This window comes from Amblyomma mixtum, chromosome 3 (genome assembly GCF_055824585.1).
Source record: "Amblyomma mixtum isolate Tamu chromosome 3, ASM5582458v1, whole genome shotgun sequence".
Lineage (NCBI taxonomy): Eukaryota > Metazoa > Arthropoda > Arachnida > Ixodida > Ixodidae > Amblyomma > Amblyomma mixtum.
Window position 1 is genome coordinate 230,774,186 of NC_143014.1, and position 144,179 is coordinate 230,918,364.

The 144,179-nt window shown below is 48.5% G+C and overlaps 1 protein-coding gene and 1 pseudogene across 1 annotated transcript; both read left to right on the forward strand.

Annotated features, from left to right (window-relative positions):
* The first annotated feature begins 5,860 nt into the window (after positions 1–5,860).
* On the forward strand, positions 5,861–7,808 carry LOC149353973 (uncharacterized). The gene is made up of 4 exons (XM_089575897.1): positions 5,861–6,150; positions 7,088–7,248; positions 7,320–7,449; positions 7,641–7,808. Exons 1-4 carry the CDS (start codon positions 6,007–6,009, stop codon positions 7,806–7,808), a joined length of 603 nt encoding a protein of 200 aa, XP_089432023.1. The 5' UTR covers positions 5,861–6,006.
* A 90-nt stretch (positions 7,809–7,898) lies between these two features.
* On the forward strand, positions 7,899–115,014 carry LOC149353974 (uncharacterized; annotated as a pseudogene).
* The last annotated feature ends 29,165 nt before the right edge of the window (positions 115,015–144,179 follow it).

Below are 144,179 nucleotides of genomic sequence, written 5' to 3' on the forward strand. Positions count from 1 at the left end.
GCGAGAGACAAGGCTCTCCTTTGTTGACAGTGCAGCAAGGCAGACGCAACGTAGTACAGTCCAGAACACGAGCGTGGTGCATCTGCAACTGTTAACTAATTTGTAGCCAGCTCGCTCGCGCTAATGTTCCTAAAGCGGCGCCGCGGCTTCCTCACGTTTTTCGGGCGACTAAGAGATGTCGAGTGTTCCCTCTAATAGTTCCAGCGATTGTAAGCTCATCGTAAAAAAAGAAAAAAAAAACAATGTGCAGGCGCCTTTGATGTTCCACTCACGCAGGTCAGAGGCGAAATGCAGCCGAAAGCACTATGCCCGAACTGCAGAGCTTATACACTCCGACCCCTTCTCCAGGTTGGTCCACGGCCAGCCCCTTGGTAGTAGTGGTGGTCGTGGCGCTAGTGATCGGCGCAGCAGATTTTATCCCTGTATTCAACACGGCGCTGGCGGATAACCCGAGACTGCAAGACAGACGTCTGCCTCGGCGTATTTCTCTGCGCCGAGCCTGTGCTGTTGGCTGCAACACACAGATAACGAGATGCTGTTTGCTACACGCTTGAGATGCAAAATAAAAAGAGATACAGCCAACGAACATTCGTTACGCTACCATTATAGGCTAAGTGCACATGCCACTTTTTCTTGCCTAGAATACTGGCCGAGTACATTCAAAAACAGAGCAAAAAAAGAATAACGAGGGAGAAAGGCATGAACAGATATGATGCATTTTAATCTGAAAGCATTTCTTCCCTCATGAGTGGCGTGGACGGGGTGTGCCACCGAGGCCTGTGGACAGGAAGAGTGGACAGAGTGTGTCCTCATGAACTGTCGATCATACAGTAAGAGTGTAATTCTCATTCGTAATGATTAGTAATGATTCAATGGAAAGTTTAAATGACCGAATTACTAAGTAAATAATTAATAAATAATCTCCCCATTAACTTCGATAATTACTGTGAATAATTCACAAAATCGGTGAATTACAAACAGTTCCTCTAGAAATGAACGAATAAAATTCAGAAGGAAATAATTACAAAAATAATATAAAGTAATGAGAACAATGATTAGTTTTAATTATAATACATAATGACTGTTCCTTAATTAATTAATAATTAATAAATTGGCATTCGATTATAAACCATTATTTCATGCGTTAATTAAATGCTTAACCTCACCAATACCCTCACATTAATAAGTAACAGAGGAGGCAAGGAGCTCGAGGTCTCTGGAAATTTTGACCGCCTGAGGTTCTTATGTCACACAGCTCTATCACACGTCTCTGATATCGCACAGTGCACGGGCCTCTAGAATTTCGCCTCCATCGAGATTCGACCGCCGTGGCCAGGATCGAACTCTCGTCTTTCGGGTCAGCAGCCGAGCGCCATAACCACTGAGCCACCGCGGCGGCAGTTGGCTAAGCCTTAGGAAATCTGAAGAAAAAATACAGACGACAGCAGCGTCCGTAATATCGCATCCTGGAACTTTATTAAACCTGCGACAACTATTATATCTTACGTCAGGCTTTTTTTTTTCCTTGCGGATAGTTAGACGGAAAACCATTGGCTAAAAAATGCATGTTGCTATCTTCCTAAATATATTACTACAGTCCCTTAGCCCCCCCCCCTTTCCTCCCAAGTTATCAAGTATTGCCGCGGTGGAATATTGATCAATTGACACGACCGACGTGCCATTACGAATCGCGTGATTTCTCACTGCAGCTGCCTGTTCAGAAAACTCACCTGCAGGGAAGCCTTCGACGTCAGTGCACCACGGCCGACAGCTCTGACATGCCCGGTGCTCTGCCGTGCATGCTGTCTCGGTGGCCATTCCCCGGGCGCACGGTGGCGACGGCCGTCAGTAGCGCCTTGTTCACCGCGTCTGCTGTCGCAGCGTCGGACCAAGACGCCGAGGCCCTGGCACAGCTCGACGACAGCCGTCCGCCCTCTAGACCGCCTCGCAAAGGGCGAGCTTTGGCTGCAGTTAACAGTGCAGCGGGTCAATGCTTGCTCGGTGGCGCCACTGCAAGACATTGGACTGTGGACTCGGGATGATGCCACCAAAGTTTCGAGCGGACGGCTATTACGAGGCCTATAGCCCACTGTCACTTGAGGCATAGGAATAGTCCTGGTTGTAGTCTACACGTTCAAATGATCTGACGTCGGAGGAAGAACACCGAACGCAATCCCACGAGCGATTCTGCTTTGTCTTCTGCCTCTTCTTCGTGGCGCCTCCTACAGTGCTAGAAGGACCGCGTTGGAAACAACTGTAAAATGGGCGCACGCAGCGCAGAATACAAGCCGCGGAATCGGAAAGCACCTTCTACAGAAGGTCAAGGAACCGAAAAGCACAGGTGACCGTACGGTCGTGCCTATGTTTTTATTTCTTTATTTATTTATTCACCTACCTTCAGCGCCGGAATGGAAATTATTGGAGGAGGATAACATAGAAATGGTATACATGTAGCAGAGTGGTCGCGCCCGCAGGAAGCGCGTTCGCAATGTCGACCTTCGCGTTGCCATGGTGGTCGCGTTACATTCAGGCAAATACAGTGAATCTCCTATATGATCGTGAAAGTTATGCCTCTTTTTTTTCTTTATCTGAAGCATTCCTACTCCCTTGCTCACTGATTAATGCACCAGACAGCTTCTTACTATTCTGCACACGAGTGGACTTTCATACCTCAGGCCCAACACACACGCAGCGTAAGGAAGTTTCTTCCCACACGGAGCTTCTCATTTTTCACGCGATGAATGAGCTCAAGCCGGACGTCTTCCCAGGGTAGAAGTGATGAAAACACATTGCCTACTCATCATGTTTTTACAGCGTATGTGCCGTGTGAAAATACGGAGGAAACTCTATCCATCTCCACTTGGAGATTTTTTTCTCCGTTCAATAGTTGAGGCAGGAATAAAGTCTGCGATCTTCTCCACCTCGCTACTTCAAGGTACACGTGATTTGGTGGGGGCATGTGAGCAGACAATCTTGTAGATTATGGACGAACGGATGACACACAGAGGAACAGAGACACTGGACTTTGTAAAGCTTCAAGAACGGAACAGAAATAGACGGACACAGCAGAAACGGAAGCTTCACTCTCAGCTACTAAAGCTGGCTGAACGCCTAATGTTCAGCTACTCAAGCTGATGCAGTAAGTAGCACTTCAGCTTACTGATCGCTCTTCACGGCTTTCCGAAAGCCGAGACCTGTCTGCTTCCTTCGACGAAACTTAAAAGAGAACCGCGTAACATCAGCCCCAAAATTTCTAGAAGCGCGCGGCGGCGCTAAGGAAGGGAGTAGGGGCCGCAGCACGCGCTAGATGCGTCTCTCTCCCCTTGTATTCTCGATTCAGCTCGAATCATTTCGAACAGTCGGTCCGCGCGCGCTGCAGCCCCAACGTGGCAGGGAGAGGAGGACCAGAGCCGTGAGCTGGGACGCGCTCGCTACCGCTTTCGAGTCCATTCGACAAATTTCACTTCCTTAGCTTGTTGAATTACCTCATTGACATAGATCATTGCCACGATCCCAGCATGGCAAGGGATCCTCATAACGATCACCGCAGCAGCGGAGACAGACGGAAGGGCTTCAGGTTGGTCGCCGTGGACAAATTTGTTTTGAGGAAAGGAAGCACGCTGTAACTGTCTCACTTCACGGTGGACCCCTTCCCGGAAGAAGCCAACCGAGACTGAGAGAGTTACCGCGTATCTTCAACAAGAGTGCGATTTTGAAAGGAGCGAATTATGTTCATGAAGCCAAAGTATATAGTTTAAATCGCCGAAAGAGGCTTTCTCATGACAAATCTATGTGAAAATAAATACTGTGTAGCGCCCCCTCATCGACATTGCTGTGCGTTTTCTTGCTGCCTTCACTTTTTCAAACATAAGCCAACAGGTAATGGTTTCTTTCCTGAAAACGCATGAGCGCCACAAATGGACTATCGTTTTTATATGCAGAAATAAATGCTCGAAATGTGGAAAAAATGCCCAAAGATTACAATTCATGTAGGCGTCTGGGGGTGACAGATGATGACGACGAAAACGCTTTATTTGCACTAAAACTGGCGGGTGCCTCCCTATTGAGGGATTCTTTTGGATCTTGTAGCTGCTCTAGCCATTTCGGTCAGCTCCTGCTGAACTTTCGTGTCTGAGCTAGACAGCATTTCCTCCCCCCGCTGAACCGACCGTTCATTTATCCTTTCTATTTTTGTTTGTTTGCTTGTTTTTGTGGTTTAACATCCCAAAGCATATCTGGCTATGACAGACGCTGCAGTGTAGTGCTCCGGATAATATCGACCACCTGCGGCTCTTTGACGTGCACTCACATTGAACAGCACGCGGGCCTCTAGCATTTCACCTCCATCGAAATGCGACCGCCGCGGCCGGAATCAAACACGCGTCTTTTTCACCAGCAGCCTAGCGGCGTAGCTACCGCGGCGGCTGCTATTTCTGTAGGGTAGAAGCTTGGGCAGGTCGGTAACTGTGATTCATGGTATGTGAGGTAGCGCAAAACAGGACTGGGGACAGAGAAAGAGGCGCCTGTGCTGTGTGCGTCTGTCTCTGTCCCTTGTCCCGTTTTGCGCTACCTCACATACCACTATTTCTGTGTTCTTTTGACACGCCCATACCATTTCGTATAGGTCTGCCTCTATTCCACAATGTTCAGATTGCGGCTCATAGTCTTATGGGCAGGTTACATGAAGTCTTTTTGGATTTAGTATGCGTTTCTGTTCTTCTCAGTGTTATTTCCTGTTCCTTGTCCAGCTCTTCTGGTGGCACGTATTCATCATCATCATCATTTTACTCCAACATCAACATTACAGATGCTGAGGACCGTGAACAAAAAGCCTCTAACTGGGCTTGACGTGGTTCACGGCCCCTTCTGTCAAGTCTATAGTGCTGTAGGCTTTCTGACTATGCGGTCAGCGTGTTTGAGTAGTTTTGCTCGTCCGTGTGTTGGGTGCCCGAACTACGAGTGCTCGGGATTTGGAGTGTGCTTCGGTTCCTCTCTACGGATTTCTGGGCTGATGTCCATATGAGCTTTGCTTGCTTTTCGGCTTCCTTTATATCGTTCAAGATCCTACTGGCTATCTGCCCTATCCTGCCACTCATGTTGTTCCTGCATGTTTCTCGCGAATCCTAATTATATGCGTTTTTTTTCTGTGTCGTTACTGCGAGTGCCATGGCTGCCTCTTTTGAATGGGTTGGGTCTACGGACATGAATGATGCTCTACTTCTTAAGTCGCGTCGCAGTCTGTAACATTTTTCTTTATCATGCCTCCAACCCGACCTCGATTGTTTTTGTATAGTGTGTTTCTGTTGTTCTTTCTTTAATTTACTATGTCTGTCCTCTCTTCCTGAATAGTACACCGGCTATATGTTCCTTGACATGGGCTTTACTTCAAAGGTGTTATTCAGCTATTGGGGGCTTCATGTCGGTCTTGCGTTTTGCTCATGTACGGCCGTTTTACATTGCCTTAAGGCCGGGATACATGGAGCGTTTTCTTCGGCGTTTTTCGCCCAGCAGAAAACGCTGAGGCGGCGCGACGCGTAACTTGCGCCGGTTCGGAATACATGGAGCGAAAAAGCGGTTGGTGCCGCCTCAGTGTGGCCAGACGAGCTAAAAATGCTTTTCTCAACACGAAACGCACAAATAAAGTATAAAGACCATTTTTGTATTTTTGTAACAATTAAACGCAAACAATAATTGCTAACAAATTATCTATAACTCGTTTACTTGCTTTTGAGAATGTCTCAATATGTTTTGTGCCTGTTTAGCGGAGAGTGCGCGTTGGAAAATTCGTGGTATGGCCACGCTGTGCGTGATCGGCAGAAATCGAGGCACAGAAGTGAGCGACGCGTCTGATTCTCTTTCCAGTCGCTGATCCAACGCGGAGCACATCTATCTGCCTTGGCTGATTCGAGCTGTGCTTGCTCGGTGCAAATTTAGACTTCGGGCGCACTGCGAGCAGCATAGGGAAGATTTTTGGATCGAGTACACAGCGCTACCTCGACTGCCTTCATGGGTGCACTTCGTCGTCTGCTGCTTTTAAAGAAAAAGTTATTGCTGATGAAGCTGCTCCAAGAAAAGAAGAAAAGGAAGAGGAGGTTCTGGGTGCATCCAGTATGGGAGGCAAGAAAGCAGGAGGGCGAATTCCACACCGCGGTAAGTACCTTTTGGTTGATTGCGAACGATCGTACGCTCTTCATCCCGTGTAATACCCTGCTACAGTACGAGTGAAATCCTAAAGTAGCACCGCTATTCCTGCTTGCACATTCTATAACCATCAGAGTTTATACCGTTCGGAGAGCACCTTACATCAGACAGGTCTTCCGGCTTATTTTTCGTGATACATTCTGGATGCAAACTAGTGTAAAAAAACGCGAGAATGGCTTTACGTGAGCTGCGGTAATTGCACTCAAAATGAAAAAGTTCGTACAGCGCGTCATCGCAAGCGCTTACATTTCGGTAGGGGTGTCTTCCTACATGCTACTTTTGAAAATCACTGTTGTTGCGCCGTCCGCCTAGTACTCGCACTGACTTCAGCCAGTGGACGCGCTCGACTGCTGACCCGAAAGACGCGGGTTCGATTCCGGCCGCGGCGGTTGAATTTCTGTGCAGGCGAAATTCTAGGGGCCCGTGTACTGTGCGATGTCATGGCACATTTTCTTATATGGTAATTATTTCAGAGATTGCTTCTTTGCTTCTGACCTATGATTAAAGCTTCGAATACGCTTCCCATGGGCCGAGACATGCTGTCGGGAGCTCGGCATTCTCCTGAAAGGCGTTTATTTTGCTATAAACAGCGAGCATGAGCCTCCTGCATACCAATCCCGACACCGCGCGACGCGTGACAGGAATCGTGAAAAAGTTTGATTGGAGACTGGGGGGACTGGCTGTGTACATCTCAAAGAAACGCTGCAAGGTGTAGTGACCACTGCATTGTTCGCTGGTTGTTCCCCGATTGGTTGTTAGCTGCATTTTAAAAAGTGCTGTACCTTGACGTGGATGCAGTGACAGGATAGGAGAGCAATTGTGTCATGGTCATAAATAGCGGTATGCACTTAACAGATTTATGTTTGTTTTGCTGTCATTATTGCAGTACAAAGTCATGAGAAAAGACCCGCCAATGTTTTTCCGGTACTACCGGATGTATCCGGAACAATTTGATGTTCTTCTCAAGATTGTCCGGGAGGACTTGGAGCGCCATCATCTGTGTAGAGAGCCTGTTTCCTCAGAAGAAAGGCTGGCGATCACCCTCAGGTACTGCAACACTTGTGACGATACTAATGTTTTCACACAAGTTATCATCGATTTTTTTTTATTGTATACAGGTACCTCTCCTCAGGGATGGCCATAAAGCAAGTGGCCATGGTGTTTCGGGTAGCACCATCAACATGCAGGCTCGTGATACATGGCACTTGCCGAGCTCTCTGGAAGAATTTGGAGCCGCTCTACATGCCTGTGAGTATTGCTCGCCTCTTATTGGGTAACATGTATGTTTGATACATATTAAAAACCCAAAAGTGCAGTAATATAAACTATATATAAGGGCTGAGGTGAAGTAATATAAAAAGCACAATCAGTTTTGGCATTTCACTAGAATGCAAAACTATTCCTTCACCATGGTGAGCCTTTTTATTTCTGCTTTCTAGGATCCAGGACCTGAGCAGTGGGAGACCACGGCACGGGAGTTCGGCACACGATGGAATTTCCCCAACTGCATTGGCGCAGTTGATGGGAAACATGTGCAAATTACAGCCCCACCACATTCTGGCAGCAGTTTCTACAACTACAAGGTATTGAGCACAGTTTTTCATTAGAATAACTGCTCCAAGCTTCATACATGTACAAAGGTTGCTCATGAATATGTTGTGTTTTTTCTGTTTTAGGGCACATTTTCCATTGTATTAATGGCAGTTGTCGATGCAAGGTATAGATTCCTCGTGGTAGATGTTGGGGCTCCAGGACGCCACAGTGATGGGGGCATCTTTAAGTCGTCGACGTTTGGCAAGAAACTCAGCAGCGGCGTTGCGAACGTGCCGCCTGCAGCACGGCTCCCCAAAAGCCAGAGTTGCGCCACACGTGTTTGTGGGCGACGAAGCTTTCCAGCTGAGGGAAGACTTTCTACGTCCGTACCCTGGAAAAAACGTGCAGCCGACCCAGAGAGTCTTCAACTACAGGCTGAGCAGAGCAAGGTATAAGTTAGGCATGCCTTCCTCTCTTATTAGAAAAGAAAAAAAATTGGTTACTGAAAGAACAGACTACACAAGTGCTCTTTATTTCATACTGCTCCTTGAGAGTGCTATTTATCCTGTTTACTATTTTATGCTGCACATGAAGGGCAAGGAGGAGAAGAAACTTCTAAAACAAAGCACACCAGTATAGATAAACCTCTTTACCAGATCACATATACTGCACCTGGCCTGTACAGTTTGTTTCGTGATATGTAGTACTAATTACTTGTCCAGTGCACATTCCCATATATGATACTTTTACTTGTACAAAATAACCAACGTGTGCCATTTTATTGCAGGGTAACAGAATTATTATGGATTTACAAAGTGTGTTTGTTGCAGGCGCATCGTGGAAAATGCGTTCGGCATTCTGGCACCACGCTGGAGGATCCTATTTGGCCCAATCAACCTCCTGCCATAAAATGCATCATATGCCGTCCTGGCATGTTGTGCTTTGCATAACTTTCTTTCGGCTGCTAAGGACACACCTTACTGCCCACCTGGCTATGCAGATAGCGAGGACAGCTTCGGCAACATTTCCCCAGGCCAGTGGAGGGCTGATGCTGAGTCAGGAGGTCTACTTAACCTGGAGTCTACACAGTCACGGAATTTCAGGGCAGGTGCTGCACAGGCAAGAAACCTGTTTGCACAGTATTTCATGAGTGAAGGGGCTGTGCCATGGCAATGGGCACACTGGACTTCCAGCACCCTAGTGTGTACAGAACTTAAGATGCGCTGTGATTTATACATATAAAGGAAGCCAACAGCCACCGACACCAAGCAGAGCATAGGGAAATGTTTTTCTTTAATTTGTGGTGTAAATCATTCAAGATGTACCTGCATAATATTTTTTTTACCTGAAAGGTAATTGATTACAGATCAGAAAAAAGACCACATGGCACCAATGTGATCCAAACCAGTTTGCAGCATCTGGCTGTTTTTTCTGCAACTTGCTAATGAAATATTGTTCAGTAAAAGAATTATTGCACTAATATTTGCTTTCGCTCAACATGATTTATGCGGTTTAACATCCCAAAGCGACTCAGGCTATGAGGGATGCTATATTGGAGGGCTCTGGATAATTTCGACCACTTCGGGTTCTTTAACGTGCACTGACATTCCACAGTACACGGGTGCCTTGCGTTTCCGCTGTGGCCGGAATCGAACCCGCTTCTTTCGGGTCAGCTGCCGAGCACCAAACCGCTGAGCCACTGCGGAGGCCCTTATTGCTCAACACTACTGATTAAAAACAAAATCCCCAACACTTTTCTTGTGTGTCGGTGACACGTCGCTTCCTTTATATGTATGTCATGGCAAGCCGCTCATTTCCCTTTCCATGTCTCGTCTGTGTAATTCATGTGATTTTTTACAACACGGGAGAGATAGGGTCAACTGTACTGGACTTCTTGTAAGTCGCAACCAAAGATCCCTGTCAGGTGCTTCTTGATTGCTTCGTGGGTGTACCCGTAGTCCAGTGCTTTGTGCCCACTTGGTTCGAAGACCAAGCCTAGCTGGTCCTTGTTCTCGCTGGCAAGCATCTGCTTCCACTGCACTGCACTCAGTTCTACCACAGAGTTCAAAGGCACTTTGGCGCACTACCATGTGGTGTGGTAGAGTGTGGGTTTGCCCCCGCACCATGGGCGTTTGTCCTTGTGTTGGGCACATTTTACTTCGTCTGTTTAGGCACAGGTACGCATCGGCTCGGAGTGTTTTTTTTTTGTGAGGTTCCAGATACCTTTCCTGGTCCTTTTGTAATAATCCAGAATGTCTGTTGTCTATTTTGCCGGCATTGGGTTCAGGTTGCCCTTCGGGTCTTTCAGATGTTGCGGCTTGCTGCGTATCCTCATGCAGTGTCATAAGCCCTTTGGTTGCCTCTGACCTCTGCATGTCCTGGCATCCATACCAGCACATGGCTGGTTTTAAATTTTGATTCTCTGATTTCTGTATTTCTTCCCGCTTGACTGCCTACCCTACCATTGAGGTAGTTCAGCATGCTTGCTTGGAGTCCGTTAGTACCATCAGGAGTGTCCCTTCTGATGCCGTCAACTATGGCCATTGCGAGGCAACTTCCTTTGCTTTGGTTATGCTGGCTCCCTTGATGGTTGCACTTGGCACTTGCATTTGGTATTTCACTACTGCTGCAACTGCTTAGGCCCCTTTTGTGTACTCGCTGCATCCATGTGTGCGGTGCCTTTGCTTTTCCCATGCAACCTCTGTAGTTCCTCTGCTCGTGCCGTTCTCCTCTCTTTATGGAGCTTCGGGTCTATGTGCTTGGGCGCAGTCATGACCTTGAGCAGACACGTGTGTTCATCTTTCAGGTTCCTCATATAGTATTCGCCTTCTCCTGTCCCCATCCCAAGTTTGGTTAGGAGAGCCCTTCCTGTACTCGTCTGCATCACCCGTTGCCTCTGCACTGCTAATAGTGTTTTTGTAACTACTTAAAAGTGTTGTGCACATCCAGGGCCATTCATTTATCATTGGGGGTGTTTTGTGGTATTTTGAGCACATTTTTGTCCACATTGTGTGTTACGGTCTCTTCCTGCTTTACCTTGGTCTTTCGAGTTCCTGATACAGCAGGCTGTATTGCACCCTGCTGACTACTAGGCTATCCACAAGACTTAGCATGTCTTTTTCCTTCAGGCTGCACTTCCTGTTCGCTGACTCTGTTTATCATTCTCGCGACTTGTTCTGTGGTTGCCTTGAGTGCTGCGATGCTTCGACTGCGGTGCATTTCTTTAACATAACAAGGGTTTTAATTCATACTAGCTACATTGCTGCATCGACCAGCGTCTGGCTGTGCACACCACAGTCCGGGTCTTTAGGGAGCATCTCTGTGTCTGTGATTTGGTGTTCACAAGTATAAAAAGCATTTTCCCACCAAATGGTGCGGCATAATCTAGGTGCACACTCCCAGCATTCACTTGGCTCAGGCCATGACACTGGTTCTGTCTTAACATTGGAGAGTTGTGCAAACACTGTTCGCATTGTGAAGTGCACTTTTTTCTTTCAGCTACTCTTCCTAGCCATCAAACCATACGCCTTGCCATTCCTTTCATGACGACAGGGATGAGCGGGGCTTAAAAGTGGCTGCTTAGAGTTACCATGAGTTCTTTAAACTTATTCTCCTTTGCCTTCACGGGTGCTAGCAAACTGCAAAGCATTGCGCACGTGCTTGTGCCGCAGTTGACAAAAATATCCACTCTTTTTTTCGGCACCCTCAATGCCGTTTGCATTGAAGAGCGCGTTTGCAGATTATCAATCGAGCTTAGAAAAAGATAGCTGGTGTACTGTAGCAGACAGGAAAAACAAAGATGTGAATTGCAATTGCGCTTTACTACCTTTCATCCTGTCTACCTGTGACTCATAGCATTTAGCAACAAGACAGTGCTATGTATTTGCTGCTATTGTGTGTCATGAAATGTCTATTTTGTGATGAATATAAGAGTTAGCCTCCATAGCATACTTTAGACATGCCCACTGTCTGTGGGCCACTGTCTGCTCATGCAAGGAAGCTTGGTTCCTGTCGTTTCTGCGCAGTGCATTGACCGTGCTTTAGCTGCTGGTTCTCCTTGCACCTTTTTGGCAGGGGTTTATTTTGCCCCCAACACTGTGTATTCAATTCGACAGGGTGCTGCTGGAAATGTACATTTATTCTGCATCATCAAATGTATATTTGGTTACAAAAGCAAGCAGCTCGAGTTCCATAGTCTTCCTAAGATTTTTTGGGCACGCTCGTAGCTTATGTGCTACTAATTGGCCATACACTGAGGCCTGATCTTTATCATCTGCAATGAGGGCATCCACCCTGTCCATAACCCCTCCCACCGCGACCTCTGGGCCTCCTTCCTTCCTTCTTTTCTGCGGTGGTTTCACAGCATGAGGGGCTGCCGCGGTGGTTGACGTCTGCAGGACGCCATTTGAAGTGGTCTGCACTTGGCAGCTGTTTACTGGATGGGCATCCTCTTGTGGGGGCTCTACCAGTGTGTCTAGAGAAAAATATAAGCAAAGCTGAGGCAGTGTGAACTTTTTTACATTATGGTATAAATGCAGTTCAGGAGACCAATATGGCTCTCCGAAAACTTGCTGTGCAATGTTTCTTCATAATGCATGCATGTATTTCAGAATTGAGGCCACACTGCTGTGGCTAACACAGAGTTCAGAAGTCAGTACTGCAGTACTTTGCACTTTTGTAATGGTTGTTGCTGGTACTTATGAAAAGCAGAACTACATTTTGCATATGTGTGAGGCTTTACTGTTGGCTAATTCTAGTGTTGGCCGATAGTACACACTTTTGCAACTGGAATGCACTCTTACCTTCACCTTCTGTGTCGCTATAAATTAAATTAAGACGCTGATGCATAAGCTATGCGCATAACGCCATATAAGTATGATTTTAATTTCATCAGTGAACCAATATTCGCTTTCTTATAATACTATCCAGCTCTCTTCCTCAGCTGAGGATGATAGCTTCACGTAGATGTGGTCGCTTCATATACAGCTGCTCGCACGTGCGTGCAGAAGCACCAATCTCTCCATAAGTGCCTAACACTGCCCTGTCTTCAAAGAGGTCGAGATAACAGTAAAGGACACCGCAAATGCCTTGAACTCCGTCAGCAGCGCTCTCCTCGTGTTATCTCTCCTACATCTCCTACTACCATGATCCTCCTATCATGATCACTGAAGTGTTCAACGTGCACAGGGGAGCACCGTTCTAAAGTTGACTGACACAAGCCGTGCTAAAGTTAAATAACACGAGCCATTGAAGGCGACTGCGTACCTCTCGCAAACCAACGACCTTATGGAACACCTTAACAAACCACTGCCACTGTCATGTACTGCCACGCGTGTGTATGGCACGCTAGCCCGGTAAACACCACCAGCCGAAATTTGGCGAGCATCCATTGAAACAGCACTGGTTATTGGCTTCACCTGTTTCTCCTCAATGTTGCCTGGCGTAAGATCTGACGGAAGAGCTGTCAGCACAGCAAGCAATTGTGAACAGCATATCCGCTTCTCTTTAGATGCTTCTTGGTGTTGCCGCCAAACAGGAGCGCCACAGGTCTCTAACCTGCCTCTATAAAAACACGGGCGCCTTCTCTCCTGTATGAACAGCAGCCGCTCCAGAGCAGTCTGACCTAAGCTGGCGTGGTATACGCCGCTGATGCTCTCCACAGTACAGGTGCTGTCGGAAGTTAATTGGTGACGCGACAACGTGGAAAACCCTTTCGCGGCACTTTCTAAATCCGCCTCGCACCTCTGATTAGCTCAGTAGCCAGCAAGCTGCACGCGCCATCAGCAGACCCTTATTTTGTGCGTCGGTCGATGTGTTTTAAGAGCGGTTCGCCCCAACAAAAGCGAGACGGCTGCTTGTCCTCGCGGCCTTCGCCACTCAACACACGCCGCTATGAACGGCCTGTGTTGAGTGTTCAGCGTAGTCAGGCTGCTGCCATGAGTCGCATGACGCGGGGGGCTGTTTTATACCTTGTCTTCAACTCTAAAGGCTTCGTATGGGCTCCTCCGTGAGCAGAAACCGCGCTCACAAACGGCATCATTCATTTGATGGGCACATAAACAACGTAGGAACGCGCTATTAGCGTCTTTAATCTGTCTGTTGCAGCGTTTTGTTTATGAGATCGATTATTTCCTCAAATTTTTCGGCATGGCCAGTTAAATTTTCTCAGCACACGAACTGAAAAGAAAGTAGTTTTGAGAGAGCGGAAGCCCCTGTTCCTATTGTGGTTGCCCTTTTGCCATTATAATGCACATAACACCACTGAACTGTTACATTCGAGAGCACTAAAATTGCAGAGTAGGTAAATTTTATTTACTTTCGTTTCTTGTAACTATTTTTGTCTATAAATTCGCTACATTAGTTCAAAGAACCCTCTACCCTCCATTTCAAACAAATGTATTTTTCTCTCAGCGCCAATAATAGTCTTTACTCCGAGATTATGAAGTTAGTGAGCTAGCCCCCCTGTGGCAACTACCAAGCGGTGTCATGTCGTAAAACGTCCTTTTCATTACAGGAGATATAACACTCTCATAGCTCACACAAAAACAGCGCAAACTACACAAAGGACGCAGAAAGGGAAGACGAGGCACAGGCGCCTGTGTCTCGTCTCCCCTTTCTGCGTCCTCTGTGTAGTTTGCGCTGTTTTCGTGTGATGGAAAACCAACTAGCTCGTGATGTGTTCTTCAATCTCATAGCTCCTTCTCGCGTTCTTTGTGCAATCGTCGAATGAAGGATTCCCTTCATGAGCGCGGTTTTTGAGAGTGGAGAAGCCGAAACGGAGCCTTCGACTTGAGATAATGAAATAAAAAGCGCCCGGTGAAAAACAGTTACTCATGGCAGTCATATGACTCAACTAAACAATACAAGCAGACCGTTGAAGCGGTGTGCGCTCATTGGCGGAAGGCCGCAGGTGCCAGCTGCCGACCTGCTTCAAACGGCACGAACCGCTCTTCAAACGCTTTGCAGCTAGCGCCAAGGAAATCCCTGAAGCTGCAATTTTGAAGCAACAAGCAACTCAGCCACCGAAAGAGATTACCGGGGGGGGGGGGACAAGATAAGGACTTGCTGATAGCGCGCGCCGCTTCATGGTGGCCCAGCTAACCAGTTACACAAGCCGGCGTTATAAACGGCTGCAACATGGTTTGCCACACTGTCGGGCCTTCCATTAACCGCTGGAAGTACCTTTACATAAATGCCAAGCACAAGATTCGGGACATCGTTCTGACCTGCCCCGCCTCCGCCTACAACATAGGGCAGTAGGAAGCGACATAGATGATGCCTGTTACGCTCAATATCTGGAGCAGGCAAGAGGCATTCCGGTCTACCTGAAGCGAGCGGCTTGCTCAAAAAAACACTGTTGAAATACCACTTGACCTCCACGCGGCGAGCATCATGTGATGAAGGAATGATAGGCTGTCTTTAAAATGAATATGTCCCCTTGTTTCTAGCTTGTCAGCAAGAGAAGCGGTGGCGGAACGCGACCGCGTGAGCGGCGCTTCAGCGGCGGGTACGGGCAGGAGGGTCATGTCACGAACTGCGGTGCGCTGATGTCAACGGCCCAAGGCGCGTCTATAAATTACTGGGCGGTGGTGGAGAATGAGAATGAGATGTGGGGGTCGCGCTGCGCGTTAAGCCTAGCCCTGTCGCTCATGGGAGAGGACACAAGTCCTCTACATGCTGTTTTTGTAGCGATGCCTACATTACGCCAAGTTTTCGCCTCTTCGCCGTCGCTGCACTTTGAGCCACGGCCGCCCTGTAACGTCACACCACGGCCCTCGATTCTCCGGAAACTCGGCTCGTCGCGGTCGCCGCGCGGCCACCGCTCCTGCCGCTGGCCTGGAAATTTTTAAAGTAACGACAACCTTTGCAGAGCGCCGCCTCTCCCTCTCCTGCGCCCGTCTCCTCTTCCCATTGGTCGATGGTTTCGCGCGCAAAACTCCTTTAAACTCGCGCTTCTCGAGGCCGCAGACGGCATATTGTCCGCTCCAACCGCGCACCGTAGGTTCCCCAGGCGTCGTTGCGGACACTGCGTTTTTGCTTGCTGTGAAAAACAGCAGCTTTTGTTTTGCTCAGAACGTGTGTCAGTCACCTAACTTCAAGCCGTCTATCTGTGCGGCATGACGAGCTGCTGCGCCTTCGGGTGCAAGAACCGTCACGACGGCGGAAAGCGGTTCTTCGCGATCCAATCATCGAAAACCAACGCGGGCCGGAGGAAAGCTTGGTTACACAGAATTGGCCGGGCCAATTTTAACGCAACGCCATCGACCAGACTTTGCGAGGTCAGTGACGTGCTTTCAATGGCTGCTGAGTATACCTTTTTTTTTTTTCAAGCTACGCCGTGCAGTGGTTTGTTCGCGGTCGAGCGTATGGCCGCAGTAAGCTCTACATAACGGCGCTTGCGTTGAGCGCATCGTGATTGCACGCACGCAAACGTGTAAGTGACGCGAGGCACACGTCTAACTGTAGAGTGACGTTGCTTAAATTTGAGCGCATGCCGCAGTTAGACAGACATGCGTACTATAAGCGCAGATCAAACTGCGCTCTGACATGAAGTGCACGCGTTGCATTCTGCAGTCGCGCGCGTTCGTGCGTGTATAATATATATATATATATATATATATATATATATATATATATATATATATATATATACCAGGTATCCCCAGCTAAATGCAACCAAGCTTTTCCACCACGCGCGCGTTCGTGCGTGTATAATATATATATATATATATATATATATGAAAGAAGCCAACAGCCACAGAAACCAAGGGGCACAGGGGATTTTTAATTTATTTATTTATTTTGTGTTGTTGATCAATTTAGAATATTACTGAATATGTTATCGCTTAAAGCTAATTGATTAGAAAAGCAGAAGAAAAAACAACCACTGCCGCCGGTGGGATCGGAACCCACGACCTCCGAATTACGCGTCCGGTGCTCTACCTCTGAGCTACGGCGACGGCTGTCAAATCTTCTGCTTTCGGGGGTATTTATGTTTACAAGTAACCTAACCTTGAGAGTGTTCATCAGCGCCACCCACGTTCATAAGCGGCGGACGTAGAACGTCCTGAGTTACCACAGGTGTGACGTAGAACGTCATCGAACGGAGAGGGTGGAAGCTGCGTGAGAACCCTCTTATGCTTCCTATGGCGTCAAGGCTGCCAGAACCGAGGCCCTCGCTAAGCAACTAAGCAAACAAGGGAAGGAGAACGAGGGGCTCGTTATAAATATGAAAGAAGCCAACAGCCACAGAAACCAAGGGGCACAGGGGATTTTTAATTTATTTATTTATTTTGTGTTGTTGATCAATTTAGAATATTACTGAATATGTTATCGCTTAAAGCTAATTGATTAGAAAAGCAGAAGAAAAAACAACCACTGCCGCCGGTGGGATCCGAACCCACGACCTCCGAATTACGCGTCCGGTGCTCTACCTCTGAGCTACGGCGACGGCTGTCAAATCTTCTGCTTTCGGGGGTATTTATGTTTACAAGTAACCTAACCTTGAGAGTGTTCATCAGCGCCACCCACGTTCATAAGCGGCGGACGTAGAACGTCCTGAGTTACCACAGGTGTGACGTAGAACGTCATCGAACGGAGAGGGTGGAAGCTGCGTGAGAACCCTCTTATGCTTCCTATGGCGTCAAGGCTGCCAGAACCGAGGCCCTCGCTAAGCAACTAAGCAAACAAGGGAAGGAGAACGAGGGGCTCGTTATAAATATGAAAGAAGCCAACAGCCACAGAAACCAAGGGGCACAGGGGATTTTTAATTTATTTATTTATTTTGTGTTGTTGATCAATTTAGAATATTACTGAATATGTTATCGCTTAAAGCTAATTGATTAGAAAAGCAGAAGAAAAAACAACCACTGCCGCCGGTGGGATCCGAACCCACGACCTCCGAATTACGCGTCCGGTGCTCTACCTCTGAGCTACGGCGACGGCTGTCAAATCTTCTGCTTTCGGGGGTATTTATGTTTACAAGTAACCTAACCTTGAGAGTGTTCATCAGCGCCACCCACGTTCATAAGCGGCGGACGTAGAACGTCCTGAGTTACCACAGGTGTGACGTAGAACGTCATCGAACGGAGAGGGTGGAAGCTGCGTGAGAACCCTCTTATGCTTCCTATGGCGTCAAGGCTGCCAGAACCGAGGCCCTCGCTAAGCAACTAAGCAAACAATGGAAGGAGAACGAGGGGCTCGTTATAAATATGAAAGAAGCCAACAGCCACAGAAACCAAGGGGCACAGGGGATTTTTAATTTATTTATTTATTTTGTGTTGTTGATCAATTTAGAATATTACTGAATATGTTATCGCTTAAAGCTAATTGATTAGAAAAGCAGAAGAAAAAACAACCACTGCCGCCGGTGGGATCCGAACCCACGACCTCCGAATTACGCGTCCGGTGCTCTACCTCTGAGCTACGGCGACGGCTGTCAAATCTTCTGCTTTCGGGGGTATTTATGTTTACAAGTAACCTAACCTTGAGAGTGTTCAGCAGCGCCACCACGTTCATAAGCGGCGGACGTAGAACGTCCTGAGTTACCACAGGTGTGACGTAGAACGTCATCGAACGGAGAGGGTGGAAGCTGCGTGAGAACCCTCTTATGCTTCCTATGGCGTCAAGGCTGCCAGAACCGAGGCCCTCGCTAAGCAACTAAGCAAACAAGGGAAGGAGAACGAGGGGCTCGTTATAAATATGAAAGAAGCCAACAGCCACAGAAACCAAGGGGCACAGGGGATTTTTAATTTATTTATTTATTTTGTGTTGTTGATCAATTTAGAATATTACTGAATATGTTATCGCTTAAAGCTAATTGATTAGAAAAGCAGAAGAAAAAACAACCACTGCCGCCGGTGGGATCCGAACCCACGACCTCCGAATTACGCGTCCGGTGCTCTACCTCTGAGCTACGGCGACGGCTGTCAAATCTTCTGCTTTCGGGGGTATTTATGTTTACAAGTAACCTAACCTTGAGAGTGTTCATCAGCGCCACCCACGTTCATAAGCGGCGGACGTAGAACGTCCTGAGTTACCACAGGTGTGACGTAGAACGTCATCGAACGGAGAGGGTGGAAGCTGCGTGAGAACCCTCTTATGCTTCCTATGGCGTCAAGGCTGCCAGAACCGAGGCCCTCGCTAAGCAACTAAGCAAACAAGGGAAGGAGAACGAGGGGCTCGTTATAAATATGAAAGAAGCCAACAGCCACAGAAACCAAGGGGCACAGGGGATTTTTAATTAATTTATTTATTTTGTGTTGTTGATCAATTTAGAATATTACTGAATATGTTATCGCTTAAAGCTAATTGATTAGAAAAGCAGAAGAAAAAACAACCACTGCCGCCGGTGGGATCCGAACCCACGACCTCCGAATTACGCGTCCGGTGCTCTACCTCTGAGCTACGGCGACGGCTGTCAAATCTTCTGCTTTCGGGGGTATTTATGTTTACAAGTAACCTAACCTTGAGAGTGTTCATCAGCGCCACCCACGTTCATAAGCGGCGGACGTAGAACGTCCTGAGTTACCACAGGTGTGACGTAGAACGTCATCGAACGGAGAGGGTGGAAGCTGCGTGAGAACCCTCTTATGCTTCCTATGGCGTCAAGGCTGCCAGAACCGAGGCCCTCGCTAAGCAACTAAGCAAACAAGGGAAGGAGAACGAGGGGCTCGTTATAAATATGAAAGAAGCCAACAGCCACAGAAACCAAGGGGCACAGGGGATTTTTAATTTATTTATTTATTTTGTGTTGTTGATCAATTTAGAATATTACTGAATATGTTATCGCTTAAAGCTAATTGATTAGAAAAGCAGAAGAAAAAACAACCACTGCCGCCGGTGGGATCCGAACCCACGACCTCCGAATTACGCGTCCGGTGCTCTACCTCTGAGCTACGGCGACGGCTGTCAAATCTTCTGCTTTCGGGGGTATTTATGTTTACAAGTAACCTAACCTTGAGAGTGTTCATCAGCGCCACCCACGTTCATAAGCGGCGGACGTAGAACGTCCTGAGTTACCACAGGTGTGACGTAGAACGTCATCGAACGGAGAGGGTGGAAGCTGCGTGAGAACCCTCTTATGCTTCCTATGGCGTCAAGGCTGCCAGAACCGAGGCCCTCGCTAAGCAACTAAGCAAACAAGGGAAGGAGAACGAGGGGCTCGTTATAAATATGAAAGAAGCCAACAGCCACAGAAACCAAGGGGCACAGGGGATTTTTAATTTATTTATTTATTTTGTGTTGTTGATCAATTTAGAATATTACTGAATATGTTATCGCTTAAAGCTAATTGATTAGAAAAGCAGAAGAAAAAACAACCACTGCCGCCGGTGGGATCCGAACCCACGACCTCCGAATTACGCGTCCGGTGCTCTACCTCTGAGCTACGGCGACGGCTGTCAAATCTTCTGCTTTCGGGGGTATTTATGTTTACAAGTAACCTAACCTTGAGAGTGTTCATCAGCGCCACCCACGTTCATAAGCGGCGGACGTAGAACGTCCTGAGTTACCACAGGTGTGACGTAGAACGTCATCGAACGGAGAGGGTGGAAGCTGCGTGAGAACCCTCTTATGCTTCCTATGGCGTCAAGGCTGCCAGAACCGAGGCCCTCGCTAAGCAACTAAGCAAACAAGGGAAGGAGAACGAGGGGCTCGTTATAAATATGAAAGAAGCCAACAGCCACAGAAACCAAGGGGCACAGGGGATTTTTAATTTATTTATTTATTTTGTGTTGTTGATCAATTTAGAATATTACTGAATATGTTATCGCTTAAAGCTAATTGATTAGAAAAGCAGAAGAAAAAACAACCACTGCCGCCGGTGGGATCCGAACCCACGACCTCCGAATTACGCGTCCGGTGCTCTACCTCTGAGCTACGGCGACGGCTGTCAAATCTTCTGCTTTCGGGGGTATTTATGTTTACAAGTAACCTAACCTTGAGAGTGTTCATCAGCGCCACCCACGTTCATAAGCGGCGGACGTAGAACGTCCTGAGTTACCACAGGTGTGACGTAGAACGTCATCGAACGGAGAGGGTGGAAGCTGCGTGAGAACCCTCTTATGCTTCCTATGGCGTCAAGGCTGCCAGAACCGAGGCCCTCGCTAAGCAACTAAGCAAACAAGGGAAGGAGAACGAGGGGCTCGTTATAAATATGAAAGAAGCCAACAGCCACAGAAACCAAGGGGCACAGGGGATTTTTAATTTATTTATTTATTTTGTGTTGTTGATCAATTTAGAATATTACTGAATATGTTATCGCTTAAAGCTAATTGATTAGAAAAGCAGAAGAAAAAACAACCACTGCCGCCGGTGGGATCCGAACCCACGACCTCCGAATTACGCGTCCGGTGCTCTACCTCTGAGCTACGGCGACGGCTGTCAAATCTTCTGCTTTCGGGGGTATTTATGTTTACAAGTAACCTAACCTTGAGAGTGTTCATCAGCGCCACCCACGTTCATAAGCGGCGGACGTAGAACGTCCTGAGTTACCACAGGTGTGACGTAGAACGTCATCGAACGGAGAGGGTGGAAGCTGCGTGAGAACCCTCTTATGCTTCCTATGGCGTCAAGGCTGCCAGAACCGAGGCCCTCGCTAAGCAACTAAGCAAACAAGGGAAGGAGAACGAGGGGCTCGTTATAAATATGAAAGAAGCCAACAGCCACAGAAACCAAGGGGCACAGGGGATTTTTAATTTATTTATTTATTTTGTGTTGTTGATCAATTTAGAATATTACTGAATATGTTATCGCTTAAAGCTAATTGATTAGAAAAGCAGAAGAAAAAACAACCACTGCCGCCGGTGGGATCCGAACCCACGACCTCCGAATTACGCGTCCGGTGCTCTACCTCTGAGCTACGGCGACGGCTGTCAAATCTTCTGCTTTCGGGGGTATTTATGTTTACAAGTAACCTAACCTTGAGAGTGTTCATCAGCGCCACCCACGTTCATAAGCGGCGGACGTAGAACGTCCTGAGTTACCACAGGTGTGACGTAGAACGTCATCGAACGGAGAGGGTGGAAGCTGCGTGAGAACCCTCTTATGCTTCCTATGGCGTCAAGGCTGCCAGAACCGAGGCCCTCGCTAAGCAACTAAGCAAACAAGGGAAGGAGAACGAGGGGCTCGTTATAAATATGAAAGAAGCCAACAGCCACAGAAACCAAGGGGCACAGGGGATTTTTAATTTATTTATTTATTTTGTGTTGTTGATCAATTTAGAATATTACTGAATATGTTATCGCTTAAAGCTAATTGATTAGAAAAGCAGAAGAAAAAACAACCACTGCCGCCGGTGGGATCCGAACCCACGACCTCCGAATTACGCGTCCGGTGCTCTACCTCTGAGCTACGGCGACGGCTGTCAAATCTTCTGCTTTCGGGGGTATTTATGTTTACAAGTAACCTAACCTTGAGAGTGATCATCAGCGCCACCCACGTTCATAAGCGGCGGACGTAGAACGTCCTGAGTTACCACAGGTGTGACGTAGAACGTCATCGAACGGAGAGGGTGGAAGCTGCGTGAGAACCCTCTTATGCTTCCTATGGCGTCAAGGCTGCCAGAACCGAGGCCCTCGCTAAGCAACTAAGCAAACAAGGGAAGGAGAACGAGGGGCTCGTTATAAATATGAAAGAAGCCAACAGCCACAGAAACCAAGGGGCACAGGGGATTTTTAATTTATTTATTTATTTTGTGTTGTTGATCAATTTAGAATATTACTGAATATGTTATCGCTTAAAGCTAATTGATTAGAAAAGCAGAAGAAAAAACAACCACTGCCGCCGGTGGGATCCGAACCCACGACCTCCGAATTACGCGTCCGGTGCTCTACCTCTGAGCTACGGCGACGGCTGTCGCCGTAGTTGCTTAGTTGCTTAGCGAGGGCCTCGGTTCTGGCAGCCTTGACGCCATAGGAAGCATAAGAGGGTTCTCACGCAGCTTCCACCCTCTCCGTTCGATGACGTTCTACGTCACACCTGTGGTAACTCAGGACGTTCTACGTCCGCCGCTTATGAACGTGGGTGGCGCTGATGAACACTCTCAAGGTTAGGTTACTTGTAAACATAAATACCCCCGAAAGCAGAAGATTTGACAGCCGTCGCCGTAGCTCAGAGGTAGAGCACCGGACGCGTAATTCGGAGGTCGTGGGTTCGGATCCCACCGGCGGCAGTGGTTGTTTTTTCTTCTGCTTTTCTAATCAATTAGCTTTAAGCGATAACATATTCAGTAATATTCTAAATTGATCAACAACACAAAATAAATAAATAAATTAAAAATCCCCTGTGCCCCTTGGTTTCTGTGGCTGTTGGCTTCTTTCATATTTATAACGAGCCCCTCGTTCTCCTTCCCTTGTTTGCTTAGTTGCTTAGCGAGGGCCTCGGTTCTGGCAGCCTTGACGCCATAGGAAGCATAAGAGGGTTCTCACGCAGCTTCCACCCTCTCCGTTCGATGACGTTCTACGTCACACCTGTGGTAACTCAGGACGTTCTACGTCCGCCGCTTATGAACGTGGGTGGCGCTGATGAACACTCTCAAGGTTAGGTTACTTGTAAACATAAATACCCCCGAAAGCAGAAGATTTGACAGCCGTCGCCGTAGCTCAGAGGTAGAGCACCGGACGCGTAATTCGGAGGTCGTGGGTTCGGATCCCACCGGCGGCAGTGGTTGTTTTTTCTTCTGCTTTTCTAATCAATTAGCTTTAAGCGATAACATATTCAGTAATATTCTAAATTGATCAACAACACAAAATAAATAAATAAATTAAAAATCCCCTGTGCCCCTTGGTTTCTGTGGCTGTTGGCTTCTTTCATATTTATAACGAGCCCCTCGTTCTCCTTCCCTTGTTTGCTTAGTTGCTTAGCGAGGGCCTCGGTTCTGGCAGCCTTGACGCCATAGGAAGCATAAGAGGGTTCTCACGCAGCTTCCACCCTCTCCGTTCGATGACGTTCTACGTCACACCTGTGGTAACTCAGGACGTTCTACGTCCGCCGCTTATGAACGTGGGTGGCGCTGATGAACACTCTCAAGGTTAGGTTACTTGTAAACATAAATACCCCCGAAAGCAGAAGATTTGACAGCCGTCGCCGTAGCTCAGAGGTAGAGCACCGGACGCGTAATTCGGAGGTCGTGGGTTCGGATCCCACCGGCGGCAGTGGTTGTTTTTTCTTCTGCTTTTCTAATCAATTAGTTTTAAGCGATAACATATTCAGTAATATTCTAAATTGATCAACAACACAAAATAAATAAATAAATTAAAAATCCCCTGTGCCCCTTGGTTTCTGTGGCTGTTGGCTTCTTTCATATTTATAACGAGCCCCTCGTTCTCCTTCCCTTGTTTGCTTAGTTGCTTAGCGAGGGCCTCGGTTCTGGCAGCCTTGACGCCATAGGAAGCATAAGAGGGTTCTCACGCAGCTTCCACCCTCTCCGTTCGATGACGTTCTACGTCACACCTGTGGTAACTCAGGACGTTCTACGTCCGCCGCTTATGAACGTGGGTGGCGCTGATGAACACTCTCAAGGTTAGGTTACTTGTAAACATAAATACCCCCGAAAGCAGAAGATTTGACAGCCGTCGCCGTAGCTCAGAGGTAGAGCACCGGACGCGTAATTCGGAGGTCGTGGGTTCGGATCCCACCGGCGGCAGTGGTTGTTTTTTCTTCTGCTTTTCTAATCAATTAGCTTTAAGCGATAACATATTCAGTAATATTCTAAATTGATCAACAACACAAAATAAATAAATAAATTAAAAATCCCCTGTGCCCCTTGGTTTCTGTGGCTGTTGGCTTCTTTCATATTTATAACGAGCCCCTCGTTCTCCTTCCCTTGTTTGCTTAGTTGCTTAGCGAGGGCCTCGGTTCTGGCAGCCTTGACGCCATAGGAAGCATAAGAGGGTTCTCACGCAGCTTCCACCCTCTCCGTTCGATGACGTTCTACGTCACACCTGTGGTAACTCAGGACGTTCTACGTCCGCCGCTTATGAACGTGGGTGGCGCTGATGAACACTCTCAAGGTTAGGTTACTTGTAAACATAAATACCCCCGAAAGCAGAAGATTTGACAGCCGTCGCCGTAGCTCAGAGGTAGAGCACCGGACGCGTAATTCGGAGGTCGTGGGTTCGGATCCCACCGGCGGCAGTGGTTGTTTTTTCTTCTGCTTTTCTAATCAATTAGCTTTAAGCGATAACATATTCAGTAATATTCTAAATTGATCAACAACACAAAATAAATAAATAAATTAAAAATCCCCTGTGCCCCTTGGTTTCTGTGGCTGTTGGCTTCTTTCATATTTATAACGAGCCCCTCGTTCTCCTTCCCTTGTTTGCTTAGTTGCTTAGCGAGGGCCTCGGTTCTGGCAGCCTTGACGCCATAGGAAGCATAAGAGGGTTCTCACGCAGCTTCCACCCTCTCCGTTCGATGACGTTCTACGTCACACCTGTGGTAACTCAGGACGTTCTACGTCCGCCGCTTATGAACGTGGGTGGCGCTGATGAACACTCTCAAGGTTAGGTTACTTGTAAACATAAATACCCCCGAAAGCAGAAGATTTGACAGCCGTCGCCGTAGCTCAGAGGTAGAGCACCGGACGCGTAATTCGGAGGTCTTGGGTTCGGATCCCACCGGCGGCAGTGGTTGTTTTTTCTTCTGCTTTTCTAATCAATTAGCTTTAAGCGATAACATATTCAGTAATATTCTAAATTGATCAACAACACAAAATAAATAAATAAATTAAAAATCCCCTGTGCCCCTTGGTTTCTGTGGCTGTTGGCTTCTTTCATATTTATAACGAGCCCCTCGTTCTCCTTCCCTTGTTTGCTTAGTTGCTTAGCGAGGGCCTCGGTTCTGGCAGCCTTGACGCCATAGGAAGCATAAGAGGGTTCTCACGCAGCTTCCACCCTCTCCGTTCGATGACGTTCTACGTCACACCTGTGGTAACTCAGGACGTTCTACGTCCGCCGCTTATGAACGTGGGTGGCGCTGATGAACACTCTCAAGGTTAGGTTACTTGTAAACATAAATACCCCCGAAAGCAGAAGATTTGACAGCCGTCGCCGTAGCTCAGAGGTAGAGCACCGGACGCGTAATTCGGAGGTCGTGGGTTCGGATCCCACCGGCGGCAGTGGTTGTTTTTTCTTCTGCTTTTCTAATCAATTAGCTTTAAGCGATAACATATTCAGTAGTATTCTAAATTGATCAACAACACAAAATAAATAAATAAATTAAAAATCCCCTGTGCCCCTTGGTTTCTGTGGCTGTTGGCTTCTTTCATATTTATAACGAGCCCCTCGTTCTCCTTCCCTTGTTTGCTTAGTTGCTTAGCGAGGGCCTCGGTTCTGGCAGCCTTGACGCCATAGGAAGCATAAGAGGGTTCTCACGCAGCTTCCACCCTCTCCGTTCGATGACGTTCTACGTCACACCTGTGGTAACTCAGGACGTTCTACGTCCGCCGCTTATGAACGTGGGTGGCGCTGATGAACACTCTCAAGGTTAGGTTACTTGTAAACATAAATACCCCCGAAAGCAGAAGATTTGACAGCCGTCGCCGTAGCTCAGAGGTAGAGCACCGGACGCGTAATTCGGAGGTCGTGGGTTCGGATCCCACCGGCGGCAGTGGTTGTTTTTTCTTCTGCTTTTCTAATCAATTAGCTTTAAGCGATAACATATTCAGTAATATTCTAAATTGATCAACAACACAAAATAAATAAATAAATTAAAAATCCCCTGTGCCCCTTGGTTTCTGTGGCTGTTGGCTTCTTTCATATTTATAACGAGCCCCTCGTTCTCCTTCCCTTGTTTGCTTAGTTGCTTAGCGAGGGCCTCGGTTCTGGCAGCCTTGACGCCATAGGAAGCATAAGAGGGTTCTCACGCAGCTTCCACCCTCTCCGTTCGATGATGTTCTACGTCACACCTGTGGTAACTCAGGACGTTCTACGTCCGCCGCTTATGAACGTGGGTGGCGCTGATGAACACTCTCAAGGTTAGGTTACTTGTAAACATAAATACCCCCGAAAGCAGAAGATTTGACAGCCGTCGCCGTAGCTCAGAGGTAGAGCACCGGACGCGTAATTCGGAGGTCGTGGGTTCGGATCCCACCGGCGGCAGTGGTTGTTTTTTCTTCTGCTTTTCTAATCAATTAGCTTTAAGCGATAACATATTCAGTAATATTCTAAATTGATCAACAACACAAAATAAATAAATAAATTAAAAATCCCCTGTGCCCCTTGGTTTCTGTGGCTGTTGGCTTCTTTCATATTTATAACGAGCCCCTCGTTCTCCTTCCCTATATATATATATATATATATATATATATATACTTTTTAATTATTGACTTGAGGAACAAAGTGTCAATGGAAAAGTTGTAGACCGCTTTCAGAAAAAGCTTACTGAGACATTTGCACCAATGTAATATTTACGTAAAGTAGTTTTTTTACTGGCCTTTAACCATAACCCGCACAATAAGAAAAAGCTTTCACATGACGACTGTGCCACTTCAACGTCCCAAGACGCGCCTTAAAGAATAAAATCTATTTTTTCTGAAGTCCTCTCCTCGATGAGACTTTGGGTGCAGATTGGGACAGAGAAATGAGCGAGCAGCTGGTCACATGACAACTTTCTTTTAAGGCCAATAAATGAAGCTACGTAAATCGTAACTTGACGGAACCTGCACTACTAGCGGTTTTTCGAGGTGGTCTAAAACTTGTGTATTGACACTTTCTTCCTCAGGTTAATAATTAAAAAGTTAGCTAATTAAACTTAACTAATTAATTAACTTTGAACAGCGAAAAATATACTCAAGACTAGGCCACGCAACTATGAACAACCCTTAGGTGGTTTCACTGGACTAGGACACTTCGCCTTTTTTAAAAGTTTGGTTGCATTTAGCTGGGACACCCGGTATATATATATATATATATATATATATATATATATATATATATATATATATATATATATATATATATATATATATATATGATGCGAAATTGAGAAACGCTTCTTCTTTTAAGTAAACATTTATTGGGAGTCGACGTTTCGGACAGTCTGTCCTTTTTCAAGACTGAAGTTACATGGTTGTTGCTTCTCTTAAACGGTCTTCATCTGTACAGGTGTTCGACACATGAGCCAAAACAAGCCGACGATGCAGAAGAAAGAACGGCTCAGGGAAGAGAAAAAAAGAAAAAATTTACAGATAATGCACAAACGGGACAGGGAGCGGGGAGGGTAAATGTCGTCGCCCGCCACCCAGGTATGCGGTCGCGGGGAGAAAAGAAAAAGAGAAAAGGGGGGAAAAAAGCGGGAGGGGAGAATGGACGGAGAACTGAGTACTAACACAGCGGACAGCTAGCAAAGTGTATGGAGACAAACAGTGGCCGAAGCACAGCATAGATTTGAGATGCACTCAAATGTTGTCCACTTAAACGAGTAAACAAAATACAATGGAGCAAAAGAGGGGGAACTTCCGCCTTGTGCAACTTCTTTGGCAGGATGAGTCAAGGCGGGCAGAGTGGAATTTAACCAGACACACGTGGAGTGTAGATGAGCTCACCTGCACACACCCAAAAAAGCAACAAAAAAAGGAAAAGAAAAGGCCGGAAACGGAGGCGGCTTTGTGGAAGAATCATCGCGTGGGGCCACTATGAATGGCGGGAGTGCTTAGGGTTTTTTTGACGGCGCCGCTCTCGTCAAGATGGTCGAACGGGGGAAGGTAAGAGCGCGGTGTGCGATGAGGACATCGGTGTAAGCGTTTGGGAGAAAGCTTGCGAGGCTTGTCAAGCCGGCACACCAAGGTCAGTACTGGATTTCCAGGGGGCGTATTGAAGACAAAGCGCCGAGGTTCTCATTAATCCCTTGGGCAATTGTTCCAAACATATAAATAAAGTACGACTCGCGTTGCTCCCGTTCCCGGGTTTTGTTGAACCCACCCTGTAAGACTGTTAATTTAAGTGCTTCAAATGGGTGTTTTTTGTTATTAATGTGTTTTGACATGGGAGCTTAGGTAGAGATAGGGCATGAGCGCGGTGGTTATTAAAGCGAATTCGTAGAGGGTTAACCGTCTGCCCAATGTACTGCATACTGCACACACCACATTCTAGGAGGTAGATAACATTGGAGGAGTCACAATTAAAGTCGCCATTGATTTTCCATTTAAAGCCTGAGGCTGTGCTTATCGCACAGCTGGTTGTTTGCATATGTTTGCGGACGTGGCATCTACTTTTGGCGCACAGTCGGCAACCCAACCGAAGGTGGTTATGTGTTTTTGAGTGTACGAGAATGTTTTGAATTTTTTTCGGTCGTCTGTAGACTACGTGAGGGGGAGTAGTGAAAATTTTGGAGAGGCGCTCGCTTTGTTCGAGAATATTAAAATGTTATTTTAAGGATTTTGTTTAGGTTGGGCGGATTACTTGTGTAGGTGAGTACCAAGTTTGCCTGGTGATCTGTTTCTTCACTGCGGCGACGTCCATCTAGTATTTCCTCTCGGTTCAGTTTAGATGCCCTTTCAATTGCATCGTCGACAATAGCGGGGGGATGGATATCTTTGCTTGGTGAGGAATTCTTGCATGCGATTGGAATTTCTCACGAAGTCTTGATTTTGTGAACAGATTCTTTTAAATCGATGTGCCTGAGAGTGTGGGATACTTGTTTTGGAGTGGCGAGGATGACAACTTTGAAAGTATAAGTATTGTTAACCGTCCGTCGGTTTTCTATATTCCCTGGAGTTAAGTGAGCCTTCCTTTACCGATACCTCGACATCTAGGAAGTAAATTGTGGTGTGGGAGTACGCGTGAGTGAACGATATGTTGGGGTGGACAAGGTTGAATTGTTCAATAAAATGTAGGAGTTCTTGCTCTGTGTCAGTCCAAATTAAAAAAAATGTCAACCAAATAGCGTTTGTATAGGATGGGCTTGATGAGAGAATCTTGCAAGAATTTAGATTCAATACTGTGCATGAAGATGTTGGCGTAGGTGGGGGCCATCCTTGTACCCATGGCTGTGCCAATAATTTGTAAGTAGTGTTGATCGTTGAATTCAAAGTTGTTGTATTCGAGTACGAGTGTGTGTGTGTGTGTGTGTGTGTGTGTGTGTGTGTGTGTGTGTGTGTGTGTGTGTGTGCGTGTGCGTGTGCGTGTGCGTGTGCGTGTGCGTGTGCGTGTGCGTGTGTGTGTGTGTGTGTGTGTGTGTGTGTGTGTGTGTGTGTGTGTGTGTGTGTGTGTGTGTGTGTGTGTGTGTGTGTGTGTGTGTGTGTGTGTGTCGTCACACCCCGCGCTCCGCAACTGCGATAACCGGGAGTGTAGAAAGGGAGAGCTCGCGTCGCCGCAGCCATAGTTGAGGCCGCACTATGGATAGTGAGAAGTCGGCCAGGTTAAGCAGGCCAGGGATCGACGGAGAAATTAAGTGAAGAGGAGACAGCGCTCAGAAGAGACTCAAGAGGAGCGTGCCGAACGGTTGGCCAAGTGCCGTGAAAGCCATGACGCTAGACGGGCTCGCTTAGCCTCTAACGATATATCTACAGCGCCGACATCTGATGGTGAATGCGTCTTGAGTTCTGCGTCTCTGAAGGCAGAGAAGCCTAAGCGCAGCCGATGGGCTGTAGCTATCGCTACTCGACTATGTTTAGGCAGAGCTAAACCACCGGCAATTTTTGTTGCTGTGCTATTCTCTGGCACTGGATGGCTTTTTGGGTCTCTCGCCGGATGCGTGTTTGGCGGCGGCGAGCACGGCAGAGGCAGCACCACTGACACACCGTTTGTGCTGATGCTTCGACGACATGGGAACACAGTGTTTGGCACCCAACAAGGGTAGGGGCGATGACGGTGGCGACGGTATGCAGAGCGCTTCCGCGAATTAGATAGACTGGAGCAGCGTGCCCATGAACGTGCGGCTGACACCAAGACGCGGACCAGCGCAGAATGACTGGCGAGGGTGTCCATCGCGCACTTACTCGCGGTCATCGCACATGGTACGGACGGACACTGTTGCGGTCCCGTCGATGCGGCCTCAAGGCGTGACCCTTTTGGTGGACATTTTGTGCAAGTGTTATTTACTGGAGCACAGTTTTTATTGATAAGGAAGGGGACGATGGGCTAGGACGATTATATCGGGCCATTAAGTCTTTGCATATATTCTTCATGCTTGTCTAGGAAGTGTCTAACATGGCCAACATTTAAAAAAAAAAACATTGAATTCTGATAGCAAAGCGAAAGATCTAAAAGTTTTTTACCAGGTTATGAAGGCAGGAATTTCATAAGCTTAATTACACCGTTCAAGATGGTGCATGGCACGCCACTCACAACCACGCTCGGAAGACGCAGTGCTGCCGAACGTGATCCACAACTTCAACCTCACCGCATACCTAGAGTGCTGAAAATACCGCTCATTTTATTCGGTTATGCATGAAATGCCAGCTATAGCCTGTATTATTGTGCGTGTGGATGCCAATCTGTCCTTGCGTTCTTGGTGAAATGCCTCAACCCCATTATTTTCGACGGAACAAGATACTTAGAGGAGTGGGTGAATTCGACTAGTTGGTCGTCCCGGGTGGAACAACGGCATCCCAGCGGCTCCTCGCACATCTAGCAGCAATGGCATCCTGGCGCTAACAGATGCCCTTGTTTACACTGCCTTTCTTCTCGCTCTAAGCATCGTACCGATACCTATTTAAGAGGCAGATAATGCCTCGAAACGTTCTTTTAATTTCCCTCTGGTTGGTAGTTTTTGTTTATCGGCGTTCGCCTGCAACAGCAATAATCACGCGCGGATATTTCAGGGTAGCTTGAAATCGTCTGTATTTTCTCGGATGCCCTTTGTCACCTTCACGTTGAGCGCGGCTGAAAACGACTGAGAGTCTGATCCCACCCGAGTGCCACTTGTTGCTATCGCTGCCACCTAGCTCAGTTTTGTTCGCGGGCGCACGCTCTCCCAGAACAATAAATTTCTTTCTCACCATGTTAGCGTCCCTCTGAATGCCGTAACCACTACGCAACAGTGTTGTCCTAATACCTTACCTTATACGGACCTGTATGACGGCCAAAGGTCCAGCCCAAGAGTAGGAACTACGCTATTTCGCTATTTCTCTAGACGGCGACATATGGGGGCATGCCTAATGCGTTACCAGTTACAACGTTACAATTACTGATAGCCGCAGGCTTACGATATTCTAACAAGGGCAGACGTGTTCGCAGTCGTCGTCTCGTCAACGGCAGAGGTACCGAGAGTAGCCCACCTACAGTGCCTTCGATATCAACTACATTAGGGTGGATTCTCTTCGTTCGAGTTGTGTACTCACATGGTGACGTACAGTGCCGACAAGGACCTAATAATACTCAGTGTGGCACAGATAAACCAAGGAGAAGAAAGAAGCAACGGGTTTGCTTTTCAGCTGTAGTGGAGCCCTTACGTTACCTCTAAAGCCCAGAAGGTCTCGAAAGGTGACGAATGAGTTCTTCCTTACCTTACTCGTATTTAAAAGTGTACACACGTAACTATTGGGTGCATGTATTGTTGTTTGTAATGATGCGCAAGGCATTATTATAGGTGGATTACCAAGTCCTACGACCACTAAGTAATTTGTAATAGATTTTCTTTCTCGTGCCGTTTTCGTTTAGGATTCAACAACCGAACGACGACTATGGCGCCAAAGTGTGGTTATTGGCAACATGAGGCATAAAAAAACTGCAATGTAAGTGCTGCTTCTACATTCGGTGTCATTCCGGCTCCTGAAGAACGCTGGCTTCAGCACTGTAGTGCTGAACCCAGTGAACCCAGGAAGCCAGTGCTCATGCGTTCTTTCTCGGGAGTAACCTCCATTCGCGTACGGCCAAGCGGTGAAAAAGTTCTTCCGTCGTGAGGCCACGCCAAGAGGTAAGAAGCAGAGAACAGCAGACACCCTGTATTTTCTCAGCGAAAGCTGAAGAGAGAGCGATCTGAAGCCAGGAAGCAAATGATACATGACACCGCTTTACCCATTCGATTCAGTAAAGCCTTCCCACGGCTGAAGTTTTCTTACAGTCTTCTTTTTATTTTCATTTCAGGTTTCTTACAGAGCACAGTCTCGCAACAGAATTCATATTCTTTCAAGGACGCTAATCAGTTGGAATAATAATAAATGTTTTGCAGCCACAGTATTGGAAGTGATTTGACTGGACGACTTAATCTTTTCATATATTAATGAAGTCAATGGTCATCTTTCGTGGAGCGAATCCTACAGCTCTACTTACGCGTACAACCGCAAGTATAAGGTAGCAACTCGTACTGAAGGCCACTGGTTCAGGTAAAAGCTTTCGAAACTATTTTCATTGGTTGTCACTACGAAAAATTCGGACAGGAAGCAAATATTTACCATGACCAAACGCCTTTGAATAAAAACACATACAGTTATTGATTCGGAAAGAGCCGCCGATGTATTGCTGTTTCAAAAGTCTTACAGCAGCCAATCTATTGCAATCATTTCGATAATGCAATTCAAACACACATTCTTTCAGCAACAAATATTGCTCCTACAAATTAATTTAAAGAGCCGCTGGATCCGAAGGCTGAAGTCCTGGAGCTGATGGAGGTGCCCTCGGCTAGATCGGTGATGTTAGCACTGCGTCAAGCAAAACAAAGAAGAAAGCAGCGCATGTGACCATATCTATGAATCGGATGACATGGGTTAAAGCAGCTCTAAAAAATGTTACCTGGAAAAATCATTTCCGGACTTCAGAACTCTCAAGACCGCCTTCTAAAGGTGCGTGGCTCTGCTTGTCATGATTGTTGGCTGAACGTTTTATCTATGATTTTATTTATTCGCAAGCACAGCACCAAAGTTCACATTGTTCGCTAATCAGCTGCTGAGGTTGCTTCGAGGAAGTTACGAGACAGCCTCCGCGGTCGGTGGTGCCGCGATCGAGTTTATTGGTTGCGCTCCTGACCTTGTGTGCCTCGAGGGCTGCGCTTCGATGAGGACAAAATGAATGCCTACGCAAATTTTGAAATAAATGAGTACTGTCCCCGTAAGCCTTCCCAAAAACTCTGGCAGTAGCTTGTAGAAAAAGGAGCTGTTTTGTTCTGACAGCACACATTAAGCTTAGGCGCGCTGTACCAGAAATACCGTATTCCAAGGCCTGAGCTTAACCTCCGTTTGTAGCTGCATTAAAGCCTTTTCAAACGCTAAGGCTCGAGAAAGCTAGGATCTTACGACTAAGGAATTCAAAAGATACATGAGGAATGTACAGTGGCGAGTAAAAAAGATTAGCACACATGATGAAGCACCGGATCGCCGGAATGTCAACCCGTGGCGCTGCGGGTGGCGAAGAGGTTGATAACGAGAGTGCCGGGCCGTTCCCATTCCACAGTATTAGGGGAGTTGAGCCGACTGCCACGGCCCAGCAAAATTACTGGCTAAAAGCAGCGCTATCATCTATTGTTCCCGCGAGTTTCTTTTGACAAACCATCGCGGTCATACAAAAAAAGAGTAATAAAAAGAAGCCATCTTTGCTCAAGATAACCAAGCCAAAATAAATGCCGCATGCACAGTCACGTAGGGTCGGCACTTCAACGGTCGGGCGGTGCGCGATTGATAAAGCTTACTTTCTGTGCCTCCCCCCCCCCCCCCCCCTCCCTCTAGTGCAAACATGGAAACGGCCCGATAGGCAGGTCTGCGAACCGCAGCGCCGCGTGATGAGATATCCTAATTCAGTGATGTGTGCTAATAATTTTTGCTCGCGACAGTACCTCTGCCGAACGTAAAGGTGGAATGCCATCCACCTTTAGCATTGTCACTTTGTTTTGCCGAAGGAGGAAGGAAAGGGGTTTTGCCGCTAGGTGTCGACCTTGGGTGGCCTGTGTAAGTCTCGTCATCTTCTGACTTCGTCGCGTGTGGCTGCTTGCCTTTTATCAGCGTCAATTTTAAGTCCTTTCTTGATTTTTGTCGTCCTGCTTACGTTCTCGTTGGCTGTGTGTGTGCGCTTGTTCTTTTCACATACTGGCCAGTGTTCCAGTGGTAGAATTTGGCGCTGTTGCCTTCAGAAAGGCGGAGTGGTTCCAGACGAAGAGCGCATAGCACGCGAAGAACTGATGCTACGTTTGAAAGTATCAAGGTGCGCACTGCACCGGTGACCTCACATTACGACTGTAGGGTATTGCAGTCCTTTTGGTACTGCGTTGGGACGGGGTGCCTATAAGAACCAGAAAGGTGTCCTACAACACCTGTGTGGGAAGTGTCAGATGTGACTTTCGGATGATACCTCGGTAATTTGCACGAACAAGCCTAATGTATTCTGGAATCTGTTCATTTCCTGGCTCCTGCAGTAGAAATGGATGACTGCACTTTGTGTCGACTGCACTGAGTTAAAAAAATGAGGAGCACGCTTCAGTTTCGTCTTAAGAGTAGACGCGTTAGCGCCTTCTCATCCCTCCTCTATATTACTTTTCTTCTTGTTCTTTTTATTTTTGTACACTATTTATGCTTGTTTTTATTTTTTTATTAATGTAACATCAACGCACATTCCAGACACACGTTGCTAATTAAGTCATGCACAACACAACCCGTTCAATAGGTGCCCCTCTAACATGCTTAATCTAACGACATGAAGGAGCTAGACACCGCAGCGGACACGGGACCGCCCTGTGTCGTCTTCTTTCTCTGTCCCGTGTCCGCTGCGGTGTCTAGCTCCTTCATGTCTCACCAACTGGCCTACACATCTACCCTCCTAAGTAATCTAACGACCCTTCGTGGCCTATGCATTAACACCTCTTTTTGGGCCAGTTGGTGCATACTTGAAATGCAGAAAAAAACTAGCGTCACACCATGCACACCACATGAAATCTAGCGCTTGTCTCTGGTCCTCGTTCTTATCTATTGGTGTCCGTGGTGTGGGGCTTATTTTCCTAGAATTCAAGTGGCCTATGTTTTGCGCGCTCGCCTACCACGTAGTGGGACTGGGTTCGAACCTCAATGCAGGACAATTTCTTTTAATAAATTATTGAACTACATATATATTCCTAAATATCCGCGTTTGCGAAACCTCCTGGCCAATTTCGGCTTCATTTGAACCCTCCGCATGTCGTTAGCTTCAATTGAAACATCTGTGATATTTCTGACTGATGCAGGACGACGAAGACGACGCCAGGTTTGCAGGAGAACGAGCTTCTTAGGCTATGGCATAATAAAGCACGAGATTCGTTAGCGTTCCTTGTAACGAAGCTTTATGATCAATATCCACTTGGCAGTCAAGTCAAGTCAAGTCAACTTTATTCCAGACATGTAAAGAAAATCACATGGCTGAGGAGGAGGGAAAAAAAGCCGCAATATTGCGGCTTGAAAACGTTCCCTTCCCCCAAACTACAACGGCGGCAGGGATAATGAAAGCGTGTAAAGCATACATACAAACATACAAAGCACTTAGTTCACAATTTGAACATAACAAAAAAGAAATAAAAAATAAGAATGTACGGTTTATCCGCAACCGGAAAAGCAATGAACATAATATATCTTACATGACATACAAAAAGAAAAGGCATTTGAAAGCAAACACATTCCAACACAAAGAGAAATCAAGGCATCGCAAAGGCAAGGCTAGCAAATATTATAAAAATAAAGTTTTCATCTGTTGGTTCGAAGGTAAACGAACGGAAGAGCTGGGTAGGCGAAATTGATTAAGCAAAGTAGGTAAGGCGTAATTTAGTGTCTGAAATCCGTAATTAGTGCGAGGACGTGGAACATACCAAAATTCATGATGGCGAGTTAGATGGGAGTGTGAAGTTTCGCGTAGATTGATAGTTTCTTCTAAGAACGGCATTCGACGTTCGGACAAGGATTTGTACAGTTGGAGGAGGCGAAAATCATAAAACGAGGAAACTTTATTTATATTATATTTTCAGTATAAAGGCCCAGAAGACGAAAAAGAAGGCACATTTGCTATTGCTTTCAGCGCGGTTTTTTGTACCGTTAACAGCTTGTTTCTATTGGTGGCTGTAGTGCTGCCCCAGATTAAGTTACAATATCTTACATTGGATTCGAACCGTGCGATATACAAAAGAAGCTTCGTTCTCTCAGGTAGCATATATTGCAGTTTTCTAAGAATTCCGACTGTACGAGACAACTTGGTCTGTAGATGCTCAATATGAGCATCCCACAGCATGTATTCATTAAAGTAAACACCCAGGGATTTGACTACCTTAGTTATTTCTATGCCATTCACCCCCAATCTCAGAGGATTTTCTATGTTATAATTCGTGTTTTTGGCTCTGAAAAATACAGCTTTTGTTTTACTTGAGTTAACTAAGAGAGAATTTTTGATAGACCACAGATGCAGTTTATCCAAGACTTCATTTCCTTTTGCCACTAAGCCATTTACGTCTGAGCCAGTTAAAAAGAAAGTGGTGTCGTCTGCATACATTACATATTCAACTTCTTTATCTATATTTATTAGATCGTTAATATATATATTGAATAGCAGCGGACCCAGTAAGCTTCCCTGGGGAACTCCATGTTTAAGAGGCCTGTAATCAGAGTGAAAATTATCAAAAGTGACAAACTGTTCGCGGTTACTGAGGTAATTGGAAATTAAATTAAGCATATTATCCCTAATACCGTGCTTTGACGTATACAAATACTTCATATCGCTCTGAATGCTGGGCGCTGCTGATATGCGAAGAGGATCCCAGTCCACTGTAGGGACCCACTGAAGTTATGACGTCATTACTGTCCCCTTCTTTTCTTTTTTGTCAGCGCTGCTTTTCATTGTATTGAAGAAGAATTTCTGTCCTTCATATGTTCTAAAAGGCAGCCCTAATTTGAGTAGGAAAGTGCAATGCTAATTATAGCACTCTAATGCCACTAATGCAAAGAATGCAAATGGCTTGTTTTTCGTTTTTTTTTTTTGCGGGTAAAAATTCTACACCTGTCACGTTGGTTAGGGGAGCAGCCTTTTGTTTGTCACTGTACCTAGTCTAGTGTGTGGGTGTTTTGGATTAAATTTGATTTTTATTTGAAAATTTGCATTATTCCACCTTTTTATGGCAGCTGAACTAGATCGACAAAATATTTCACGACCCGTTTCTCGCAAACTCGGGTGCTGCAGAACAGCTCCCAAACGAGCACCTATAACTTCACCTATAACTGTACCTTTCAGGCATTAAGACGAAAATTTGACCCCTTGGTACGTTAATACCTTCAAATTCAGGGCTGCAATTCAGGCGTAGGCGAAGGAAGGAGACGCAATGAGCGCTCACAACCTAAAAATAATATCGGTATACTCAGCACTCGTCGTGTCTTCTTTCATCATATTTGCAATGGTTGTCGTGCTGAACCTCGAGACGTTCGAGGGTTTATTTCTCCCACCAAAAATCACGTTCACACAGCGCTAAGGAACGAGGACAGAAGGAACACGAAAAACACAGGACGGGCGCTGACTACCAACTCTTTATTGCGTGAAAAACCAGCACAGATTTATACTATTTTTCTGGACCACGTGATACACTGTCAGCCACGGGACACTGCGAAGGGACGCCTCACACGCTTGGCGAGTCATAACAAAGCTCGAAAGAGCTCATGAAATGTGCATGCACCATCAACCTATAGCATTACTAAACTAATGTTAGAAGGACTAACAGATAAAAGATGTGCATGACCCAGCTGCAGCCTCTGACAACTACAGCTCAGGAAAGCAAGAAAATGAGCACATCAAAGCAAAACGGAATCTTTTGGCTAAATAAAAACATTTAAGAGGGCGAGAAGGCGTATAAGCATGAGAAAATGCGTGAGAAAATGGCGATGAAAAAGGGCGAGAAAAACAAAAGTTGCTAAGCAATAGGCACAGTCAGCAGGCTAAAAGCGAAAAAAAAAACGAAAAAGCACCAAAAGCTAACACGGCAAAAGTGACAATCATAAAAAGAGAAACTAAAGAAGTAACAAGAACCACCACCGGCCAAGCAATTAAGAAGGTAAAAGCCATTAAAAATCTTTTAAAGACAGGGGAGAAAACGTTCCGCATAAGGCCAACAAACAAAACAACGCAAAATAAAACACAATAAGGAGAGGTGCGGGAAAAACCATTTGACAGGATGTCTAGCGGTTAAAACGCAAGAATCGCGTCCGTTTCAGGAAGGACCTTTCTTTTTCCTGTAAACAGACAGAAGCGCTGCTGATGCACGCGTCCCCTGCCTTTACAATCAAAAAACCTTCAATAACCTCCCTTTCTATTTTGCTCCTTGCGGTCGCCAGAAACTTGGTGTCTGAAAACATAGGCCGACAATCGTGACGGGGTTGGTTACAATGTAGTGCCATGTGGCTCCCAGGCTTGTTTTTTAAGTTGAGGAAGTGTTCGCTCGCTCTGTCATTGAAACAGCATCCGGTCTGACCGATGTGTACTTTACCACACGTGAGGGGAATCTGGCAGACAACTGCGGACCGACATTCGGTGTACTGCCGGGAATGTTTTACTGTGCAGGTCGCCACTTGTTCCGGTTCACCATCGGACATATTCTTGCCAACTTACATGGGGCAGAAAACACAAACGTTCACATCGTACCTGGCTCTGTGTTCTGCCTCATGTTGTGTAACGTCCCAAAGCGACTAAGGCTATGACGGACGCCGTAGCTAAGGGCTCCGGAAATTTCGACCACCTGGGGTTCTTTAACCTGCACTGACATCGCACAGTACACGGGCCTCTAGAATTTCGCCTCCAACGAAATGCGACCGCCACAGCAGGGATTAAACCTACGTCTTTCGGGACCGCAGCCGAGCACCGTAACTGAGCCACCGCGGCGGCTCACCGCAAAGCCGGCACACCATTAACGACGTGACGTGCTCTATATTCAGAGTCAAGCCTCACTGTTTTCTGGAGAACCGCTTCTACAACCATCTGATCCGACATCCGAAAAGGCTCAGGTATGGCCTCGATGGACGCGAGAAACTATGTGACTGCCATCAGATTTCCATCAAACTGCACGCAAGGAGGTATGGCCTCGATGGACGCGAGAAACTATGTGACTGCCATCAGATTTCCATCAAACTGCACGCAAGGAGCAGGTGCTCATATTGAGCATTCACCATCAGCCTTGGAAACGCGAGGTCTCCATTGCCTCCTGCATAATTTACTGCAAGCGACATTTACATGCCCTTCCACACACCATTACACCAGCTCTGTACCGAAACACTATGCCGATACTCATGACTTTGGCAATAGTGCATATGCACTTTTATATAGCGTAATGTGCAATCTGATGTCGCATGAATGGCACCGCAAAGCCGTCTGCAGCACGCGCATGAGAAGATGGGCACTAACGCGTGTCGGTGCAGCCAAAAACTATTGCGCATCATTCATAACTATGCCGGCATCGGTGTGCGTGAGAGCGAGAGAGTTGCTTTTCTATACCTGTTTTTCGCCAACGCTGGAATATATCCTGGATAAAATTTTAAAGAGGAAAAACACAACGCAAGCCCTACTGCAACCACGCCGGCACAGAGTACTCAAATAAAAGTGACTGGCACGGACGAGGTGATTAAATAAAATACCGTTTCAAATCTGGCTGACCTTTGTACTTAAAACGACACTGAGGCGCATCCTATCCAAATCTGTTTTCTATGTATAAATAGATTCTTTGGATCTTTCTGGGCATGCTGACGTTGGCCTGGTTACAAAATACGCACGTATGGTCGTGAAAGCCTAATTAAAAAATTACAAGGAACTTTAGCGGCTAAAGTGGTGAAAGGCGAAAGCCTGAGTGCTGCATTCTGCGACGCGATTGTTCAGTTCACATTCTGTTGGTGCATTAATTACCTGCCAATTAATGACGCTTAATCTTTGCCTTGAGGGGTGGAACGCGACAGCGTGTTGTAGCGCTGCCAGGGAGTCCATGGAACGCCACCACACGTTCGGCGCGATGCCTTGCCCTTTGAACGGAACGCTTTTTGATGAAAGGAAAGGGAGCTGTAATTCTCTGTCATCTCGGTGGACACCTGAACCGCACCGCACAGGAAGGGAGGAAATGGAGTGAAAGGAGAAAGAGGGGCCGCAATGAAGAAAATGAAAATTGTATTTGAGGACAGAAAATTATGCAGTAACTGTGTCACATATCTCGGTGGACACCACTCGATAATTGTTTTTGAGGAAAGGAAATTATGCAGTACGGTCTCACATACTTCGGTGGACACCCGTCAAATTTCTCGCGCAGTTACGTCACGACCATTTCGACCAATCTGAAACGCGGACAAATTTGCTAACACGTCCTGGTCACGACAGTATGAGCCATTAAAGGCTTTCGCCTCAAAATGTATCAGTCACTCATATCCCAGTGGACACCTAAACCTCGCCGTAACGGGAAGGGAGGAAGATGGGAGTGAACGAAGACACCGTATTCACTAGACGTACCTTTGTTCATACCGAAACATCGAGCTGGCACGGAGGAGTGGTAGCGTGCTCGTCTCGCACTCCGGAGACCGGGGTTCGATTCCCGAGCGCGACCAATTTTCTACTCGGTTTTATTTATTTATCTGGTCTGACTAGAAAGGCTAATTAGGCTAATTGGTTAAGTAAGCAATTAACTAAACTCAGTACCACTTACTTGGAGCATCACTATACGATCCCTTTAATTGGTTGCCTGGTTAGTAGCCAAAGTACAATTGGCCCCGTTTGAAATTCGCGCACTGTGACGTCATGACCGTTTCGACCAATTGAAAAGCGTGACATTTCTGTCGACAACTGCTGCTTAGAACGATGAGGCATTACAGGCCTCCGCCTTAAAAAATTTCCCGCTGCGCGATTCAACCTGGTGATGTCCTGACAAATATACGCTGATTGCCACCGTTCTGAAGTGAATAGCGGAGTAGCGTTGACTCTGTGATCTGCGCGAAAATCGGAGTCAACGAGTGCCTTTTACTCGCGGAAAGAAGAGCGAGTTGCGCGGCATCGACCGAGGATGGCGACGCCCCAAATTTCTTTTCTTCTGGTTTTTTTTTTTTTAGAACATCTCCGTTTTCCGTGAGACTAGCCTCTTTATGATCAGAACACTGGACTCTATAGTATACAGGCCAATTTAAAATTCTACTTTTTGCCTCTTCACGCACATTCGGCGGTGTCATATGCACTTTCGAGACACAAACAAAAGCCAGCCACCGTCTTCGCCGTCGCGCATTCAGCAGCAGGCAACGCGACAGAGAAGACGCGAGAGACAAGGCTCTCCTTTGTTGACAGTGCAGCAAGGCAGACTCAACGTAGTACAGTCCAGAACACGAGCGTGGTGCATCTGCAACTATTAGCTAATTTGTAGCAAGCTCGCTCGCGCTAATGTTTCTAAAGCGGCGCCGCGGCTTCCTCACGTTCTTCGCGCGACTAAGAGATGTCGAGTGTTCCCTCTAATAGTTCCAGCGATTGCAAGCTCATCGTAAAAAAAACAATGTGCAGGCGCCTTCGATGTTCCACTCACTCAGGTCAGAGGCGAAATGCAGCCGAAAGCACTATGCCCGAACTGCCGAGCTTATACACTCCGACCCGTTCTCCAGGTTGGTCCACGGTCAGCCCCTTGGTAGTAGTGGTGGTCGTGGCGCTAGTGATCGGCGCAGCAGACGTTATCCCTCTATTCAACAGGGCGCAGGCGGATAACCCGGGACTGCACGACAGACGTCTGCCTCGGCGTACTTCTCGGCGCCGAGCCTGTGCTGTTGGCTGCAACACACAGATAACGAGATGCTGTTTGCTACACGCTTAAGATGCGAAATAAAAAGAAATACAGCCAACGAACATTCGTTACGCTACCATTATAGGGTAAGTCCACATGCCACTTTTTCTTGCCGAAAATACTGGCCGACTTCTTTCAAAAACATAGCAAAAAAAGATTAACTAGGGAGAAAGGCATGAACAGATATGATACATTCTAATATGAAAGCATTTCTTCCCTCATGAGTGGCGTGGACGGGGTGTGCCACCGAGAGCTGTGGACAGGAAGAGTGGACAGAGCGTGTCCTCATGAACTGTCGATCATACAGTAAGAATGTAATTGTTATTCGCAATGATTAATATTGATCTAGTGGAAAGTTTAAATGACCGAATTTATAGATAAATAATTAATAAATAATTTTCCAATTAACATCGATAATGGGGAAATTATTAAAACTTCCCACCGATTCACAGAATCGGTGAATTACAAGCAGTTCCTCTAGAAATGAACGAATAAAATTCAGGAGGAAATTAATTACAAAAAATAATAATAATGATATCAATGATTAGTTTTAATTATAATACATAATGACTGTTGCTTAATTAATAAATAATGAATAAATTGACATATGGTTATAAAACATTATTTCATGCGTTAATTAAATGCTTAACCTCACTGATACCCTCACATTAATAAGTAACAGAGGAGGCAAGGAGCTCGAGGTCTCCGGAAATTTTGACCGCCTGAGGTTCTGATGTCACACAGCTCTATCACGCGTCTCTGATATCGCGCAGTGCACGGGCCTCTAGAATTTCGCCTTCACCGAAATTCGACCGCTGCAGCCGGGATTGAACCAGCGACTTTGGAGTCAGCAGCCGAGCGCCATACCCACTGAGGCACCGCGGCGGCAGTTGGCCAAGCCGTAGGAAATCTGAAGAGAAAATACAGACGACAGCAGCGTCCGTAATAACGCATCCTGGAACTGTATTAAACCCGCGACAACTATCTTACGTCAGGCTTTTTTTATTTCCTTGCGGACAGTTAGAAGGAAAACCATTGGCGAAAAAAATGCACGTTGCTATCTTCGTAAACATATTACCATAGACCCTTAGCCCCCCCCCCGCCCCGTTTTCTTAAAGTTGTCAACTAATGCCCCGGTGGAATATTGATCTACTCACACGAGCGACGTGTCATTACGAATCGCGTGATTTCTCAGTGCAGCTCCCTGTTCAGAAAACTCACCTGCATGGAAGCCTTCGACGTCAGTGCACCACGGCCGGAGGCTCTTACATGCCCGGTGCTCTGCCGTGCATGCTGCCTCGGTGGCCATTCCCCGGGTGCAGGGTAGCCACGGCCGTCAGTAGCGCCTTGTTCACCGCGTCTGCTGTCGCAGCGTCGGACCCGGACGCCGATTCCCTGGCCCAGCTCGACGACAGCCCTCCGCCCAGGTAACCACTTCGCAAAGAGCGAGCTTTGCCTGCAGTTCACAGTGCAGCGGGCCAATGCTTGCTCGGTGGCGCCACTGCAAGACATTGGAGTGAGGACCCGGGATGATGCCACCAAAGTTGCGAGCGGAAGGCTATTACGAGGCCTATAGCCCACTGTCTGTTCTGGCGAATGGAATAGTCCTGGCTGTAGTGTACACGTTCGAATGATCTGACGTCGGAGGAAGAACACAGAACGCAAACTCACGAGCGATTCTGCTTTGTCTTCTGCCTCTTCTTCGTGGTGCCTCCTACAGTGCTAGAAGGACCGCGTTGGAGACAACTGTAAAATGGGCGCACGCAGCGCAGTATACAAGCCGCGGAATCGGAAAGCACCTTCTAGAGAAGGTCAAGAAACCGAAAAACACTGATGACCGTACGGCCGTGCCTACGTTTTTATTTATTTATTTATTCAGCTACCTTCAGCGCCCGAATGGGCATTATTGGAGGAGGGAAACAGAAATGGTATACACGTAGCACAGTGGTCGCGCCCGTAGGAAGTGCGTTCGCAAAGTCGACCTTCGCGTTGCCATGGTGGTCGCGTTACATTCAGGCAAATGCAGTGAATCTGCAATATGATCCTGAACGTTAAGTCTCTTTTTTTTTCTTTGTCTGAAGTATTCCTGCTCCCTTGCTCCCTGATTAATGCACCAGGTAGCTTCTCACTATTCTGCATGCGTATGGACTTACATACCTGAGGCCCAACACACACGCAGCGTAAGGAAGTTTCTTCCCACAAGGAGCTTCTCTTTTTCTACTCGATGAATGAGCTCAAGCCGGAAGTCTTCCCAGCGTAGAAGTGATGAAAACACAGGGCCTAGTCATCATGTTTTTACAGTGTATGTACCATGTGAAAATACGGGGGAAACCTTGTATATCAAATCGGAGGTTTTTTCCTCGTTCGATAGTTGAGACAGAAGTAAACTCTGCGTTCTTCTCCACCTGCCTACTTCATGGTGCACGTGATTTGGTTGAGGACGTGTAGCAGACAGTCTTGCAAACGATGGATGAACGGATGACACACGGCAAAACAGAGACACTGAACTTTGCAAAACCTTCAGTAAAGTTTCACAGGTTCTTTATCTTCCCTCCTCGCACCAGAGGTGCCCCGCCAGAGACGGTTTGTTCCAACTGGAAGACTGAAGCTTCTTTCTTCGCACCAGGGGTGCCCCGTCAGAGACGGTCTCTCGATGAGTTGGGACGCAGGGGTAAGGCGAATACATGAAGTTTTATATACAGCTGTTTACTGCGTATAGAAGTTTAGACACTCGAGACAAATTAAACGGCACAAAGATACAAAACAACAAAAAGGTGGAACTGGCTAACACTAGGGGAGGCCCCTACTCGGCGTAGCCGAAGATGCGTAGCATCGAACCTTAGCTCAGAACCCCGCTTCCGGCTCCGGGGCCCAGTTTTAAAGCCCTAAAGGCCCGGCCCACATTCCGTAGCACCCAATCATTCTACATTCTTCATATCATTGGCTAATCGAGAGCATGGTCAGCCCTTCAACTACCGTAGGGTAACACCCTTTCCAGAAAAACAAACGCACGGTCGTGCCAGCATGTGTGGAGTAGAACGTTCTCTCCACCACAAAATAAAAATAAAAACAAACACAAATACACATTCGTGCCAGAACGTGCGCGAATCGGTTCCGCGGGGCGGGTGGACACCCGTACTTCCCGGCGCGTTCGCGAGCGGCCGCGTTCCAAGAAAGGAGACGCTCCGCTTTGAGTGCCCCCAGCCGCGTTCCAATGACCCCCGCGAACGCTACCGATCCCTTACACGCCCTTCCCAAGATTCTACAAAGGGCTCAAATGCCACTTTTAGAATTACAGCAACAAGGGATCGGTACAACTCATGAAATTGCCGCGAGGGCGACGTACACAGAGCAGTCGCATATCGTGTCATCTCAGGCAAACAAAACCTGACGCAAAATGCACACGCGCACCAACACAACATTACGCAAAATGCACACTTAAATACACACAGTGGCATGCCTGCCATGCGCCGTAACACAGCGTCCAAGTTGGTGGGTTGCACCCAGTTCACCACCTCCAAGTAGACACCCTCGTCCTGCTCGCGAACGAGCACACAACACACACACAGACACTCGCAACTTGAGCGTTCAGTAGCACTCGCACGACGTCCGTAAGTGGCCACGTGAGCCTCCTTAGTCGCACCGAGTGTCCCCGTGTGCGTTCGAGCCACCACGCGTCTCAATCGACACGATGAACGCCCTACTATGCTCAGTAGGCTGGTGCCACAGCGGGGCAAGAATTCAAAAATTGCTGCCCTCCCGGATCGAAAACAACGTCCTGATCCTCGATAAGTCCAAATACTTCAGCACGCGACACACTTGAGGAAAAGCTTTCTCCGGCGCGCCGGTTCGAACCGCGTACTGCGTGAGGAACATAGTCCCTGTCCAGCCTAATCATATCAGTGCGGCCACTTTTGCCACACGTGATTTGGCGTTCTGCAGCACGGGACGTACTGCTCCACGCGATGACTTTCAACGTGAAGGCCACGCACGTGCCTCCAGCTACTCTGCCTCGCTTGGAGCCATTTGTACCTTTACCGCACGGGCAAACCTTGAAATTGCCGCTCCGTGCTTGATCGGCGCTTGCCGGCTTCGTGGTATAGTCTGAGGCTGCATGAGCTCCCTGGCAGTCACTTGACCCTAATTTGCCTTGTGGCAAGTCGTCACGCATTTCCTTCTCCTCGAAGGACCTGGTCGGACGCCCATCGGGTGCGTTCGACAATTCCGTGGCGCTCTGCCCGGTCGGCCCAGCAGGCCCACCTCCGCTCTCTGCCTCGGATGAAAGGCTATTGCTAGCAATAAAGCTACGAGGCCCTTCATGCCCTATTACCGACACAGTGTGCCGTTCCAGCAACGTTAACCTTTCTCCTGTCACTAGCTCCGTGTCACAGATCGCAATCTCATCCATAGAGCCTGCAGGAATTAGATCACTGTCCTGCTTGGTTTCGGAGAATTTGGTCTCGATTGGCCCTAGACCATCAGAATTGGGCTGCTCTTTTTCTTTGCTAGCCGCCCGCAGTGGCGAAGCTGTGATTCCTTCAGAAATCTCGTTTTCGCTCTCTGCGGCATTTCCCAACAAAGAGGCGTCCGCGCATATCGGCTGATTGCCTACAGCGACCTGACTGCCCTTTCCTCCACCTGTGCTTGCGTAACATAAGTCTTTGTCTTCCAGCACAGGAGGCCTCACCTCTCGAGACTCGGAGCAGTTCTCCCTGGCTGATTCACCGGATCTTCTACTCTCCTAGAGCTTAGAGATCTCGAGCTCTACCTGCTGGCGTCTTGCTTCTATTGCCTTCAAGACATACTTGACATCCTGAGGTTCTTCCTCGCGAAGCAGCGCCTTTCCGCCATTTACTTTCGCAAGTTGAGCCTGAAGGTCCGCTAAGCGCGCCTTCGCTAACTCAACCTGGTACCTCACATCGAGTGAGGGCCGACATGGATAACTCTCCATACCGCTGTCTGTACCCCTCAACTGTCCTACCGGCTCGAACACATGCACAGGGACGTGAACAATGCGACGAAGGAAACTCACAGTTTCGATGCGTCGATCCGCACTGCCAGCTCCTTGGCGTCGGAGTCCACCGCCACTTTCACCAGACGCTGCGATGAGCTGTCGCACGCCGCTGGTCCTGTGCACGTTGTCGTCACTTGCTGCGACCAGCCGGTGACCATCGAGTTCTCGACGCGCTGCCTTCCTTAACCGGACGCAGTCCCGCGTCGCTGGACTACTGCCGTGGTCCTTGCGTCCTTGCCGCCGTCTCTCCGCAGGTCCTTTCTCGAACGCTGCTGTTGCCTGACGGTCGCCTTTCTCCCTGCCTTCAATCTTCTTCCTGCGCCGTCTTCCGATGGACGCAGGATCCTGTCCGACTGCGCCAGTAAATTTTCACAGGTTCTTTATCTTCCCTCCTCGCACCAGAGGTGCCCCGCCAGAGACGGTTTGTTCCAACTGGAAGACTGAAGCTTCTTCGCACCAGGGGTGCCCCGTCAGAGACGGTCTCTCGATGAGTTGGGACGCAGGGGTAAGGCGAATACATGAAGTTTTATATACAGCTGTTTACAGCGTATAGAAGTTTAGACACTCGAGACAAATTAAACGGCACAAAGATACAAAACAACAAAAAGGTTGAACTGGCTAACACTAGGGGAGGCCCCTACTCGGCGTAGCCGAAGATGCGTAGCATCGAACCTTAGCTCAGAACCCCGCTTCCGGCTCCGGGGCCCAGTTTTAAAGCCCTAAAGGCCCGGCCCACATTCCGTAGCACCCAATCATTCTACATTCTTCATATCATTGGCTAATCGAGAGCATGGTCAGCCCTCCAACTACCGTAGGGTAACACCCTTTCCAGAAAAACAAACGCACGGTCGTGCCAGCATGTGCGGAGTAGAACGTTCTCTCCACCACAAAATAAAAATAAAAACAAACACAAATACACATTCGTGCCAGAACGTGCGCGAATCGGTTCCGCGGGGCGGGTGGACACCCGTACTTCCCGACGCGTTCGCGAGCGGCCGCGTTCCAAGAAAGGAGACGCTCCGCTTTGAGTGCCCCCAGCCGCGTTCCAATGACCCCCGCGAACGCTACCGATCCCTTACACCTTCAACAACGGAACAGACATAGACGGGCACAAAAGAAACAAGATCTTCACTCTCCGCTACTAAAGCTGACTGAACTAATAATGTTCAGATACCCAAGCTGATGTAGTAAGTAGCACTTCAGCTTAATGATCGCTGTTCATAGCTTTCCGAAAGCCGGGGCCTGTCTCTATTTCCTTCGACGAAGCTTGAAAGAGAACCGCGTAACATCAGGCCTGAAATTTCTAGAAGTGGGCGTTTCGCTGAGGGAGGGGGTAGGCGCCGCAGCACGCTGTAAGCTACTTCTCTCTCCCCTTGTATTCTCGACTGAGCTCGAACCATTTCGAACCGTCGGTCCGCGAGTGCTGCAGCCCCAACGTGGCAGGGTGAGGAGGACCAGAAAACTGGGACTCGCTCGCTGCCGCTTTCGAGTCCATTCGACAAATTTATCTTCTTTAGCTCACTGCCATAGCTCACTGACTTAAATCATTGCCACGATCCCAGCGTGGCAAGGGATCCACATAACGGTCTCCGCGGCAGCGGAGAGAGACTGAAGGGCTTCAGGCTGGTCGCCATGGACAAAATTGTTTTTGAGGAAAGGAAACACGCCGTAACTGTCTCACTGCTCGGCGGACACCTTAACTACCCTGCAAGAAGTCAACCTCGACTTAGACATTAAGCGCTAATCTTCAAGAAGAGTGTTATTTTGAAGCGAGCGAATTGTCCTCATAAAGCTAAAGTAAATAGCTTAAACCGCCGAAAGATGCTTTTCAATGACAAATCTAAATCAAAGTAAATACTGTATAGCGCCACCTCGTCGTCATTGCAGTGCGTTTTTTCGCTTCCTTCATTTGTTCCAACATAAGCCAACAGATAATGGTTTCAATCCTGAAAACGCATGACCGCCACAAATAGACTATCATTTTTATATGCAGAAATAAATGCTGGAAATATGAAACAATGTCCAAAGATTACAATTTACGCAGGCGTATGGGTGTGACACACGATGACGATGAAAACACTTTAATTGCTACTAAAACTGGCTGGCGGCACAATATTGTGGGATTCTTTCGGATCTTGTAGCTGCTCTAGCCCTTTCGGTCAGCTTTTGCTGAACGTTCGGGTCTGAGCTGAACAGCATTTCCTCCCACCGCTGATTCATCCGCTCATTAATCCTTTCTATTTTTGTCTATTTGGTTGTTTTTGTGGTTTAACATCCGAAAGCAACTCTGGCTACCAGAGACGCTGCAGTGTAGTGCTCCCGATAACATCAACCACCTGGGAATCTTTAACGCCCACTGACATCCAACAGCACGCGGGCCTCTAGCATTTCGACTCCATCGAAATGCGGCCGCCGCGGCAGGGATCCAACCCGCGTCTTTCGGGTCAGCAGCCGAGCGCCGTAGCCACCATGGTGGCTACTATTTCTGTGTTGTTTTGGGAGGAACATACAATGTGGTATAAGTCCGCCTTTATTCCACAGTGCGCACTTTGCGGCTCATAGTCTTCTGTGCAGATTAAGTGCAGTCAGTTAGGTTTTAGTATCCGTTTCTATTCTTCTCAGTGTTATTTCCTGTTCCTTGTCCACCTCTCAATCTGGTGACGCGTATTCCCCTCTGTGTAGTCTATTGTGTTCTAGGTATTCTGATTATGTGGTCAGCTTGTTTGAGTAGTTTTGCTCGTCCGTCGGTTGGGGTGCCCGGAGTACGAGGGGTCGGACTTTCTTCCTTTATATCCCCCAAGATGCTACTGGCTGTCTGCCCTATCCTGCCTCTGATGTAGCTCCTGCATGTTTCTCTGGAATGCTGATCATTCCTCTTTCCTGTGGCAAGCAGTATGCAGGGCAAACCGGCAGACGCCTGAATGATAGCCTTCGAGAGCATGGGCGTGACGTAGATGATATGCGTGGAAAAGGGTTGACAGCCCACTGCAGTGTGTGTCACTGCATACCGCTTCTTGAACAATGTATGGTTTTAAAAGTGCACAATAACCTGTTGACACCAGAAATCATAGAAGCGGAATGGATATCACTTTTGAAAGATGAGTGTGTTAGTACCCCCTTTGTTTTATTGCCGGCAAAAGAGCTGGCATATCTGGATGATACGCTTTGATAGCGCATGGTTTGACGGCGTATTGGTCTTGACGTTGATATAACACCACCTTTCCTTTCTGAAATAAACCAGTGTTGCCATGTGTTGTCTGTCTTTCTATGTCCTTGTCTCTTTGTGCTACGTTTTTTACCTTTGATTATACGCTTTTTTTTCTGTGCGGTTACTGCGAGTGCCATGGCTGCCTCGTTCAAACGGGTTGGGCTATGCACCTGAATGATGGGCTACATCTGAGGTCGCCATCGGAGTCTGTAACTGTTCTCTTCCTGGTGCCTCGAACCCGATCTGCCTCCTCTGTGTATACTGTGTTTGTGTTGGTCTTTCTTTGATTTTTTCATGGCTTTCCTCTCTTCCTGCATAGTGTACCGGGCACATGTTCCTTCGTATGGGCTCTACTTAAAAGCTGTTGTCCAGCTCTTGGAGGCTTCATATCAGTCTTGCGTTTTGCTCGTCTACGTTCGTTTTACTCTGCCTTAAAGCAGGACGACGATGTCCCAACGCTCCGTTGACGCATTTTGAGCTTGCGCCGATGAAGAGAAGGAAGAGGAGGTCAGCTTTCGATTCTGTTCACTTTTCTTTTCCCTAGAATTCTTTTCTTTCTATTTATTGCTAGTTTATTCTTTATTTTCCCAAGGAAAAAATATTCATCACAAAAATTCTCTATTCACCCGTCGTCTTGGCCGATCCCCCTGTGTGGGTATGAGCCATTCCACGAGGCGAACAACAACAACAACAACAACGTCCGTGTCGCGTGACTGCGCTCAGGGCTAATCACCCAACGAACGTCCCTTCCTGGTTGCTGACTGAATCTTAGGTTTCGAGAATCGCGTCTCATTCGCTGCATAGCTCCAAGACACCGACGAGAGTAACCCCATGCTGCTCCCACACAAACACAGAAGAACGAGGTCCCAATGCTCCGCTGAACGAGCACTGATGGCCCCGGAGTGGCTCCGCGAAGGAAACGTTGATGCTCGGCACAGCTACGGAACCCGCCCGTTCGGAGACTGGTTTCCCACACCAACCCCCGGTAGTACCAAAGCGTGCGGAGGGCCTGCTCTACTGGTCGCTGTGGCTGTGATCCCTGCTTCCATGACGCGCCACTATTCATCCACGCCCTACCTCAAAAAGCAAGGGATGCAGTGGAACTACCCTTTCCTTCTCCATCTCTGGTTGCCTGGGAGCGAGACGCCATTCATCATAGGAGGTACGGACATTCTCCATGTGGACGTAGCCGCCATTCTTCATCTCAGACTACCTGCAGAACGTCCTTAACATTGTGTAGCTCCTTAGGCGCCGCTGGGGTTCTCCACGCACAGAAGTCCTCGCCACGCTCCATCAATGCAAAGTGCTTACGCCTAACGGCAGTGGAAAACATCCTGGTCATAATCACCAGGGGGTCTGTCCTAGCTGGAGCTGACCCTGGACACAGCCGAGTGGTCGCAAGAGTCGGCGTTCACTGCATGCCCATCACAATGAATATGACCATCTCCTTCTCCTGTATCTCCTGTACGCTGCTGCTGGAGTCGCCCGTCTTGCTACAGATCATTCTGGGAAGATTCCTACCCCTGTCATGCGTGGCACCGAGGGTGCGGAGCTACTCTCCGTCGTCGCATTGGTTATCGTCCGGGCTGGCCATCGACCCGTCCACATAGCCGTACAGTCCGCTGCCGGATCGCCATGGGGGCTTGTGCTACATGACCTCCGCAGCACTGTAGATAAAGGACCGGAACTGGCGTCCCATGTTACGCGGTACGCGCACCCGACGGATGACGCAGCTCACTGCTAGCACAACATGAGGTCCGCAGCGGAGTGATCGCAGAGAATCCCGCCAGCAAGAGGGTGTCCAACCTCAGCGCTTGCCTCGTCTCGTTGCCTTGGGCTGCAGACCATCACAGTACATACTACGGCGACGATGGGGAAAGTGCTCGTGCTGGAGTTCAATCTGGCAATGCGTGATCATTTTTTTATTGCGACTGCGCGCCAGCTGGCATGCTACTGAGACTAGCCACATATGATTTGAGATTATGTACTTGAAGCTAGAAATCACTCTACCCACGATTTCTCGAAAATCGTACATGTCGAGACACGCCAATCGCCTGTTACAGTCACACTGCACCTGATGCGAATTATAGCTTTGGAAAATTTCCGACAGTTCACTCGTTTGTTACCTGCTCCTATTGACTCGTTCACTTGCTTAGACCTGAATACGTAGATAACACGGAACCTCCACCAATACGCGCTGACCACAAACAACCGAATGCTTCAGTTATGTTCTTAGCGGCGCATTTCTCCTTCTTGTCGTTGATGATATTGTCCTCCCATTTTAACTCAGAAAATAAGGTAGTGCAGTCAGTATTAAGTACTTCCGACTTCAGTGCAATTTTGTCAGTGAATGGGAATGCTGTCTGTACGCTGCGAAATGTACCACGGACAGTCTTCGTACTATCAGGGTTTCAAGAGTCTACTCCTTGTAAGATTTGGCTGTTTGCGTTCTCTAGAAGGAAATTTCGCGCACTTGTCTAAAGATCTTGCAAGGACTTCGAGGGGAAATCACCAGCTGACGCAAAACAACGACTTTACTCTCTTTGAGGTATGCATGCTGTTGCTTTGCAAATCATCCTTTTAGAAGATCCTTGTTTCTACCACAAAAAAAAAATTAGTGACATGACGCAAGCTATATTTTTGACATACACTAATATATAACAAGAAGAAAGTGTTTTTTGAAGAAATGAATTAAGGCATGCAGTTGGTGTTGAATAATAGATTAGCCATCTTGTGCTGAAAGAAAAAATTACCGACGATTACGTTACTTCCTAATGCGAAATTTGAGCGCAGCAAATAAGCTGTTTCACCTTTTCGATAGTGAGTCAACCCCAGCTGCGGAGTTGGTTTCAGGGACAACGCCGCCGATGCCGACACAAACAATATGATGCCCTCGCTTCCGCAGCGCTAAGAACCAGGTCTAGCCGTGGGAAGGTGGTCACGTATTCGTCGACGTGCCGGGGCCTACGTGAAATAACTGGCGCGTCGGCAACTGAAGAGCACCCTATCCGCCACACAAGAACAGGGGGGGGGGGGACCCTTTCCTCCTCTTTCTGCATGGCGGCGACGGTGTTCTATGCAGTCACGTTATCTTGACTCTCTAGCGGCGTCATCGGCATCCAGCGGTATCAGTCGGTCGTTATCAGTCGGTCGCTGCTAGCGCTGGGGGGATGAAAGGGGGGCGGAGCTGGTTACGAGGCCGACGACGACGCGAAACCCAGGAACGGACGCCAAAGAGCTGCGCTCTAAAAGGGCTACATGTCTATTGGTGCACGAATATTCATAGCTCCTATACATTCCTGACCTTTAGAATAAACACCAAACAAAACAATATCCAGCTGGACGTGCGGAAATTGTGAAGGATTCAATGATGCATGAATTTTGGGGCCGTGTTTGGCAGGCTCACCGCCTCTAGAGCAACCAGTCAAAGTTACGTCGTCGTCAACCCAGGTAAGCCCCAACGAGAGCTACGCAAAAAAGCAGTTTGAGGAGAAGGAAAACAAGACAGCATGGAGAAAAAAATAGGTGCTCGTAAATACGTACTCTTCTGTGAGGCCCACCAGCCCTGCGCTCGTCGACATTGCCCGGAAACCACCTCTGATCTCCTTAAAAAAGGGGTGATATCCGTCTATTTCTTCGGGGCTACAGCAGCGAACACTGGACTTTTGCGAATCGAAAACAGTTTACAGGCAGCGTGGTACGTTCGTCACGTGACTGCAGCGCCAAACGCTATCCGAAGACTCAAGTCAAACCAACTTTCTACATTTTCATTTGTAGGCGTCGGCTGAAATGGTTCCGAAGTACCGTCTGCTCTAGTCGCTGTCGAAGCCTTCAAATGGGAATAAGTTTTAAATCCAGGAATGCAACCAGTGAATCAGGCCTCCGCTACAGCCCCGAGATTGTAATCACTATACTCGTATAATGTTCCATTTATGAACATGGGTTCCGTTTTGCCCAGTTGTCCACTCACAATGCTGGAAATGATGCTCAAAGGCCTATATAAGTTTGCAGAATTACGCGTCCGGTGCTCTACCTTTCTCTAATCAATCAGTTGTAAGCGATAACATATTTAGTAATATTCTAAAATTCATCAACACCACAAAATAAATAAATTAATTAAAAATCCTCTGTGCCCCTTGGTTTCTGTGGCTGTTGGCTTCTTTCATATATATATATATATATATATATATATATATATATATATATATATATATATAAGATGCGAAATTAAGAAACACTTCTTTCAAGTAAACATTTACTGGGCGTCGACGTTTCGGACAGAGTCTGTCCTTTTTCAAGACTGAAGTTACATGGTTCTTGCTTCTCTTATTAAACGGTCTTCATCTGTACAGGTGTTCGACACAAGAACCAAAACAAGCCGACGATGCAGAAGAAAGAACGGCTCAGGGAAGAGAAAAAAGAAAAAATTAACAGATAATGCACAAACGGGACAGGGAGCGGGGAGGGTAAATGTCGTCGCCCGCCGACCCAGGTCGCGGGGAGAAAAGAAAAAAAGGGGAAAAGGGGGGAAAAAAAGCGGGAGGGGAGAATGGACGGAGAACTGAGTCCTAACACAGCGGACAGCTAGTAAAGTGTATGGAGACAAACAGTGGTCGAAGCACAGAATAGATTTGAGATGCACTCAAATGTTGTCCACTTAAACGACTAAACAAAATTCAATGGAGCAAAAGAGGGGGAAACTTCCGCCATGTGCAACTTCTTTGGCAGGATGAGTCAAGGCGGGCAGAGTGGAATTTAACCAGACACACGTGGAGTGTAGATGAGCTCACCTGCACACACCCAAAGAAGCAACAAAAAAAAGGAAAAGAAAAGGCCAGAAACGGAGGCGGCTTTGGGGAAGAATCGTCGTGTGGGGCCACTATGAATGGCGGGAGTGCTTAGGGTTTTTTGACGGCTATGCCGTCGGTGCTCTTGGCAGTGATGGCGGTTGTGCATCTCCTCTCCCTGAATGTTCGGGGATTCCAATCCGTAGACAGACAGAGAGAGGTGATGCACTTTGCCAGGGCTAGTGTCGTCGACATCCTCTTTTTACAGGAATGCAACTTCCGTACTTCACTTGCTGTGCTGAATTTCACCACCCGGTTTTCTGTTTTTGCTTATTTTTCGTTGACTGATTCTCATATGTGCGGTGTTGGTGTGGTCTTTGTAAACCCCTGCCTGCGCGCGGGTGCTCATTGCACTTTCGGGATCGACGGCCGCACTCTTGCGGTCGACTTCACACTAAACCAGCGGCGGGTACGTGCGTTGGTTGTATACGCGCCAGCACGGCAGTCTAGAAGTTCCGATTTTTTTGACCGCCTCGACTCATTCCTCCTTGATCCCTACCCCACTTTTATAGTCGGTGACTTCAATTGTGTTCTTAACATCGACCGTGTCGTCCGCGGACAGGGTCACGGTCGCCGTTATTCCGGTGCCCCCGCGCTCCGCGATCTCGTGACTCAGTTCCGCTTGTCTGACGCGTGGGCGCAGCTTCACGGGGATGCCTTTGGAGCGACGTGGGAGAGACAAATTCGGATAGAGTCGGATAGACAAATTCTATTTTCCACCAGAGCTCGCTTCTTTTGTCATCAGCTGCGAGGTTCTCGCGTTCCTTGCAGCCACGCCGGTGATTTCCGATCACCACCCCTTGTCAGTCAGGCTCGACTTTGGTGAGGACACCCCACGTACTGTGACGTGGCGCATGGACACGAGCCTACTGGCAGACCCGGAAAGCTTGGCCTCGCTGCGTACGGCGTTGGCTGCATCGTGCAAGAGCTTCGTTGCGACTGATTCATGGGACACACTCAAGACTCGTTGGCAGGCAACTCTGGTGGCGGCCGGTCAAGACCGCAGACGCCGGGTAACTCATGCACTGAATATAGTGCAAAGTGCAAAGGGGAGCACCCTTAACCTTTGCCATGAGCGATTACCTGAGCCTACTCAAAGCACGTCACCACGTGTTGCTCTGCCAGTCATCACGGGCAGCTAGTCGCGCACACCAGCTCGGGCGGCCTTTATCAGACCCGGCTGTGCTACGACACGTACGCGCAGGCACGGCAGAGGAATTCGCTCCCGCTACTGTGCCTTTCGTGACACTCACAGACGGCACCCAAAGCAAAACCGCGTCCGATATCTGCACGATCTTTGCAAGTCACTTCTCGAACCTGTTCTCTACGGACAGTTGGCTAAATCTTCAAGATGGTTATGACGGGCTTCTACAAAGTTTTTTTGGTAACTTGCCACGAGTAGCTGAAGAGTTGCATGAAAACCTTTGCGCACCACCCACAAGCCAAGAGCTGCACGCCATCCTGCAGAGTATGAATGCAGCCTCTGCCCCCGGTCCAGACGGCATTCCAACAAGTTTTTATTCAAAGTTTTTTTACGAGATCCAAGGAGCGCTCCTGAAGATGGTCAACGGCTTCCTCGCGGATGGGTTACGTCCAAACTCTTTCCGCGAATGTCGCATCATACTCATTCCGAAAGCTGGCGGTGACCCCTCCGACCCGCAAGCATGGCGGCCCATAAGCCTCTTAAACGCAGACTACAAAATAGTCACATCTTTACTGAACACACTAATGCGGACGATCCTGCCTCACCTAATCCACCGGGCTCAAACCAGCAGCGTGCCTGACCGCTCTGTGTTTGATGCATTGGCACTCACAAGAGACCTGTTCACATTTGCCAGCAGGACGGGCTTCAACGGGTGCTTTGTTTCGCTTGATCAGGCGAAAGCATTTGATCGGGTGGAACACTCGTATTTGTTCGGAGTCCTCGAAGCCTTCGGATTCCCTACTCAAATTGTCAGCAGGCTGCGCTTACTTTACGCAGACCTGAATGCTCGTCTCTCCGTAAATGGCCACCAGAGCGCTCCCTTCTCAGTCACCCGGGGCATAGGCAAGGATGCCCTCTCTCCCCAACATTTTTCGTGTTATGCCTGGATCCACTCATCCGGCGCATTAACGACAGCCCATCCATACGCGGCTTCCCTCTGCCCGGCCAGGGCCAAATCAAGGTTTCGGCCTACGCCGACGACGTGTCGCTTTTCCTCAAGGACGAGGATAGCTACGCCGCTTTTTCGCGGCTGTTTCTCGAGTACAGCGAGATATCGGGGGCCCTATTGAACATGTAAAAAAGCAAGGCACTAAGGTTTGGCACCTTCACACCGAACCTCGCGGGCGAGGTGGAGTGGGTGCAGGGAGTGAAAGTCCTGGGTGTAGTATTCCTCGCCAGCGGAGAAGTAGCCCGCGAAACCTGGACTAACCTCCGCACGAACGCTGAGAAACGCCTCTCGGTGGCGTCAACTTTCCGCCTTTCAATGGCAGAGCGCTGCTATATAGGGGACCGCAGCTTCGCAGGGGGGCGCTGCGGACGCCACTGAAAAGCGCCCTCTCCGACCCACAACGCACTTCTGTCCGGGCAAACCGGTCTCCCTCCCATTCAGTAGCTACGCGAGCAGCGCGCTTTCTCCTGAAAAAAAGCCAGTTCTGCACGTACTAGCACGTGTTGACCAGCCTGCAAATCTCTTTTTGCAGTTGCGAGCTTTTTCCCTCCTGCTTGAACGCTGACGAGCTTCAGAGGATTAGCAAAATGTACAGGGGCGCTAGGAAAAAATGCGGACAGCACGGCGCCCACGCGCTGCGCAGTCGGAATTTATCTTCAACGCGTTTTTATCTCGGTAGTAACAAAAAGACGCTAGAGTGATACATTATTGTATCACGGATGTCTCTAGCGTATTTGTGTTGCGAGCCAAGTATAAGCGTGACGAAAATAAATTCCCACAGCGGAGCGCCTAGGCACTGCGCTGTTCGCATTTCTTTCTGTCGCGGCAGTACGCTCTGAGATGTAGGTTAAAAGAAATAGTGGACAGTGAATTTTTTTTTTCGCTGCGCTAACTTGAAAAATGAACTGCTAGTGGATCAGGCCCACTACGTGAAGCAGATTGTTGATGAAAAAGCCGGTACCGTAACGGCGTAATGTGTATTGCAATCAAATGACGAGGTCATTTAAGACGTGGAATTCGAGGTAAATACCATTTTTTTTTTTTTTGGCGCGGGCATCTTCGCAAAATGCTTAATTTCGTTGGGTGGCTGAGCAGTTACGTGCATGCAGGTTTGTTGGCCAAATAATAAGGATTTTGTTACGTGTTTCGCTGAATAATAATGGAAATAATTTTTATTTTAACTTAAAATAAAGTGGCCTTAAGGCGACACGCGAGGCTGAGGAGAAAAACGAAAACACTCACGAAATGCGCCTACCAGCTTCTTGCTATGTACGGCAAAGAGAAAAAATGCTCTAGTTTGGTCAATCGCTACAACGGAGATAAGCGGTTGGTATATTTATTTTAATGCCGATTACAGCGCACGCGCATCCCCAAAACAATTTATTTGCAGAGCCATCGCTCATATGCAAACGCTCATTCATGTGCAAGCAAACATTTTGATTATTTTTGTTTTTAGAAATTTTTTACATTTAAAGCAGCTTCGAAAATTGAGCCAGGCGTCACAAGTCGGAACATTGAGGCGATCACTGACCTTGCCTCACACGCGCCTGCATAACGCCGCTAGCTGTTGTCAGTCTCCAAAAGAAAAAATGGCAAAAGAAATGAGTTTCGTTAACGCGAGCTTTACTAAACACTGCATGCTTAGTGAATTACAGCAAAAAGTGCTCAGAAATAATATTACGCGCGCAACATGCCAAACGTGTTTAGCAACCGGAAAAAGCTTACTTCGCCCTGCCCATAGCAGTTATCGAGGCCTGCCGCTTCTCGTTCTCATCCATTTTATGCCCAACAATTCCGGACAAAAACATTTTTTAATATTAAAAAGTGTATGAACGCATTTTTTTTCATATACTGGAAGATTTCACTATAGCAATCTCCCATCGATAGGCTTGCATTTTTTTCAGTATTAACGTTTTTCCTATCGTCAACTACTCGATACGAGCGATGAAAAATATTTAAGATTTTGCTGCATATAGAAAGGGTGGACCATTACCTTCAATATTTCCGTTACTGTACGTTACAATTTTCCAATATTAATTTTTTTTCCCCAAGAATGTAGGACATCTCCAGGAAATCTGTAGAATTCCACGGGCAGTCCTTGGCCGTCGATGTTCAGAGAACTATTGTGACAGCCCCAGACACAAGTTTCTCCACTCTTAGAACGTCGCGGAATTCACAGCGAGCGGCAACAACACTTTTGTGCGCCCGCGAGCAGGACGGCACGTGCTCACAATGAAAGAGAGAGTGCCAGCTGCGCGAGCAGCACGCGCGTACCAGTCGACAGGCTGCTGGCTCAATGCGCTCCGCCCGCGACGTGCCCGGACAGGAACGCCAAAATGACCGGCAGGGGAGAAGTGGCGCTGGTGCAGTGGGAGCAAACTTCAGGTGCGCTTCCCTATAGTTAAGTCCACAATCCTAGCCGCATGTTTTTTTGTCGCCCGCGTCGCAAACCCACCGCGCACATTTGCTAGCAGGCTAACCTCGGCCTGTGGCTCTTTCGTTTGGGCGGGCAAAACCGAATTTGTGTCACGAATGTTCATGCGCCTTACATCGTACATGGGTGGGTTTAGTATACCTTGCATCCGCACATGTGCAATGGGCTCGCCTTGCGAGGAGTACGCCATCTTGTGCGCAACCCAGACTATCCCGGGAGAACACTCATCGCATACTTTCTGGGTACAGCGCGTAATGTGTTTTTTACACAACACGTGGTGGCCCTACAGCCGAGCAGCCACCGGCATTTTTCGTTAATGTGCGTCGCACACTGGCGTCGTTGTCTGCCAGCGTGCCCGATCTGGATGTTGATGAAACCCCGCCCTCCAGGATGTGTGAAGCACTAACGGCCGCTGAGCTGACCGGCGATCAACTCCAGAAAACGAGACGGGCACGCTGGCGCCAACTGACCTCAGCTGCGCTTCCTGCAGATGTCAGGGGCTTCGGCTGGCTGCGAGGCTGGCGGGTCCTGCCCACAAGAGACCGCCTTGCGGCGTGGGGCGTGGCGCCCTCCGCCCGATGCCCGCAATTCGGTCTTTTAGAAACGTTGCGGCACGCTATGTTCGACTGTGTAGTGGCGCGCACCTTTTGGGTACTAGTGTCACGGATGTTTTTAACCCGCCTCGAAGCGCGCACTACTTCACGCGAACTGTTCACAAATATGCTCTTGTGTGTCGGCATGTTCGTTTTGTGGCGGCAGCGTGGAGCGGCTTCCTTAAATGGGCGTCCGCAAAGAGCAATGTTTCCAATGTTGCAGCGCCTCCGCACGCGCCTCTTTGAGCAAGCATGCGTGGACGCACTGTTAATGAGTGAGGCTGAGTTCTTGCGCAAATGGCCGACATATTTCATAATCCTGCGCGGCGGTCGAGTGTCGGCTTTCTTACTGCCTTATTGACGTGATCAGTGCTGCGTCACTGCGCATGTGCTAGACTGATCAGAGCATTGAGTTCAGCAGTGTTGCTTTGTATTTTTGTTGACATTAGAAAAAAATAAACTTCTCTTTCTACGCCAGCCCTTTGAGTTATTCGCCGGAAGACCTGACTCCAGTCTACCACGCAGCCTCTGGAGCCTCCAGCCATGACTTACGCCGCAGCAGTGCGCCGTCCTGTACCTCTACGACGGGACCCAAGCCCCTATCGCCCTTAGCCAGCTGCGCTGGAGCGCCGCCCTCTCGCCCCAACTCCCCCGTCCAACGAGTGTCGTACACGCCCGAGAGAATGCATCGAGTGGAGAACACCCGACCAGCGCCACCCACAATGCTGCCACTGCGGAGAAGCCGGTCACATTCTCCGGTACTACCCATACAGGAGAATGGGCATCCGAGGGTTCCCTTACGACGCCCCACGACCGCGACCCTGCCAGCGACCATCCGAAATCGAGGATTTTTTGCGTCGGGAAGGATACTCATCGCCGAGCCGCCTATCGCGTTGTCCGTCACCATCGCCACCGCGCTAAGTATCTGCTAGCCGAGGCTACGCAGTGCGTGGACGCTTCCACAGCCCCCGAAGGTTAAACTGAATAAAGCAGCCTCTGGAGGTGAGGTTGCTTCTGAGCGCAAGAAATAAGATCCTCCATCAACGAAAACAGAAGACCATGACCCGTACGACAACGACGAACCCTACGACGACGACGACCCCTACGACGACGACGACCCCTACGACGACGACGATCCCTACGACGACGACTATTACGACGACGACAAAAACTACAACACCGACGACAACACCGACGACGACACGGCCAGACTTGAAGCTTTTACCGCTGCCCTTACACCTTATTAGGAACGCTAAAGGACCTTAAGTTCTAGAAGCATTCTTCGTGTTTAATTTCATTTTAAAGCATCGAGACGATGCTTCTTTGGAAGGGGGGTAATGCCACGTATCATTGTAGTGTTTGTTCGTTCACGCTCAAGGCTGCAGGAAAGGGCTGTTATCATTTTTGTTCGTGACGCGAGAATCGACCAGTCTAATCTCGATTGATCGCAGCCAGGAAAGGCTGCATCTAGGTTTTGCCAGATTACTGTTGATGATCTTGTCCTGCTAGCTGGAAGTTTCCTTCCCGGCTTTAAATTGAGCGATGCCGCGAGCGGCGGACATTCGTAGTTCGACGATTTACAAGCACGCTTGTTGCCTACGCCGCCACCGAGTGATTCAGTTCTTTTGCGGGCGCTAGTCAGCCCAAATAAAGAGCTTCGTTTGCAAGTCTTTCTGGTGTCTTCCTGACCGCTGGACTGCCGTCACTACAACGTGACAAATAAGCCCCCACAGCTTGACCTTCTCAGCACAAGCTTAGCCACACTTTCACCACACCTTTTATGGCTTTTCTGAGCCGCCATGTTCTTTCCAAGGCGGTTTCACGGAGGCTCGGAGCGGCTGTTCTGTCGCCACGCTTTGACAAACAAGAACTTTTCGACTGCGAGAGCAAGTTAACGGTGCCTCATCGTTGATTATAACCGAGCAGTGCGACCACAGTTGTTCGTTGTTTCTAAGATTCAGTGTCATCGCCTTAATACATATTTTGACAATACCACCGCCCTCGTTTGTAATAAGCGAGCTTTCGATATAACAGTGGTGGCCGTTTCCGCGCCCACGAAATTTGGGTTTTCGAAACAGGGGTGTGTATTTGAAATCCCAAATATGAACGGCATGATGCCCGTTATCCCGTCCTTGACTAAATTGCAGTAATCCCTAGGTCCGTCATTAAAACAACTCTCTGTTTGCAATGTACACTCACCTGCAGGTAAGTGAAGTACCCTAAACTACATTAGCTCTGCACCGTGTAAAACACAGTTGCTGCTTGATAGTGCAGATCGGATTTTTTGTTTTTACCATCATCGGACAAATTTTTTACAGCTTGCTCGGAGCGGAGAAGAGCGCATTTACGTTGATTCTGCTCGCAATTTTCTACTGGTTTTAGGATACATTGGGAACGGAGTCGCTTGTGTTTACTTCCCCTGATCATGCGGTGCTTGTTATTTAGTGCCCTTTTTCTTTTGCAGCAGGTTCCTGCGACCACTGATATGTCATCTTCAGGGATTCCTGACATGCATAGAAGCTCAGTTTAGTTGAAAGCTTTCTTGCATTTGGTTTTTGCACATTTTTATAAGTTTATTGCAATCCCTCAGTTCATTATCTTCCAATGAGCCCTTCTGTAAGGGAGAAGTGCCTTTCTTGATTTGCTATTCTTAGATCTGGGATGGCCTTCCAAAAAAAGAAATTTTCAAGTCAAGGAATTGTATGCTGTTAATGCATTGAAGTTCGAAGATAAAAACATTTGTGCCTTTTCAAGCATCTTTGAGAGATAAAGATTTTTTTTTTCAGTGAAGTATCAGTTGGAAGTTCAGCGTTCGTCCTGTCGTGCTCATTTGCAAAACTCTTCTATTGTCCACGGTACCTATTGCGTTTTTATTTTCTCTAGTCGCGAAATCTGCATTCCAAAACACCTTTGTATCAATACTCACAGTTCATTTATGAAAAATTCCGACAGCTGTATTTTGGACACAACTTATGACTCTGTATGTTGTCTTCTCAACTGCTCTTTGATTTCTGGTCACTTCAGTGACAGTGCCATTGAATATTAGAGTGACAAAGTCTATGTCTTCATTCTAGTCTTCCTTCTTTCCTCTTATGTCATCTCTTAATATTGTTCCTTTCTGCGCACCAATCCTGAAGCTTCCAATATTCATACACAATCAGTGAATAGCTCGTTAAAACTTGCCTTGGCCTCCAATGGCTTTTCTTTCCAGTCCATCAGCTATGCGCTTTTGTGGTACGAAAAAGATTTTTCTGCCATCTGTCACTCGCTATCCTGGTCTCAGAGCCCAACGTTCTATGGATTGTCTTCAACTCAAGATGAAGCAGTATAACAAGGCTATTGGGTCACTGATCAAGAAAAAAAAATGAATATCACATTTCCGGTCCCCTACAGGACCATTGTTCACAAGAAGACTCTCCGGAAACGGGGGTCTCTTATATAGCCGTAGGGATTCTTAGCAGCATTTTACCACAGATATTATGAACAGTTCTTTGATTCCTGTACAACCCATCGGGCGTGGTCTGGGTGTTTAAGGACTCTAGATATAGTCTTGTCACAGTGTTTCTTTCTGTTGCCACGACTCACGCCTCATTCCGGAATGCGCGAGCTCCGTCTAGACATCTCGTAAACTCATTCTTTGATGCACTGTTCTTCACGTCACGTTGTGAGGCTGTGATGCATATTTGGAAGTTCCCAGTTTCCTGAATACAGACGGAGGGCCAGTCGTAGCATGGGAATCGATAAACCACCCCAGGGAACATGGAACGTGGCAAAGAATCCTTTACATTGACAAGTTCGACTTAATGCTTGCCTGTGGACCGACTCCGTGCAAAGGGAAAGGGCTTCACTGACTTCATGCACATAATGAATCACAGCACGCTTCATAGTTTTCGCTTTTGGCGCCCGTGCTTCCAACTTGTGTTCGATTTTTTCCTATCAATTTGGTGACAACATTTCTGTGGTAGCCGCTTCACTCGTTCCTAGCAGAGGATTGCCGGTCGGCGCAGACATTTCTTTCAAGGTTTAATGGTGACGCGACAACGCACCGCTTGTGAGCCATTGGGTGAGCCGATTCAAAATCCTGCCGTGATCCCTAGTGCAAGACGCTGATGCATAAGCTATGCGCATAACGCCATTTAAGTATGATTTTAACTTCATCAGTCAGCCAGCATTCGCTTTGTTATAATACTATCCTGCTCTCTTCCTCAGCTGAGGATGATAGCTTCACGTAGATGTGGTCGCTTCATTTACAGCTGCTCGCAATCTCAAGAAGCTCCAATCACCTCCATCAGTGCCTAACACTGCCCTGTCTTGAAAGTGGTCCAGATAACGGTAAAGAACACCGCAAATGCCTTGAACTCCGTCAGCAGTGCTCTCCTCGTGTTATCTCTCCTACATCTCCTACTACCATGATCACTGAAGTGTTCAACGTGCAGAGGGGAGCAGCGTTCCAAGGTTGACTAACACAAGCCGTGCTAAAGTTAAATAACACGAGCCATTGAAGGGCGACTGCGTACCTCTCGCAAACCAACGACCTAATGGAACACCTGAACAAACCACTGCAGACGTCAAGCTTGCCTGTACTGCCACGCGTCTGTATGGCACGCTAGCCCTGTAAACACCACCAGCCGAAATTTCACTAGCATAAATTGAAACAGCAGTGATTATTGGCTTCACCTCTTGCTCCACAATGTTGTCTGGCGTAAGATCTGACGGAAAAGCTCTCAGAACAGCAAGAAATTGTGAACAGCGTATCCGCTTCCGTTAAGATGCTTCTTGGTGTTGCCGCCAAGCAGGAGCGCCGCAGGTCTCTAACCTGCCTCTATAAAAACACGAGCACTTCCTCTCCTGTATGAACCGCAGCCGCTCCAGAGCAGTCTGACCTAAGCTGGCGCGGCATACGCCACTGATGCTCTCGACAGTACAGGTGCTGTCGGAAGTTAATTGGGGACGCGACAACATGGCAAACTTTTTCGCGGCACTTTCTAAATCCGCCTCGCATTACTGATTAGCTCAGTAGCCAGCAAGCTGCACGCGCCATCAGCAGACCCTTATTTTGTGCGTCGGGCGATGTGTTTGAAGAGCGGTTCGCCCTGACAAAAGCGAGACGGCTGCTTGTCCTTCCGGCCTTCGCCAATCAACACACGCCGCTATCAACGGCCTGTGTTGAGTGTTCAGCGTAGTCAGGCTGCTGCAATGAGTCGCATGTCGCGACTCATCCCTGAAGCTGCAATTTTGAAGCAACAACCAACTCAGCCACCGAAAGAGATCGCCGGAGGCACAAGATAAGGATCTGCTTATAGCGCGCGCCGCTTCATGCTGGTCCAGCTAATCAATTACACAAGCCGGCGTTATACAGGGCTGCAACATGGTTTGCCACACTGTCGTGCCTTCCATTTACCGCTGGAAGTACAGCTGCAACGGAAAAAGATTAGCACAAGTGACTCATGACCGGAGCGGAAAAATTGCGAGACGCGGCGCTATTGTAGCCGTATGCGCAGATAGCGAGAGTGCCTGGCACATTCCACTTTCCAAAGTGGGGGTAGAAAGAGAAGTTTATTTTCTTCTGTGTTGACATAGAAAATACAAAACAAAACGGATGACCTTAATGCTCTGATGAGTCAAGCACATGCGCAGTGAGGCAGCACTGAGCACGTCAGTAATGCAGTAAGAAAGCCGATACTCGACCGCCGCGCAGGACGATAAAGTATGTCGACCATTTGCGCAAGAACTCAGCCTCGCTCATTGACAGAGCGTCCACGCATGCTTGTTCAAAGAGGCGCGTGCGGAGGCGCTGCAACATTGGGAACATTGTTCTTTGCGGACGCCCATTTAAGGATGCCACTCCACGCTGCCGCCACAAAACGAACATGCCAACACACAAGAGCATATTTTGAAACACTTCGGGAGAACTAGTGCGCGCTTCCAGGCGGGTTAAAAACATGCGTGACACTAATGTCCAAAACGTGCGCGCAACTACACACTCAAACATTGCGTGCTGCAAAGTTTCTAAAAGACCGCATTACCGGCATCGGGCGGAGGGCGCCACGCCCCACGCCGCAAGGCGGTCTCTTGTGGGCAGGACCCGCCAGCCTCGCAGCCAGCCGCAGTCCCTGACGTCTGCAGGAAGCGCAGCTTAGGTCAGTTGGCGCCAGCGTGCCCGTCTCGTTTTCTGGAGTTGTTCGCGGGTCAGCGCAGCGACCGTTAGTGCTTCACACATCCTGGAGGGCGGGGTTTCATCAACATCCAGATCGGGCACGCTGGCAGTCAACGACGCCAGTGTGCGACGCACATTAACGAAAAGTTTCGGCGGCTGCTCGGCTGTAGGGCCAACCACGTGTTGTATAAAAAACACGTTACGCGCTGTACCCAGAAAGTATGTGAGCAGTGTTCTCCCGGCATAGTCTGGGTTGCGTACAAGATCTCGTACTCCTCGCAAGGCGAGCACATTGCACATGGTGCGGATACAAGGTATACCAAACCCACCCATGTACGATGGAAGGCGCATGAACAGTCGTGACACAAGTTCGGTTTTGCCCGCCCAAACGAAAGAGCCACAGGCCGAGATTAGCCTGCGAGCAAACGTGCGCGGTGGGTTTGCGACGCGGGCGACAAAAAAACATGCGGCTAGAATTCTGGACTTAACTATATAGCAGCGCTCTGCCATTGAAAGGCGGAAAGTTGACGCCACCGAGAGGCGTTTCTCAGCGTTCGTGCGGAGGTTAGTCCAGGTTTCGCGGGCTACTTCTCCGCTGGCGAGGAATACTACACCCAGGACTTTCACTCCCTGCACCCACTCGACCTCGCCCGCAAGGTTCGCTGTGAAGGTGCCAAACCTTAGTGGCTTGCTTTTTAACCTGTTCAATAGGGCCCCCGATATCTCGCCGTACTCGAGAAACAGCCGCGAAAAAGCGGCGTAGCTATCCTCGTCCTTGAGGAAAAGCGACACGTCATCGGCGTAGGCCGATACCTTGATTTGGCCCTGGCCAGGCAGAGGGAAGCCGCGTATGGATGGGCTGTCGTTAATGCGCCGGATGAGTGGATCCAGGCATAACACGAAGAATGTTGGGGAGAGAGGGCTTCCTTGCCTTATGCCCGTGGTGACTGAGAAGGGAGCGCTCTGGTGGCCGTTTACTGAGAGACGAGCATTCAGGTCTGCGTAAAGTAAGCGCAGCCTGCTGACAATTTGCGGAGGGAATCCGAAGGCTTCAAGGACTCCGAACAGATACGAGTGTTCCACCCGATCGAATGCTTTCGCCTGGTCAAGCGAAACAAACCACCCGCTGAAGCCCGTCCTGCTGGCAAATGTGAACAGGTCTCTAGTGAGTGCCAATGCATCAAACACAGAGCGGTCAGGCACGCTGCTGGTTTGAGCCCGGTGGATTAGGTGAGGTAGGATCGTCCGCATTCTTGTGTTCAGTAAAGATGTGACTATTTTGTAGTCTGCGTTTAAGAGGCTTATGGGCCGCCATGCTTGCGGGTCGGAGGGGTCACCGCCCGCTTTCGGAATGAGTATGATGCGACATTCGCGGAAAGAGTTTGGACGTAACCCATCCGCGAGGAAGCCGTTGACCATCTTCAGGAGCGCTCCTTGGATCTCGTAAAAAACTTTGAATAAAAACTTGTTGGAATGCCGTCTGGACCGGGGGCAGAGGCTGCATTCATACTCTGCAGGATGGCGTGCAGCTCTTGGCTTGTGGCAGGTGCGCAAAGGTTTTCATGCAACTCTTCAGCTACTCGTGGCAAGTTACCAAAAAAACTTTCTAGAAGCCCGTGTCACCAAAAAAACGTTGTAGAAGCCCGTCATAACCATCTTGAAGATTTAGCCAACTGTCTGTAGAGAACAGGTTCGAGAAGTGACTTGCAAAGATCGTGCAGATATCGGACGCGGTTTTGCTTTGGGTGCCGTCTGTGAGTGTCACGAAAGGCACAGTAGCGGGAGCGAATTCCTATGCCGAGTCTGCGCGTACGTGTCGTAGCACAGCCGGGTCTGACATCGGCCGCCCGAGCTGGTGTGCACGACTAGCTGCCCGTGATGACTGGCAGAGCAACACGTGGTAACGTGTTTTAAGTAGACTCAGGTAATCGCTCATGGCAAAGGTTAGGGGTGCTCCCCTTTGCACTATACGGATGCGCTTGAGGGTGTCATTCAGTGCATGAGTTACCCGGCGTCTGCGGTATTGACCGGCTGCCACCACAGTTGCCCGCCAACGAGCTTTGAGTGTGTCCCAAGAATCAGTCGCAACGAAGCTCTTGCACGATGCTGCCAACGCCGTACGCAGTGACGCCATGCTTTCCGGGTCCGCCAGTAGGCTCGTGTCCATGCGCCACGTAACAGTACGTGGGGTGTCCTCACCAAAGTCGAGCCTGACTGACAAGGGGTGGTGATCGGAAATCACCGGCGTGCCTGCAGGGAACGCGAGAACTTCGCAGCTAACGACAAAAGAAGCCAGCTCTGGTGGAAAATAGAATTCGTCTATCCGACTCGCTGACTGTGCTCTCTCAAACATCGCTCCAAAGGCATCCCCGTGAAGCTGCACCCACGCGTCAGACAAGCGCAACTGAGTCACGAGATCACGGAGCGCGGGGGCACCGCAATAACGGCGACCGTGACCCTGTCCGCGGACGTCACGGTCGATGTTAAGTACACAATTGAAGTCACCGACGATGAAAGTGGGGTAGGGATCAAGGAGGAATGAGTCGAGGCGCTCAAAAAAATCAGAACTACTAGTCTGCCGTGCTGGCGCATATACAACCAACGCACGTACCCGCCGCTGGTTTAGTGTGAAGTCGACCGCAAGAGTGCGGCCGTCCAGCCCGAAAGTGCAATGAGCACCCGCGCGCAGGCAGGGGTTTACAAAAACGACACCAACACCGCACATATGAAAATCAGTCAACCGAAAATAAGGAAAAACAGAAAACCGGGTGGTGAAATTCAGCACATCAAGTGAAGTACGGAAGTTGCATTCCTGTAAAAACAGGATGTCGACGCCCCTAGCCCTGGCAAAGTGCATCACCTCTCTCTGTCTGTCTACGGATTGGAATCCCCGAACATTCAGGGAGAGGAGATGCACAACCGCCATGACTGCCAAGAGCACCGACGGCATAAAATACAACCTAAAGAGCGCTGCCATATGCGGCACTTCACGCGCGCGGCACTTTTTTGCTGCAACGTTCGTTAACAGTTCCTTCGGATTCCGATGATCGGGGGTGGGCACGTTTGAAGTCAGGTCTGGAAAAGTCCATATTTTCGGGGTCGTCGGCGCTTGTGGCCTCGCTCACCGGTTGCTGCATGGTCTTGGCGACGCTCGCAGCTGAAGCCGATGCCGACGCCAGGGTCGCCGATGGGAGGGTGTGGCTGGCTGGTGACGGGAAGCGCGCGTCGTCCGCACCTCCAGGAGTCGTCGGTCCTGACACCTGGCCGCACGTCAAGTCGCCTGTCAGGCGAAGCGGCGTGACTTTGTCCGGTACGTCCACCAGGTCGCCCGACGCCACGCTCGACTCATCGCCGCTGCTGCTCTCGGTGTTGAAGGAAGCTGTGCGGGGTAGCGGCGGCAAGGGTTCCGCGAAAACAGCACCGAACAGCTCCAACTCGTTTGAAGGCGTCCCCTCGAGCTGCTCCTTCACGGGCACCTCGTCGCGGGGGTGGGCTCGGGCTCCCTCGGGCTGCTGGTCGTAGGGTCCGTGTCGGCAACAGGCGTCCGGACGGTTGGTGTGCTCCGCGTTTCTGCGACCACCTTGTCCTTGCTCGGTTCCTTTCTCGAGGCGGCGGCCGCCGCATAGAACCGTGGTCGCAGGCAGTCCGCTGTGGCGTGGCTTCCGCCGCAGCGCCTGCAAGCCGCTCCGCATCCGGCCGTGTCGTGGCCGAACACCTCGCAGCGAGCGCACCGCGGCGTTCGACACGACGCGCCGATGTGGCCGTCCTGCCCGCAGCGGGAACAGACCTTCCGGACGCCTCGGTACTCAAACATGACGCGGTGGCCCTGGACGGTCAAGAAGTTCGGCACCGCCTGCTTCATCTCGATCCGGACCACGCGCGTCCCGTTGCCGACGTGACGACGGCCCTTGAGGACGGGATGGGTGATGTCAAGCACCTTGCCGTAGGAGCTCAGTGCCGCTGCCAGCGCCGCGTCTCCCACGAACAGCGGCACACGAAAAGCCGTCACGTGGACCACGGCAGGCCCCACGCAGGCTACTGGGACGGAAGTGCCGTTCACGTTGAAGGCGCCTTCCACGAGCATCTTCTCCGCCGCCGCAGCCGAGGCCATGGCGACGCAGAACTTCATGCCTCCATGGTGCTGGAGGCTCTCTAGCCCTTTCGGGCCGACAACCAACTCGATGCCGTCGACGCTGTCGTCAGCTGTCGCGTCGGAAGTAACTGTGAACGAAAAACAATGCGCCTTTGGGGGCGGCGCACGGAACACCGGAGGGGCAGCAGGTCCCGGGCCTCCCATGACGTCACGGGTGGCCGGCTGGGCTGCTGCTTGCACGACCTTCACGCAGTTTGCCCGAGCACCGGCGTTATACAGGGCTGCAACATGGTTTGCCACACTGTCGCGCCTTCCATTTACCGCTGGAAGTACAGCTCCAACGGAAAAAGATTAGCACACGTGACTCATGACCGGAGCGGAAAAATTGCGAGACGCGGCGCTATTGTAGCCGTATGCGCAGATAGCGAGAGTGCCTGGCACATTCCACTTTCCAAAGTGGGGGTGGCCGACAGAAAGCAGCCCATCCGAAAGCAGGCACTGCCACACATTACTTTTGACAGTGCATCTCCAGCACATTTTTAAAGGAAAACGGTGATAAAGATAACGTTGCTCGCCACGCCAGCGCAAAAAAAAATTAAAACAAGAATATTTGCTTAGCCACCTTAGCACATGGTTTGGCTGATAAGACACCTACAGGCATTCGTTAAAGATGTTGCATTTCTGATGGGCTAATATCTAGGTGCGCTGCTTTCTGCCAGCCACCCCCGCTTTAGGAAATGGAATGTTCCTGGCACTCTCACTATCGGTGTACTCGGCCACAATAGCGCCGCGTGTCGCGATTTTTTTCGCTCCGGTCATGATTCACTTGTGTCATTCTTTTTCCGTTGCAGCTGTACCTACCTTTACATCAGTTCCTTTACAGTAGTTCGACGACCGCCGAGCACGCTTGTTGCTGCCCGAGCTCGTCCAGAACCAGCGAAGTTTTTTTTTCGGCGCTGGCTTCCTGAGAAGTTTCAACGACAAGTGCAGGCGGGCCCCGGATCCACTGCGACCCGGAGGTTCCGCAACCAGCCTCCCCGCCCAGGCGCCGTGCCTTTGCCGGTGCTCGGGCAACTTCGAGACCTTCAAGCAGCAGCCCAGTCGGCCGCCCGTGACGTCATGGGAGGCCCGGGACCTGCTGCCCCTCCGGTGTTCCGTGCGCCGCCCCCAAAGGCGCACTGTTTCCAGTTTTCAGTTACTTCCGACGCGACTGCTGACGACATCGTCGACGGCATCGAGTTGGTTGTCGGCCCGAAAGGGCTAGAGGGCCTCCAGCACCATGGAGGCATGAAGTTCTGCGTCGCCATGGCCTCGGCTGCGGCGGCGGAGAAGATGCTCGTGGAAGGCGCCTTCAATGTGAACGGCACTTCCGTCCCAGTAGCCTGCGTGGGTCCTGCCGTGGTCCACGTGACGGCTTTTCGTGTGCCGCTGTTCGTGGGAGACGCGGCGCTGGCGGCGGCACTGAGCTCCTACGGCAAGGTGCTTGACATCACCCATCCCGTCCTCAAGGGCCGTCGTCACGTCGGCAACGGGACGCGCGTGGTCCGGATCGAGATGAAGCAGGCGGTGCCGAACTTCTTGACCGTCCAGGGCCACCGCGTCATGTTTGAGTACCGAGGCGTCCGGAAGGTCTGTTCCCGCTGCGGGCAGGACGGCCACATCGGCGCGGCGTGTCGAACGCCGCGGTGCGCTCCCTGCGAGGTGTTCGGCCACGACACGGCCGGATGCGGAGCGGCCTGCAGGCGCTGCGGTGGAAGCCACGCCACAGCGGACTGCCTGCGGCCACGGTCCTATGCGGCGGCCGCCGCCTCGAGGAAGGAACCGAGTAAGGACAACGTGGCCACAGAAACGCGGAGCCCACCAACCGTCCGGACGCCTGTTGCCGACGCAGGCCCAAAGACCACCCGCCCGAGCGAGCCCGAGCCCGCCCCCGAGACGGAGGTGCCCGTGGAGGAGCAGCGCGAGGGGACGCCTTCAAACGAGGTGGAGCCGATCGCTGCAGTTTTCGCCGAGCCCTTGCCGCCGCTTCCCGGCACAGACACCTACGACACCGTGAGCAGCGGCGACGAGTCGAGCGTGGCGTCGGGCGACCTGGTGGACGTACCAGACAGTCACGCCGCTTCGCCTGACAGGCGACTTGACGTGCGGGCAGGTGTCAGGGCCGACGACTCCTCGAGGTACGGACGACGCGCGCTTCCAGTCACCAGCCAGCCACACCCTCGCATCGGCGACCCTGGCGTCGGCATCAGCTTCAGCTGCGAGCGTCGCCAAGGCCACGCAGCAACCGGTGAGCAAGGCCACAAGCGCTGACGACCCCGAAAATATGGACTTCTCAAGACCCGACTACAAGCGTGCCCACCCCCAATCATCGGAATCCGAGGGGACTGTTAACGAACGTTCTAGCAAAAAAGTGCCGCGCGCGCAAAGCGCCGCCCATGGCAGCGCTCTTTAGGTTGTATGCTATGCCGTCGGTGCTCTTGGCAGTCATGGCGGTTGTGCATCTCCTCTCCCTGAATGTTCGGGGATTTCAATCCGTAGACAGACAGAGAGGGGTGATGCACTTTGCCAGGGCTAGGGGCGTCGACATCCTGTTTTTACAGGAATGCAACTTCCGTACTTCACTTGATGTGCTGAATTTCACCACCCGGTTTTCTGTTTTTGCTTATTTTTCGTTGACTGATTTTCATATGTGCGGTGTTGGTGTCGTTTTTGTAAACCGCTGCCTGCGTACGGGTGCTCATTGCACTTTCGGGCTGGACGGCCGCACTCTTGCGGTCGACTTCACACTAAACCAGCGGCGGGTACGTGCGTTGGTTGTATATGCGCCAGCACGGCAGACTAGTAGTTCTGATTTTTTTGAGCGCCTCGACTCATTCCTCCTTGATCCCTACCCCACTTTCATCGTCGGTGACTTCAATTGTGTACTTAACATCGACCGTGACGTCCGCGGACAGGGTCACGGTCGCCGTTATTGCGGTGCCCCCGCGCTCCGCGATCTCGTGACTCAGTTGCGCTTGTCTGACGCGTGGGTGCAGCTTCACGGGGATGCCTTTGGAGCGACGTTTGAGAGAGCACAGTCAGCGAGTCGGATAGACGAATTCTATTTTCCACCAGAGCTGGCTTCTTTTGTCGTTAGCTGCGAAGTTCTCGCGTTCCCTGCAGGCACGCCGGTGATTTCCGATCACCACCCCTTGTCAGTCAGGCTCGACTTTGGTGAGGACACCCCACGTACTGTTACGTGGCGCGTGGACACGAGCCTACTGGCGGACCCGGAAAGCGTGGCGTCGCTGCGTACGGCTTTGGCAGCATCGTGCAAGAGCTTCGTTGCGACTGATTCATGGGACACACTCAAGGCTCGTTGGCAGGCAACTCTGGTGGCGGCCGGTCAAGACCGCAGACGCCGGGTAACTCATGCACTGAATGACACCCTCAAGCGCATCCGTATAGTGCAAAGGGGAGCACCCTTAACCTTTGCCATGAGCGATTACCTGAGTCTACTTAAAGCATGTTACCACGTGTTGCTCTGCCAGTCATCACGGGCAGCTAGTCGTGCACACCAGCTCGGGCGGCCTATATCAGACCCGGCTGTGCTACGACACGTAGGCGCAGGCACGGCAGAGGAATTAGCTCCCGCTACTGTGCCTTTCGTGACACTCCCAGACGGCACCCAAAGCAAAACCGCGTCCGATATCTGCACGATCTTTGCAAGTCACTTCTCGAACCTGTTCTCTACGGACAGTTGGCTAATCTTCAAGATGGTTATGACGGGCTTCTACAAAGTTTTTTTGGAAACTTGCCACGAGTAGCTGAAGTGTTGCATGAAAACCTTTGCGCACCAGCCACAAGCCAAGAGCTGCACGCCATCCTGCAGAGTATGAATGCAGCCTCTGCCCCCGGTCCAGACGGCATTCCAACAAGTTTTTATTCAAACTTTTTTTACGAGATCCAAGGAGCGCTCCTGAAGATGGTCAACGGCTTCCTCTCGGATGGGTTACGTCCAAACTCTTTCCGCGAATGTCGCATCATACTCATTCCGAAAGCGGGCGGTGACCCCTCCGACCCGCAAGCATGGCGGCCCATAAGCCTCTTAAACGCAGATTACAAAATAGTCACATCTTTACTGAACAAAAGAATGCGGACGATCCTACCTCACCTAATCCACCGGGCTCAAACCAGCAGCGTCCCTGACCGCTCTGTGTTTGATGCATTGGCACTCACTAGAGACCTGTTCACATTTGCCAGCAGGACGGGCTTCAGCGGGTGCTTTGGTTCACTAGACCAGGCGAAAGCATTCGATCGGGTGGAACACTCGTATCTGTTCGGAGTCCTTGAAGCCTTCGGATTCCCTCCGCAAATTGTCAGCGGGCTGCGCCTACTTTACGCAGACCTGAATGCTCGTCTCTCCGTAAACGGCCACCAGAGCGCTCCCTTCTCAGTCACCAGGGGCATAAGGCAAGGATGCCCTCTCTCCCCAACATTCTTCGTGTTGTGCCTGGATCCACTCATCCGGCGCATTAACGACAGCCCATCCATACGAGGCTTCCCTCTGCCTGGCCAGGGCCAAATCAAGGTATCGGCCTACGCCGATGACGTGTCGCTTTTCCTCAAGGACGAGGATAGCTACGCCGCTTTTTCGCGGCTGTTTCTCAAGTACAGCGAGATATCGGGGGCCCTATTGAACAGGATAAAAAGCAAGGCACTAAGGTTTGGCACCTTCACACCGAACCTTGCGGGCGAGGTGGAGTGGGTGCAGGGAGTGAAAGTCCTGGGAGTAGTATTCCTCCCCAGCGCAGAAGTAGCCCGCGAAACCTGGACTAACCTCCGCACGAACGCTGAGAAACGCCTCTCGGTGGCGTCAACTTTCCGCCTTTCAATGGCAGAGCGCAGCTATGTAGTTAAGTCCACAATCCTAGCCGCATGTTTTTTTGTCGCCCGCGTCGCAAACCCACCGCGCACGTTTGCTAGCAGGCTAACCTCGGCCTGTGGCTCTTTCGTTTGGGCGGGCAAAACCGAATTTGTGTCACGAATGTTCATGCGTCTTCCATCGTACATGGGTGGGTTTAGTATACCTTGCATCCGCACCATGTGCAATGTGCTCGCCTTGCGAGCAGTACGAGATCTTGTACGCAACCCAGACTATCCCGGGAGAACACTGCTCACATAATTTCGGTACAGCTCGTAACGTGTTTTTTACACAACACGTGGTTGGCCCTACAGCCGAGCAGCCGCCGGCATTTTTCGTTAACGTGCGTCGCACACTGGCGTCGTTGACTGCCAGCGTGCCCAATCTGGATGTTGATGAAACCCCGCCCTCCAGGATGTGTGAAGCACTAACGGTCGCTGAGCTGACCCGCGAACAACTCCAGAAAGCGAGACGGGCACGCTGGCTCCAACTGACCTCAGCTGCGCTTCCTGCAGATGCCAGGGACTTCGGCTGGCAGCGAGGCTGGCGGGTCCTGCCCACAAGAGACCGCCTTGCGGCGTGGCGCCCTCCGCCCGATGCCCGCAGTGCGGTCTCCTTGAAACTTTGAAGCACGCAATGTTTGAGTGTGTAGTTGCGCGCGCCATTTGGATATTAGTGTCACGCATGTTTTTAACCCGCCTGGAAGCTCGCACTAGTTCACCCGAAGTGTTTCAAAATATGCCCTTGTGTGTCGGCATGTTCGTTTTGTGGCGGCAGCGTGGAGTGGCGTCCGCAAAGAACAATGTTTCCAATGTTGCAGCGCCTCCGTACGCGCATTTTTGAACAAGCATGCGTGGACGCTCTGTCCATGAGCGAGGCTGAATTTTTGCGCAAATAGTCGACATACTTCATCGTCCTGCGCGGCGGTCGAGTGTCGGCTTTCTTACTGCCTTACTGACGTGCTCAGTGCTGCGTCACTGCGCATGTCCTTGACTGATCAGAGCATTGAGTTCAGCTGTTTTGTTTTGTATTTTTTATGTTAATACAGAACAAAATAAACTTCTCTTTCCACGCCAAGCACAAGATCCGGGACATCATTCTGCCCTGCGCGGCCTCCGCCTACAACATAGCGCTGTAGGAAGCGACATAGATGATGCCTGTTAAGCTCATTATCTGGAACAGGCAAGAAGCATTCCGGTCTACGTGAGGCGAGCGGCTTCCCCAAATAAAAGTCTGTTGAAATACCACTTGGCCACAATGGGGCAAGCATCATGTGAGGAAGGAATGATAGGCCGTCTTTAAAATGAACATGTCCCCTTGTTTCTAGCTTGTCAGCAAGAGAAGCGGTGGCGAAACGGGGTCACGTGAGCGGCGCTGCAGCGGCGGGTACGGGCAGGAGGGTTATCTCACGAACTGCGGTGCGCTGATGTCAACGGCCCACGGCGCGTCTATAAATTAGGAGGCGGTGGTGGAGAATGAGATTAGCGTGGTCGTCGCGCTGCGCGTTAAGCCTTGCCCTGTCGCTCTTGGGAGAGGACACAAGTCCTCTACATGCTGTTTTTGTAGCGATGCCTACATTGCGCCAAGTTTTCGCCTCTTCGCCGTCGCTGCACTTTGAGCCACGGCCGCACTGTAACGTCACACCACGGCCCTCGATTCTCCGGCAACTCGGCTCGTCGCGGTCGCCGCGCGGCCACCGCTCCTGCCGCTGGCCTGGAAATTTTTAAAGTAACGACAACCTTTGCAGAGCGCCGCCTCTCCCTCTCCTGCGCCCGTAGCCTCTTCCCATTGGTCGATGGTTTCGCGCGCAAAAGTCCTTTAAACTCGCGCTTTTCGAGGCCGCAGACGCCATATTGTCCGCTCCAACCGCGCACCGTAGGTTCGACAGGCGTCGTTGCGGACATTGCGCTTTCGCTCGCTGTGAAGAACAGCGGCTTTTGTTTTGCTCGGAACGTGTGTCAGTCACCTAACCTCAAGCCGTCTATCTGTGCGGCATGACGAGCTGCTGCGCCTTCGGGTGCAAGAACAGTCACGACGGCGGAAAGCGGTTCTTCGCGATCCTATCATCGAAAACCGACGCGGGCCGGAAGAAGGTTTGGTTAACACAGAATTGGAGAGGCGAATTTTAACGCAACACCATCGACCAGGCTTTGCGAGGTCAGTGACGTGCTTTCAATAGCTACTGAGTTTTCCTCTTTTTTTTTTCAAGCTACGCCGTGCAGTGGTTTGTTCGCGATCGAGCGTATGGCCGCAGTAAGCTCGACATCAGGGCGCTTGCGTTGAGCGCATCGTGATTGCACGCACGCAAACGTGTAAGTGACGCGAGGTACACGTCGAACTGTAGAGTGACGTTCCTTAAATTTGAGCGCGTGCCGTTGTTTGACATGCATGCGTACTATAAGCGCAGATCAAACTGCGCTCTGACATGGTGAAGCGCACGCGTTAGATTCTGCAGTCGCGCGCGTGCGTGCGTGTATACAGGGCGTTTCACCTAAGACTTTCTGCAATTTTTAAAAATAAGCTATTTGAATTAGATGCGCGCTTTTTCCGGCATAGCATTGTCAGTGGTGTAGTACATCATAATTCAACTAAGACGTGCTAACTAGCAGGCTTGTTAACCAATATTTAATAGTTAACTTTTAAACTATTACCTTTGGGCTCCTTAATTATTGAGAGACATGTAGCCCACCGTAAGTAATGTCCATATCCGTTTTTAGAATTTCGAGAACGCGATTATCCTCGGCGCTGTGGCCCAACAAATTTCGCCTACGTCGCGCCGAAATACATGCGGTTTGAGAAGCTTGCAGGCAAAGCAACCTCTCCAGTGAACCTAACTCGTCGAAATAGCCCAAATTTGTTGGGCCACAGCGCCGAGGATAATCGCGTTCTCTAAATTCTAAAAACGGATATGGACATTACTTACGGTGGGCTACATGCATCTCAATAGTTAAGGAGCCCAACTGTAATAGTTTAAAAGTTAACTATTAAATATTGGTAACAAGCCTGCTAGTTGTAGGGTCTGCTCGCGGGCAGGTCAAATCTCGCGCCGCTCACCGCGGGTAGCCTCGGACCCCTTCTTCCCGAGTGGTGGGGCGGGGGGAGCGAGGCTGGGAGAAAGCCTTTATAAGGCGCGACCGGGAAGGCCCGCGCTCTCTCGCTCTTGGACCAGCCCTGCCAAAGGACCACCTGCCCACCCCGCTGCCCCACGACGACGACCGGCCCCCCTGATGTGAGATTAAACCTTTTCATACAAAGACCTGCCTCGAGTCACTGCCTGTGCGTCCCCGCGCAGAGGAATTGCCAACATAGTTAGCACGTCTTAGTTGAATTATGTATATACAGGGTGTTTCACCTAAGACTTTCTGCAATTTTTAAAAATAAGCTATTTGAATTAGATGCGCGCTTTTTCCGGCATAGCATTGTCAGTGGTGTAGTACATCATAATGCAGCTAAGACGTGCTAACTAGCAGGCTTGTTAACCAATATATATATATAAAAACACCAGATAGCGCGCGCTGGCTTGAGTTTAGTCTCGCAATATGACCAGTACCTGTGGGTATGCGTGATAGTGCCCATCGTAAGTGGGTCGCGCGTTTCCTGTCACATACTTTGTAACATCACTTCCGCGTTCTCGCTTCCCCTTGACGCCTAACTAGTTAGGAGGATTCTACGAATGTGAGCAAATCTGTGATAACCTCTTTTATTAATGCTAAAACGTTTTTTTTTTGTTAACGTTGCCTACAGTGAGGCCTCCATTATCTCCATTTTTAAAATTTTTGTAGCTGCTTTTTTTTTTAAATGAGATGCGTATAACAAAAGGCTTTGGCTTCACCGATGTGCATGATCAGGAATTGCTCCAAAGCGACCTAAACAGGATTGAGAGCTGGTGTTCCACATGGCTAATGACGCTCAATGTAACAAAATGCAAATACATGCAGGTATCACGCAAGCGCACTAATATCGACTACGCGTATTCACTCAGTTCAACCATCCTCACTAAAGCCGAATCATACCGGTATCTTGGCATCCATATCACGAGCAACCTCACTTGGTCCGAGCACATCACGAAGATTGCTGCTGATGCATCGAAAACACTCGGCTTTATCAGACGTCACCTCAGTTTCTCTCCTTCTTCCATTCGCAGCCTAGCCTACAAAACTTTCGTCCGTAGCAAACTTGAATTTGCATCCCCAATATGGAACCCACATCAAGCCTACTTAATAGCCAGCCTAGAAGCCGTCCAAAACTGCGCAGCCCGCTTTATTTCCTCCAACTATGACACCCGCTCTAGCATTACCTGTTGTAACTATGCGTAGCTGCCGCTATTCGTTGGCCTAATCATGAATGATCAGACTTGATCCAGTCGATTAAAACTTAACTCGTTGAATTTATTTACATGTTAAATACAAAGAATCAATAGCAAGCAACTGCACATCTCTCGGAACGCTCGAGCAGCCAGCGAAGCAAACTGCTCGTCGTTCGGCGTCCAGAGTACCACTGGCTCTCCCCACGCTCTCCCAAGCCCCTTCCAACCGCGGCACCTTTTTTTTAGGGGGGGGGGGGGCGCCCGCGCTCACACAAAGAGCTTCCGCTTTGGGTGAGCTGGCAACACTCCTAACTGATTTCTTCGGAAGACCAGAGCGCGAGCCTCCAAACGCCCCCCCAGGCGCTCCCCGGGATAGAAGGAGATGTGGCGGAAAGCGACATGTGGCAGATGGCACAAAAAAACACTAATGGGCGGTAGGGTGAGCCCGTCCTTGACCGCCTCGCCGGAAGGTCGCAACACTACCAAAATAAAATTATCTGCCGACATCGAGCCTCTCGCGCGTAGGCGTAGAATTGCCCGTTTATCATTATTGCATAAATTGTACTATTGTTCCACCTCACTTCGACACTCATTTTTGCTCCCTCCCATCCGAACATCACGCCGTCTTTTCAACTCCATGAGCATTCTAAGACTCCATGGCTCCTCAAACGCATTTAACAAGTCATTTCTGCCTCTTGCCATTGAAGAATGGAATTCACTACCCGAATGTATTGTCATTGAACGCGATGCTCTTAATTTCCGCCAAATGCTGTCATTTCACTTGAAATCCCAATGTGGGTAACTGTTCCCTTTGCGTTTTGTTTTTATGTTATGATTGTTTATCTACTACTGCACCTGTCTGCCTGATTTATAAAGGTGTATTTCTTTTTTCTCTTCCCCAGGCAACGATTGTTTCACTGTATACTTTTTTTTTCATGTGTATACTTTTTTCACTCTTTTTTTTCCTCACTGTTTTACTGTAGTTTTTTTGTATATGTATTTTTTGACCTAATAATGTCATTACTTGTTTCGATGTTCGCCCCCCCCCCCTTATGTAATACCCCGCCAGGGGTTTTAAGGGCCAATAAATGATGATGATGATGATTTAGTACTCGGGCTGTTTCCGAGCCTGAGCCGGGCATGTCTACCTCGCGGGCCGGGCTGGGATCGGGCCTATATCGAAAAAATCGCGCCGGGCTGGGGCGGGTAACGAAAAAGGTTGACGTGCTCGGGACGCGTGAATAATTAAGGCCCGTGCAGTGCTCTAGTAGCGACTATATGAATAAGGAATATTATCGGACAGATGCGTTAAAAGCGAGGTAGGTTTTGCTTCTCATTTAATGACTGATGCCGATGAAACATTTACGTAGAACTTTATTATCCCATTTCAGGCAGACGAAGGATATTTGCGAGGTAGGTTTTCTCCTTACTAAGAAACTATTCCAAATAAAATTTTATTGCGGTAGTCTATATCGTTACAGTTTATGCACGCGAGAGAACATTAGGGGAGGCACAGATAAGTACTCAGGTAGCGTGGCCTTCGTACCGTACTTCGAGCAATCCCTCAAGCGTCTTACCTGGTCCGCGATACATTGCAGCAGACCAAAACCAAAAGCCACTAGAAGAGCGGATGAACTACGGGCATTTCTAATGCCTTCACTTGCAGGTGTCTTTTCGAATGTCAAAACTGTGTATCCATTGTATCACGTGCAGCGTTCCGGCGGGGACGGTCGTTCTGTTTGCATACTCCCCTTCACCAAAACAGATCACCGCAAATTCATTCTACGGCCTCGTGATTCACGGTCACGTTCAATGCACGCCCCACTCTCGATATCAAACTTGGCACGCCGCATAACGCCCGGCGCACCCGGACACGGTGCGCGTGCGGCTCTACCAAAACAATCCATCTATGCGTGCTCATTTTTGCCTTTAGACGATTCAGTGAAGCCTGCAAATGTTTCTCCTAAGTCACCGATGTATTGATGCAGCGGAACGCACGATTAATGCGGAGACATAGAGAACTCGGAAAGTACGGGAATCTACCGCAACCAATTCAAAAGGGCGTTAGTTCCTTCGGAGCGGGCTAGAGGTCGCCACCGCAGTCACATGAAATCACAAAGAAAACAAAAGTCGTTCGCCCGGCGCGCGGGGGAGGAGGAGAGAAGAGGGAGGGCGTCTTGGCGCTACTTTAGTTTTTTTAGGGGTTTTAGACGCTGGGCGCTCGCTGCGCCCTCTGCATGACGTCACACCCCGCGCTCTGCAACTGCGATAACCGGGAGTATAGAAGGGGAGAGCTCGCGTGGCCGCAGCCATACATGAGGCCGCACTATGGATAGTGAGAAGTCGGCCAGGTAAAGCAGGCGAGGGATCGACGGAGAAATTAAGTGAAGAGGAGACAGCGCGCTGAACAAACTCAAGAGGAGAGTGCCGAACGGTTGGCCAAGAGCTGTGAAATCTATGCCGCTGGACGGGCTCGCTTAGCCTCTAGCGATATATCTACAGCGCCGACATCTGATGGTGAATGCATCTCGAGTTCTGCGTCTCTGAAGGCAGAGAAGCCTAACCGCAGCCGATGGTCTGTAGCTATCGCTTCTCGACTAGGTTTAGCCCGAGCTAAACCACCGCCAATTTTTGTTGCTGTGCTATTCTCTGCCACTGGACGGCTTTTTGGGACTCTCGCCGGATGCGTGTTTGGCGGCGGCGAGGACGGGAGAAGCGGCACCACTGACACACCGTTTGCGCTCATGCTTCGACGACATGGGAACACAGTGTTTAGCACCCAACAAGGGTAGGGGCGATGACGGTGGCGACGGTATGGAGAGCGCTTCCGCGAATTAGATAGACTGGAGCAGCGTGCCCTTGAACGTCCGGCTGACACCGAGACGCGGACCAGCGCAAAATGACTGGCGAGGGTGTGCATCGCGCAAATATTCACGGTCATCGCACATGGTGCGGACGGACACTGTTGCGGTCCCGTCGATTCGGCCTCAAGGCGTGACCCTTTTGGTGGACATTGTGTGCAAGTGTTATTCACTGGCGCATAGTTTTGATGAGGAAGGGGACGATGGGATAGGACGATAATATCGGGCCATAAAATCTTCGCCTATATTCATGCTTGTCTAGGAAGTTTCAACATGTGCCAACATTTAAAAAAAACATTGAATTCTCATAGCAAAGCGAAAGATGTAAAAGTTTTGTGAGGTTATGAAGGCAGGAATTTCATAAGCTTAACTACACCGTTCAAAGATGATGCATGGCACGCCACTCACAACCACGCTCGGCAGACGCAGTGCTGACGAAAGTGACCGACGACAACCTCAACGTCACCGCATACCTACAGTGCTCAAAATACCGCTCATTTTATTCGGTTATGCATGAAATGCCAGCTATAGCCAGTATTATTGTGCTTTTGGACGCCAATCTGTCCTTGCTTTCTTGCTGAAATGCCTCAACCCCATTATTTTCGACGGAACAAGATACTTGGATGAGTGGGTGAATTCGACTAGTTGGTCGTCCCGGGTGGATCAACGGCATCCCAGCGGCTCCTCGCACATCTAGCAGCAATGGCATCCTGGCGCTAACGGATGCCCTTGTTTACACTACGTTTCTTTTCGCTCTAAGCATCGTACCGATACATATTTACGAGGCAGATAATGCCACGAAACTTTCTTTTCATTTTCCTCTGGTTGGTAGTTTTTGTTTATCAGCGTTCGCTATAAGCTACCAGAGCTTTCTGGTTTGGTTTGGTTTATGGGGTTTAACGTCCCAAAGCGACTAAGGCTATGAGAGACGCCGTAGTGGAGGGCTCCGGAAATTTCGACCACCTGGGGTTCTTTAACGTGCACTGACATGGCACAGTACACGGGCCTCTAGAATTTCTCCTCCAAAGAAATTCTAGCCGCCGCGGCCGGGATCGAACCCGCGTCTTTCGGGACAGCAGCCGAGCACCGTAACCGCTGAGCCACCGCGGCGGTACCAGAGCTTTCTGCAATAGCAATAAACACGCGCGGATATTTCAGGGCAGCTTGAGATTGTCTGTATTTTCTCGGATGCCCTTTATCACCTTCACGTGGAGCGCGGCCGAAAACGACTGAGAGTCTGATCCCACCCGAGTGCCACTTGTTGCTATCGCTGCCACCTAGCTGTTTCGTTCGCGGGCGCACTTTCTCCCAGAAGAATAAATTTCTTTCTCACCATGTTAGCGTCCCTCTTAATGCCGTAACCACTACGCAATAGTGTTGTCCTAATACCTTAGCCTATACGGACGTGTATGACGGCCAAAGGTGCTGCCCAAGAGTAGGAGCTACGCTATTTCGCGATTTCTGTAGACGGCGACATATGGGGGCATGCCCAATGCGTCACCAGTTACAACGTTACAAGTACTGATAGCCGCCGGCTTACGATATTCTAACAAGGGCGGACGTGTTCGCAGTCGTCGTCTCGTCAACGGCAGAGGTACCGAGAGTAGCCCACCTACAGTGCCTTCGATATGAACTACATTACGGTGGATTCTCTTCGTTCGAGTTGTGTACTCACATGGTGACGCACAGTGCCCACAAGGACCTAATAATACTCAGTGTGGCACAGATAACCAAGGAGAAGAAACAAGCAACGGGTTTGCTTTTCAGCTGTAGTGGAGCCCTTACGCTACCTCCAAAGCCCCGAAGGTCTCGAAAGGTGACGAATGAGTTCCTCCTTACCTTGCTCGTTTTTAAAAAGTGTAGACACGTAACTATTGGGTGCATGTTTTGTTGTTTGTAATGATGCGCAAGGCATTATTATACGTGGATTACCAAGTGGTATTCTCCTACGACCAATAAGTAATTTGTAATCGAATTTCTTTCTCGTGATGTTTTGGTTTAGGATTCAGCAACCGAACGACGACTGTGGCGTCAAAGTGTGGTTATTGGTAACATGAGTCATGAAAAAACTGCAATGTAAGTGCTGCTTCTACATTCGTTGTCATTCCGGCTCTTGAAGAACGCTGGCTTCAGCACTGCAGTGCTGAACCCAGTGAACCCAGGAAGCCAGTGCTCATGCGTTCTTTCTCGGGAGTAACCTCCATTCGCGTACGGCCAAGCACTGAAAAAGTTCTTCCGTAGTGAGGCCACGGCACGAGGTAAGAAGGAGAGAGCAGCAGACACCCTGTATTTTCTCACTGAAAGCTGAAGAGAGAGCGCTCTGAAGCCAGGAAGCAAATGTTACATGACACCGATTTACCCTTTCGATTCAGTAAAGCCTTCTCGCGGCTGAAGTTTTCATACCGTGTTCATTTTTTTTTCTTTTCAGGTTTCTTACAGAGCACACTCTCGCAACAAAATTCATAATCTTTCAAGGACGCTGATGAGTTGGAATAATAAGAAATGTTTTGCAGCCACAGTATTGGAAATTATTTGACTGGGCGACTTAATCTTTTCATATATTAATGAAGTGAATGGTCATCTTTGGTGGAGCGAATCCTACAGCTCTACATACGCGTACAACCGGAAGTATAAGGTAGCAACTCGTACTGAAGCCCACTGGTTCAGTTAAAAGCTTTCGAAACTATTTTCATTGGTTGTCACTACAAAAATTCGGACAGGAAGCAAATATTTACCATGACCAAACGCCTTTGAATAAAAACACATACAGTTATTGATACGGAAAGAACCGCCGATGTATTGCTGCTTCAAAACTTTTACAGCAGCCAATTTATTGTAATCATTTCGATAATGCGTTTCAAACACACATTCTTCCAGCAACAAATATTCCCACTACAAATTAATTTAAAGTGCCGCTGGATCCGAAGGCTGAAGTCCTGGAGCTGATGGAGGTGCCCTCGGCCAGATGGGTGATGTGAGCACTGCGTAAAACAAAACAAAGAAGAAAGCAGCGCATGTGACCATATCTATGAATCGGGTTACATGGGTTAAAGCAGCTCTAAAAAATGTTACCTGGAAACCGCATTTCCGTACTTCAGAACTCTGAAGACAGCCTTGTTAAGGTGCATGGCTCTGCTTGTCATGATTGTTGGCTGAACGTTTTATCTATGATTTTCTTTATTCGCAAACACAGCACCAAAGTTCACATTGTTCGCTAATCAGCTGCTGAGGTTCTTCGAGGAAGTTCCCAGAGAGCCTCCGCGCTCTTTGGTGCCGCGATCGAGTTTACTGGTTGCTTTCCTGACCTTGGGGGCCTCGAGGGCTGCGCTTCGAAGAGGAGAAAATGAATGCCTACGCAAATTTTAAATAAATGAGGACTGTCCCCGTAAGCCTTCCCAAAAACTCTGGGAGTAGCTTGTAGAAAAAGGAGCTGTTTTGTTCTGACAGCAGACATTAAGCTTAGGCGCGCTGTACCAGAAATACCGTATTCCAAGGCGTGAGCTTAATTTCCGTTTGCAGATGCAATAAAGCCTTTTCAAATGCTAAGGCTCGAGAAAGCTAGGAACCTACGCCTAAGGAATTCCAAAGAAACCTGAGGAAAGTACAGTCGCGAGTAAAAAAGATTAGCACACATGATGAAGCGCCGGAATGAACACGCGTGGCGCTGCGGGTGGCGAAGAGGTTGATGACGAGAGTGCCGGGCCGTTCCCATTCCACAGTATTAGAGGGGTTCAGCCGAATGCCACGGCCCAGCAAAATTACTGGCTGAAAGCGGCGCTATCATCTATTGTTCCCGCGAGTTCCTTTTGACAAACCATCGCGGACATAGAAAAAAAGAGTAATAAAAAGAAGCGATCTTTGCTCAAGATAACCGAGCCAAAATAAATGCCGCATGCACAGTCACGTAGGGTCGGCACTTCAACGGTCGGGCGGTGCGCGATTGATAAAGCTTACTTCCTGCGCCTCCCCCCCCCCCCCCATCCCCCTAGTGCAAACATGGAAACGGCCCGATAGGCAGGTCTGCGAACCGCAGCGCCGCGTGGTGAGATATCCTAATTCAGTGATCTGTGCTAATAATTTTTGCTCGCGACAGTACCTCTGCCGAACGTAAAGGTGGAATGCCATCCACCTTCAGCATTGTCACTTTGTTTTGCCCAAGGAGGAAGGAACGGGGTTTTGCCGCTAGGTGTCGACCTTGGGTGGCCTGTGTAAGTCTCGTCATCTTCTGACTTCGTCGCGTGTGGCTGCTTGCCTTTTACCGGCATCAATTGTAAGTCCTTTTTTTATTTTTGTCGTCCTGCTTGCGTTCTCGTTGGCTGTGTGTGTGCGCTTGTTTTTTGCCATACCGGCCACTGTTCCAGTCGTAGAATTTCGCGCTGCTGCCTTCAGAAAGGCGGAGTGGTTCCAGACGAAGAGCGCATAGCACGCGAAGAACTGATGCTACGTTTGAAAGTATCAAGGTGCGCACTGCACTGCTGACCTCAAATTACTACTGTAGGGTATTGCAGTCCCTTTGGTACTGCGTTGGGACGGGGTGGCTATAAAAACCACAAAAGTGTCCTACAACACCTGTGTGGGAAATGTCATATTTGACTTTCGGATGATAGCTCGGTAATTTGCACGAACAAGCCTAATGTATTCTGGAATCTGTTCATTTCCTGGCTCCTGCAGTAGAAATGGCTGACTGCACTTTGTGTCGACTGCACTGAGTTAAAAAAATGAGGAGCACGCTTCAGTTTCGTCTTAAGAGTAGACGCGATAGCGCCTTCTCATCCCTCCTCCTCTATTTTACTTTTCTTCTTGTTCTTTTTATTTTTGTACATTATTTATGCTTGTTTTTATTTTTTATTAATGTAACATCAACGCACATTCCAGACACACGTTGCTAATTAAGTCATGCACAACACACCCCGTTCAATAGGTGCCCCTCTAACATGCTTAATCTAACGACCCTTCGTGGTCTATGCATTACAACCTCTTTTTGGGCTAGTTGGTGCATACTTGAAATGCAGAAGAAGCTAGCATCCCACCATGCACACCACAAGAAATCTAGCGCTTGTCTCTGGTCCTCGTTCTTATGTATTGGTGTCCGTGGTGTGGGGCTTATTTTCCTCGAATTCAAGTGGTCTATGTTTTGCGCGCTTGCGTACCACGTAGTGGGACTGGGTTCGAACCTCAATGCAGGACAATTTCTTTTAATAAATTATTGAACTACATATATATTCCTAAATATCCGCGTTTGCGAAACCTCCTGGCCAATTTCGGCTTCATTCGAACCCTCCCCATGTCGTTAGCTTCAATTGAAACATCTGTGATATTTCTGACTGATGCAGGACGACGAAGACGACGCCAGGTTTGCAGGAGAACGAGCTTCTTAGGCTATGGCATAATAAAGCACGAGATTCGTTAGCGTTCCTTGTAACGAAGCTTTATGATCAATATCCACTTGGCAGTGCTTTGACGCATACAAATACTTCATATCGCTCTGAATGCTGGGCGCTGTTGATATGCGAAGAGGATCCCAGTCCACTGTAGGGACAAACTGAAGTTATGACGTCATTAGTGTTCCCTTCTTTTCTTTTTTGCCAGCGCTGCTTTTCATTGTATTGAAGAAGAATTTCTGTCCTTCGTATGTTCTAAAATTCAGCCCTAATTTGAGTAGGAAAGTGCAATGCTAATTATAGCACTCTAATGCCACTAATGCAAAGAATGCAAATGGCTTGTTTTTCGTTTTTTTTTTTTTGCGGGTAAAAATTGTACACGTGTCACGTTGGTTAGGGGAGCAGCCTCTTGTTTGTCACTGTACCTAGTCTAGTGTGTAGGTGTTTTGGATTAAATTTGATTTTTATTCGAAAATTTGCATTATTCCACCTTTTTATGGCAGCTGAACTAGATCGACAAAATATTTCACGACCCGTTTCTCGCAAACTCGGGTGCTGCAGAACAGATACCAAACGAGGACCTATAACTTCACCTATAACTGTACCTTTCAGGCATTAAGACGAAAATTTGACCTCTTGGTACGTTAATACCTTGAAATTCAGGGCTGCAATTCAGGCGTAGGCGAAGGAAGTGGACGCAATGAGCGCTCACAACCTAAAAATAATATCGGTATACTCAGCACTCGTCGTGTCTTCTTTCTTCATATTTGCAATGGTTGTCGCGCTGAACCTCGAGACGTTCGAGGGTTTATTTTTCCCACCAAAAATCACGTTCACACAGCGCTACGGAACGAGGACAGAAGGAACACGAAAAACACAGGACGGGCGCTGACTACCAACTCTTATTTGCGTGAAAAACCAGCACAGATTTATACTATTTTTCTGGAGCACGTGATACACTGTCAGCCACGGGACACTGCGAAGGGACGCCTCACACGCTTGGCGAGTCATAACAAAGCTCGAAAGAGCTGATAAAATGTGCATGCACCATCAACCTATAGCATTACTAAACTAATGTTAGAAGGACTAACAGATAAAAGATGTGCATGACCCAGCTGCAGCCTTTGACAACTACAGCTCAGGAAAGCAAGAAAATGAGCACATCAAAGCAAAACGGAATCTTTTGGCTAAATAAAAACATTTAAGAGGGCGAGAAGGCGTATAAGCATGAGAAAATGCGTGAGAAAATGGCGATGAAAAAGGGCGAGAAAAACAAAAGTTGCTAGGCAATAGGCACAGTCAGCAGGCTAAAAGCGAAAAAAAAAACAAAAAAGCACCAAAAACTAACACGGCAAAAGTGACAATCGTAAAAAGAGAAACTAAAGAAGTAACAAGAACCACCACCGGCCAAGCAATTAAGAAGGTAAAAACCATTAAAAATCTTTAAAAGACAGGGGAGAAAACGTTCCGCATAAGGCCTACAAACAAAACAACGCAAAATAAAACACAATAAGGAGAGGTGCGGGAAAAACCGTTTGTCAGGATGTCTAGCGGTTAAAACGCAAGAATCGCGTCCGTTTCAGGAAGGACCTTTCTTTTTCCTGTGAACAGACAGAAGGGCTGCTGATGCACGCGTCCCCTGCATTTTCAATCAAAAAACCTTCAATAACCTCCCTTTCTATTTTACTCCTTGCGGTCGCCAGAAACTTGGTGTCTGAAAACATAGGCCGACAATCGTGACGGGGTTGGTTACAATGTAGTGCCATGTGGCTCCCAGGCTTGTTTTTTACGTTGAGGAAGTGTTCGCTCGCTCTGTCATTGAAACAGCGTCCGGTCTGACCGATGTGTACTTTACCACACGTGAGGGGAACCTGGCAGACAACTGCGGACCGACATTCGGTGTACTGCCGGGAGTGTTTTACTGTGCAGGTCGCCACTTGTTCCGGTTCACCATCGGACATATTCTTGCCAACTTACATGGGGCAGAAAACACAAACGTTCACATCGTACCTGGCTCTGTGTTATGCCTCATGTTGTGTAACGTCCCAAAGCGACTAAGGCTATGACGGACGCCGTAGCTAAGGGCTCCGGAAATTTCGACCACCTGGGGTTCTTTAACCTGCACTGACATCGCACAGTACACGGGCCTCTAGAATTTCGCCTCCAACGAAATGCGACCGCCACAGCAGGGATTAAACCTACGTCTTTCGGGACCGCAGCCGAGCACCGTAACTGAGCCACCGCGGCGGCTCACCGCAAAGCCGGCACACCATTAACGACGTGACGTGCTCTATATTCAGAGTCAAGCCTCACTGTTTTCTGGAGAACCGCTTCTACAACCATCTGATCCGACATCCGAAAAGGCTCAGGTATGGCCTCGATGGACGCGAGAAACTATGTGACTGCCATCAGATTTCCATCAAACTGCACGCAAGGAGCAGGTGCTCATATTGAGCATTCACCATCAGCCTTGGAAACGCGAAGTCTCCATTGCCTCCTGCATAATTTACTGCAAGCGACATTTACATGCCCTTCCACACACCATTACACCAGCTCTGTACCGAAACACTATGCCGATACTCATGACTTTGGCAATAGTGCATATGCACTTTTATATAGCGTAATGTGCAATCTGATGTCGCATGAATGGCACCGCAAAGCCGTCTGCAGCACGCGCATGAGAAGATGGGCACTAACGCGTGTCGGTGCAGCCAAAAACTATTGCGCATCATTCATAACTATGCCGGCATCGGTGTGCGTGAGAGCGAGAGAGTTGCTTTTCTATACCTGTTTTTCGCCAACGCTGGAATATATCCTGGATAAAATTTTAAAGAGGAAAAACACAACGCAAGCCCTACTGCAACCACGCCGGCACAGAGTACTCAAATAAAAGTGACTGGCACGGACGAGGTGATTAAATAAAATAGCGTTTCAAATCTGGCTGACCTTTGTACTTAAAACGACACTGAGGCGCATCCTATCCAAATCTGTTTTCTCTGTATAAATAGATTCTTTGGATCTTTCTGGGCATGCTGACGTTGGCCTGGTTACAAAACACGCACGTATGGTCGTGAAAGCCTAACTAAAAAATTACAAGGAACTTTAGCGGCAAAAGTGGTGAAAGGCGAAAGCCTGAGTGCTGCATTCTGCGACGCGATTGTTCAGTTCATATTCTGTTGGTGCATTAATTAACTGCCCATTAATGACACTTAATCTTTGCCTTGAGGGGTGGAACGCGACAGCGTGTTGTAGCGCTGCCAGGGAGTCCATGGAACGCCACCACACGTTCGGCGCGATGCCTTGCCCTTTGAACTGAACGCTTTTTGATGAAAGGAAAGGGAGCTGTAATTCTCTGTCATCTCGGTGGACACCTGAACCGCACCGCACAGGAAGGGAGGAAATGGAGTGAAAGGAGAATGAGGGACCGCGATGAAGAAAATGAAAATTGTATTTGAGGAAAGAAAATTATGCAGTAACTGTCTCACATATCTCGGTGGACACCACTCGATAATTGTTTTTGAGGAAAGGAAATTATGCAGTACTGTCTCACATACTTCGGTACACACCCGTCAAATTTCTCGCGCAGTTACGTCACGACCATTTCGACCAATCTGAAACGCGGACAAATTTGCTAACACGTCCTGGTCACGACAGTATGAGCCATTAAAGGCTTTCGCCTCAAAATGTATCTGTCACTCATATATCAGTGGACACCTAAACCTCGCCGTAACGGGAAGGGAGGAAGATGGTTCAACAAGGGGAAGCTTTGGGCCAGTTGGTCAGACATGTTGGGGAGGAGGGATAACCGCAAACTTGACAGGACTGAAGATCGAGAAGAGGACAGGACGAGCGGTATCCGCTCGTCCTGTCCTCTTCTCGATCTTCAGTCCTGTCAAGTTTGCGGTTATCCCTCCTCCCCAACATGGAGGAAGATGGGAGTGAACGAAGACACCGTATTCACTAGACGTACCTTTGTTCATACCGAAACATCGAGCTGGCACGGAGGAGTGGTAGCGTGCTCGTCTCGCACTCCGGAGACCGGGGTTCGATTCCCGAGCGCGACCAATTTCCTACTCGGTTTTATTTATTTATCTGGTCTGACTAGAAAGGCTAATTAGGCTAATTGGTTAAGTAAGCAATTAACTAAATTCAGTACCACTTACTTGGAGCATCACTATACGATCCCTTTAATTGGTTGCCTGGTTAGTAGCCAAAGTACAATTGGCCCCGTTTGAAATTCGCGCACTGTGACGTCATGACCATTTCGACCAATTGAAAAGCGTGACATTTCTGTCGACAACTGCTGCTTACAACGATGAGGCATTAAAGGCCTCCGCCTTCCAATAAAGAAAAAAAAAAGGCCTCCGCCTTAAAAAATTTCCCGCTGCGCGATTCCACCTGGTGATGTCCTGACAAATATACGCTGATTGCCACCGTTCTGAAGTGAATAGCGGAGTAGCGTTGACTCTGTGATCCGCGCAAAATCGGAGTCGACGAGTGCCTTTTACTCGCGGAAAGAAGAGCGAGTTGGGCGGCATCGACCGAGGATGGCGACGCCCCAATTTTCTTTTCTTCGGGTTTTTTTTTTTTTAGAATATCACCTTTTTCCGTGAGACTAGCCTCTTTATGATCAGAACACTGGACTCTATAGTATACAAGCCAATTTAAAATTCTACTTTTTGCCTCTTCACGCACATTCGGCGGTGTCATATGCACTTTCGAGACACACAAACAAAAGTCAGCCACCGTCTTCGCCGTCGCGCATTCAGCAGCAGGCAACGCGACAGAGAAGACGCGAGAGACAAGGCTCTCCTTTGTTGACAGTGCAGCAAGGCAGACGCAACGTAGTACAGTCCAGAACACGAGCGTGGTGCATCTGCAACTATTAGCTAATTTGTAGCAAGCTCGCTCGCGCTAATGTTTCTAAAGCGGCGCCGCGGCTTCCTCACGTTGTTCGCGCGACTAAGAGATGTCGAGTGTTCCCTCTAATAGTTCCAGCGATTGCAAGCTCATCGTAAAAAAAAAACAATGTGCAGGCGCCTTTGATGTTCCACTCACTCAGGTCAGAGGCGAAATGCAGCCGAAAGCACTATGCCCGAACTGCAGAGCTTATACACTCCGACCCGTTCTCCAGGTTGGTCCACGGTCAGCCCCTTGGTAGTAGTGGTGGTCGTGGCGCTAGTGATCGGCGCAGCAGACGTTATCCCTCTATTCAACAGGGCGCAGGCGGATAACCCAAGACTGCACGACAGACGTCTGCCTCGGCGTACTTCTCGGCGCCGAGCCTGTGCTGTTGGCTGCAACACACAGATAACGAGATGCTGTTTGCTACACGCTTGAGATGCAAAATAAAAAGAGATACAGCCAACGAACATTCGTTACGCTACCATTATAGGGTAAGTCCACATGCCACTTTTTCTTGCCGAAAATACTGGCCGACTTCTTTCAAAAACATAGCAAAAAAAGATTAACGAGGGAGAAAGGCATGAACAGATATGATGCATTTTAATGTGAAAGCATTTCTTCCCTCATGAGTGGCGTGGACGGGGTGTGCCACCGAGAGCTGTGGACAGGAAGAGTGGACAGAGCGTGTCCTCATGAACTGTCCATCATACAGTAAGAATGTAATTGTCATTCGTAATGATTAATATTGATTGAGTGGAAAGTTTAAAATACCGAATTTATAGATAAATAATTAATGAATAATTTTCCAATTAACATCGATAACGGGGAAATTATTAAAACTTCCCACCGATTCACAGAATCGGTGAATTACAAGCAGTTCCTCTAGAAATGAACGAATAAAATTCAGGAGGAAATTAATTACAAAAAATAATAATAATGATATCAATGATCAGTTTTAATTATAATACATAATGACTGTTGCTTAATTAATAAATAATGAATAAATTGACATATGGTTATAAAACATTATTTCATGCGTTAATTAAATGCTTAACCTCACTGATACCCTCACATTAATAAGTAACAGAGGAGGCAAGGAGCTCGAAGTCTCCGGAAATTTTGACCGCCTGAGGTTCTGATGTCACACAGATCTATCACGCGTCTCTGATATCACGCAGTGCACGGGCCTCTAGAATTTCGCCTTCACCGAAATTCGACCGCTGCAGGCGGGATTGAACCAGCGACTTTCGAGTCAGCAGCCGAGCGCCATACCCACTCAGGCACCGCGGCGGCAGTTGGCCAAGCCGTAGGAAATCTGAAGAGAAAATACAGACGACAGCAGCGTCCGTAATAACGCATCCTGGAACTGTATTAAACCCGCGACAACTATCTTACGCCAGGCTTTTTTTATTTCCTTGCGGACAGTTAAAAGGAAAACCATTGGCGAAAAAAATGCACGTTGCTATCTTCGTAAACATATTACTATAGAACCTTAGCCCCCCCCCCTTTTCTTAAAGTTGTCAACTAATGCCCCGGTGGAATATTGATCTACTCACACGAGCGACGTGTCATTACGAATCGCGTGATTTCTCAGTGCAGCTCCCTGTTCAGAAAACTCACCTGCAGGGAAGCCTTCGACGTCAGTGCACCACGGCCGGAGGCTCTTACAAGCCCGGTGCTCTGCCGTGCATGCTGCCTCGGTGGCCATTCCCCGGGTGCAGGGTAGCCACGGCCGTCAGTAGCGCCTTGTTCACCGCGTCTGCTGTCGCAGCGTCGGACCCGGACGCCGATTCCCTGGCACAGCTCGACGACAGCCCTCCGCCCAGGTAACCACTTCGCAAAGAGCGAGCTTTGCCTGCAGTTCACAGTGCAGCGGGCCAATGCTTGCTCGGTGGCGCCACTGCAAGACATTGGAGTGAGGACCCGGGATGATGCCACCAAAGTTGCGAGCGGAAGGCTATTACGAGGCCTATAGCCCACTGTCTGTTCTGGCGAATGGAATAGTCCTGGCTGTAGTGTACACGTTCGAATGATCTGACGTCGGAGGAAGAACACAGAACGCAAACCCACGAGCGATTCTGCTTTGTCTTCTGCCTCTTCTTCGTGGCGCCTCCTACAGCGCTAGAAGGACCGCGTTGGAGACAACTGTAAAATGGGCGCACGCAGCGCAGTATACAAGCCGCGGAATCGGAAAGCACCTTCTACAGAAGGTCAAGAAACCGAAAAACATGGTGACCGTACGGCCATGCCTGCGTTTATATTTATTTATTTATTCAGCTACCTTCAGCGCCCGAATGGGCATTATTGGAGGAGGAAAACATAGAAATGGTATACACGTAGCACAGTGGTCGCGCCCGTAGAAAGTGCGTTCGCAAAGTCGACCTTCGCGTTGCCATGGTGGTCGCGTTACATTCAGGCAAATACAGTGAATCTGCAATATGATCCTGAACGTTAAGTCTCTTTTTTTCTTTGTCTGAAGTATTCCTGCTCCCTTGCTCCCTGATTAATGCACCAGGTAGCTTCTCACTATTCTGCATGCGAATGGACTTTCATACCTGAGGCCCAACACACACGCAGCGTAAGGAAGTTTCTTCCCACAGGGAGCTTCTCTTTTTCTACTCGATGAATGAGCTCAAGCCGGAAGTCTTCCCAGCGTAGAAGTGATGAAAACACAGGGCCTAGTCATCATGTTTTTACAGTGTATGTACCATGTGAAAATACGGGGGAAACCTTGTATATCAAATTGGAGGTTTTTTCCTCGTTCGATAGTTGAGACAGAAGTAAAGTCTGCGTTCTTCTCCACCTGGCTACTTCATGGTGCGCGTGATTTGGTTGAGGACGTGTAGCAGACAGTTTTGCAAACGATGGATGAACGGATGACACACGGCAAAACAGAGCCACTGAACTTTGCAAAACCTTCAACAACGGAACAGACATAGACGGGCACAAAAGAAACAAGATCTTCACTCTCCGCTACTAAAGCTGACTGAACTAATAATGTTCAGATACCCAAGCTCATGTAGTAAGTAGCACTTCAGCTTAATGATCGCTGTTCATAGCTTTCCGAAAGCCGGGGCCTGCCTCTACTTCCTTCGACGAAGCTTGAAAGAGAACCGCGTAACATCAGGCCTGAAATTTCTAGAAGTGGGCGTTGCGCTGTGGGAGGGGGTAGGCGCCGCAGCACGCTGTAAGCTACTTCTCTCTCCCCTTGTATTCTCGATTGAGCTCGAACCATTTCGAACCGTCGGTCCTCGAGTGCTGCAGCCCCAACGTGGCAGGGAGAGGAGGACCAGAAAACTGGGACTCGCTCGCTGCCGCTTTCGAGTCCATTCGACAAATTTATCTTCTTTAGCTCACTGCCATAGCTCACTGACTTAAATCATTGCCACGATCCCAGCGTGGCAAGGGATCCAAATAACGGTCTCCGCGGCAGCGGAGAGAGACTGAAGGGCTTCAGGCTGGTCGCCATGGACAAAATTGTTTTTGAGGAAAGGAAACACGCTGTAACTGTCTCACTGCTCGGCGGACACCTTAACTACCCTGCAAGAAGTCAACCTCGACTTAGACAGTAAGCGCTAATCTTCAAGAAGAGTGTTATTTTGAAGCGAGCGAATTGTCCTCATAAAGTTAAAGTAAATAGCTTAAACCGCCGAAAGATGCTTTTCAATGACAAATCTAAATCAAAGTAAATTCTGTATAGCGCCACCTCGTCGTCATTGCAGTGCGTTTTTTCGCTTCCTTCATTTGTTCCAACATAAGCCAACAGATAATGGTTTCAATCCTGAAAACGCATGACCGCCACAAATAGACTATCATATTTATATGCAGAAATAAATGCTGGAAATATGAAAAAATGTCCAAAGATTACAATTTACGCAGGCGTATGGGTGTGACACACGATGACAATGAAAACACTTTAATTGCTACTAAAACTGGCTGGCGGCACAATATTGTGGGATTCTTTCGGATCTTGTAGCTGCTCTAGCCCTTTCGGTCAGCTTTTGCTGAACGTTCGGGTCTGAGCTGAACAGCATTTCCTCCCACCGCTGATTCATCCGCTCATTAATCCTTTCTATTTTTGTCTATTTGGTTGTTTTTGTGGTTTAACATCCGAAAGCAACTCTGGCTACCAGAGACGCTGCAGTGTAGTGCTCCCGATAACATCAACCACCTGGGAATCTTTAACGCCCACTGACGTCCAACAGCACCCGGGCCTCTAGCATTTCGACTCCATCGAAATGCGGCCGCCGCGGCAGGGATCCAACCCCCGTCTTTCGGGTCAGCAGCCGAGCGCCGTAGCCACCATGGTGGCTACTATTTTTGTGTTCTTTTGGGAGGAACATACAATGTGGTATAAGTCCGCCTTTATTCCACAGTGCGCACTTTGCGGCTCATAGTCTTCTGTGCAGATTAAATGCAGTCAGTTAGGTTTTAGTATCCGTTTCTATTCTTCTCAGTGTTATTTCCTGTTCCTTGTCCACCTCTCAATCTGGTGACGCGTATTCCCCTCTGTGTAGTCTATTGTGTTCTAGGTATTCTCACTATGTGGTCAGTTTGTTTGAGTAGTTTCGCTCGTCCGTCGGTTGGGGTGCCCGGAGTACGAGGGGTCGGACTTTGGTGCGCGCCTTGGTTCCCCTCAACGGAATTATGCGCTGGTGTCCATAGTAGCTTTGCTTGCTTCTCGGCTTTATTTATATCCCCCAAGATGCTACTGGCTGTCTGCCCTATCCTGCCCCTGATGTAGCTCCTGCATGTTTCTCTGGAATGCTGATCATTCCTCTTTCCTGTGGCAAGCAGTATGCAGGGCAAACCGGCAGATGCCTGAATGATAGGCTTCGAGAGCATGGGCGTGACGTAGAAGATATGCGTGGAAAAGGGTTGACAGCCCACTGCAGTGTGTGTCACTGCATACCGCTTCTTGAACAATGTATGGTTTTAAAAGTGCACAATAACCGGTTGACACGAGAAATCATAGAAGCGGAATGGATATCACTTTTGAAATATGAGTGTGTTAGTACCCCCTTTTGTTTTATTGCCGGCAAAAGAGCTCGCATATCTGGCTGATACGCTTTGCTAGCGCATGGTTTGACGGAGTATTGGTCTTGACGTTGATATAAAACCACCTTTCGTTTCTGAAATAAACCAGTGTTGCCGTGTGTTGTCTGTCTTTCTATGTCCTTGTCTATTTGTGCTACCTTTTTTACCTTTGATTATATGCTTTTTTTTCTGTGCGGTTACTGCGAGTGCCATGGCTGCCTCCTTCAAATGGGTTGGGTCTATGCACCTGAATGATGGGCTACATCTGAGGTCGCCATCGGAGTCTGTAACTGTTCTCTTCCTGGTGCCTCGAACCCGATCTGCCTCCTCTGTGTATACTGTGTTTGTGTTGGTCTTTCTTTGATTTTTTCATGGCTTGCCTCTCTTCCTGCATAGTCTACCGGGCACATGTTCCTTCGTATGGGCTCTACTTAAAAGCTGTTGTCCAGCTCTTGGAGGCTTCATATCAGTCTTGCGTTTTGCTCGTCTATGTTCGTTTTACTCTGCCTTAAAGCAGGACGACGATGTCCCAACGCTCCGTTGACGCATTTTGAGCTTGCGCCTATGAAGAGAAGGAAGAGGAGGTCAGCTTTCGATTCTGTTGACTATTCTTTTCCCTAGAATTCTTTTCTTTCTATTTATTGCTTAGTTTATTATTTATTTTCTCAAGGAAAAAATATTCATCACAAAAATTCTCTATTCACCCGTCGTCTTGGCCGATCCCCTTGTGTGGGTATGAGCCATTCCACGAGGCGAACAACAACAACGCAACGTCCGTCTCTCCGTGCCCTTCTTGTGGTAGAATCCCCCGGTGTTCCTCTCCCGTGTGCTTTCCTTTTGCCTTTACTACGTACAGGTGAATACCAACCTTTACCACCCGATTCTTGGCCGATCCCCCAGAGTGGGTATGTGCCATTCTGTCGTAGGCTACAACAACAACGTCCGTGTCGCGTGACTGCGCTCAGGGCTAATCACCCAACGAACGTCCCTTCCTGGTTGCTGACTGAATCTTAGGTTTCGATAATCGCGTCTCATTCGCTGCATAGCTCCAAGACACCGACGAGAGTAACCCCATGCTGCTCCCACACAAACACAGAAGAACGAGGTCCCAATGCTCCGCTGAACGAGCACTGATGGCCCCGGAGTGGCTCCGCGAAGGAAACGTTGATGCTCGGCACAGCTACGGAACCCGCCCGTTCGGAGACTGGTTTCCCACACCAACCCCCGGTAGTACCAAAGCGTGCGGAGGGCCTGCTCTACTGGTCGCTGTGGCTGTGATCCCTGCTTCCATGACGCGCCACTATTCATCCACGCCCTACCTCAAAAAGCAAGGGATGCAGTGGAACTACCCTTTCCTTCTCCATCTCTGGTTGCCTGGGAGCGAGACGCCATTCATCATAGGAGGTACGGACATTCTCCATGTGGACGTAGCCGCCATTCTTCATCTCAGACTACCTGCAGAACGCCCTTAACTTTGTGTAGCTCCTTAGGCGCCGCTGGGGTTCTCCACGCACAGAAGTCCTCGCCACACTCCATCAATGCAAAGTGTACCCCAGTGCCGCCGGGTACCCACCGGTTTTCTTTAATGGGTACAAGATTTCCTCTGGCCTGGTGCTCGGCTCTTCTAGGGTGAAATGCTTGGGAAAAGGGTCTTAGACCAAACAGTCTTAGACCCCCCCCCCCCCCCCACTGTAATGCCACGGCGCTGTGGGTTCCTTACTAAATAAATAAATAAATAAATAAAGTACTTACGCCTAACGGCAGTGGAAAACATCCTGGTCATAATCACCAGGGGGTCTGTCCTAGCTGGAGCTGACCCTGGACACAGCCGAGTGGTCGCAAGAGTCGGCGTTCACTGCATGCCCATCACAATGAATATGACCATCTCCTTCTCCTGTATCTCCTGTACGCTGCTGCTGGAGTCGCCCGTCTTGCTACAGATCATTCTGGGAAGATTCCTACCCCTGTCATGCGTGGCACCGAGGGTGCGGAGCTACTCTCCGTCGTCGCATTGGTTATCGTCCGGGCTGGCCATCGACCCGTCCACATAGCCGTACAGTCCGCTGCCGGATCGCCATGGGGGCTTGTGCTACGTGACCTCCGCAGCACTGCAGATAAAGGACCGGAACTGGCGTCCCATGTCACGCGGTACGAGCACCCGACGGATGACGCAGCTCACTGCTAGCACAACATGAGGTCCGCAGCGGAGTGATCGCAGAGAATCCCGCCAGCAAGAGGGTGTCCAACCTCAGCGCTTGCCTCGTCTCGTTGCCTTGGGCTGCAGACCATCACAGTACATACTACGGCGACGATGGGGAAAGTGCTCGTGCTGGAGTTCAATCTGGCAATGCGTGATCATTTTTTTATTGCGACTGCGTGCCAGCTGGCATGATACTGAGACTAGCCACATATGATTTGAGATTATGTACTTGAAGCTAGAAATCACTCTACCCACGATTTCTCGAAAATCGTACATGTCGAGACACGCCAATCGCCTGTTACAGTCACACTGCACCTGATGCGAATTATAGCTTTGGAAAATTTCCGACAGTTCACTCGTTTGTTACCTGCTCCTATTGACTCGTTCACTTGCTTAGACCTGAATACGTAGATAACACGGAACCTCCACCAATACGCGCTGACCACAAACAACCGAATGCTTCAGTTATGTTCTTAGCGGCGCATTTCTCCTTCTTGTCGTTGATGATATTGTCCTCCCATTTTAACTCAGAAAATAAGGTAGTGCAGTCAGTATTAAGTACTTCCGACTTCAGTGCAATTTTGTCAGTGAATGGGAATGCTGTCTGTACGCTGCGAAATGTACCACGGACAGTCTTCGTGCTATCAGGGTTTCAAGAGTCTACTCCTTGTAAGATTTGGCCGTTTGCGTTCTCTAGAAGGAAATTTCGCGCACTTGTCTAAAGATCTTGCAAGGACTTCGAGGGGAAATCACCAGCTGACGCAAAACAACAACTTTACTCTCTTTGAGGTAAGCATGCTGTTGCTTTGCAAATCATCCTTTTGGAAGATCCTTGTTTCTACCACAAAAAAAATTAGTGACATGACGCAAACTATATTTCTGACATACACTAATATATAACAAGAAGAAAGTGTTTTTTGAAGAAATGAATTAAGGCATGCAGTTGGTGTTGAATAATAGATTAGCCATCTTGCGCTGAAAGAAAAATGGCTACATGTCTATCGGTGCACGAATATTCATAGCTCCTATACATTCCTGACTTTTAGAATAAACACCAAACAAAACAATATCCAGCTGGACGTGCGGAAATTGTGAAGGATTAAATGATGCATGAATTTTGGGGCCGTGTTTGGCAGGCTCACCGCCTCTGGAGCAACCAGTCAAAGTTACGTCGTCGTCAACCCAGGTAAGCCCCAACGAGAGCTACGCAAAAAAGCAGTTTGAGGAGAAGGAAAACAAGACAGCATGGAGAAAAAAATAGGTGCTCGTAAATACGTACTCTTCTGTGAGGCCCACCAGCCCTGCGCTCGTCGACATTGCCCGGAAACCACCTCTGATCTCCTTAAAAAAGGGGTGATATCCGTCTATTTCTTCGGGGCTACAGCAGCGAACACTGGACTTTTGCGAATCGAAAACAGTTTACAGGCAGCGTGGTACGTTCGTCACGTGACTGCAGCGCCAAACGCTATCCGAAGACTCAAGTCAAACCAGCTTTCTACATTTTCATTTGTAGGCGTCGGCTGAAATGGTTCCGAAGTACCGTCTGCTCTATTCGCTGTCGAAGCCTTCAAATGGGAATAAGTTTTCAATCCAGGAATGCAACCAGTGAATCAGGCCTCCGCTACAGCCCCGAGATTGTAATCACTATACTCGTATAATAGTTCCATTTATGAGCATGGGTTCCGTTTTGCCCAGTTGTCCACTCACAATGCTGGAAATGATGCTCAAAGGCCTATATAATTTTGCAGAATGTCGCTCAGTATGTTCACGGCGACCGTACGCAATAATTGCCCGAGATCTTTGGTGGCATCTGTGTCATCGCCGAGCTTGTGTGGCGTAACCGCGAGAAAAGGTGGAGAGCGCACCAACGTGGGTGGCCTACATGCCCCTCTTTTGATTACTGACGACGCAGCTCAAAAAGTGGTCAGCAACATGGAAGAGGGCGCGACCACGCCTGCAGGCTTCGGAAATGGCTAGTCACAATCTAGCGCACAAGCGCTCTTGCTCAACTTCGCGCAGCGTCGGCCAAGTGCCGGAGCGACGGTGGCGGCTAGAGGCGCCGGCATGATGAGAGGACTGCCGAACACAGCAAGCCCTGCATTTAAGCACGACACACAGCATCAAAAAGGCAGCTCTGTGAAGCTGGGAGCCAAATGTTAGGGGGCACTGCTTTCCTCCACCCGTGCGCCATAGATAATCCGTCTTACATCCCACTTTAATTTGGCAGTCGTTTTCTTCTTTCTTGTCAGTTGCGCACCCGCCATTGATATCAAAATCTCAGAAGCAGGGTAACAATTGGGCGTGATCTAAAATGCCTTCCAAATAATTACGATAGCAACAGAAAGGTATGCTGCACCTTTCAACTCGTTAAATAAGGTGAGTGGCTATCCTTCATGAAGCAAAAGCTAGACCAGTACTTTTGCATAACACCAAGAAAATTTGATAGGAACTAGTTTTCCTGCCAATAGGTTCAGCGAGGAGCACACGAACCAAATTTTGTTCCTCCTTAACGAAAAACTTATTGCTAAATGAATTAATAATGAATTAATAATGAATAATGAAGAAATAATAATTAATTAAAATGCACGGAAGTGTTTAAATTAGACCATGGTTGAGACTTGCACTAGGTCCCGCTAACACGGAAAGTAACAAAAAAGTCACACGCTTTTCAATTGAATTTCAATCACTCAGTTCACGATTGGATGCAGCCATTTTTTTATAAGCTGTCAGAAGTTCTCGAATCGAAAAACCGAAAGCACCCCCTTAACAAATTACGATCTCCGGGTGCCGTACAATACGTGGCTGGCGGGTCAGGAGATCCACCTCGTTCACACTGCATAGAAAAAGGCGAATTACAAGGGGCGAAATATATATGGCATTGACAAGCTAAAATACGTCGTCTTCAAACAGTAAAAATTTTCAGACGTTACTTCTGGTGTGTAGTGGTATCCACTCATATTTCAGAGAAAAAAAGAATGGGCGAGCTATTAGTAAACGTGCCGCCGTTTCCGCAAAACGCATATATATATATATATATATATATATATATATATATATATATATATATATATATATATATATATATATATATATATATATATATATATATATATATATATATATATATATAATTCCGCGCCGGCAGGCTTGCATTGTTTGTGGTTAACCTTTTTGCTGTGATCAATCAAAAAAGTCCCCCTATGGTTTCTATGCAGGTCTTACCTGCTCGATGCAAGCGATGGAAAAACTTTAAAAGATTTTTCTATGCATCGGAAGAATGTATTATCTATAGCTTTAAATTTTTCATAACAGTCCCTTACCATATTGCGATATTCAAAATTTTTGCCCAGGAACTCCGAATATAACTAGCAGGATTGATGCAAAACTATCGATAGTACTATCGATGCTATCGGTGGTAAAAAAGACTATCAATAGTACCATCGATAGGCGTATCGATACTACTTGTACTATCGATACTATAAAATCAACCACGCGTACCCACTGCATCCTAAACTTGCTTTCCCGAGTGTGTGGTATGGAGGTGATGGTATGAGTAACTGACAGGACTCGCCCGTTTTCGCAGCCTAAGTGTCCCCGAGCTCTGCAGACGTTCCCTACGTAAAGTTTCTGGGCAAAATGTTAGCCTGCGAATGTCCTAGTTGCGAATAATCTGTGCGAAAAGCGTTTCTGCAGGGGTTACGTCAGCAAGACGACGTCTGCTGTGCACGGCGGTGTCGTGTAAGCCAGCACAACTTGTGCTGTTTGTTCTTTCATCGGATGCTCTTCCAGGTATTTTTCTGAACTGCCCCAGTGCACGTTAAAGAATCACAGCTGCTCGAAATTTACCCGGAGACCGCTACTACTGCATCCCTAGAGCATTAGTCTCTTTTGGAGAATAAGCCTCAAGAGATTTTCAAACCAATCAGGTATCGCAAATGTTTTGGTTATATCGCTGGCCAACATATGCATAATATCAATAATTATGCATTTCACTATCGACAGTTTCACTATCGATAGTCTTGCTATCGATAGCGATACCATCTCTAGTAGTGCTATCGATAGCAACGCTGTCGATGGTAATACTATCGAGAGTAGAATCGACGTTATTACTATCGATAGTACACTATCCATATATCATCGATAGTCTATCGATAGTAGCACTATCGATAGTTTTTTTTTTAAACTATCGATAGTTTCAAAAAAACTATCGATACTATCGACTGTCAATTTTCGGATAGTTTTGCATCACTTCTTCACCGACATTCAGCTGTGCTTCGACGATAGGCGCTCAGGCATCGGTGGTTGGCGGGTGCTATTTAAAAAATTTGAGTGCCGAACGTGCCATCCCCCCGTGTACAGAACAGCGCGTGGCACCTTCATTTTAGATATCGACTGCTCTCGGCCGTCTTCACACAGGCGCCGTAGGTTTCTACTTTGGCGACAATATACGGGGTTCTTCAGCAAATTTGTTCCGTGATTTAAAAAATGACAGCCTGCTCTACGAAGAGTCTCCTGGTGCAGGGTGGTAGGCTGGTCAGCGTGGTTTCTAATGGCAGCCGGTAATTTTCTAATTATTATTTAATTAAAATTTTAGCTTGTACTGTCGCTCAAAATCTTCACTTTAAAAGGGGAGAGCGCCTTCAGAAATGTTCTTTTAAGTTTCTTGCTTCGCAGTAACTTCAGCGTGGTTCCTTTTCTTGAGGATAAAAATAAACCCGCGAGTTATTAAAATTGTCACATGACCCTGCACTTCCGCGTCGCGACGTTAACCCCTCTAAACCGCACCCATGTGAAGGAGCCCGGTTAAACAAAGCCGTAGAGAATGAGTGGACAGCCTGCAACAGCGATAACTGCGCGGCAAGAGCGGAAATTTCTTTCAACTGGGATAACGATGCTGCACCGTTGGGGCAACCACGTTAGAGGGCAAAAAACGCGCAAGGCGGTTACGAATGTGCAACACGAACGCATGAGCGTTATCTGCGGTGCGAAAGCAAGTAATTCTTCCGAGACGCGCCCTACCATTAATCGCCTGGAAATCGTCTCGGCGCGCTGACAAGTTCTCAGCGCGACGAGTCACCACCTCCAGTGCACACGCTAAAACAAACACGCCGCGCCACGCCGCCACGCCACGCGCGCAGAATTGGCAACACCTTCGCGCACTGCCAAGGTACGTAGTCGCCGTCAAAAGTACACGGTCGTCCACTTCCACCTTGAACACCGCTCTGCGTGGCCAGCGCTAGGGTGCCTCGATGCCCAGCGCTGCGCCGTACGGCGGCGCTGGTATCGAGGCACCCTAGGCCAGCGCTCCGCGGAGCGCCTCTCGCGGGCGCCTGGGGAACTAGCGCGCAAGCGCAGTGACAGCTGTAGGTGGGGCCTCCGCTGCGTCGTCTGCTAGCGCGGCGGCTCCGCCAAGTTGAGCTTGCTTTGCGGTGAAGCTAACCTTGCTCTTGCTATGCTTGCTATGCGCACGACAATCGAGAGTCCGGCACGGTTCCCGAGAGGCGCAGCAATGGCGCTTGGTTCTGTGCAGCACATGGTATATCGGGGGCAGTTGCTTCTCGTGTTTTATTTTTTTATGCGCTCACAAAAGTAAAGGCTGTCAAGGGAAAAACTTGCTCGATGCCTGAACCAAGTCTCCAAGCTGCGATGACACTTCCACAACTTAGTTGCTCGGCTGCTTCGTGTCGAACAGCCAGAATATTCTCGCGGCTCATACGATTGTTTTGATCAGCTAAAGTTGTGCTCCGCCAAGCCACTGATGAATGCATAATGTCGTAGACATTGATGGAAAGCGAGTATGAACGCTGTAGCAGTGCGCCGGCTTCAACGGCGAAAATTGGGAAAAAGTTGACAGAGAACAAAATAGACATGTTTTATTGTTCATGTGGACAAAAAATGAGAAATTCTAAAGACAAAAGAAGAGAAGGGATGGTTAGAAATGTGCTTTTTAAATTAAATTAGGTAGTTAAAGAAGAATGGCCGTGGCAAACAGCCGGGATGAAAACGAAAGCGCTGACTTTGCGCTGCTATCAATCGCCTAAAAGCGGGTGGCATCTCCGCCAACTTCAATTACCGCCCTCATCCTATCTGGGAGAGAACCGTACAGGGCGTTGCAGAGATCAGCGTTCGCCCTAAGTTCCTCCCAGCGCTCTTGCACGGCAGACCAGAGATTGTCTGACGACAAGCCGTGCAGGCTGCGGGAGCACAAAGCTACTTTTATGTTCCCCCACAAGTTTTCAATAATATTTAAATCCGGGGATTGGGGAGGCCAGTCCAGCACGGCAACTCCTGCAGGAGAGAGGAAGCCAGCCTGGACGTGTGTATAGGAGAGCGATCTTGCTGGAGGATGAAATCCTGCTGTGGGTATACTTCCCCCACAAGGAATGGCAACGCCACATCATCCAGAATGGAGCAGTAGCTCGCGGCCGTGAATCTGCCATCAATCCTCACGAGAGGTCCGAGGCCATCTTTCGTGACTGCCCCCCAAACAGTCACTGAACTCCGCCCACTGGCGGCTACTCTCTGCATGAGTCGTGGCATATACCTGCGGGAAAGGAAGAAGTATAGGTAATTGCCTTCTGTTCGCGCTGATCACAATAGGAATAAGCACTGAGACAGAAAAAATCATTGTGACTACTCAGAGTCACGGGGCTGGCAGACGACGGACAAAATTGCACGAAACAGAGTTGCGCTGACTGTATGTCTCGTCCTTTCGTCGTCCGTGGTCTGCCAGCGCCGCCACTCTGAGTATATCAAACCAGCTTGCCCAGCAGCATAGCCTGCTCATTGGTACTACTCATAGCTTCTAGTTCATTATAGGTTTGGTGGTTTATTAAAGGCACACTGAGGGCAAAACCTGCTATGGGTTTAAAGTAGGTAAACCGACAGCCGTGCGAAAGGAGCACCAATGTTTCAAAGACCATGTTCGAAGACAATTTGTTCAGTGCCGGTCTCGACACCGGCACTGTCGACACCGGCTGATAGTTTCGCAGGTAGCCAGCGTCTCGTCTACGTGAATTTTCAGGCATGGACCTTGGTAGCACGCCTGCACGTTCATTCAGTTCAAAATATACGTCCTTTCTGGGTTTATGTAAGGAGTCAACATGACCTTGCGAGAAAATTTTAAAGTCAAATTTAGCGAATATATATATATATATATGTATATATATATATATATATATATATATATATATATATATATATATATATATATATATATATATATATATATATATATATGTAATCGTCGAAGCGTATTGTTTTCATATACAGCTGAGCGCTCAAGGAATTCTTTCATTGACGAATAACTTCAGCTGTAAGGCCTAAGAGCGGTTATGCGAATAATATATTTCAGTAATCGGATTTGGATTTATGGCTTTATGGGAGTCTAACGTGCCAAAGCGACTCATGCTATGAGAGACGCCGTAGTGAAGGGTTGCGGAAATTTCGACCACCTGGTGTTCTTTAACGTGCACTGACATCGCACAGTACACGGGCCTCCAAAATTTCGCCTCCGTCGAAATTCGACCGCCGCGGCCGGGATCTACCCGTGTCTTTCGGGCCAGCAGCCGTACGCCATAACCGCTCAGCCACCGCGGTGGCTCAATATGTCAGTAATGCGCCGATTTTTAAACCTGTGTGAATTATTTGGACCCCTATAAATTAACAGATGCCAGCAAGATGGGAAATGTTAAAAAAAAATCTTGGCGGACGCTTAACGCACCGTTAAGAGTATAATTCCACAGGATTAAAGATCCCTCGCGCGCGTGCATTACTCTCTTGGCTAGGGACTCTCTACACGCCCAATTGGCCTTTCGTTACTGGCTTGAGTCCAATGATGTTGCAGAAGATGATTCTGGGAGTGTCACTCGCAACCGAAGGCATATTACTCATACCCTGCGCGCAACTTGCCTCATGCCTTGGTTGGCAGGTTATGATGATGTAACAAGGCCACATGACCCCTGTGCACCAATCGAAAGTTTGTGAGAACGTCACAAGGTCATGTGGCCTCAATCGACCAATCAGGAATCTAGCTGTGATGACGTCACACGGTCACGCTATCTTTGCGACCAATCAGCAATTTTCGTGACATGGACGGACGCCGCTTTTTCCTGAGTACGCGGCTTCTAATGCTACTGGATAAAATACTTTTTCTATTTTTCGCGAACATGACGGAGATAATTCTCCAACTACCGCCCTTCGATAATAGCAGTTAAGTACACAGTTACATCCCCCGCTTGAGCTCGACTACAATATCGAACTCCAAACTAACATCAGGGCTAGCTGGTGCTGCGAAATGTAGCGACTGAAATTCACATGCAAGCGAATTTTTTCTGGGAGGGTTACGATCATGCCTATACGTACCGCGTGTTGATGGGGCGCCAAACTCGTGTTCTTTGATCCCACCGTGTAGTGAACGTTGACTCGTCTGTGAAAACCACACGCTTCCAGTCAGCCGCAGACCAGTCAGCGTGCTCTTGAGCGAACTGGAGCCGCTTCGCCTTGTTCTCCGCACGCAGAAGTGGCTTCCTAGCAGCCGTTCTACTTTTCAGTCCTGCCTCATAGAGACGTCGCTTGACTGTAGTCACCGAAACATTGTCAAGTCCGAGCTCAGCCTTCACTTCCCGGACTGAAGTGGTCGGCTGGTCTGCTACAGCTGCTACAATCTGCATATCCTGGTCTGCTGTAGTCACCCGGCGACGGGGTTGCCGAGGGGCGTCTTCAATGCGTCCTTCGTTCCTGTACGCCTGAATTATGCGGTTTACTGTAGCAAGAGGACGTTTGGTAATGGCAGCGATAGCACGCTGAGAAAATTCTCTTAAACAGAGATCCACAATACGCCTTCTTTCATCTTCCGGCACTTTCGGCATCGTGGTTCAGTCGTGAGCGAAGAAAGGAATGAAGTGCTGCAGAAAATATTCAGCCACGCTATCGTGCAAAGATGAAAAAAAAAATCATACCGCTGCGAACTGCTGATGACGAAGTGTTTATGGGCAAGATAGCACGATTGATACCGTACACATTCGTCTATTCGGCGACTTCGGAAAAGAACCGCAGGATGCCCAGCGTTAGAATCGCAGTCACCTTTGCTGCTACTTGACAAAAGCGGTAACTTTCAGGGCCGTTCTTAGCTTTCAGCTAAAAAAGATATGACGCACAACCGATATACGGGCCTTCTGCCGCGCGGCGATAAAAAGAGATTGATTTTTCATTCAGCGCCTGCTTGCAGCAGGAACACTCATCAGTCGGGACGACACCAGACACATTCAGATATTTGAAGGTGTTTGAGTGGCTCAAGAAAAAGTCTTCTAATCCATTCAAGACCACAAGGCGAGCTGACTGCACTCAGTTCGGTGTCAAATTAGCTGTAATGCTATAACTGCCTTCTGAGTTGTAAAATATACTCATCGCCATCCTACAGCGTGTTAAAATTACTCCACGCTGATTGTAAGGGCCGTTTCACATGCTGCGACTAGAACGAAAATAGTCGGCCTAGTCGGTGACGCCGCAGTGCGATTTTCGCACAGTGCTTTCACATGCAACGCGTACCCAGCGAATTCGGTCGGAGGGACACGCAAGGTTGCTCGATGTTCGCATAGGCAACCCACGATTAAACCCAACAGAAACACTGCACGGAACGTGTTGATGATATAATGACCAGCTTGTTTTTAGATGCAAGGCAATATTTCGTATGTTTTGATTAGAATAAACAGTTTTGCTTACGCCGCGGGAACAGCTCCCACGTGACCCCACGCCGAGACGGCGCGTGACGTCACGTCACGTGCGAGTTGTTGCCGCGGCAGGTCTCGACGCACGTGCGCTCTCGCTCGCGCGCCTGGAGACCGGTCGTGGCCGCGGCAGCTGCTCCCGCGTGACGTCACGTCACGTGCCGACTCGGCGCTGCCCATTGGTCAGTCGCAGAGCGACCACACCGACGCTGCGACTGGATTCCAACCGGACGGAACTTGGTCGCAGGCCGTCTGCGGCTAGACCGACGGCCCTCCCCAGTCGCAGACCGACCGAATTCGCAGCGTCGCAGGCGAGAATCGCATGCATGTGAAACGGCCCTAAGGTGTACCGATTACCCGGTATGAACTTAACTAAACATTCAATTAGAACGTTTTTTTATCGGTTGGCATGAATAGCACGAAGAAAATTTTTGAAAATGAGTAGCAGTTTAGGGCGGCACTTAGACGAGTTAAATTCCCTAGCGCATAAAGGCCGTGGTGCGGGTAAAACCCGTATTCTATGAGATTTTTTTCCTGAAATTCGCAAGTTATTCATATTCTTGTTGTCAGGCTAGTAACGAATCGAAAGTTTCGCAAATTGAAAGCTCTAAAGTTAGGCCGCACCATAAACTCTTCCCTGGCTTTGCGGCGCCCAACTGGGCTGATGAAAACAATCGCATGAGCCGCGAGAATATTCTGGCTGCTCGGCACGAAGTAGCCGAGCAACTAAGTTGTGGAAGTGTCATCGCAGCTTGGAGACTTGGTTCAGGCATCGAGCAAGTTTTTCCCGTGACAGCCTTTACTTTTGTGAGCGCATAAAAAAATAAAACACGAGAAGCAACTGCCCACGATACACCATGTGCTGCACAGAACCAAGAGCCGTTGCTGCGCCTCTCAGGAACCGTGCCGGACTCTCGATTGTCGTGCGCATAGCAAGCATAGCAAGAGCAAGGTTAGCTTCACCGCAAAGCAAGCTCGCCTTGGCGGAGCCGCCGCGCTAGCAGACGACGCAGCGGAGGCCCCACCTACAGCTGTCACTGCGCTTGCGCGCTAGTTCCCTAGGCGCCCGCGAGAGGCGCTTCGCGGAGCGCTGGCCACGCAGAGCGGTGTTCAAGGTAGAAGTGGACGACCGTGTACATGGAAGGCGACTTTGTCACAAAAAAATTAATTTCTTTAAATCTAAAACATAATGGTCCATGTTATTTGGTGCACAGTGCAATCCGCCTTTTTCACGACGCGACTGCGCATGCGCCCATCCCCTGTCGGCGGTGTCGCGAAACATACTGGAAGTGCAAACAAACCGGCTTCCTACGCGGGGCGCGTTTCTGCAGCCGTCGGGCGTTCAGCACGACGCGTTTGGCGATGCTTACGACATGTGTGTTGCATACGGCTGCAATGCCCAATATCTAGAGGGGAGCAAAGTCGGGTTTTTTCGCTTTCCGAACGATTCCCGGGACCGCCTTCGACGCGAAGTGTGGATAAAAGCAGCTCGACGACCGTGGCCGCCCTTGGGCGCCGTCAAGCACGACAAGACTCCGCGGGAATCACACTGTGACAGGTGCGGACGAGGTACAGGGGTTAAATGCGTGTGCTGTCTATCACGAAATCTTTTATTCATGGGCAGGAAGGCCTCGGATGCCACCGCGGCCCCCACACTTCCGGTCGCTGATCTCAAGATCGCGGTTTCGATGCAGACCACGAGAGCCGCATTTCAGTGGAGGCGAAATACAAAAGCACTAGCAGTGTGCTGTGTATGTCAATGCACGTGAAATAAGTCCAGGTCGCATAGTTTAATACGGAGCCCTCCACAGAAGCGTTCCACACAGCCCATGTGTCAGACGTATCAATACCACGGCGTACGCTCATCGCAGGCAACTGTTTTATGCGAAGCATATTACTAGAGCTACACTACAGCCCGTCGAGCGCGGCGGTGGAGCTACCATTGACCTTTAGCGTGACCACGTGACACCACGTGACAACATGACGTCACAGCAGCGGAGAGATGGGCTGCCGGCTCGCGCGGTAGGCCGCGGCGGTGGAGGCTCCACATCAGAGGCGCGGCGGCTGACCACGTGACAACATGACGTCACAGCAGAGGAGAGATGGGCTGCCGGCTCGCGCGGTCGGCCGCGGCGGTGGAGGCTCCACATGGAACTCATGAGATGAGCCATTCTATACCGTTAGAGAAGGCTGTTATAGCCGGTGCTCGGGCAGCCGTTGTACACTCTGCATTGAATTCATTGATGATCCCGTATATAGCTGCCACGGCAATCCTTGCTACACTTCTAGTGGTTGTATTAAAATGACCAAGTATTCAACCAAGGAAAGCCATGTATTACCAAGCCTAGCCATCAATATGCTTCGCATCTGACTAGGCTTAACCTTAGCTAAGCCTCAGCCATATTTTTCAAGAAACAAGCAATGGTGCACTGCGGCGGTAGCCTCACACCCTTTCAGTTCATCACCAAAAATGGCTTTAGTCTTATATCACGGTAGAGCAAAAACTGAATCGGGTATATTTAAGTTATCTCCAAAAGTTTTGCAGCGCGTACATCCGTACGGATCCCTACGGACGGGCGGACGGTGGAACGGAAGAAAATATAGCGGACACTCGAGGCAAAAATGTGGCTATTTCATCTGTTCCTACATTAAAACACTGCACACTGGACTCGCACTCCAGCAAGCACATACGGGTTTGCACATTCAATATCGCGATTGTATGCAGATTGGCCTCCATGAAACTAGGCTGCGGCACGATTTGATAAAGCTAAACACTACTACCGCCAATAAATGCGAAATGATCGGGGATATTTTATTGAACATTACGTCCCGAATGTAGCCTTCATCTTTGAAGCACCGGCCCTTGCTTAGCTGGCGATCGCATCGCATGCCGGATGATTGGAGATACTGAAGAATTTGCTCTTCGTTCGGCACAGCATCCTGCCTCCGACTACGCACCGAGCCATCAGTCAGCCCTAGAAATCCTCCAGATACCACGTGCAGCCCAGGACACGCCATTGTCGACAGATTCCAACAAAACGTGCTGCACAGCGGCACTCAGTCCGGCCGGGTTGGGCGCACAGTACCCTTCCAGTGAACTTCCAGCGTTGTACACGAGGTGGCAGCACAGGAAAATGAAAAAGGCCTAATCGCACAATCACAATTAGTCTGAACATATGTATTCAAGGATGCATGAATTGAGCAGGCAATGATTAAATTTTTTCGTTAATATTGTCTTCCAGTTACTTTTGACGGCACCTGTACGTGCTACGGACGGCGCCGCCGAGGGTGCGCCGAGGGTGCACCCTCACCGAGGGTGCGAAATTAGGCAACGAGCGACAAACCAACGCTCTAAACTTATCCGTGCTATACCGTAAAACGGCGACCATGCGGAGATGGCGTGATCGCCCCCCTCCTACCAGCATCTTGGTTCTAGCACTGCTCATTGTCTGTGCTCACGCGGAACCGTCATCACTGTGGCCGGTGGCTTATTTATTCATCACGGCTTTGTGCAAACGAGTTCTCTAAATCGCGGTCCAATTAGGGGTGCTAGCATTGCGATACGCTGCGCGTATTCATGGGCATTTTTTTTTATAAATCGCGCGTAACTCACTTTTGTCTCAGGGGCAGAAACCACGCTATATTTAGGTGGGAAAAAAAAATTAACGGGCATCTCTCGATATCGTGTGCAATAGTAACACTGACTATTTTGCACTAAAGTTAGTGGAAAATTAGCTCATTTCTCTCGGTTAATTAGCAAATCCGGCGCATTTTAATCGTATTGGTACGAAGCTCCACACCAATGCAAGCAACGCAGTACTGGGAGCTGTTGCGGTTCAAATCCAGGGGAAGAACGAGCCATTGCTTTCGCTAGTCGCTCTTTGTCTAAAGGTGAGGCTAAATATTCTCCCACCGAGAATGAATGTCTTTGCATCGTGTGGACGACGTCGAAATTCAAGTCCCATTTTTATGGGTAACCATTCAATGCATTTACCTTCTTTGTTTCTTTCGCACATGACAATATGTTGAACTGGTCAAGACGGCTACTTAAAAAGCTGCACTACGATCTTCGTAGGAGGCGCTCTGTTTACAACTAGGCACAAGTTAGCTGAAACGCGCTGTATAGATCTATGACAGCTGTGATGAATTAGAGGCTCGATTGCTTCTATTATGCCTGAAGCAAACCGTATCAGCAGTACATTAGTACAAATTGAAATACATGCCGCTAGGACATATGAAGAGAGGATACCTAATGGCCTTGGGTTTGGCGAAATCAATTCCTGGCCTAGACCGAGTGCAAGTGACTGCGACTGGTGCCGTTTTTGAGAGACGAACGCATTTATTCGAGCCGGGTGCAGCGAATGTAGCTTATGGTTGCAAGAGGACAGTATTCACACCCGTAACCTGTTGTCATGAATATTTACAACGACATGCAGACATTTCCTTGCGCCCTGTGTAACGGGACTCAACCAACGGTGGCACTATTCCCACTTTAGACATATCTGCACCTTTGAACGAATGCTATCAAAATATCAGAAGAAATTTAGCAATTTTTGGAAACCGGTGTCTGTTCTAAACACTCTCCAGAGAAGCCTTTGAGCCAGATGACCGTGGCGGTCGCTGGGAAGACGGCCGATGGCTCTGCCAGGCTGGTAGCTCTCCAGTGTATGCAGTGTCGACAGCCATGAGGGGGAGCGTGATTGCGGCGGCCGTCATCACCTCTTCGTTCTCCGTCTTTCTTGCCGCAGCGTTGGACCCAGATAACGAGGCCCTGGCAGAGCTGGATGACGTGCAGCTGCCCTGACGACCGCTGCGCAGAAGGCCGCGCTGTGGTCCCAGTTGCCGCTGCAGCAGCCCAATTATTGCACGGCATCGCCACACCAAGACACTGCAGTCGGGAAACTCCACCACGCAGCTGCCATAACGAGCGAAAGATCAACCGGGACGCCCCTGAGAGACACATAGGGGATGGCCCCTTGTGGCGAAAGAAGTAGCCCTCGCCGGAGTGTAGACGTTCGGATCATCGCGACTTCTGGAAGGAATGCACGCCGCCAGCGCACGAGCTGGTCTCTTTTGTGTTCTAGTTCTTCTCGCAGTGACAGTACGTACGACAAATTCCAAAACGTACCCACAATCATGGCCTGCAAAAAAGGGGGACATTTTACAGGTACCGAAAAACCCTAACTGAGCTCCTTCCTGAATTTGTCAAGTTTCGCTTCGTACTTCGGCCACAAAGGGCTTATACTCTGGCAGCCTGTGCGCGTCAACAGTGAGAACTTAAAATTTTCTTTAAAATCGCAGCGACTGCTGACAGTTCCGCTGACTTCGCGTCCCATCCTTCTCACTGGTGTGAACATGCAGAACCTCACACCGAGCCCCATGCACAGATGAACGCACACTCGACAATGGCAGCGAGGTGTATTATACAGTGTGGTTGAAGGCGCGGACCGCGTGCGTGTGTGCATAAAAATTTTTATTGATGCGTAAGACACCGGTTGCGGTTGGGAAAGAGGGGTGTTACTGCGGATGGAGGGAGGAAAATGGTTTTATTAGGAAAAAGGTAGCGTTTGAACCGCGGCGTCTGCCTCCGTCCGGACAATGACCCTGGCTTGAGCGGCCTGTCGGAGCTGGAGAGCATGATTGCTTTCACGCCGCGAATTCAAAGACACGGTCCATTACTTGAGCAGACTTGACTCTGCGAACGCATCAGCGAACATTCAAGTATGCCATGCCGGGCTTTTTTTTTTCATAGACATTGCGAGACATCGTAAAGTTGCGCAAAAAGAACTCGCACAAAACAGGGTACGAGAAGAGCATAACACTGGCAAATGTTTTTTAATTAAATCTTTACAGCAGGCTTCCCCTCTTCCATAGTGGCATCGGTGGTTGAAGCAATGCTGCAAACGATGAAAGGCAAACCGCGGCAATTATTTGAAAGGAAGTGAAAGTGGCGGGTATGCTGTGTGTGCATGAGGCAGAAGCGGCAGCACAGGTAAGAGCCCAGTGCAGTGAGCCCTGTGCAGAACGTCAAGTCCCTCCACAAGACAGGAGCACTGCCAGCCTGTTGGCAGAGGTGGTGATGGAGGCGGCGAGCAGATCAGACGATGTCGCTTTCCGTCGAATCGCCACCTCGCGTGTGGCTATCCGTCGCAGAGCCCACAGCGTCTGGCTCGCAATCCATTGAACCCATCCTGCATCAGACACGTTAGGCGATAACGTGTGCAGCAGCACCGTTGAAGATCAAACAACAAGCAATGTCCGTATATCTAACACAGGTCCAGTAAAAACAGACATTAGCTCCATGCCGAAAAAATGCGCGCAGTGCCTTTTTCTTTCACTGCGAGGAAAAGCCCGCTGAACGAAGAGAGATATAAGCGCAAAGATAAGAAAGAGGGAAGACTAAACAGAAAATAGTGCACATTTTTTTTATCAAGCTAGCCGTTGGACTCTCCAATCCGTGAACGCTTTCTGGTAGAAGTAAGCAGATGTCAAGGGCCGTGTGGTCCTGAGCGCGGCAGAAACAATACTTCCAGGTTTAAAACGCTGGCAAGGAGAATGTGGACATTCTATCCTTACCGAAAACCTCTTTCTTTTAAATTGAGCACGACTAAGCGAAAATTGGCATTGCGCTACTAAGCGAAATTCAATTTAGAAATAACCATTCATTATCAACGATTTTATTTAAACAACATAATTTTTTCTCTGAAATGGTTACCAAGTCTCCACGGGGGCTCAGTGTTCATGGTGCTCGGCTGCCGACCCCATGGACGTTGGTTCTATCCCGGCCAGCAAAATGCGAAATGGAGGCAAAATGGTGGCAGCCCCTCTGCTGCGCGATATCAGTGCATGTTGAAGAACCAAAGGTGGTCGATATCCGGAGCCCTTCAATCGGCGTCCCTCATAACCTGAGTAACTTTGGGACTTCAGGCCCCTTAAATCAAACCGTAAACCAATCTTAAATGGTTATCAAACGCTTTGCGCAACCCGTTCTCGTTGATCACACATCGATTCTTTGTTGTTCACAGATCGGTTATCAGTAACACTTTTGGCGGCTTAAGGGCTATATAGGGTACGCGTTCTGATCCCGAAGAGAACATTCTAACTGACAACGGAACATTACTAATCTAGAAAAGTCTAAAAAATGAAATAATTGGCCGACTTCGCGACTAAAATGTGCTAATGAACATTGAATTTTGGGCAACGATCCAAGAGCCTAGCCTGCACCTCATTGGCTTCAAAATTGGTAGAAACCCGTCCTGGTCAGCAGGTGCGAAGATTGTTAAATCCAAAATCCTCGCCCATAAACACCTTTTTTGATGCCGGAAAAACATGGGAATTGCCAGAAATGGCCAAAGAATAAGTTTTTTTTTCTGACAACAATACTCGCATCCAGTTCTCCTCAGTGCCTTTTTAAAGAAGCACAGCAAGCCTAAATTAATCCAGGGCACTAGACCATGGCTTCTATAACTCTTGGGCAGCTTTGAGACGTTAAACACTCATACCACACCATACCATACAATACCTTTCAGTACCACACACCACCATATCATAGGAGCTTTTTCACGTCCATATAATCATTAGAACAACTTATCTCTGCTCCTAACGTTACCTGCTCTGTTTAGGAGAGAATAATGGGCAATATCAAGCTTTCTATACTTTTTAGAACGTCAAAGCGGTAGGCATTGAGCGACTTTTTGTCCTACGCCCTCATTGGTATTCTACTGTCAGTCTGCTCCACCACTTCCCCATCTGAATTTTCGTTAACGTGGGCAGCTCTCTACGGTTGACATTGATTCACACGTCGACACGTCCGTACTTCTCTCAGTTAGATACAGGGCCTGCTGCAGCCATAACACTAGTTCTTGAAAAAAACATTGCTGATGGCTCAATCGGTCACTTATCGCGATGAAGGGCCACCACATCCTGCGTCACATAAGGCCAGGCACATATTACAGATGCTTTAGCAGAAGCAGCGCTCATTCCCTTCGTACACAGCATGGGAAAGGACCAGAAGGCTCAGCCACGGGTGCTCACAGTTGCCTGCGACACGTTTTCTGCCGCGCAAACTGCAGAAAACTGCACAGCGCATACTTATGAAAAAGCGCCCTATTCAAAGCATATTTCCCCGACAACTCCAGCCCACATTCGGGCCCGCTGAGCGGAAACTTCGAAACCTCATTCTAAAGCCTAGGCCCGAAAGGTCAGACATACAGTCCTCCCGAAGTGAATCTGCCGTGCGATGTTTTGTTGCCTGTACGGGCTTTTTGATCACAGATAGAGAGTCAAAACGAGCGGTTCAAACAAACATGTTAGAAAGCAACGTGGTACATGCGCTGGCGGCGTTCCTTTGCGCTTGCCAAAGCCTCACGCATTTCCGTAGCGCATCGCTTTTGGAACATGAGACCCAAAATTTCTTGAGCTGCAGTGACGAGAGTAATCACATTTTCGAAATTCTATAAAACGTGTATGGCAATTGTTAAAGGCCGGCTGCAAATCTCTCACTGCAACCAGGCGATTAACTGTAATAGTTAACAAACACAGATTAGTTAACATGATGTAAGCAGTTAAGCCCTCTTAACTTACTAGATAAGTGGTCTCACCGGTTTCCTGATATCTTCCGAGAAAGGTCGCTAAGCCATTCGCTAAGCTATGTCGCTAAACCATTCTTAAACCTTAAAAAGCCTGTCGTTAAGGTTAGAGGTGGCATTTTCTGAAACACCTCATATATGGCTCCCTCTCGACGCGTGTAGATGGACCCTGCGATTAACCTTCCCCGTCTGGCACTGAAAGGGGGATTCACATGACGGACTATTACCCTCGGACTAGGCGTCAGATGGCGAGACACTTCCGCTCTTTGAGGTCGCCGCCTGGCCCGCGAAATGGAGAAAGCCCGTGCGCATGTAAATTCCGCTAATCCCCACCTTTTCCGTTTTTCACCTCTGCAAGTGCCGTCAAGCGTGTTAGGCATGAGCACAGTACTTCGCCATCCTACGTTCACCTACAGCACTGGCCAAACTTGACCCCACAAAGCAGAATTGGGAAGTCATATGACGCCACGTCCGGAATGGTCGGCGGGCCGATGGTGCGCCCGGTCAGTCCACTTAATCGGACCCCCAATTGGCCCAAGCCAAGTGAATACACACAAATGCACCTCGCCCAAAAGCACCCCATGAACCTCACCATCTTCCGCCTTTACACGAGATGTGAGGAACTGAGGCACTTCATACTAAATCACCAGGGAATCCGCCACCCCTGACAAACACACCCAGGAGAACGCCACACCTAACAAGGTTGGCCAAAGGAAGCTTTATAGCTTTCCTTTGTAGCCTTATGGCAGCATTTTGGTCGATGTCAATTATACTCAATTACTCCTTATTTACCTAAGGGGGTTGTGAGACTGCTCTGCTTAGCTGTAATCTTAAGGACCAACCACCGTTGATCGCCACGTCCGGCCGCGCAACTGCCTCAGCGGTCCTATAAGGCACTCCTCACAATCCCCCTACCCATCTTCCCCTCCAAAGCCGTGCAGTCCGGCTTTGGTTCAACCAACCAGATGCACAACTGCCGGATATATAAATTAATCCATCCATCCATCAATCAATCAACCAATTCCTCCCGCGACCAAGTAGCCACGCTATGCTAAGCCGCTTGTTCCACACTGTCAACAACTGGCGTGCGCGGTATTAGGACAAGACCGAGCACTTAGAAAAAAAATTGGGTTTTAAGAAAGCAGAGGCGCCAAAATAAATGTCACACTTCTTGGTGGACGACGCAAGCACGCTATAAAGAAAGGGATGAAGGAAAGAGCGAAAAAAGGAAGAGAGAAAAGGGCACAGCAGTAATAATTTAGGCCCCCTGGCATTCTTGAACGTGCACTGACAACGCACAGCACAGGGGCGTCGTTAGCATATCGCCTCAGTCAAAACGCGGATGCTGTGTGCGTGGTTTGATACTGTGTCGTCGGGTATAAACACACCTCAGACGTCTGGCGCATGGGGTTTAAGCAGTTGAAAGGTACGATAGCACCCTTAGAACGGCTATACACCTGGACCAAGGAAAGGCTAAAAAAATGAGAAATTGGAATAAAAGCAATGATAATCGTAGCTCCTCGCAAAAATGTCGCGCTAACTGCCTAAGAACGTCAACTCTCATTTCTACTCCATTAAATTTTAGCCCAAAAAAGCCTTGTCTTTTTCTCGAGCAGGTAGCGAAAAACGAGAACCTTTGCAGGATACATTTTATTAACTTTTGAAAACTATCACTAGTACTTCGCAAACAAGTTTACTATTGCGACTGAGAATACTTCGTGACTCCGCAAAACTCACCGGAGAACTCTTCTTTGTCGAAGCCCTGAGTTGGTAGCTGGGAGGACGTCCCACGGCTCTGCCAAGCTGAGCGGCGTCCCTTGAATGCAGCTTCCGTTGCCACCGTGTTCTTTCGCAGTGAAGGCGGCCGTCCCCACCTCCCTGTTCTCCGGGTTCGCTGTCGCAGACCAGGACCGGGACGACGTGGCCCTCGTCGAGTTGGACGCCTTTTGGACGCCAACATGACCGCTGCGCGCAGGTCGCCCTGTCCCCGCAGTAGCCGCTGCAGCAGCCCGATCCTCGCTCAAGGGTGCCATCCGGACGCGTTGAAGTCCGCAGCCGAGACGGTACAGCCGACGTCCCGAGCGAAGGAGGGTCGGGAGGGACGCCCTTGGAAGTCATAGAGTGCATGGCCTCGCCTGGCAAAAAAAAGTAATGCTCTACGTGGCGCAAAGTTTCGAACATGGAATGCTGCTGGGAGCAGGCAGAACGCGTGCGCGAGAGCGATTCTGAGTTCTATTCTGCCTCTTCTTTTTTGTAGCCGTTTTGCAAATAACAGTTCTAGCAGAATGTCTGCGCTAGTACGTGTGATCATGTCTATAACAGACGCATCTGTTGTGCAGAAAATGTCTTAGAACAGGACAAGAGATTTTAAGAGCAGCCGTAAAAACAAAGAGAACTTTGCCTCAAGGTACTAGCCTGTACTTAATGATTCGACGTCAAGACAATGGTATTTAGAGCTTATATGCGCAGGAATTTCACGGCGTATTTTTATTTTTTTTGAAAGCAACTTAATGTTTTGCTTCATGAGCCCAGAAAAAATAGAGCATTGGCGCCCGTAGAACTGTTCACAATGGAACAATTCAAAAGACCAACAGTATCACAGAGTACCACAAAATTTCAACTATACATCATCTTGTTGTGAATGAAAGAAACACGAGAAAAAAATGGCACGGAGGTTAATGCGACTTTCTTCTGGTTTTCTTCGCAGCACTGGAGACAGAAGTACAAAACCGGTGCCACGTATTGATAGTACCATAGAAAAACGCTTCTCGAACCCAGTTGCTACAAACCTGACGGTCGAGCGGAATGGGGTCGCTGTATCCGAAGTTTGTATTAAGTATACTTTTCATACTTGAGCTAAAAATGCAAGTTCTCACAATAGTGTCACTTATCTCGTTAGGTAGAACGCTATGCGCATCTGATTCTTCAAAGCAGGTCTGTGCATTCCAAGCTCACAGTGAAAAACGCATAAGTCTATCACACTTGCGACGAACCTGACGGTCGTGTGTAATGCATGCCCGAAGTTCGTATTAAGTGGCATTTTCATATAACAACCACAAATGCAATTTCACACAATTCCAGCGCTCATCTGTCTAGATAGAGCGTTATGCGAGTCTTATCCTTTAAAGCAGAGCAGCGCTCCCCAAGTTCCCACCATGGTCATGTGCTCGTCGATAGCCCTGCTGCCAAAAAGCCGCCTTAGGAACGCCAGAGAACTAATCTGGTTTAAAATGTCCACGTTAGCTGGTGACACGTCGCCCTCTTCCTGAACGGCTTGAGCAGGGTTCTAGCAGCTGGCAAATCCTAGTACTTCATATACAATAGATAGGTCAGCACATGGCTCTTTGTTGTCGGCGTCTTCATGCGTGCCAACGAAGTGATCGAAGGCGACAAAAGGTCCTGCCAGCTGTGCAGCATGTAGGATTTCGTCAGGATCATCTATAGCTCCTGGGGTCATTCAGCGTCGAAGCTACCAACGCACGTGTGCGCTGAGCATAAAAACTGCTAACCTACGTGCTTGCGTGAACGTGGTATAAGCGCAGAAGGCGAAGAGTTGCATGGGTAGGCGATGTATGCCACATGACCACCTGGGACAGCACGACATTAGTATAACACCTCACTGGTACTCCAAATTTTCAAATCGCTTGCAATAATTGATTATCGACCGTGAGCATAAGTTTCGTTTTCAATGCTACCCTCCCCCCCCCCCCTTCCCCATGGATCTCCTTCAGTTTAGACCCTTGACACATCCAGCATATAAGCCCCTACTGCTTGACCTTGTGAGCACAAGCTTAGCCACCGATTATCCACTTTCGACACACCTTTAGTGGCTTTTCTGAGCTGCCATGTTCTTTCCAAGCCGGTTTCCCGGCGGCTCGGAGTGGCTGTTCTGTCTCCACGTTTGGACAAACGAGAATGTTCGACTGCGAGGGCACATTAAGGTGCCTCATCGTTGATTATAACCGAGCAGTGCGACCATAGTTGTTCGTTGTTTCTAAGATTCAGTGCCATTGCCTTATACATATTTTGACAATAGTACCGCCCTCGTTTGTAATACGCGAGCTTCCAATATAACTGTGGCCGTTTCCGCGCCCAAGAAATTTGGGTTTTCGAAACAGTGGTGTGTATTTGCAATCCCGACTATGAACGACAAGATGCGCGTTATCCCGTCCTTGACCAAATTGAACTGCTCCCTAGCTCCGTCATTAAAACAACGCCATGTTTGCCCAATCCACACTCAGCTGCAGGTAAGTGAAATACTCTAAACTGCATTAGTTGTGCACCCTGTGAAACAGCGTTGCTGCCTGATAGTGCAGATCGGCTTTTTCGTTTTTACCATCATCGGAGAAATCTTTTATAGCTTGCTCGGAGCGGAGAAGAGCGCATTTACGTTGCTTCTGCTCGCTGTTTTCTATAAGTTGTAGGATACATTTTGAACGGAGTCACTTGTGTTTACTTCCTCTGATCATGCGGTTCTTGTTTTTTAGTGTCCTTTTTATTTGCACCAGCTTCTCTGCGACCGCTGGTATGGCATCTTTAGGGATGCCTGATATGCATGGACGCTCAGTTTAGAGTTCAACGCTTTCTTGCATTTGGTTTTTCGCATTTTTAAACAGCTTATTGCAATCCCTCTGTTGATTAGCTTCGAATGAGCCCTTCTGTAAGGGGAAAGTGCCTTTCCCGATCTGCAATTCTTCGATCTGGGGTGGCCTTCCAAAAAAAGAACTTTTCAGGTCAAGAAATTGCATGCTGTTAATGCATTGAAGTTCAAAGGTAAGTACAGTTGCCGTCAAAAGTATACAGCCCAAGGGGTTTGCTCCTAAACTGTTTAGCTCGGCTCCCTAGCACCTCTAGCAGTCCAAAGCTTGGCAGGATTGAGGACTCGAAGCCATTTATGGTTCGAGACATTACGGCCGTTTAGGATGCATAAGTGGGAACGCTACAGGCTCCGTAAGCAAACGATTTGGACTGTATACCTTTGACGGGGGCTGTACATTTGTGCCTTTTCAAGCATCTTTGAGAGATAAAGGTTTTTTTTTTTTCAGTGAAGTATCAGTCGGAAGTTCAGCGTTGGTCCTGTCGTGCTCAATTACAAAACTCTTCTATAATGTACGGTGCCTATCGCGTTTTGAATTTTTATAGACGCGTAATCTGCATTCCGAAACATCTTTGGATTAATAATGACAGTTTGTGTATGAAAAATTGCGACAGTCGTATTTTGGACACAACTTATAACGCTCTATGTTATCCTCTCAACTCCTGCTTGATTTCTAGTCACTTCAGTGACAGTGGTATTGAATATTTGTGTGGCAAAATCTGTCTTCATTCTACTCTTCCTTCTTTCCTCTTATGTCATCACTTAATATTGTTCCTTTCTGCGCGCCAATCCTGAAGCTTCCAATATTCATACACAATCAGTGGATAGCTCGTTATTACCTGCCTTGACCTCCAATAGCTTTTCTATCCAGTCCATCAGCTATGAGCTTTTGTGGCACAGAAAAGATTTTTCTGCCATCTGTCACTCGCTATCATGCTCTCAAAGCCCAACGTTCTATGGATTGTGTTCTGTTCAGGATGAAGCAGTATGACAAGGCTATTGGGTCGCTGATCAAGAAAAGAAATGAATATCACATTTCGGGTCCCCTACAGGACCATTCTTCACACGAAGACTCCCCGGAAAAAGGTGCCTCTTATATAGCCGTCAGGATTCTTAGCAGCATTTTACCACAGATATTATGAACAGTTCCTTGATTCCTGTTCAACCCGTCGGGCGTGGTCTGGATGTGTAAGGACTCTAGACGTAGTCTTTTCAAAGTGTTTCTTTCTGTTGCCACGACTGACGCCTCATTCCGGAATGCGCGAGCTCCGTCTGGACATCTCGTAAACGCATTCTTTAATGCACTGTTCTTGACGTCACGCTGATGGGCTGTGATGCATCGTTGGGAGTTCCCGGTTTCCTGAATACAGACGGAGAGCCAGTCGTTGCATGGGAATCGATAAACCACACCAGGGTACTTGGAACGTGGCAAAGGATCCTTTGCATTGACAAGTCCGACTAAATCCTTGTCTGTGGACGGACTCCGGGCAAATTCAAAGGCCTTCACTGACTTCATACACATAATGAATCGCAGCACGCTTCATAGTTTTCTCTTTTGGCGCCCGTGCTTCCAACTTGTGTTCGATTTTTTCATATCAATTTGGTGACAACATTTCTGGGGTAGCCGCTTCGCTCGTTCCTAGCAGAGGCTTGCCGGTCGCCGCAGACATTTCTTCCAAGGTTTACTGGTGACGCGACAACTCACCGCTTGTGAGCCATTGGGTGAGCCGATTCAAAATCCTGCCGTGATCCCTAGTGCAAGACCCTGATGCATAAGCTATGCGCATAACGTCATTTAAATATGATTTTAATTTCATCAGTGAGCCATTATTCGCTTTCATATAATACTATCCTGCTCTCTTCCTGAGCTGAGGATGATAGCTTCACGTAGATGTGGTCGCTTCGTTTACAGCTGCTCGCACGTGCGTGAAGAAGCACCAATAGACACTTTTAGGTGCTGCGTACGTAGCGACAATGCGTACGCAACGCTCACTACGTTCCGTATGCTGTAAAGGACACCCCCGTCACACTTATAGTTAGCCGTACCGCCGTAGAGCAGTGCGTAGCGCGTTGTGTTGTGTCGCCATCTAGTGATAAACACTGTAAGCGCTGTAGCGCTCGGCTGAACATTTTTCAGTTTCTGACAATATTAATAGTATATTACTGTTTTTAATGAAGGAAAAAATGTATAATGTTTAATAAAGTGCAAAAGTAGGCACATGACTAAAAAAAATTATTCGACAGGTGCGGTTGCTATGACGATAAACGTACACAACCTTAGTTAGGCTTAAAAGGTCAAAAATCGCCTCATTATCTGAAAAACAAGGGGCACTTGTCCCTAATATTTTGGCGTGTGGGTGAGAGTAGACAAAATAAAAGCTAACAGCACAGTTTAGAGCGAGCCATCGCATTGAAGAAAGCAGCGGCGAAGTTAAATCGGTCCGAAGCGGGCGATATGGTCGCCGCCATGTTCTCTACGCAGCACGTAGCGTCCCGCGTTGCGTACGCTACGTTATGCTTTGCAGCGGGCGGGCGTCCGCAACGCGCGGCTAGATACGTTGCGTTCTGCGCATGCGCATTCGTTACCCGCAGTGTCGTTGCGTACGCAAGCTCACTGCGCACGTCCAACTAAAAGTGTCTAATCTCTCCATAAGTGCCTAACACTGCCCTGTCTTCAAAGAGGTCCAGATAACAGTAAAGGACACCGCAAATGCCTTGAACTCCGTCAGCAGTGCACTCCTCGTGTTATCTCTCCTACATCTCCTACTACCATGATCCTCCTACCATGATCACTGAAGTGTATGGGGTTTAAATTGGGGGAGATAAATCCGTTCTCCCCGCTTAAGCGCCGCTGACTCAGTTCAAAACCGCGCGGACCCCACCCCGTGGTCGCGTACGCTACCGAGCGCACGCCGACCACGGCGGGCCTTGCTCTACGGGATCAAAGGAACGACACACTGGCTGACACAAACAAGGCATTTATTGCTGCAACAACAATAACGCCAGCTAGCAACAAAATACACTGGGGAATCTAGCATGTCCGACTCACCAGCACGGCTACGAGCGAACGTTCGCCCACGCTAGGGCAAAGGAAATATCTCCGAGGCCGGACGGGACGAGCTGAGGGGAAGACGTTTCCACACGAGGACGCCCGCGGCGAAGAGCGGAGCTTTGCGCGTGAACGTCCAACACGCTTCCCTGTCCCAGGTAGAAGAGAGCTAGCCTTCCCCCGCGCGCGAGCGGCAAAACACGCCATCCGTGGCGCTGCTGTCGCTGCGACGCGAGCGCCCTCCCGTTAGCTAGAGTAACCAAACTAAAGGGAGTGCTTTGCGGAGGAGCTAACTACAGTAACTACATGCGGGAAAGTGAACGCAGGGGACGAAGGCGTTCCCACAAGTGTTCAACGTGCACAGGGGAGCAGCGTTCTAAGGTTGACTGACACAAGCCGTGCTAAAGTTAAATAACACGAGCAATTGAAGGGCGACTGCGTACCTCTCGCAAATCAACGACCTAATGGAACACCTTAACAAACCACTGCAGACATCAAGCTTGCCATGTAGCCACGCGTGTGTATGGCACGCTAGCCCGGTAAACACCACCAGCCAAAATTTCGCTAGCATAAATTGAAACAGCAGTGGTCATCGGCTTCACCTGTTGCTCCTCAATGTTGTCGGGCGTAAGATCTGACGGAAAAGCTCTCAGCAGAGCAAGCGATTGTGAACAGCGTATCCGCTTCTGTTTAGATGCTTCTTGGTGTTGCCGCCAAGAAGGAGCTGTTGCCGCCAAGCATTCTAGTGTTGGCCGATAGTACACACTTTTGCAACTGGAATGCACTCTTACCTTCACCTTCTGTGTCGCTATAAATTAAATTAAGACGCTGATGCATAAGCTATGCGTATAACGCCATTTAAGTATGATTTTAATTTCATCAGTGAACCAATATTCGCTTTCTTATAATACTATCCTGCTCTCTTCCTCAGCTGAGGATGATAGCTTCACGTAGATGTGGTCGCTTCATATATAGCTGCTCGCACGTGCGTGCAGAAGCACCAATCTCTCCATAAGTGCCTAACACTGCCCTGTCTTCAAAGAGGTCGAGATAACAGTAAAGGACACCGCAAATGCCTTGAACTCCGTCAGCAGCGCTCTCCTCGTGTTATCTCTCCTACATCTCCTACTACCATGATCCTCCTATCATGATCACTGAAGTGTTCAACGTGCACAGGGGAGCACCGTTCTAAAGTTGACTGACACAAGCCGTGCTAAAGTTAAATAACACGAGCCATTGAAGGGCGACTGCGTACCTCTCGCAAACCAACGACCTTATGGAACACCTTAACAAACCACTGCCACTGTCATGTACTGCCACGCGTGTGTATGGCACGCTAGCCCGGTAAACACCACCAGCCGAAATTTGGCGAGCATAAATTGAAACAGCACTGGTTATTGGCTTCACCTGTTTCTCCTCAATGTTGCCTGGCGTAAGATCTGACGGAAGAGCTGTCAGCACAGCAAGCAATTGTGAACAGCGTATCCGCTTCTCTTTAGATGCTTCTTGGTGTTGCCGCCAAACAGGAGCGCCGCAGGTCTCTAACCTGGCTCTATAAAAACACGAGCACTTCCTCTCCTGTATGAACAGCAGCCGCTCCAGAGCACTCTGACCTAAGCTGGCGTGGCATACACCACTGATGCTCTCCACAGTACAGGTGCTGTCGGAAGTCAATTGGTGACACGACAACATGGCAAACCCTTTCGCGGCACTTTCTAAATCCGCCTCGCATAACTGATTAGCTCAGTAGCCAGCAAGCTGCACGCGCCATCAGCAGACGCTTATTTTTTGCGTCGGGCGATGTGTTTGAAGAGCGGTTCGCCCCGACAAAAGCGAGACGGCTGCTTGTCCTCGCGGCCTTCGCCAATCAACACACGCCGCTATCAAAGGCCTGTGTTGAGTGTTCAGCGTAGTCAGACTGCTGCCATGAGCTGCATGTCGCGGGGCGCTGTTTTATATCTTGTGTTCAACTCTAAAGGCGTCGTATTGCAGCCTCCGTGAGCAGAAACCGCGCTCAGGAACGGCATCCTTCATTTGATGGGGACATAAACAACGTGGGAACGCGCTATGAGCGTCTTTAATCTCTCTGTTTCAGCGTTTTGTTTATGAGATCAATTATTTTCTGAAATTTTTCGGCATGGCCACTTAAATTTTCTCAGAACCCCAGCTCAAAAGAAAGTAGTTTTGAGAGAGCGGAAGCCCCTGTTTCTATTGTGGTTACCATTTTGGCATCATAATGCACATTACACCACATAACTGTTGCATTCGAGAGCACTAAAATTGCAGAGTAGGTAAATTTATTTAGTATCATTTCTTGTAAGTGTTTTTGTCCATAAATTCGCTACTTTAGTTCAAAGTAACCTCTACCCTCCATTTCAAACAAACGTATTTTTCTCTCTCCGCCAGTAATAGTCTTTACTCCGAGATTATGAAGTTAGTGAGCTAGCCCCCCTGTGGCAACTACCAAGCGGTGTCATATCGTAAAACGGTCTGTTCATTACAGGAGATATAACACTCTCATAGCTCACACAAAAACAGCGCAAACTACACAAAGGACGCAGAAAGGGGAGACGATACACAGGCGCCTGTGTCTCGTTGCCCCTTTCTGCGTCCTTTGTGTAGTTTGCGCTGTTTTCGTGTGATGGAAAACCAACTAGCTCGTGATGTGTTCTTCAATCTCATAGCTCCTTCTCGCGTTCTTTGTGCAACCATGGAATGAAGGATTCCCTTCCTGAGCGCGGTTTTTGAGAGGGGAGAAGCCGAAACGGAGCCTTCGACTTGAGATAATGAAATAAAAAGCGCCCGGTGAAAAACAGTTACTCATGGCAGTCATATGACTCAACTAAACAATACAAGCAGACCGTTGAAGCGGTGTGCGCTCATTGGCGGAAGGCCGCAGGTGCCAGCTGCCGACCTGCTTCAAACGGCACGAACCGCTCTTCAAACGCTTTGCAGCTAGCGCCAAGGAAATCCCTGAAGCTGCAATTTTGAAGCAACAAGCAACTCAGCCACCGAAAGAGATTACCGGGGGGGGGGGACAAGATAAGGACTTGCTGATAGCGCGCGCCGCTTCATGGTGGCCCAGCTAACCAGTTACACAAGCCGGCGTTATAAACGGCTGCAACATGGTTTGCCACACTGTCGGGCCTTCCATTAACCGCTGGAAGTACCTTTACATAAATGCCAAGCACAAGATCCGGGACATCATTCTGCCCTGCGCCGCCTCCGCCTACAACATAGCGCTGTAGGAAGCGTAATAGATGATGCCTGTTACGCTCAATACCTGGAGCAGACAAGAGGCATTCTGGTCAACCTGAAGCGAGCGGCTTCCTCAAAAAAAAAAACGCTGTTGAAATGCCACTTGACCTCAACGCGGCGAGCATCATGTGATGAATGATAGGCCGTCTTTAAAATGAACGTTTCTCCCTCTTTCCAGCTTCTCAGCAAGAGAAGCGGTGGCGAAACGCCACCGCGTAAGCGGCGCTTCAGCGGCGGGTACGGGCAGGAGCTAGGGTCACCTCACGAACTGCGGTGCGCTGATGTCAACGGCCCACGGAGCGTCTATAAATTAGGAAGCGGTGGTGGAGAATGAGAATGAGATGTGGTGGTCGCGCTGCGCGTTAAGCCTAGCCCTGTCGCTCTTGGGAGAGGGCACAAGTCCTCTACATGCTGTTCTTGTAGCGATGCCTACATTACGCCAAGTTTTCGCCTCTTCGCCGTCGCTGCACTTTGAGTCGTGGCCGCATTGTAACGTCACTCCACGGCCCTCGATTCTCCGGCAACTCGGCTCGTCGCGGTCGCCGCGCGGCAACCGCTCCTGCCGCTGGCCTGGAAATTTTTAAAGTAACGACAACTTTTGCAGAGCGCCGCCTCTCCGTCTCCTGCGCCCGTCGCTTCTTCCCATTGGTCGATGGTTTCGCGCGCAAAAGTCCTTTAAACTCGCGCTTTTCGAGGCCGCAGACGCCATATTGTCCGCTCCAACCGCGCACCGTAGGTTCGGCAGGCGTCGTTGCGGACACTGTGCTTTTGCTCGCTGTGAAGAACAGCGGCTTTTGTTTTGCTCGGAACGTGTGTCAGTCACATAACTTCAAGCCGTCTATCTATGCGGCATGACGAGCTGCTGCGCCTTCGGGTGCAAGAACCGTCATTTCGGCGGAAAGCGGTTCTTCGCGGTCCCATCATCGAAAACCGACGCGGGCCGGAGAAAGGCTTGGTTGCACAGAATTGGCCGGGCGAATTTTAACGGAACGCCATCGACTAGACTTTGCGAGGTCAGTAACGTGTTTTCAATAGCTGCTGAGTTTTCCTTTTTTTTTCAAGCTCGCCGTGCAGTGGTTTGTTCGCGATCGAGAGTATGGCCGCAGTAAGCTCGACATAAGGGCGCTTGCATTGAGCGCATCGTGATTGCACGCACGCAAACGTGTAAGTGACGCGAGGCACACGTCGAACTGTAGAGTGACGTTCCTTAAATTTGATCGCATGCCGCAGTTAGACATACATGCGTACTATAAGCGCAGATCAAACTGCGCTCTGACATGGTGAAGCACACGCGTTATATTCTGCAGTCGCGCGCGTGCGTTCGTGTATAACACACACACACACACACACACACACACACATATATATATATATATATATATATATATATATATATATATATATATATTTAAGCAAACAAGGAAGGGAAATGAGGGGCTCGTTGTAAATATGACAGAAGCCATTCGGAGCTCGTGGGTTCGGATCCCACCGGCGGCATGTGGTTGTTTTTTCTTCTGCTTTTCTAATCAATTAGCTATAAGCGATGACATATTCAGTAATATTCTAAATTGATCAACACCACAAAATAAATAATTTAAAAAAAATCCCCTGTGCCCCTTAGTTTCTGTGGCCGTTGGCTTCTGTCATATATATATATATATATATATATATATATATATATATATATATATATATATATATATATATGCATCGTCAAGGCACCGTAAGCACAGTTGGTGAAAACACCAGATAGCGCGCGCTGGCTTGCGTTTACTCTCGCAATATAACCAGTAGCTGTGGTATGCGTGATAGTGCCCATCATAAGAGGCTCGCTTGTTTCCTGTCACATACTTTGTAACATAACTTCCGCGTTCTTGCTTCCCCTTGACGCCTAACTAGTTAGGAGGAGACTACGAATGTGAGCAAATCTGTGATAACCTCTTTTATTAATGCTAAAACGTTTTTTTTTTGTTAACCATACCTACAATGAGGCTTCCATTATCTGCATTTTTAAAAGTTTTGTAGCCGCTTTTTTTTAATGGGATCCGTATAACAAATGTTTTGGCTTCACCGACGTGCATTTAGTACTCGGGCTGTTTCCGAGCCTGAGCCGGGCATGTCTACCTCGCGGGCCGGGCCGGGTTCGGGCATATATCGAAAAAATCGAGCCGGGCTGGGGCGGGTAACGAAAAAGGTTTACGGGCTCGGGACGCGTGAATAATTAAGGCCCGTGAATTGCTCTAGTAGCGACTATACGAATAAGGAAGATTATCGGACAGATGTGTTAAAAACGAGGTAGGTTTTGCTTCTCACTAAACGACTGATGCCGATGAAACATTTACGTAGAACTTTATTATGCCATTGGAGGCAGGCGAAGGATATTTGCGAGGTAGGTTTTCTCCTTACTAAAAACTATTCCAAATAAAATTTCAGTGCGGGAGTCTATATCGTTACAGTTCAAGCACGCGAGAGAACATTAGGGGAGCCACAGATAAGTACTCACGTAGCGTGGCCTTAATACCGTATTTCTAGCGCTACCTCAAGCGTCTTACCTGGTCTGGGATACACTGTAGCAGACCAAAACCAAAAGCCACTAGAAGAGCGGATGAAATACCGGCATTTAGAATGCCTTCACTTGCAGGTGTCTTTTCGAATGTCAAACCTGTGCATCCGTTGTAGCACGTCCAGCGTTCCGACGGGGGCGGTCGTTCTGTTTGCATACTCCTCTTCACCAAAACAGATCACCGCAAATTCATTCTACGGTCTCGTGATTCACTGTCACGTTCAATGCACGCCCCACTCTCGATATCAAACTTGGCACGCCGCATTACGCCCGGCGCACCCGGACACGGTGCGCGTGCGGCTCTACCAAAACAATCCATCTATGCGAGCTCATTTTTGCCTTTAGACGATTCAGCGAAGCATGCAAATGTTTCTCCAAAGTCACCGATGTATTTATGCAGCGGAACGCACGGTTGATGCGGAGACATAGAGAAGAACTCGGCAAGTACGGGAATCCATCGCAACCAATTGAAAAGGGCGTTAGTTCCTTCGGAGCGGGCTAGAGGTCGCCACCGCAGTCACATGAAATCACAAAGAAAACAAAAGTCGTTCGTCCGCCGCGCGGGGCAGGAGGAGAGAAGAGGGAGGGCGTCTTGACGCTACTTTAGTTTTTTTATGGGTTTCAGCCGCTCGGCGCTCGCTGCGCCCTCTGTATGACGTCACACCCCGCGCTCCGCAACTTTAATAACCGGGAGTATAGAAGGGGAGAGCGGCGACGTAGTTGAAGCCGCACTAAGGATAGTGAGAAGACGGCCAGGTAAAGCAGGCCAGGGATCGACGGAGAAACTAAGTGAAGAGCGCGCTGAACAGACTCAAGAGGAGCGTGCCGAACGGTTGGCCAAGCGCCGTGAAAGCCATGCCGCTAGACGTTCTCGCTTAGCCTCTAACGATATATCTACAGCGCCGACATCTCATGGTGAATGCGTCTCGAGTTCTGCGTCTCTGAAGGGAGAGAAGCCTAAGCGCAGCCGATGGTCTGTAGCTATCGCTACTCGACTAGGTTTAGCCAGAGCTAAACCACCGCCAATTTTTGTTGCTGTGCTATTCTCTGGCACTGGATGGCTTTTTGGGTCTCTCGCCGGATGCGTGTTTGGCGGCGGCGAGGACGGCAGAGGCAGCACCAGTGACAGACCGTTTGTGCTGATACTTCGACGACATGGGAACACAGTGTTTGGCGCCCAACAATGGTAGGGGCGATGACGGTGGCGACGGTATGGAGAGCGCTTCCGCGAATTCGATAGACTGGAGCAGTGTGCCCATGAACGTGCGGCTGACACCAAGACGCGGACCAGCGCAGAATGACTGGTGAGGGTGTCCATCGCGCACTTATTCGCGGTCATCGCACATGGTACGGACGGACACTGTTGCGGTCCCGTCGATGCGGCCTCAAGGCGTGACCCTTTTGGTGGACATTGTGTGCAAGTGTTATTTACTGGCACATAGCTTTTATCGATAAGGAAGGGGACGATGGGATAGGATGAATATATCGGGCCATTGAATCTTCGCCTATATTCTTCATGCTTGTCTAGGAAGTTTCTAACATGTGCCAACATTTAAAAGAAAACATTGAATTCTGATAGCAAAGCGAAAGATTTAAAAGTTTTGTCAGGTTATGAAGGCAGGAATTTCATAAGTTTAACTACACCGTTCAAGATGGTGCATGGCACGCCACTCACAACCACGCTCGGCAGACGCAGTGCTGCCGAACGTGACCGACGAAAACCTCAACGTCACCGCATACCTACAGTGCTGAAAATACCGCTCATTTTATTCGGTTATGCATGAAATGCCAGCTATAGCCAGTATTATTGTGCTTGTGGACGCCAATCTGTCCTTGCGTTCTTGGTGAAATGCCTCAACCCCATTATATTCGACGGAACAAGATACTTAGAGGAGTGGGTGAATTCGATTAGTTGGTCGTCCCGGGTGGACCAACGGCATCAAAGCGGCTCCTCGCACATCTTGTAGCAATGGCATCCTGGCGCTAACGGATGCCCTTGTTTACACTACGTTTCTTTTCGCTCTAAGCATCATACCGATACATATTTAAGAGGCAGATAATGCCACGAAACGTTCTTTTCATTTTCCTCTGGTTGGTAGCTTTTGTTTATCGGCGTTCGCTATAAGCTACCAGAGCTTTCTGCAATAGCAATAATCACGCGCGGATATTTGAGGGCAGCTTGAGATCGTCTGTATTTTCTCCGATGCCCTTTGTCACCTCCACGTTGAGCGCGGCCGAAAACGACTGAGAGTCTGATCCCACCCGAGTGCCACTTGTTGCTATCGCTGCCACCTAGCTCAGTTTCGTTCGCGGGCGCAAGTTCACCCAGAAGAATTAATTTCTTTCTCACCATGTTAGCCTCCCTCTGAATGCCGTAACCACTACGCAACAGTGTTGTCCTAATACCTAAGCTTATACTGTCGTGTATGACGACCAAAGGTCCTGCCCAAGAGTAGGAGCTACGCTATTTCGCTATTTCTCTAGACGGCGACATATGGGGCATGCCCAATGCGTTACCAGTTACAACGATGATAGCCGCAGGCTTGCGATATTCTAAACAGGGCGGGCGTCTTCGCAGTCGTCGTCTCGTAAACAGCAGAGGTACCGAAAGTAGCCCACCTACAGTGCCTCGATATGAACTATATTAGGGTGGATTCTCTTCGTTCGAGTTTTGTACTCACATGGTGACGCACAGTGCCCACGAGGACCTAATAATACTCAGTGTGGCACAGATAACCAAGGAGAAGAAACAAGCAACGGGTTTGCTTTTCAGCTCTAGTGGAACCCTTACGCTACCTCTGAAGCCCAGAAGGTCTCGAAAGGTGACGAATGAGTTCCTCCTTACCTTACTCGTATTTAAAAAGTGTAGACACGTAACTACTGGGTGCGTGTTTTGTTGTTTGTAATGATGCGCAAGGCATTATTATACGTGGATTACAACGTGGTATTCTCCTACGACCACTAAGTAATTTTTAATCGAATTTCTTTCTCGTGCTGTTTTGGTTTAGGATTCAACAACCGAACGAACGACTGTGGCACCAAAGTGTGGTTATTGGTAACATGAGGCATGAAAAAAACTGCAGTATAAGTGCTGCTTCTACATTCGTTGTCGTTCCGGCTCTTGAAGAACGCTGGTTTCAGCACTGTAGTGCTGAACCCAGTGAACCCAGGAAGCCAGTGCTCATGCGTTCTTTCTCGGGAGTAACCTCCATTCGCGTACGGCCAAGCGGTGAAAAAGTTCTTCCGTCGTGAGGCCACGCCAAGAGGTAAGAAGCAGAGAACAGCAGACACCCTGTATTTTCTCACTGAAAGCTGAAGAGAGAGAGCGATCTGAAGCCAGAAAGCAAATGTTACATGACAACGTTTTACCGATTGGATTCAGTAAAGCCTTCCCACGGCTGAAGTTTTCTTACAGTGTTGTTTTTTTTTCTTTTCGCGTTTCTTACAGAGCACACTCTCGCAACAGAATTGATAATCTTTTAAGGACGCTGATGAGAAGGAATAATAAGAAATGTTTTGCAGCCACAGTATTGGAAATTACTTGACTGGGCGACTTAATCTTTTCATATATTAATGAAGTGAATGGTCATCTTTCATGGAGCGAATCCTACAGTTCTACTTACACGTACAACCGGAAGTACAAGGTAGCAACTCGTACTGAAGGCCACTGGTTCAGTTAAAAGCTTTCGAAACTATTTTAATTGGTTGTCACTACGAAAAATTCGGGAAGAAAGCAAATATTTACCATGACCAAACGCCTTTGAATAAAAACACATACAGTTATTGATTCGGAAAGAGCCGCCGATGTATTGCTGTTTCAAAAGTCTTACAGCAGCCAATCTATTGTAATCATTTCGATAATGCAGTTCAGACACACATTCTTTCAGCAACAAATATTCCTACAACAAATTAATTTAAAGTGCCGCTGGATTCGAAGGCTGAAGTCCTGGAGCTGATGGAGGTGCCCTCGGCCAGATGGGTGATGTGAGCCCTGCGTAAAACAAAACAAAGAAGAAAGCAGCGCATGTGACCATATCTATGACTCGGGTTGCAAGGGTTAAAACAGCTCTAAAAAATGTTACCTGGAAACCGCATTTCCGGACTTCAGAACTCTGAAGACCGCCTTGTTAAGGTGCATGGCTCTGCTTGTCATGATTGTTGGCTGAACATTTTATCTATGATTTTATTTATTCGCAAGCACAGCACCAAATTCACATTGTTCGCTAATCAGCTGCTGAGGTTGCTTCGAGGAAGTTACGAGAGAGCCTCCGCGGTCTGTGGTGCCGCGATCGAGTTTATTAGTTGCGTTCCTGACCTTGGGTTCTTCGAGGGCTGCGCTCCGATGAGGACAAAATGAATGCCTACGCAAATTTTGAAATAAATGAGTACTGTCCCCGTAAGCCTTCCCAAAAACTCTGGGAGTAGCTTGTAGAAAAAGGAGCTGTTTTGATCTGACGGCACACATTAAGCTTAGGCGCGCTGTACCAGAAATACCGTATTCCTAGGCGTGAGCTTAACCTCCGTGTGCAGATGCAATAAAGCCTTTTCAGACGCTAAGGCTCGAGAAAGCTAGGAACCTACGCCTAAGGAATTCCAAAGAAACCTGAGGAATGTACAGTCGAGGTCAGAATGACCTGCAACGCTCTGGCGGCCACCTTTGTAAAATGAATAAAAGAAATACCCTGTGCTGCACAGTACCAGGCATGCGGGAACGCTGCTTGGCAGATATATACATACGAGTAACTCTGCAGCAGCGCCCACTCGCATCGCTTCGTGACATCATCTCGTACCACCTGATGCGTGTTGCAAGTCATACCGCGTTTTTTATGCGTTTTTTTAGACGTTTTTATATCAGTTATTACACAACACCTACAGTATAGATGTGTCTAAATATGCATCGTTCTCACAGTCAAGGCAAACCCGGCACAAGCGTGCGCACACGCTGACTGAATACTCATGCCGAACGAACACACTCAAGCATTCTTTCTTTCCTTTAGCCATCAGCGAATGGAATCAGCTCGATCCATCGATTACCATGTCGGACTCACTATCTTCCTTCACCTCAATATTAGTAGAATGCAACAAGAATCAGTAAAGTACCAATAGTCCGACATTTTACCAGATGACTGCCCTACAGCTACTTATTGACATTTCTTGACATGTTATTTTTAAGGATGATTGCATGCCTATTGCCACCCGTTAAATTCTTTTTGTCGCTTTCTTCTAGTTTCTACTGTAAAATACTTCTAATACTAGCTTGTTTGCTGGAATGAACGACTCCTGCTGTACTTGATTTCTTTTTGTTTCAGTTCTGAATCTTCAAGGTATTCTTTGCTAACCTGCCTACTAGTAATCACAAAATGAACAAGGGAGGGGAAAACCTCAGGTTGCGTGAGCCAACGTTTCGACAAGGGAACTTGTCTTCGTCTGGGCAAAGCGCTTTGCCCAGACGAAGACAAGTCCCCTTGTCGGAACGTTGGCTCAAGCAACCTGAGGTTTTCCCCTCCCTTGTTCATTTTGTGATCGCCAAGGACCATCTACCATACCCTCTCTCTACCACTGCCTACTAGTAGTTATGTAAAACTTATGTAAGAGTTCTCATTTTTGTTGATCTGCTTGTAATTTATCTGTATTGTACTGAACTCTATATTGTACTGATTGCCCACCTGCTACGGTCTCTTACTGAGACTGGCAGTACTGTAAATAAATACATAAATAGTACAGTCGCGAGTAAAAAAAGATTAGCACACATGATGGAGCACCGGAGCGCCGGAATGACAACGAGTGGCGCTGCGAGTGGCGAAGAGGTTGATGACGAGAGTGCCGGGCCGTTCCCATTCCACAGTATTTGGGGGGTTCAGCGGACTGCCACGGCCCTGCAAAATTATTGGCTAAAAGCAACGCTATCATCTATTGTTCCGGCGAGTTCATTTGACAAACCATCGCGGACATAGAAAAAAAAACAGTAATAAACGAAGCCATCTTTGCTCAAGATAACCGAGCCAAAATAGATGCCGCATGCACTGTAACGTAGGGTCGGCAATTCAACGCTCGGGCGGTGCGCGATTGATAAAGCTTACTTCCTGCGCCTCCCCCCCCCCCCCCCTCTCCCCCTAGTGCAAGCATGGAAACGGCCCGATAGGCAGGTCTGCGAACCGCAGCGCCGCGTGGTGAGATATCCCAATTCAGTGATCTGTGCTACTAATTTTTGCTCACGACTGTACCTCTGCCGAACGTAAAGGTGGAATGCCATCCACCTTTAGCATTGTCACTTTGTTGTGCCCAAGGAGGAAGGAAAGGGGTTTTGCCGCTAGGTGGCGACCTTGGGTGGCCTGTGTAAGTCTCGTCATCTTCTGACTTCGTCGCGTGTGGCTGCTTGCCTTTTATCAGCGTCAATTTTAAGTCCTTTCTTGATTTTTGTCGTCCTGCTTACGTTCTCGTTGGCTGTGTGTGTGTGCGCTTGTTTTTTGCCATACCGGCCACTGTTCCAGTCGTAGAATTTGGCGCTGCTGCCTTCAGAAAGGCGGAGTGGTTCCAGACGAAGAGCGCATAGCACGCGAAGAACTGATGCTACGTTTGAAAGTATCAAGGTGCGCACTGCACCGCTGACCTCACATTACGACTGTAGGGTATTGCAGTCCTTTTGGTACTGCGTTGGGACGGGGTGCCTATAAGAACCAGAAAGGTGTCCTACAACACCTGTGTGGGAAGTGTCAAATGTGACTTTCGGATGATACCTCGGTAATTTGCACGAACAAGCCTAATGTATTCTGGAATCTGTCCATTTCCTGGCTCCTGCAGTAGAAATGGATGACTGCACTTTGTGTTGACTGCACTGAGTTAAAAATATAAGGAGCACGCTTCAGTTTCGCCTTAAGATTAGACGCGATAGCGCCTTCTCATCCCTCCTCTATTTTACTTTTCTTCTTGTTCTTTTTATTTTTGTACACTATTTATGCTTGTTTTTATTTTTTATTAATGTAACATCAACGCACATTCCCGACACACGTTGCTAATTAAGTCATGCACAACACAACCCCTTCAATAAATAGGTGCCCCTCTAACATGCTTAATCTAACGACCCTTCGTGGCCTATGCATTAACACCTCTTTTTGGGCTAGTTGGTGCATAGTTGAAATGCAGAAAAAACTAGCGCCACACCATGCACACCACAAGAAATCTAGCGGATGACTCGGGTCCTCGTTCTTATCTATTGGTGTGCCTGGTGTAGCGCTTGTTTTTCTCTTATTCAAGTGGCCTATGTTTTGCGCTCTCGCCTACCACGTAGAGGGGTTGGGTTCGAACCTCAATGCAGGAAAATTTCTTTTAATAAATTATTGAACTACATCTATATTCCTAAATATCCGCGTTTGCGAAACCTCCTGGTCAATTTCGGCTTCATTCGAACCCTCCCCATGCCGTTAGCTTCAATTGAAACATCTGTGATATTTCTGACTGATGCAGGACGACGAAGACGACGCCAGGTTTGCAGCAGAACGAGCTCCTTAGGCTATCGCCTAATAAAGCACGAGATTCGTTAGCGCTCCTTGTAATGAAGCTTTATGATCAATATCCACTTGGCAGTGCTTTGACGCATACAAATACTTCATATCGCTCTGAATGCTGGGCGCTGCTGATATGCGAAGAGCATGCCAGTCCACTGTAGGGACCTACTGAAGTTATGACGTCATTAGTGTTCCCTTCTTTTCTTTTTTGTCAGCCAGCTTTTCATTGTATTGAAGAAGAATTTCTTTCCTTCGTATGTTCTAAAACACAGCCCTAATTTGAGTAGGAAAGTGCAATGCTAATTATAGCACTCTAATGCCACTAATGCAAAGAATGCAAATGGCTTGTTTTTCGTTTTTTTTTGCGGGTGAAAATTGTACACGTGTCTCGTTGGTTAGGGGAGCAGCCTCTTGTTTGTCACTGTACCTAGTCTAGTGTGTGGGTGTTTTGGATTAAATTTTGATTTTTATTCGAAAATTTGCGTTATTCCACCTTTTTATGGCAGCTGAACTAGATCGACAAAATATTTCACGATCCGTTTCTCGCAAACTCGGGTGCTGCAGAACAGCTCCCAAACGAGGATCTATGACTTCACCTATAACTGTACCTTTCAGGCATTAAGACAAAAATTTGACCTCATGGTACGTTAATACCTTCAAATTCAGGGCTACAATTCAGGCGTAGGTGAAGGAAGGAGACGCAGTGAGCGCTCACAACCTAAAAATAATATCGGTATACTCAGCACTCGTCGTGTCTTCTTTCTTCCTATTTGCAATGGTTGTCGCGCTGAACCTCGAGACGTTCGAGGGTTTTTTTCCCACCAAAAATCACGTTCACACAGCGCTACGGAACGAGGACAGAAGGAACACGAAAAACACAGGACGGGCGCTGACTACCAACTCTTTATTGCGTGAAAAACCAGCACAGATTTATACTATTTTTCTGGACCACGTGATACACTGTCAGCCACGGGACACCGCGAAGGGACGCCTCACACGCTTGGCTAGTCATAACACAGCTCGAAAGAGCTCATGAAATGTGCATGCACCATCAAACTATAGCATTACTTAGCTAATGTTAGAAGGACTAACAGATAAAAGATGTGCATGACCCAGCTGCAGCCTTTGACAACTACAGCTCAGATAGGCAAGAAAATGAATACATCAAAGCAAAACGGAATCTTTTGGCTAAATAAAAACATTTAAGAGGTCGAGAAGGCGTATAAGCATGAGAAAATGCGAGATAAAATGGCGATGAAAAAAGGGGCGAGAAAAATAAAAGTTGCTAGGCAATAGGCACAGTCAGCAGGCTAAAAGCGAAAAAAACACAAAAAAGCACCAAAAACTCACACGGCAAAAGTGACAATCGTAAAAAGAGAAACTAAAGAAGTAGCATGAACCACCACCGGCCAAGCAATTAAGTAGGTAAAAACATTAAGTCTTTGAAAGACAGGGGAGAAAACGTTCCGCATAAGGCCAACAAACAAAACAACGCAAAATAAAACACAATAAGGAGAGGTGCGGGGAAAAACCGTTTGTCGGGATGTCTAGCGCTTAAAACGCAAGAATAGCGTGCATTTCAGGAAGGACCTTTTTTTTTTCATGTAAACAGACAGAAGGGCTGCTGATGCACGCGTCCCCTGCCTTTTCAATCAAAAAACCTTCAATAACCTCCCTTTCTATTTAGCTCCTTGCGGTCGCCAGAAACTTGGTGTCTGAAAACATAGGCCGACAATCGTGACGGGGTTGGTTACAATGTAGTGCCATGTGGCTCCCAGACTTGTTTTTTGCATTGAGGAAGTGTTCTCTCGCTCTGTCATTGAAACAGCGTCCGGTCTGACCAATGTGTACTTTACCACACGTGAGGGGAACCTGGTAGACAACTGCGGACCGACATTCGGTGTACTGACGGGAATGTTTTACTGTGCAGGTCGCCCGCCTGTTCCGGTTCACCATTGGACATATTCTTGCCAACTTACAAGGGGCAGAAAACACAACGTTCACATCGTACCTGGCTGTGTTTTCTGCCTCATGTTGTGTTTTCTGCCCTATGTAAGTTGGCAAGAATATGTCTGATGGTGAACCGGAAGAAGCGGGCGACCTGCACAGTAAAACACTCCCGGCAGTACACCGAATGTCGGTCCGCAGTTGTCTGCCAGATTCCCCTCACATGTGGTAAAGTACACATTGGTCAGACCGGACGCTGTTTCAATGACAGAGCGAGCGAACACTTCTTCAACGTAAAAAACAAGCCTGGGAGCCACATGGCACTACATTGTAACCAACCCCGTCACGATTGTCGGCCTATGTTTTCAGACACCAAGTTTCTGGCGACCGCAAGGAGTAAAATAGAAAGGGAGGTTATTGAAGGTTTTTTGATTGAAAATGCAGGGGACGCGTGCATCAGCAGCCCTTCTGTCTGTTTACAGGGAAAAAAAAGGTCCTTCCTGAAGCAGACACGATTCTTGCGTTTTAACCGCTAGATATCCTGACAAACGGTTTTCCCCGCAATCTCCTTATTGTGTTTTATTTTCCGTTGTTTTGTTTGTTGTCCTTATGCGGAACGTTTTCTACCCTGTCTTTTAAAGACTTTTAATGGTTTTTACCTTATTAATTGCTTGGCCGGTGGTGGTTCATGTTACTTCTTTAGTTTCTCTTTTTACGATTCTCACTTTTGCCGTGTGAGTTTTTGGAGCTTTTTTGTTTTTTTTTCTCTTTTAGCCTACTGACTGTGCCTATTGCCTCGCAACTTTTATTTTTCTCGCCCTTTTTTCATCGCCATTTTCTCACGCATTTTCTCATGCTTATACGCCTTCTGGCCCTCTTAAATGTTTTTATTTAGCCAAAAGATTCCGTTTTGCTTTGATGTACTCATTTTCTTGCTTTTCTTAGCTGTAGTTGTCAAAGGCTGCAGCTGGGTCATGCACATCTTTTATCTGTTAGTCCTTTTATCATTAGTTTGGTAATGCTATAGTTTGATAGCGCATGCACTTTTCATGAGTTATTTCGAGCTGTGTTATGACTCGCCAAGCGTGTGAGGCGTTCCTTCGCGGTGTCCCGTGGCTGACAGTGTATCACGTGGCCCAGAAAAATAGTATAAATCTGTGCTGGTTTTTCACGCAATAAAGAGTTGGTAGCCATCGCCCGTCCTGTGTTTTTCGTGTTCCTTCTGTCCTCGTTCCGTAGCGCTGTGTGAATCTGTGTATTAAGCATGAACCAACTAGCCCACACCAGAATCCTCTTAAAAATCACGCGCCTATGACGTCAGGTTTAGTTTCTTCATTATGACGTCATTGTTTAGTTGTCTATTAATTTTAAAGAGGGCGCTTGTTCCGCACTATAAGCCGACATGGTTTGAACGATAGGGCTTCATCTATGCACACTACGCTACCACTCTACATCGACCTGGCATCCACCGCCACACTGATGATACCACCTTCATCTCTTTCGACTTGCCTGTGCGCTACGGCGAAGCCGTACGCAGGGTTACAAAACACCGATTCGTTTCGGTTCCAAATACTTTACGAACCTAAGTGACGGGAGAACTGATGTATTAATAGGAATCACGCAAGTACGCAACGCGAGCGATAGTGGCGATAGCCGAATTGACTGCACCCCCGCGAACTGAAACATTACCGAGTGGAATTCAGTTTCATAACCCTTCATCCAACTTACACTTACTATTACTGTGCTTCGTTCCTGGGCACGGCGGTCGAATTTCTATGGAGGCGAAATTCTAGAGGCCCGTGAACTATGTGATGTCAGTGCACGTTAAAGAACTCGGAGTGGTCGAAATTTCCGGAGCCCTTCACTGCACCCCACCTCCCCACCCACATAGCTTGAGTCGTTTTCGGTAAAAATTGTACGCCTGTCTAGTTAATTACGGCAGCAACTTTGTCTTGTCACTATCTAGTCTTGTGTGTCGTTATTTTAGATTAAATTTTGATTTTTATTTAAAAATTTGCATTTTTGCATCTTTTTGACGAGCTAAACTAGATCAAAAAATTCTCTAACAACCCATTTCTCGCACACTCGGGTGCTGCAGAAGAGCTACCGAACAAGAAGCTATAACTTCACCTGTAACTGTACCTGTTGGCCGGTTGGTACGTTAACACCCTGAAATTCAGGGCTACAATTGAGGTGTAGGCGAAGGAAGGAGACGCAATGAGCGCTGACAACCGAAAAATGACATCGGTATACTCAGCACTCGTCGTGTCTTCTTTCTTCGTATTTGCATTGAGTGTGACAGGGTATGACGTCATTGTTTAGTTCTCCATTCATTATAAAGAGGGCGCTGGCTCCGCAGTATAGCCCGTCGTGTTTTGAACGTAATGGCTTTTTCTATGCACACTACGCTGCCAATCTACATCTACCTTGCATCCAACGCCACACTGAGTCGCTTTGGTACG

Bases quoted from the DNA above. Each gene is read 5' to 3' on its own strand.
- LOC149353973 (XM_089575897.1), top strand. From the start codon at position 6,007: ATGGGTGCACTTCGTCGTCTGCTGCTTTTAAAGAAAAAGTTATTGCTG. The intron at 7,249-7,319 runs GTACTGCAACAC...TATTGTATACAG, and splicing joins AGGCTGGCGATCACCCTCAG to GTACCTCTCCTCAGGGATGG. The intron at 7,450-7,640 runs GTGAGTATTGCT...TCTGCTTTCTAG, and splicing joins TGGAGCCGCTCTACATGCCT to GATCCAGGACCTGAGCAGTG.